Source organism: Hemitrygon akajei, chromosome 2 (assembly GCF_048418815.1).
Source record: "Hemitrygon akajei chromosome 2, sHemAka1.3, whole genome shotgun sequence".
NCBI classification, from domain to species: Eukaryota; Metazoa; Chordata; class Chondrichthyes; order Myliobatiformes; family Dasyatidae; genus Hemitrygon; species Hemitrygon akajei.
This window is the reverse complement of record NC_133125.1, coordinates 41,802,289-41,946,467: the sequence shown is the minus strand read 5'-3', so window position 1 is coordinate 41,946,467 and position 144,179 is coordinate 41,802,289. Positions and strand designations below refer to the sequence as shown.

Below are 144,179 nucleotides of genomic sequence, written 5' to 3'. Positions count from 1 at the left end.
AAAATTCACAAATACATGTGATATTGAATCACAGTATGAGTCAGTCTTCATACTTCGGTAACTCAAAGCTGTTTTACACGTGGAACATTTATGGGAGATGTGTGGTTCAGCAGAGCATACATTTCAAAATGATTTGTTGAGCATACCAATAATGCAGATGGTTTGTTTTAGTCAGGTCAGACTTTTAAATTCATATAAATGCTGTCTTAACTGCTGTCTGCAGATTTATTATGCATACGTGTAATGAAACAAGGTCCAACTACTTCTTTTGCACAAAAGTGAGGTTTGCTGCTCAATAAGTCAAAATGGGCTAAACAAAATCGCAGGGGCTTTGTACATTGTTTATATTTTAGTTTTTGCAACAGATTAGTTTCTGAGTTACTTACATTTACACTCATGTCACTCATGAAAATTTTAATTCTATGGAAGAAACATTGATGTGGTTTAAAGTCAAATTGGTATTTGGGAGTCACAAGTACTAGATACACAAAAATACATTTTTTCTGTTCTAAGCAAACAGATCATTACAAAGGGGCTGAGTGACAAGCCATGGGAAACATTAAGAGAATGAGTATTTCTGACACATATATGGATCTCTGGAACAGAATCAGAGTTACTTGTCTGTGCAAACTGAAAAACTAAAATGAATTAAATTATCTGTCATTCTTGTGGCATCTGTGGTTTTTTTGAATTTGGCAGCTGAGTTCCTGAGTTTGGAAATTAATGATAAATGAAATGAATCTTGTAAATTAATAGGTGTCTTAACATTCAGACAAAAATGTTGTCGTCTGTCATGGCAGATGGGTTTATGTGAGCCCATTCTCCAGGAGCTTGCTGGAAATGAACCAGGCTTGCTGAGAACTGACCTGTATAAAGCATAGACGGCAGATGAACTTCTGTGAAAGTGCTGGAAATTGAAAAAACATTCAAATTTCATAAATACCGTTATTGTTAGGACACTTGTACAGAAATTCCTTTTGATTTAGCAATTTGTCATCACTTAAAGACTGCAACTAAGGAGTTACTGTGGCAGAATTTGGAAAACTGGACCTTTGTGTAACTATCCAATACACTGTTAAAGACATCTTGTTTTTAAAGGAATTATCCTGCTTTTAGGAGGCCCATTGTCTGAGAATGGCTCTGTGTGGAATTGCTTGTTCTTCAAGGACTGCTTCCTTGTCCTTGTCCTTGTCCTTGCTACTAGTAGGTACAGCCCGATTTTACTCACATTCTCCCTTTGGAGATTCACAGTGTGGACCCATAAAATGATGCTCACTGAGGGAGGCCACTATGCCAGAATTGCTGCCAATGTATTTGTGGATGCTTTACTACATGATTTTTCACTTTGAATTCATTATCCCACACAGTCCAGGATGTTACAGGATGGATATCCTTGTGACACACTGTCTCTCCACATCAGTTGGAAAAACAGTAAGTTTCTCATAAAACCAACTGTTTGATTCATGTATTGTATATCAAACAACCTGGATTCCATTTATGAGTTGTTTTAACCAATGAACGAAATAGAAAGTAACAAAGAGTGCCAATGATTTGAACATCATCGAAGATTTTTCTCCCAGGTTGCTAATAGCCAGGAGTTAACCATTAACCCTTTGAGGCTCAGTCAATGTCTTAAACATCATTGAGGATTTTCCTGCCAGGTTACTCCATGTTAGAGACTGATGAATTCAGCATGTGAATCCTTCATGAAAAAGGATAAAGTCTAATTATTAGGCCAAAATTAGCAACAAACGTGTCTTGTTTTGCTGTTATCTTTAAATTCAACATATCTACAATGACTAAACATATATTTCAGGAATTAATCTCAATTCAAAATCTTGTCTTTCTAATTAAAATACAAGTATTGTTTAGTAATATAATAATTTCTGTTGCAAGTTGTACAAACTAACATTTTTTGTTGTATTAACTTGTATATTTTCATTTCAAATTTTAAAGTGCTCATTTCAAATGAAAATAACGTGTTTCACTTCAGCCTAGAAGCTGGTATTTGTAATTATGACAGTGTTCAACAATCTTTTGAGTCACCCTTGACATTACATGTAGTTGGAGCAAAAATTTCAATTACAAGACACACTGTTTGCACAGAAAGGTGTTGTTTGGTTTCTGGATAATACTGCACTAAAAATATCTTTGGTCTCTGTGCAGTGTTCTCTGCTGATGAGCTGGCATGTTCCTGCACCTGTTGCCAGTTAACTCAGCAGGAATGATCTGTGCAGGCAGCTTTTAAAAGGACATATTATAGTGTAAGTACACTCTTCCAACTACTAGGGAGTGTTGATACTGAACAGATGCATGAGAGAGGTGGGAGTGGACTCCAAAGAATTCAGAGGGAGCTAACAATGATGAAGAGCAGTGCCTGCAGGATGCATGATCTTTGTGTCTGGGGTCATGGGCATGCTCTGAGACATAAATACAGTCCCTGATTGCCTGCCCTTTTGGGAAGATTACAACAGCTCTCCATGTTTCTATACACTGAGGAAAATTAGTTGAAGAGAATTGGAATAATCTCTGGAGTGCAGCATAAGCAGCATACACTGAGATGTGGCAGAGATGAGCAGGAATCTGGAATGTCCCTGCGACGAGAAACCTGAAAGTGATGAGAACTTGAGCTTCATGAGGAAATCTGCAGATGCTGGAAATTCAAGCAACACACACAAAATGCTGGTGGAACGCAGCAGGCCAGGCAGCATCTATAGGAAGAAGTACAGTCGACGTTTCGGGCTGAGACCCTTCGTCAGGACTGGTTAGATGAAGGGTCTCAGCCTGAAACATCGACCGTACTTCTTCCTATAGATGCTGCCTGGCCTGCTGCGTTCCACCAGCATTTTGTGTGTGAGAACTTGAGCTTCAACAGGCAAAGCAGACCAGGAATGAACTTGCTGTCATTAAAAAGTCAGAGATCTCAGTGAAGAGAAAGTATGCAGTTTGAAGACTGGATCTTTAAGCAACATGGTTCTTAATGTGATTGGACATGGGATTAGTAAAACCTGGCTGATCCGTAAAAAATCAAGAAATGCAATTTTTCAGTTTAGTGAGCTTTAAGATCTGTGTAGATTATTTATTGAATTTGGCACAATTGTTAATACTGTTAGGTCATTCACTAGTAAGCAAGTACAGTACACCACAATATGGAAGGGTTGCCCCCATAGAAACCTGTCCATTCAGTTATGGAAACCCATAAGACCATAAAACCATAAGGCATAGGAGCGGACTTAGGCCATTCAGCCCATTGAGTCTGCTCCGTCATTCCATCATGACTGATCCCGGATCCCACTAAACCCATACATCTGCCTTCTCACCATATCCTTTGATGTCCTGACCAGTCAGAAAACGATGAACTTCCGCCTTAAATATATGCATGGATTGGCCTCCACCACAGTCTGTGGCAGAGCATTCCACAGATTTACTACTCTCTGGCTAAAAAAATTCCTCCTTACCTCTGTTCTAAAGGGTCACCCCTCAATTCTGAGGTTGTGCCCTTGAGTTCTGGATTCCCCCACCATAGGAAACATTCTCCCCACATCCACCCTATCTAGCCCTTTCAACATTCTGTAGGTTTCAGTGAGATCCCCGCGCATTCTTCTAAATTCCAGTGAGTACAGGCCCAAAGTTGCCAAACACTCCTAATATTTTAACCCCTTTATTCCTGGAATCATCCTTGTGAACCTCCTCTGAAACCTCTCCAATGGCAACACCACCTTTCTGAGATATGGGGCTCCAAACTGTTGACAGTACTCCAAGTGCAGCCTGACTACTGTCCTATAAATGCTCAGAATTATCTCGTTGCTTTTATATTCTATTCCCCTTGAAATAAATACCAACATTGCATTTGCCTTCTTTATCACAGACTCAACCTGTAAATTAACCTCTGGGAGTCTTGCACAGAAACTCCTACGTCCCGCTGCACCTCTGATGTTTGAACCTTCTCCCCAATTAGATAATAGTCTGCACTACTGTTTCTTTTACATAAATGCATTGTCATAGATTTCCTAACACTGCATTCCATCTGCAACATTTTTGCCCAGTCTTCCAATTTGTCTAAGTCCTGCTGCAATTGCATTGCTTCCTCAGCACTACCTACCCCTCCACCTATCTTCATATCATCCGCAAATTTTGCCACAAACCCATCAGTTCCATTATCTGAATCATTGACAAACAATGTGAAAAGTAGCAGTCCCAATACTGACCCCTGAGGAACACCACTAGTCACAGGCAGCCAGCCAGAAAAAGCCCCTTTTATTCCCACTCACTGCCTCCTGCCTGTCAGCCATTCCGCTATTCATGCCAGTATCTTTCTGTAATGCCATAGGATTTTACCTGTTAAGTAACATCTGTGTGGCACCTTATCAAACTCCTTCTGGAAATCCAAGTAAGTAACATCCACTGCCTCACTGTTGTCTGCATTGCTTGTTATGTCCTTGAAGAACTCTAAAAGATTTGTCAGACAATATTTCCTTTTACAAAAACCATGCTGACTTTGACTTATTTTATCATTCGTCTCCAAATATCTCGAAACCTCATCCTTAATGAAAGACTCCAACACTTTCCCAACCACTGAGGTTAGGCTAACTCTCCTATAAATTCCTTTCTTTTGCCTTCCTTCCTTCTTAAAGAGTGGAGTGATCCTTGACAAAAATGTTCACAAAATTTTGTTTCTTTAGTAGTTTGTGCTTAAGTAGTTATTTTTCCTCACATAAATTCAATTAGAGCATATTTTAATTCCATATTTCACATTTATGGTAGTGAATTGTGAATTCTGAATTCCGTTGCTCAGAATGTCACAATGCAGGGTACACTGTACCAGGTAGAAAAAATATCATACCAAAAGATGTGCTTAATTTCCAAATGAAGATTAAGTCAGAAATATGTGCAAATTTTCACTTCTCTGGGCTAACAGGTTAGTAACAGCACAGAATTTATTTGATAGTTTTGTAAGCAAATTTATAGTTCTTTCCATATTGTCACAAAATTATTGATTACTGTAAATAATTAGTTTTCAATAAAATTAATAGCTTTATTTACAAAGTTTTCTCTTCGGACCTATTCATTGTGAGCATTTGCAAGTACATACAGTGAAACCTAATTGAAGAAGTAGGCAGCTTTTGAACTTTGGCCACCGTGTTTCCCTTCATAACTCTGTTAATCATGCAGCTAGAAGCCAAGAACAAAGAATAGGAGTCAGCCCTCTAGCCATTCAAACTGTGCAATATTAAGTTTGATTGCACCATAAAAAAATAATTATCTTCATTGAAGATACTGCTGATAGGGCAATTCTAACAATTTTTGGAGTCAATTGATTTTACGTGATTTCACTGTAGTTACTTTGAAGTTAGATATAGCCCAGATGACTTCATAGAAAAGCTATCACAAAGAAAACCTTTAGAAGAGTTGACAAAATATATTGCCAGAAAGAAAATTGCTGATGAGAATTTTGAAACCATGGAATTACAGAGAAATGGGGTGTGTAATAGAACAATCAGAAAATTCATCCAATGCCAAAGAAACTAAAGAAATTGTGGGGTGAAGTACAGAGAGATTTATAGGCTAGTGTGAAAACTTGAAATTTGTGGTTGTGGATAGGAAAGTAGAAGAGGTTGATATGTTTAGAGTAATGAATCTGTAAAACATCAGGAAATAAAGGTACACAGAGCTCTATACAAATTGGTAAGAATGTATCACTAGTTTTAATAATGAAATTAGTTACATTTGTACGGCTGTCAATCATTAAAATAATGCTGGGTAAAGCTTATTTTACGTTTCTCAGCAATGTGAAATCCTCTAACAAATAAATACATCTTAATGCAAAGGAGATGTTCCTATTTTATGTAAGTTTTCAAAGTTCAATGAAAAGTTATTATTGAGGTACATATATGTCATGGTAAACAACCCAAAAAACACAATCGAATCAATAAAAGACAGCACTCAACAGGATGGTTAAGCAATAAATCTGCAAAGGACAACAAGCTGCAAATACAAAAGAGGAAAAACCAAAAATAATAATAATAACAAATAATTAATAATGATCAATAAATATCAAGAACAGGAGATGAAGAGTCCTTCAAAGTGAGTGCCTAGATAGTGGGAACAGTTTAGTGATGGGATGAGAGAAGTTGAGTGAAGTTATTCCCTCTGGTTCAGGAGCCTGATTTTTGAGGGATAATAATTGTTCCCAAGCCTGGTAGAGTGACTCCTGGAGCTCCTATACCTTCTTCCTAATGGTATGAGTCCTGCTGAAGGGTTTCAGCCCAAAACGTTGACTATACTTTTTTCCATAGAAGCTGCCTGGCCTGCTGAATTCTCCCAGCATTTTGTGTGTGTTGCTCCTAATGGCATGCCCTGGGTGGTGGGGGTCCTGGGATGATGAATGCTGCTTTGCTAAGACCGTGTTTCATGCAGATGTGCTCAATGATGGCGAGGCCTTTACCCAATGTGGACTTTTTATTTGATTTATCATTCAAGGGCATTGGTGCCAAGCAATGATGCAACCAGCCGATAAACTCTCCATCACATATCTATAGAAGTTTGTCAAAGTCATGTCAAATCTTCACAAATTTCTAAGGAAGTAAAGGCCCTGCCATGCTTTTTCCATAATTGCAGTTATTTGCTTGGCCCAGAACAGATCCTCTGAAATGATAACAGGAAGAAATTATGGTTACCACACTCTCCACCTCAGATCCTCTGATGAGGACTGGCTCATGGACCTCTGACTGCCTTCTCCTGCAGGCAATAACCAGCTCCTTGATCTTGCTGACATTCAGTGAGAGGTTGCTGTTTTGGCACCACTCAGCCGGATTTTCGCTCTCCCTCCTGTATACAGATTTGACATGATCTTTCACTCGGCGAACAAGGGTAGTGTCATCAGCAAACTTAAATATGGTATTGGAGCAATGCTTAACCTCACAGTTATCAGTACAAAGTGAGTAGAGCAGGGGGCTAAGCACACAGCCTTGTGGTGCACCTGTGCTGATGGAGATTGTTGCCAATCTGAATTGACTGGGGTCTGCAAATGAGGATATCAAGGATCCAGTTGCACAAGGAGGTATTGAGATCAAGGTCTGAAGCTTATTGATTAGCTTTGAGGGAATGATAGTGTTGAATGATGGCTGAAATCAGTGAAGAGCATCCTGATGTATGCATTTTCGCTATTCAGATGTTCCAGGGTTGAGTGAAGAGCCAACAAAATGGCATCTGCCAAAGACCTGCTGGGCCAAGAGGCAAATTGGAACAGATACAAGTAACTTCTTAGACAGGAGTTGATATATTTCATTACCAACCTCTCAAAGCACTTTATCACTGCGAATGTAAGTGCTCCTGGACAACAGTCACTGAGGCAGGTTACCATGCTCTTCTTAGGCACCAATACAATTGAAGCCTGCTCAGAGCAGGTGGGTACCTCAGACTGCCAAAGTGAGATATCACTGAACACTGCAGCCAGCCGATCTGCACAGGTTTTATAATACTTGGCCAGGGTTCACCCTGCTGAACGATGCTCTCACTTCAGCCTCAAAGACTGAAATCACAGGGTCATCGGGGGCTGTGGAAGCTCGTGAAGTTTCGTCCATGTTTTGACATGGAGTTAGCTTTGTGTTATCTGCAGGGATATTGATTTAGCATTAAATTAACTTCGATACTCTGATTTGTTTCCAGGAGAAGTTGAACAGTCATAATTATTGGGAGTTTTCACCTACAGTGCAGGATGAAAAATATCCAAACACTTTTCACTCACACTTCATGTTGCATGCCTATTCTGTGTTTAAATATATGGATATATAAAATAGACTGAGTATTGAAGGAGTCTACGGCCTGGAAATAAATGAGAAAGGGGACAGAATAATCGTCGCACCTCAAAAACATGAAGCCTGAGTAAAAAGTGTTTGAATATTTTTTCCTGTGCCTGATGGGTGCAAATCCTCTAAAAATCTAGAAACATAATTGAAAAGAATTTAAGTTATTAAAAGAATCAGTAAAACCTTTCTGAGATCTAATGAAGCAATATAATTCATACTGGCAATAAAATACCTACCACTGCAGGTGTGATTGTGCAACTGTGGCCAATTCTAATAATGAAGAAAGCAATGAAGTGTAATGGAAAATCTTGATTGACGATGATCATCGGGGAAGGCGCAATGCAAAGCAAGTTTATTGCATTTTCAAAGACAATATCCCTTTCAAATGTAAATTAGAAATTGGTTTTTCTCTTACCTAGAATTGACATTTTGTAACCCTGAGCAAAATTGCCAACTGCATTACATTTTCTTTGTGCTTTTCATAATCTTCATTGCTTTCTATCTTCCTCTTTCTTCAGCTTTGTAGTACATTGTCACCTTATTTTTCCTGTTCTTGTAATCTTAAATAATTTAATCTTTGATTTTAGGGAGGGCTGAATCAAATTCTTGTCCATCGTGATTTGAAGAAGGGAGACCCACTTTTCCATTTTCCTTCCACTAGTGTTATTACTGTTTCAGTTCAGGAAATGCCATGCCAGTACTGCCCTGGGAACAGAGATGCTTCAGCTTCACTCACATAATCTCTAGTGCAAGTAATTAATCCCCTTAAAGTAATGCCAAAAAACTGGATCAAGTTACCATAGAAATCATTACAAGCAGCTGCCAGTGCAGTTTGCCAGGTTTCTTGCGAAATCTAAATAGTGAATAGAATTCTGGACTTGCAATTACTCAAGCCAGACTGACTAGAAGTGGAACTTCTTTGTATTACATTCACACTAAACTAGTTGGCTAACCTTGTATAGAAAAGGAAAAGGAAGCCTTTAGACTGTGTGGAAAATACAAAGGTTTGGGAACAGAAAATGATAGATCACAGTACATTTTTAAAACTCAGAGTGAAGATCCAGAACCAAGCATTATACCGTTTCAATGAGATTACTACGCACAATCAGCTGAAGGTAAAATCCTCCATGCTATCACACCAAAAACTAGTTTATTTTAGATTCGTAGAGAAACACAGCATGGATATGGTCCTTTGGCCCATGGAGTCCCCACCAAACATCAAACACTAAATTACATTAATTCTACATTAATCCATTTGTTATTCTTCCCGCATTCTCATCAGCCACCCTCTCGCCTCCCCACTCACTCACACACTAGGATCAGTTCATAGTGTCCGATTAGCCTTCCAACCGGCACACCTTTGGGAATTTGGAGCAGCTGAAAGAAACACTTGCTGTCACAGACTCATAGAGTCGTACAGCATGGAAACAGGCCCTTTGGCCCAACTGGTCCATGCCGATCAAGATGTCCCATCCAAGCTCGTCCCATTTGCCAGTCTTTGACCCACAACATTCTAAACCTTTCCAGTCCATGTACCTATCCAACTGTTTTTAAGGACTTTTTATAGTATCTGCCTAAATCACGTCCTCCAGCAGTTCATTCCTCATAAATATTACCACTTGTATAAAAAAAGAGTTGCCCTTAAATTCCTATTAAGTCTTTCCCCGTCACCATAAATCAATACCTTTTAGTTCCTAATTTTCCAACCCTGCAAAAAAGACTTGATACATTCACCTTATCTATGCCCCTCATGATTTGATATACCTCTGTGAGATTACCTCTAAATCCCCTATGCTCTCAGGAGTAAAGACCTTGCCTATCCAATTTCTCCCTTTAACTCAATCCCTCAGGATCTTTGTAAATCCTTTCTGGACTCTTTGCAGTGTTCAGGAAGGTGACCATAAGTGAACCCAATACTCCAAGTGCTGCCCCACCAGCATCCCGCACAGTTGCACTATGACCTCCCAACTTTTATACTCAATGTCTTGACCTATGAAGGCCAGCTTGCCAAAAGTATTTTTCCTCATCCTGTCTACATATGACTCCAAAGTCCCTCACTTCTACAACACCTCACAGGGTTCTGCCCGCTTGCATTTATTTGACTTTCTAAATGCAATTCCTCACACTAAGAGTCATAGAAAAGTACAGCACAGAAACAGGCCCTTTGGCCCATCAAGTCCTTGCCGAACCATTTGAATTGCCCACTCCCATTGATCTGCACCAGGAGCATAGCCCTCTATATCTCTACCATCCACGTACCTATCCAAACTTCTCTTAAACGTTGACATCAAGTTCACTTGCAACTCTTATGCTGGCAGTTTGCTCCACACTCTCACACGCTTCTGATTGATGAAGTTTCCTCTCATGTTCCCCTTAACCCATGACCTCTAGTTGTAGCCCACCTCACTGGAAAGAGCCTGCTTGCATTTACCCAATCTGGACCCCTCATGATTTTATATACCTCTGTCAAATCTCCTCTCAATTTTCTACATTCCAAGGAATAAGGTGCTAACCTATGCAATCTTTCCTTATAACTCAGGTCCTCTGGATCCAAAGGCATTTTTGTAAATATCCTCTGTACTCTTTCAACATGATTTACATCTTTCCTCTAGGTAGGTGACCAAAACTGCACACAATACTCCAAATTAGGCCTGATCAATATTTTATACAACGTCAACATAACATCCCATCTCCTGTACCGAATACTTTGATTTATGAAGGCCAATCTGCCAAAAACGTCTGAATTAAACTCAATTTGCCATTCCTCAGCTCACTTCCCCAGATGATCAAGGTCCCCCTGTAATCTTGATAACCTTCTTCATTGCCCACGATTCCACCTATTTTCAAAGCTCAAAGTTCTAAACAAATTTATTATCCAAGTACCTATATGTCACCATATACTATCCTGAGATTCTTTTTCTTGTGAGCATACACAGTAAATCGAAGAAACTCAATAGAATCAATGAAAGACAGCACCCAATGGGATGAACAACAGCAATGTACAAAAGACAACAAAATGTGCAAATACAAAAGAAAAAATAACAATAATGATAAATAATAAGCAATAAACATCCAGAACATGAGATGAGGAGTTACTGAAAATGAGTCCATTGGTGGTGGGAAAGGTTTGCTGTTGGGGCGAGTGAAGCTGAGTGAAGTTATCCCCTCTGGTTCAAGAGCCTGTTAGTTGAGGGATAATAACAGTTCCTGAAGCTGGTATTGTGGGTCCTGAGGCTTCTGTACCTTCATGGCAGCTGTGAGAAGAGGGCATGGCCTGGGGTGTTGGGTGTTGGTGATGGATGCTGATTTCCTGCGACAGCACTCCATTTAAATGTGCTCAGTTGTGGGGAGGCCTTTACCCATGATGAACTGGGCTGTAGCCACTACACTTTGTAGGATTTTCCATTCAAGGGCATTGGAGTTTCCATGCCAGGCTATGATGCAACCAGTCAATATACTCTCCATCATACTTCTATAGAAGTTTATCAAAGTTTTAGATGTCATTCTGAATCTTCGCAAATTTCTAAGGAAGCAGAGGCATGGTCGTACTTTCTTCGTAATGGCCCTGACGTATGGGCCCAGGACAGATACTGAGGAATTTAAAGTTGCTGACCCTCTCCATCTCTGATCCCCTGAAGAGAACTAGCTGATGGATCTCTCGTTTTCTCCTCCTGAAGTCAATAATCAGCACTTTGGTCTTGCTGACATTGAGTGAGAGGTTGTTGTTGTGGCACCACTCAGCCAGATTTTCAGTCTCCCTCTTAAATGCTGATTCATCACCACCTTTGATTCAGCCTACAGCAGTGGTGTCATCAGCAAACTTAAATATGGCATTGGAGCTGTGCTGAGTCTCACAGTCATAAGTGTAAAGCGAGTAGAGCAGGCGGCTAAGCACACAGCCTTGCGGTGCTAGTGTCGTCTCCAAACTTACCGGCATTGCCCATACATTCTTAATTAAGTTGTCAATAAAGTGGCCAAAAAGGATAGGCCCAGCACCAACCCCTGAGGCACACCGCTAGTCATTCAACTGCTGTCTGAGATAAAAACCTTACACCATCGCCCACTGCTCTCTACTATAATGACAACTGGGTATGCAGTTAGCTGGCTCCCCGACCCCCCTGGATTCCGTGCAATCTAATCTTCCACTACAATCTACCATGTGGAACCTTATCAAAGGCCTTGATGATGTCTAGCGCACTGCCCTCATAACCTTTTTGATCATCTCATGAAGAACTCAATCCAGCTCGTAGGACATGATTGCCCATGTACAAAGCCATGTAGGTCATGTCTTAAGAACATGAGTGAGTTTTCAAGCCCCCATCAGCCCCTGTCTCTCCAGATGTACGTTTATCTTATCCCTCAGAATCCTCTACAGTTAGTTGTCTACAACAGATGCTGGGCTTACTGTTCTATAGTTCCCAGGTCTTCTTTGTTATCCTTCTGAAATAAAAACACAACACTTGTAGCCCTCCTATTCTTTAGCTCCTCATCCACGATGAGTACCTCAGCCACTGCACCTGCAATTTCTTCTCTACCCTCCGATAGTGCTCTGGTATGTACTGTCTACAGTTAGCCCCTGAAGATTTGATGGCTGTCGTACCTTTTAAGTTATTCAGCACTTCCTGTACTATAATGTGAACTTTTCCCAAGACCTCCTCATTTACCTTTCCTTGCTCCAAAGTCTCAGTCACAGAGAAAATGTGAAACTGCACAGGTGGCACCCAAGGTCAGAACTGAACCCGTGTCTCTGGCACCATGAGGCTGCAGTTCTACCAGCTGCACTAAGTTCAAAGTTCAGTGCAATCTTAAGACTTTTGAAACTGTTATACAAATAATTTTTATTTGAAAACTCAGAGTCTATTCTATGAAATATAAAAATAATTTGTGAGATAAGGGTTTGCCTCGTCAGTGTGATTCTCAGGGCAGCACTAAAGAGCAGTAAGGTTTGCCAAAGTCAATGCTATGTAGACTGCCTGATCTATTTACTGCGTCCTAAATCTACGAACATCAGAAAAATGGGCTGAACAATGCAAACTGCTGAATTGTTCATACTCCCTTAGCACTGAAAGTACAACAGCCATCAAAACATGATCACATTTTACAATCAATGCTGTGTGTTTATTTAACTTCACAGCTCCTGCTTTACAATTTAAGTAATATGCTAAAACAGCAATGTAAGCAATTCATGAACATACTGCTCCTGAAATTACCCTGACAATTTTAGCTACTGACTCTTGTGGTTCTGTGATAGCGCTCTTAACTCTGTCAAGGTATGTCTTCAAAGCTTGCTCCACAAAATGAACAATGATGTTTTAGTACAGATCTAAGGGAGTACTGTCAGCTGACACAGTGCATCCGAGATTATCGTAAAATATCTCTCAGAGAGTTGAAGAACTAGGGGGATTTCTCTTTGGTGTCCTTGTCAATACCTATCATTCAAGTACCAGCAATGAAATAAGCCATTTCATTTTTATATCATTGATATTTATGGGACTTTGCTTTGTAAAAATTAGTAGCCATATTTCCTACATTCCAAAAGTGCTTCATGGCAAAAATAGTTCAGTTGTGCATGAGGCCTCAAGGGCGTTACACATGTGCAAGTTTTATTCTGTCAACAAGTACATACCTACCTAATCCAAATGTGGAATTTCATGATAACAACCCATTTCCTGTACATTCTTATTCTCAGTCCCAGTTGTACTCAAGTCATATCCAAGTAAAATATTTAAGCAGAAAATCCTGATTCAAGTATAACATATCCCATCATTAAAATGTGCTTTCAAAAATGCTCACCAGACATTTTCTCCTCTTCTAGCCGCTCAAGTGGGGACTATTTTTGAAAATCATAAGGGGGCTGACATTTCATTTGATAAAGATTACTAGTCAGAGATTGCCTGCCACGTGCTGATTGCAACTTATATGTTAATGATAGCTGCTATGAGCTGGTGTGGACTCATTCAGAAGATTAATGTGACTAGATTCAGATTTGGCTTATCTGTAGGAGATGGAAGATAATGCCAATTATTATTGTCAATTATTAATTTCTATTATTATGGATGGAGGTCGGAGACTCTGCTGGGATCTGCACTTCGACCTCTGTTGTTTGATACATATATAATAACTGGAATGGCAACGTGAATTGGTGTGTTAATAAGTTTGAGGTTTCCAAAGATTGGTAGCATGTGATTAGTGTAGAAGATTGCTAAGTTTCATCGGGGTTTTAATCAGCTGCAGAGTATGGCAGGTGCAGTTTAATCCAGGCATGTGTACAGTATTGCACTTTGGGCAATCAAATGCAATGGGAAGTACACAGTTAAGACAAGAACCTTGACATCGTTGATGTATGGAAGGATCTTGGAGTCCAAGTCTATGGCTCCCTGAAATATAGAATTTGATAGGAAACGAAGAAGGTGTATGACATGCTTGCCTTTATTAGTTGAGGAACTAAGTTCAAACTTCAGGAAGCTACATTACAGCAATATAAAACTCCAGCTTGGATGCATCTGAAAAATTACATTCAGTTTGGGCACCCCGTCATAGGAAGGATGTGGAAGCTTTGGAGAAGATGCAGAAATAAATACGGCATCAGGGAATGAAATTGATGCAGATGGTGATTTACAGCAGGAGAAAAATATCACCCAAAGAAAGGCTGCAACGGGTTGTGTTTAAAGTAATTACCAATGTATATCTGGCTTGGGTAATCTGTAGGTGCTCTCCTTACACAATAAAACTAATTACGTAATAATAGTGAGGTTGGATTCCTGAAGTTAATTCTCTTTACCAAGCGTAATGAAAATATGTGGAAATACTTTGAATTGAGCTGCAGTTGCCCTCTTGCACAGGCCTCCAACGCTGTGAATGATGCCGATTTTTTTTTTGCCTCTACTTTTTTTAACCTAACTTTTGTGCTATATCAGTTGATGCCTCTGCTAAAGCATTCACCGCAGGCAAGCTGCTTCTGTTAAGGAGTTCACTTTGGATTCCATGATGAAAACAAGTTTACATGGGTTACAAATACAATAACGTCAGTGGGGTTATTCTGAACCAACATTTACAAACCATGCATAACATACCTGGAGATATTGGAAGACATTTGCCTCTGCTTTTCAAAGTCCCAACTTTGATAAATACGAGGGAAGGAGCACTCTAACTTTAAATTGGAAACATGGTCCCTGCACTTTCATTCCTACTTGCATTGATGCAATTTTTCCTACAGTTTTCATTGAAGAACATTACAAAGGAGGGAAATTTATTTATATATTTTATACCACACTCACAAATTGCTGAAGGAGGGAAATGTGACATAGAGGGAAATGAACAGTTGATATTTTAGATCAAGACTTTCATCAGGAATGGAAAGAAAGAGGACAGACACTAGAATAAAAGGGTGGGGTGAGGAGGAGGAGCATTAGCTAGGGGGTGATAGGTGAATCCAGGTGAGAGGGGGAAGATGGGTAGGTGGAGGAGGGATGTAGTGTGTACAATGTGAGAAGCCTTAAGTGACATTTAGAAGATGCAAAAGGTCAAAGAAGATGAAATCTAAGGAAGAGACAGTGAGCCATGGAATTAAGGGGGGAGGGCAGAGCCGCAGAGGGGAATGGTTACTGGAATTATGAAAAATCGATGTTGATGGTGCCAGGTTGGAGTCTACCAAAATTGAATGTGAGCTGATGTTCCCCTAATCTGTGCCTGGTAGTAAAGGAGGCCATGGACAGTCATGTCCATGGGAAATGGAATTAAAATAGTTGGCCACCGTGAGATCCTGCTGCTACAGTGGATAGAGCAATGGTGCTTGAGATAGCAATTACCTAATCAGTGTCAGGTCTCATTGATGTAGGGAGGAGTAAACCATGAACACCCTATACAATAAATGGATTCACATATGTGCTGCGGTCCACAGCATCCACTACTGTCAGGTTGAGGCTGGACGCAGATTAGAGGAGCAACATCTCATATTCAGTCCTGGTAGGCTCCAGCCAAATGGCATCAACATCAATTTCTCTTCTGATAACTATTCTCCTCTATTCTCTCCCTCTCTCCTTTGTTTTTCCTTCTTCTCCTAATCCCCATTACCTCTCCCACTCACCAACTTCATAACCTGCCCATCACTTACACCTTCCCCCCTCCGTTATCCTTTATTTCATGTTCTACTTGCCCTCACTTATCAGATTCCATCTTCTTCAAACCATTGCCTCTCCCACCTATCACCTCCCAGCTTCACACATCATTCCCACTTCCTCCCTTTCCCCTCTCACCTGGATTCACCTATCCAGTGGACAGATGCAAGGCTGCGGGACCAGACAGCATCCCAGGGCAAGTGCTCAGGATGTGCACAGCTCAACTGGCAGGTGTGTTTACAGACATTTTTAATCTCTCCCTCTCGCAGTGTGGAGTGCCCTCCTGCTTCAAATTATCCACCATTGTCCCTCTACCAAAAAAGACCAAGGTAACATGCCTGAACGACTGCCGTCCTGTCGCGCTCACCACACTCACTTCAGATGCTTTGAGAGGATGGTCAAGGATTACATCTGCAGCTTTCTACCACCCATACTGGCCCCCTTACAATTTGCTTACCAACACAACCCATTGACAGTTGACACAATAGCCACTGCTCTGCATATCATCCTGATACATCTGGAGAAGAAGGATACTCATGTCAGAATACTGTTCTTGGACTATAGTTCAGCATTCAACATCATAATTCCATCCAGGCTCGACAAGAAGCTCAGAGACCTCAGCCTTGATCCTGCCTTGTGCAGCTGGATCCTGGACTTCCTGTCGGATTGCCAGCGGGTGGTAAGAGTGGGCTCCCTCACCTCTGCCCCTCCGACCCTCAACACAGGTGCCCCTCAGGGCTGTGTACTAAGCCCCCTCCTTTACTCTCTGTATACCATGACTGTGTCACCACCCACAGTTCCAATCTGCTAATTAAATTTGCCTGTGACACTACATTCATTGGCTTAATCTCAAACAATAACAAGGTGACCTACAGGGAAGAAGTCATCTCTCTGACACAGTGGTGTCAAGAAAACAACCTCTCCCTCAATGTCACAAAAAGAAAGGAGCGGGTTGTGGACTACAGGAGGAATGGAGACGGGCTAACCCCTATTGACATCAATGGATCTGGGGTTGAGAGGGTGAACAGCTTCAAGTTCCTCGGCATCCACCTCACCGAGGACCTTAGCTGTGTGGGTGAAAAAGGCACAACAGCGCCTCTTTCATCTCAGATGGTTGAGGAAGTTTGGTATAGACCCCCAGATCCTAAGAACTTTCTACAGAGCACAATTGACAGCATCCTTACTGGCTGCATCACTGCCTGGTATGGGAATTGTACTTCCCTTAATCGCAGGACTCTGCAGAGAGTGGTGCGTACAGCCCAGCGCATCTGTAGTTGTGAGCTTCCCATGATTCAGGACATTTACAAGGACAGGTGTGTGAAAAGGGCCAGTAAGATCACTGGGGACCTGAGTCACTCAACCACAATCTATTCCAGCTGCTACCATCCGGGAAACGGTACCGCAGCGTTAAAGCCAGGACCAATAGGCTCCGGGACAGCTTCTTCCACCAGGCCATCAGACCGATTAACTTGCGCTGATTTGAGTGTACTCTATATTACATTGACTGTTCTATTTGTTATGATTATAAATTACTATGAATGCAGATTGCACATTTAGACGGAGATGTAATGTAAAGATTTTTACTCCTCATGTATGTGAAGGATGTAAGAAATAAAGTCAATTAAATTCATATTCCTTCCGCTCCTTCCTTTTTATTCTAGCTTCTGCTCTCTTTCTTTGCAGTTCTGAGGGAGGACCTCACCCAAAATGTTGACTGTTCATTTATTTCCATAGATGCTACCTGACCTGCTGGGTTTCTCCATCACATTTTGTGTGTTGCTATTGACTTCTAGTATCTGCAAACTTTCTTGCAGCTCTAAAATATTTTATAGTATTGATTGTTTCCAAAACTCCAATGCATTGCTTGTTAATTTATTAAGATTTATGCTATGTACATTTCTTTATGTAACTGAATGAGTTCCTTTGATCACCAATGTCTCCAATATACACAAGAGAACTGTTGGATTCTCGATTGGAACAGGATACATTTCAAACTAGATATGCAGCATGAAGGATAAACAAGCCCCTTAAAGTTAAAAGCCAGTATCATTCATAGAAGAGCCATTAAAGTGTAACTCATGTGAAAAAAAGGAATGCGAAATGAGTGTAAATGCATAATTTAAAAAGTACTTTTCGATATATTTAAACTGCCATAGAGTAAGTGTTTTATTATGTTGCCACCTTGTGGTGTTCTGGTAAATTAATCTCACAAAGGATGCTTTGGGACAATTTTACTTTTACCATGCAATGCATATGTTTAACAATCCGTGATAAATACAAGTTATATTAATTTAAATTCTTAATTTTGCATTAATCACGTTTTAAGGGTGGTTGTTCCATCAATTCTGCTGAACTGTAGTTTTAAGGGTCTATTTGTCCTTTAGTACAGGCCTGCTAATTTTGACAGGTGCCCAATTATATGTGAGAATCCGGGAGTTCACATTTGAGTGCAGTCACCTTGGGACTACAGTTTGTCAAGTCTGTTATCCAGCAGTAACTGTTTTTACAAGGGCTTAGCAATACCTTTTATTTGGTTTTTAATTCTAGTTAAGTCAAACAAAGAATAGAAATGTTTATATAAGGAGGTTTGTTGACTGTGTCAGATTATTAGCCAATTCATGTATGTCACATAACTTTGGGAATGCATGACATTAGAAAGCCTGTTATTTCACATCTGTCACTATTAATTTACCAACTAACTTTTAGGATTTGATGAGTAAACAAAGGCACAAATAATTATGTTATATCAGCAGCAAGTTCAGGACATCTGCTTAGCCAATTTCCTCTGGGAAATTATGGGCAAATGCAAACACCGATCAACATCTCTTTTATCTCACATCAAGTTCTTGCAGACCAGAGAATGAATAATAGGATTACAATTAATAAAGTGCCGCTAAAGCATAAAACCATTACACAGGGTCCCCAGCCTGGGGTCCACGACCCCATTCGTAATAGTATTGGTCTAAGGCATAAAAAAGGTTAGGAACCCCTGCTACAGTGACAAATTCAATGCTTTTCTCTTATGCAGAAATATTTCAATGCAAAGAGTGGGCACTATAATAGTTAAAGACAGACTGCAAATTTGGGACAAGACCACAGACAAAACAGAAGATTTTGAGGCAGAATTTGTAAGCAGAGAGGATTTATAGATGGAGTTTCAAGAAGGTGAGAATACAATGACTGCAAAGGTGAGCTGAAGTGTCGTTAGAATTGTAGTATGTGCATCTTTCTAGCTTGTCTTATAATTATGGTGAAATGTTAACTTCTAAACACAGATCGAGTCACATCCTCTCAGTGTGCCCCATCACCAGACAAGCATTTATCATTAGTTTATCTGAGCTTTTATATCACTCACATGCAAGAGTGGACTTAACTGCATAAACTCCAGCTGCTGCACTTATGTAGTATTTCCTAAGCAAGTCAACAGTGTGTCTTAATTTCCATGAACTTTAACTTTGTTCTTATTAGAAACTTCATCAAATACTTTTTGAAAGCCTACATTGTTGTTATCCATAGATACTCATCTGCGAGGCTTCCAGCATTTTGATTGGTTGGAGAAGTGAAAGGAAGAACTGGCTATTTGGTTGCACCTCAGATTTCTACTAAACAATGAGAGCAAAACCCACTGGTGTATGAGAGTCATTTAAAAATGGAGTTAAAAATCAGGTCAGCCAATCGTTAAATATATCAATTCAGCTCCCCTTGCATTTTCAATCTGCATTTGGCTTGTCCCAGGCATTTTTCAATTTCTGAAATATGCTAAAAGTATGAATCCATCAAACTGTGAATATTGGTCACTGTGAACTTTGGCATGACGGTTGTTAACTTCTCTCAGACTCCAGGTTTGAATTATAACCAGGGAGATGTCTTGTGAAAGATATGTGTGGGGAGGCTTGGCAGTAAAACTCGGACTAAAAGAATTCCATATGTTCACCAGTGACAGATTACAAAAGAGAGACTTCAATTAACCAGTGATGGCTTTATATGCCATATATATAGTCTGGGACACCATAAATAAATTGGCTGTTTACTTTAGTTTCACCCTTGGTGCAGTTAAATAGAATCTACTTTCTTTTCCTCAGGTAGCTGTGTGAATGCAAACACTGTAACCAATTAAATAACATTGCCTCAGTTTAGTTTGTTTCGTTTTTGCAATTAGGCATGTTCTGCCTTTAGGAAGATTTTTAACTATATAAAATGTTGAAGTATAATAAGTTAATTAGTATCACATATTCCAGACTGTTCTGAATCACAAAGGCTCATCAGGCTAACATTATTCAGTACTGTTTTGTGTGCACTGTCACCAAGGAACATTGAATTCTTACAATATAACTGGTTTATCCACACAAAAGGGCGGAATGCAAAGCATTAATTTGAGGATTATGTTTGCTAAGTACTGACCCATGATTATTAGAGTCTATTTTATAACTTATTATTTAATGCAGCAAGTGTAATTTATGTAGGAGTGCTACATACATTTCCCAGCAACAGTCCTTAAAACCTCAAAATATGTATACAATGAAGCCAATTTAAAGTAAAATTTATTCACATTTACAACAGTTTTCTTGTCCTTAGGCTGTTGAAAACAAAACTTATAAAAAATAAATTGCTTTTGAACTGAATTACTTTGTAGGCAATAGAAGCAACCAGATTCAGGTTAGTTTATTTCGTACAGTATACATGAAGATGTATGCATATACATGAAATTCCTTGCTCACATGAAGCTTTCAGAACAGACAGTACACACTAATAACAAATACAATAAACACAGGACAAACATGATCGAACGGTGCAAAGCACATTGAAATGTGTAAGAATTGTCCCAGATAGTGTAGTGTAGAACAGTGCTAAAAAGGCAGTAATTAAATAACCAAGAATTGGAATTAAGAGACCAGGAAGACAGCAGCAACACTGGAAAGGGGGGATGTGAAAGGGATTGGTTCAGAATGCTGACAGCAGCTTTTCTTGAGTCTAGTCATCTGGTGTTTCAGGCACCTGTATCTTCTCCCAGAAGGTAGAAGAGAGAAAAGGGAATTGTTGTGGTGGCAAACATCCTTGATGATACTATTAACCTTCCTGAAGCAACTTCAGCCTTATGAAGATGGAAGGTAGTGGCAAACCAGTGAGGAGGAGGAGCTTAGGAGGGTTAATGGCGCCTAATGGTGACTCCTTTGCTTGCATCTTTGGAAACAGCTCTATTTCTGTCTTTGATATCTCAATTTTTCCCTTTCAGGTTCTTTTGAAGACCCTGACCTGGAGTTACCCGCTGACTACGGTTCTTTGCAGGAATGGGATCCACTCTCAGGGTTTCATGACTGGCCGTTATTCGGCTTGCCAAGGGCTCGGCCTAGGAACTCAGCTCGCCTTCAGAGGGCCGAGGTCTCGTGGCTCTGGAGACGGGCGGATCGAAAGTCGGTGTCCAGGCAGGAGATCGGTGTGTCGTGGAAGATGGAGGATCTAAGGCTGTGTGCCCGGAGACCTGAGATCTTTGGGCACAGAGCTCGGAAAAAGCGACGCAATGGACTTTAACATCGTAAACCAGTGATTTGCCTGTTATGTCTCTCCTCTTGTTGTGAAACGGAGACATCTCTTTCTCCCTTATTAGGGAGAGAGACAGAGAGCCTGTGGTATGTCAAGTACCCGGTGAACAAGTAGTCTTTGGGGTAACTGAAAGTCTGTGTCTTTGCTGTTGCTTTGCTCACACTTGAGTGCTCGGTAGCGGGTGCCGATGCTTCTTTTGTTGGTGGGGGGAGGGGAATCGTTGCTTGCTGCCGCTTACACGCGGGAGGGGGGAGTTTGGGGGGACTTTGGGGTTCTAACATTTAACTGTCATTCATTCTTTGAGGGCGCTCCTCTGTTTTTCGTGGATGGTTGAGAAGAAAAAGTATTTCAGGATGTATATTTTATACATTTCTCTGACATTAAATGTACCTTTGAAACTTCTGAAACCTTTGAAATGTTTGACAGAACTATGTTCATGACCCGCTGGGACTCTGTCAGCCCAGACCAGAGTCATTGAGACACAACCCGTTAGGATACTTTCTATCACACCTCTGGAGAAGTTCAAAATAATCCTGGTGGAAAACTAATGACCACACCATAAAGTCCCACAGGCTTCCCTGAGATAAATGATGGGGTAATGTGCTTTAGTAATAATGATAAAGGGATCTAAATTGGACCTGGTACCAGAAGAGTTCTTTACAGGCCTGGGATCAGTGTGATTGGACAGATGAGACTTCAGTTTCAAGTCTCATTTAAAAGAAGGAACTTCAAATTGGTAACCATAAAGTGACTGAATTGTTATAAAACCTAACTAGCTGACTAATCCCTTCAGATAAGGAAACCTGTCGTGCTTACTTATTAGACTTCCATGATATACAACTCCACACTACTCATGAGGGTGGCGCTGGATTACCTTGATTCAGGACCAATTAGCAGTTGAGAATAACTGTCATTTCATGTTTATGGACCTAGAAATTAAAAAACAACATTTTCTAGGCTTCACAAAGAGTGTTCAATATGGGATTTCATATGGGAAAGAAGTGAGAGACCTCGAATGAGCAGTATGGAAGGAGAAACCAAGTAGTGCAGAGCAGCAGAAAAGATGAACTTCCCTCGTCCATGAACATTTGAAAGCTGTTGAGGTAAATCTGATGCCACGTGATATAGGTACAAAGTCAGATACCTGGTTAGTTCTACATGGCACTTTCCCTACTAAGTGTCAGTGCACTGTGACTAGAGGTGCTCTGTATACCATGCTAAAACATTAAAAGATCTTATAAACAAAACCCATGACCTGAATCTTGCTGGAAAGTGCTGGCAATTCTGAACAGAACTGTTGGCATTTGATCTGTTCAATTAGAAATAGATGCATGTTAAAACACAGGTCCCAAAGTTAATGACAGATTCAGAACTTGAAATCTGTTAGTGTGCTTCACTGTTGGAAACCCACCTGTTCCCAACCAATGGAGCTTGCTTAACTGAAAGTACACAGCGTTTACATAGATAATTGCCTCTATTTTCTTTAGAATCTGTGATCCTGTTGAATTCAATGGGGATTGTGGAATGTCCAAGTAGTAGAATAAAGAAGGTTTGTTCCTTTTTTATTAATTATTTCTACTTATTTTAATATTTGAACTGTTTGTAATTGATTTTAAATAGATTTATTGATATTCTTTTACTTTCTTTCATAATTTCCAACTTTTAAATTGTTGCCTAAACTTTTCAGAGTTTGTTAAGCAGCATATAAAAATCGTTAGAGGAGCACCCCAAAGAATGAATGACAGTTAAAAATGTTAGAACCCCAAAGCCCCCCCAACTCTCCCTCCCCATGCACAAGCAGCAACAAGGCAACAACCCCCTACCCCTACCAGCAAAAAGCATCAGCACCCCCCCCCCCAACCGAGCACTCAAACATGCAGTGAAGTATCAGTAAAGACACAGACTTGCAGTACCCCAAAGACTATTCATTCACCCGGTAATTCAACATACCACAGGCTCTATCTCCCCCAATAAGGGTAAAAGAGGTGTCCCCATTTCACAGCGAAAGGGGAGACATAACAAACAACTCGTGATGTTAAAAGTCTGTTTCATTGCTTTGTCCGAGCTCTACACCCAGAGAGTCGGCCCCAAAAAGGCTCAGGTCTCTGCCCACGACAACTAACCCGTTGCTCCTGATGTTCCGTGTTCTCCCTCAACGCCTCAGTCAGGGGTAACGGCCTTGAATCAGCCCATCTCCAGAGCCACGAAAATCTGGCACCCTGAAGATTCACTAGTCCTCCAGGCCATGTACTTTGGATATCAAAAAGCGGCCGGTCATGAGGCCGAGAGCGGGTCCCATTCCCGCAAAGAACCAAAGTCAGTGTACAACTCCAGGTCAGGGTCTTCAAAAGAACCTGGAAAATGAAAAAAGAGTTATCAAAGATAGAAATAGAACTGTTTCCGAAGATGCAAGAAAAGGAGTCGCTGTTTAGCAATATCATCACTTCACTCCGCCCTGTATTGGACAGTGGGTGAATGTGAAAAACTGTCAGAATTTCCATTCCATTCATCTCACTGTCACTCAGACCAATGGGGAAAGGATGTCCTCTTTATGCTGGCCAAATGAGCCAGGACCATACAATCATGGGGACACAAGAGACTACTGATGCTGTCATCTGGTGCAACACACAAAATGCCGGAGGAACTTAGCAGGTCAGGGAGGATCTATACACAATCGATGTTTTAGTTCCAGACCATTGATCTGGACTGAAAAATAGAGGGATGATAGCCATTATGAAAAGGTGGAAAGAGGGGATGGAGCAAGATCTGGCAGGTGAGAGTGGGACCCAGGTGATGAGGGGTGAGAAGCTGGGAGGAGATGGCTGGACATGTCAAAGGGCTGAAGATAATGGAATTTGATAGAAAAGGAAGGTAGGGCAATGTCAGGTTTGCATCTGGTCCCACTGGGAAGGAGGATACAACAGATCCTGGAGGTGGGGGGGGTTCATATGAAAGACTGCCTTGCGTGGAAAGGCTGTTTAGGGACCTGGATGGTGGTGACAGAGGAAATGCAGGTGCAAATAGTACACCTCTCACAGGGTTCTGTGGTTCTACAGCACAGAACCCTGCCCTTTGCTCCAGCATATCCATGCCAGCATTTTTGCCCATCTACACTAATCCCCTGTTCCTGCCTTAGGACTGTAATTACGGCCACTATAAATCGGTTGGAAAATTAGTTTCGAGTCTTCTCAGCCAACTCCTTTGAGTCACAGACCATGACATAAAGTTGGCACTATATGGATATCACACACAAAGAAACTTTTTGTATTAGACAGTTGGACATTTCAGATGGATGCAAGAAAGGATGCCTTCCAAGTTTTGCTGGGTCTTATTTCTGAAGCTGTGAACAGTGATTAATTGCTGTGTCCAAATCCCTCACCCCCACTTAATGTTATAAATACAGTATATAGGTTTTAAAATTCTGTGGAGAACTTCACACAAAGATGAAAATGCAGCACTTCACCTCCAGATTACAATGTAAAATCAGCAATCGGCACAAATAGCACATTTGGGGCCCTTCATTCCACGAGGACATATGAAAGTAATTTGTGCATGACTCCAGTTTTCAGTTTATCAGCTAATCTCTGAGGAACAAAGGAATGCAAGAATTTTTTCTTTTGTTTCTGATGTTTAACTTTTAATTTTCCCCCCTCACTTTTTCCCTTTGATCTCTCCCAACTGTGCACCATCTGGAGCCACGAGATCTTAGTTTCTGAGTCTCGCATTGTGTCCGTCACTGGGAGGGAATTCTAGGAACAGGTCTTTGCCACTCTCCGGTCGAACCAGCAGGGAAACACTGCTTCTCTCCCCTTCTCCGCTAAGGCGAGAGGTTCAGCAGTGCAGTGGACTTAGGCTTGTTTGTTGGTGGACATCTGCACACCCTGCCTTGCCAGCGGTGCTGTATCTCTACACCATGCGAAAGTACTGAGCAATAACTTGGGCTGCAACGGCAAAACTGGATGTGGTCTATGAATTGGAAGGAACTGGCACTGGTAAATCTGTAAAGAACTGTGAGGATGATTCTTCCCCTTCTCCCCACCTTCTTATTCTGGCTTCTTCCCCTTTCTTTTCAGTCCTGATGAAGCGTCTCAGCCCGAGACATCCTCTGTTTATTCATCTCCACAGAAGCTGCCTGACCTGCTTGGTTCCTCCAGCATTTTGCATGTGTTGCTCTGGATTTCCACCATCTGCAGGATCTCTTGTGCTTATGATTTTTCCTCTTACTCAGGATGCTGCTTCTTGTGGTTACCAGGTCAAAGTATTAACTCAACAGAAATGGTTATTTATGGTGAGTACCTGCCCAGGACAAGGTTGTGCTACTCTCCAGGTAATCAGAGATCCTGCCAGAAACAATCGAACACTTAAGCCCCTCCTGATATTTTCCATCCCTCCTCACTTAGTTGCTGATCTGCCCAGCAGAGGTTGGTTGTACACATATGAGGACAGATATTTTTATTAGTCATTAAAAAGAGAGTCTTTTTAATGATTAATGAAAGCTGAAATGTTGGTTTGGCACTTATTTTTACTGTATTCCCCTTACGGGATTTAAGCTATTAAGGCATCCATGTTTAATGACTGCTGCTGTAGTCGTGCAAAAATGTCATCTGCTGAGATTGTTTCCTTTTAGTCCCATGTTTCCAGTCTTCCCTGCGAAGAACTGCTGCAAAAACTTCAAACTTGGCTGCTCCAGCCCAATTTCCCAAGGCCAGATGGGCAAGTTGGCTTATAGGGAATACAGCTTTGTTCTGGCAGCTTGTCCACAATAATCCTGAGAAACAAAATGGCTTGTTTGATTTCAGAACAAAGTGATCAAAACACTACTGAAAGCTTGCAATCCAGATCTTTGCAGTGGAATCAGAGTTTCTCAAGAAGGTTCAGGGAGTCTGCAATAATGGTTATTGTTGTCTGACAAATAACAGCCCAAGACACAATTTCCATTCCCTAATAAAAAAAATCTTTTGGTATGATGTTTGCCTGGCATCTATCCAACTCTGCTCCATCCTGTATATTACTTATATGTTATAAACATCTGGTAGTTGCTGAAATACTCATGCTGTAGAGTTCCTTAATTGCAAACCTACAAATCTTTCCTTGCGCCAGAGGTTTATTTGGGAAGGTTGCCATGGTTCTCACTGTGACTATTGCAGCTGAGGGAATAGGAGCATGGCAGGGTGTCATTAGGATTTGAAATATGCTATTAAGTGGGCAATGAGAACCACCATTACAATTTCTAATGCTTAAATGTACTTCTTCAAAAAAGTCAAGTTAAAAAGAACTCAAAAGAAGGAAAATTGAATTTTAAGGGAGAAAATATATAAATAATTTGGATGCAAATTATGATTTGTATTTATCCATTATTTAATCTGATTCTGCTTACATCTCTCTGAATAGTCTCCATTAATTATTCTGGTGCAACACTGCGCCCTCCAGCTGATTTTCTGTCTTTGCAAGTCTGAGAAGGTGGAGACTGCAGATGTCCAACTATGGAGCAATGCACAAACTGCTGGAGGTTCTCCACAACTGTGTACATGTCCTGATGCAGGATTTCAAAGCAAAATGTCAACAGTCCCTTTCCCCCCATGGATGCTGCTAGACCTGCTGATCTTCACCAGCAGATTGTTTGTTGCTGAGAAAGTGAAGCTTATCAGCCAAGCAATTTATTATTCCATACACAGGCCAGTACTTGCCTTCATTTGCTGAAAGTTCCTATTACATCTTATTAACCCTGCAACATTTATCTGCACAAGAAGGTTATTCAATGTCTATGTCGTCCAGATAAACATAAGAGTGCAAATAAGATTTGAGGTAACCATTTTGTTAATTGATAAACCCTTCTTTCTATTTCCCTTTCTCCACTTGTAGTTTACAATTACGTCACTTTTACTCTATACAGATGTATATTACTTATTTTGAAAGCCTCAAGACATTCTCAGATTCACTTTTCGCTATTGTGAGAATCGGTAAAAAGTGGAATCTCAAAATGTCAAATGTTGCAAAGAAGTATTTGATGTATTTTTCCAGATTAGTTGTTCAAAGACATTCCAACATATCTGCTATCTCTTTCAAATATGAAAACTCTAAGTTTCTCCCATTTCCCTCACAGCTCAGCCCTCCAACATAGGGGATCAATCCAATGGTTCTCTCTTAACTATACTCAGAGCAGGAAAGTTCCCTCTTCTATCACTATGATGGCGCCGGGCCTGTACTTGCTGCAGTTTAGAAGAATGAAGGAGGATCTCATTAAAACCTACGGAAGGCTTACATAGAGTGGACATACAGAGGAGGTTTCTAACAGTGGGAGGGCCTTGGTCCAGTGGGCACAGCCTCAGAATAGAAGGAGGCTCCCTTAGATCACAGATGAGGAGGAATTTCTTTAGCTAGAGGGTGTTGAATCTGTGGAATTCATTGCCACAACTATGGAGGAGAATCATTGGGGATACTTAAACTGGATGTTGATAGGTTCTTGATTAGTAAGGGTGTCAAAGGTTATGCGGAGAAGGCAGGAGGATGGGGTTGAGAAGGATACTAAAGCAGCCATGACTGAATGGCAGAGCAGACTCAATGGGCTGAATGGCCTAATTCTACTCCTATAAATCATGATCAGTAGCATACGAAAACTGACGAATAGTGTTACTAGGCATTTGAGCTGTTACGAACCCCGTAACTGGGTCACTTACCAGCAAAAATAGAGAGGTCCGTTGAAGTTTGATGGTACTATTTTTAACAGTATTTATTAGTAAAAATACACAAAAATAATATCAATGCAAACATACAGATAATATACGTTGTCAGTACTAAATCTAAAAGTGCGGGTATAATAATAATCAATAAGAAATAGCTCTATCGTTGTCTAGGGGATAATGTATTGTCCGATGGAAATATAAAAGTCACTCAGTTTATTCAGGCTTCAGCCTTTGGGGACCGCTGGGTTTTCAATTGTTGGAGAGAGAGAGAGGTTTTGAGAATAGAAACTTGCCAGCTTTCCTTTATCCGCTCTTGATCCGTATTCGTCCTTTAGCGAGGCCGTTCCGTGGAGGACTTGTCATCCGGGCAAGGATGGGCACACACACAAGCCTCCACCGGTCTCATACGTTTCCCCTGGTGTGTCTCTTCTTTAGCTAAGCCGTTCTTCCGTGGCGATCCCGCCAATTCTCCAGGCAAAGGGAAAAGGACGCACGCGAGCCCCACCGGCTGTTGCTATTAAACGCTGTCACGGGATTTCTAGCGTTTCTCCTGGTGCGTCTGAAGGGGTTGTTCCCCAGACCCTCTTTTATCCTTACTCACCGGGTCTCAGATGTCAATCAGGTTGGGATGATGCAATCCCTCAACCAGCCCACTCTGGTCACCCCCTGAGGGCTTCAATGAATAGCACAGTACTCAATACACAATTCCGTCTCCAAGAGACAATAGCCGTTATCAATGGTTCTGCCTTGCGGAGGCCAGGACACATTCCAAAAACCTGTGTATTCTGGACGTCTCTCTCTCATTTCCTGGGTCCCAGACCTGAATTAATAGCGATCTTGCGATTCTCAGAAAGGAGGGGGCTACTTTGTACCCTTCAGCCCCTCAGAGTTGGGGCACATTCGTAACTGAGCAAAATTCCCTCTAATCTTTTCCATGGTTTTATTATGCATGACAAAATTATGCATTGGTGACCACTCAGTTCTTCCAGAGGACTGATTTTGTCCTTCGTTATCCTTTTACTCTTAAGAAGCCCTTGGCATTCTCCTTCACCATGTCACTAGAAAAACCTCATGCCTTCTTACAGCCTCCAGATTTCTTTAAGTGCATTTCTTATACTCTTCAATTCGTAATTTGTTCTTCTTGCCAATGCCTTGTATGTATGTCCTTCTTTTTCTTAACCAGGGCCTCAATATCAGTCAAAAACAAAGGTTTCCTAAATTTCATTTTTGAAGGCCTTCCACTTACCAGATATAACTTTGCCAGAAAACAACCTGTTTCAATCCACACTTGCCAGATACTTCCCGATATCATCAAAATTGGCCTTTTTCCAATTTATATTCTCAACCCAAGGACCAGACATATCCTTCTCCATAATTATCTTGAAATTAATGGCATCATCACTAGACACAAAATTTCTTATTCCTCATTTGCACCCATATAGCCTCAGCAAACGAACATTCCAGTCTGCCCTGTCTGAGCACCGCCGTAATATTTTTCCTGACTACTAATGCCACCCTTCCCCTTAAATCCTTCCCATTCTATCACGTCATAAGCAATGAAACCCTGGAACAGCGAGCTACCAGTCTTGTCCCTCCTGCAACCAAGTCTCACTAATGGCTACAATGTCATACCTTCACGTGCTGATCCACGCCCTAAGCTCATCCACCTTTCCTACAGTTCTCCTTACATTGAAATATATACAACTTAGAACATGAGTCCCACCCACGCACAATCTTTCGATATCTGACCTTGTACATAGGTTCAACAACATCGTTCTCCACAACCATTTTAATATTTTCTCTGGCACTCTGGTTCCCATACCCTTCAGCTCTAGTTTAAACCTCTGCCATCTCACCTCCGGGCAACACCAACAAAACGTTTTGCAAGGATATCAGTACCCCTCCAGTTCAGGTGTAAACCATCCCTTTTGTGCAGGTCCCACCTTCCCAGGAAGAGAGCCCAATGATCCAAATATTTGAAGCCCAGCCTCCTGCACCACCTCTTAGCCATGTGTTAAACTGTATGGTCTTTGTATTTCTGGCTTCACTAGCATGTGGCATGGGTAGCAATCTTGAGATCACAATTCTGGAGGCCCTGTCTTTTAACGTAGCACCTAACGCCCAGAACTCATTTTGCAGGACCTCGTCACCCATCCTACTCATGTCATCGGTATCGATGTGGACCACAATGTCTGGCTGCTCACCATCCCACTTAAGAATTCTATGGACTTGATCCAAGATGTCTCCGACCCTTGTACCCAGGAGGAAACATGCCATCTGGCAATCTTATTCTCAAGCACAGAACCTCCTGACTGTTCCCCTGACCAATGCATCCCCTATCGCTACAGCTCGCTTCTTCTCCCCCCTTCACCTCTGAGCCGTGTTAAAGCATGCTAACTTTTTTAGGATACTTAGATCTTCCAGTTTCATCCCCAGTTATTTCAAACATTAAACGTTAACAGATACAATAATACAAGAGCAGGGAAGCTATTAGAAAGCTCGGCTTTATTGTCAGCTGGAGCACTCTCTGCAATGTTACACATCAGGAAGACCATAAGACCAGAAGATACAAGAGCAGTATTAGGCCATTCAGCCCATCGAATCTGCTTCGCCATTCCATCATGGCTGATCCCAGATCCCATCCAGCCCCATTCACCTGCCCTCCCACCATATCCCTTGATGCCCTGACCAATCAGGAATCTATCAACTTCTGCTTTAAATACACCCACAGACTTGGCCTCAACTGATGTCTGTGGCAGAACATTCCATAAGTTCACCACGCTTTGGCTAAAAAATTCCTCCTTACTTCTGTTCTAAAAGGTTGCCTTTCAATTCTTAGGCTGTGCCCTCTAGTTCTGGATACCCCCACCAGAGGAACCACCCTCTCCACATCCACTCTATCTAGTCCTTTCAACATTCGGTTGGTTTCAATGAGATCCCACGCATTCTTCTAAATTCCAGTGAGTACAGGCCCTAAGCAGCCAAACACTCCTCATACGTTAAACCCTTCATTCCTGGAATCATGCTCGTGAACCTCCTCTGGACTCTCTCCAATGACAATACATCCTTTCTGAAATATGGGGCCCAAAACAGTTGACAATACTCCAAGTCTGGCCTGACTAGTGTCTTATAAAGGCTCAGCATTATCTCCTTGTTTTTATATTCTATTCCCCTTGAAATAAATGCCAACATTGCATTTGCCTTCTTTGCCACAGACTCAACCTGTGAATTAACCTTCTGAGAGTCTTGTACGAGGACTCCTAAGTCCCCTTGCACCTCTGATGTTTGAATTTTCTCCCCATTTAGATAATAGTCTGCACTTTTGTTCCTTTTACCAAAATATATTATCATACATTTCCCAACACTGTATTCCATCTGCTACTTTTTTGCCCATTCTTCCAATTTGTCTAAGTCCTGCTGCAATCGCATTGCTTCCTCAGCACTACCTACCCCTCCACCTAACTTCGTATCATCTGCAAACTTTGCCACAAAGCCACCAATTCCACTATCTAAATCATTGTCAAGCAATGTGAAAAGTAATAGTCCCAATATTGTCCCCTGATGAACAGCATTAGTCACTAGCTGCCAACCAGAAAAGGCACCTTTATTCTCACTCTCTGACTGCTGCCTGTCAGCCATACCTCTACCCATGCCAGTATATTTCCTGTAACACCATAGGATTTCATCTTGTTAAGCAGCCTCATGTGAGGCATCTTACCAAATGCCTTCTGAAAATCTAAGTAAATGACATCCATTGCCTCTCCTTTGACAACCCTGCTTATTACTTCCTCGAAGAACTCTAACAGATTTTTCAGCAAGAATCCCAACTGACTTTCACTTATTTTATCATTAGACTCCAGGTAGACCAAAACTATGTCCCTGATAACGAACGCCAACACTTTCCCAACCACTAAGGTTAGGCTAACTGGCCTATAATTTCCTCCCTTTTGCCTTCCTCCCTTCTTAAAGAGTGGAGTGACATTTGCAATTTTCCAGTCCTCTCAGACCATGCCAGAATCAAGTGATTCTCAAAAAATCATGACCAATGCATCCGTTATCTCATCAGCAACCTCTCTCAGGACTGGGATGTAGTCCATCAGGTTCAGATGACTTATCCACCTTAAGACCTTTGAGTTTGCCTTGCACTTTTTCTTTTGTAATAGCAATGGCACTCATACCTTCTCTCTGACACTTACAGACCTCTGGCATACAGCTAATGTATTCCACAGTAAAAACTGAAGTAATGTACTAATTCAGTTCATCTGCCATTTCTTTGCCCCTATTACTACCTCACTAACATCATTTTCAACTCATTTTCAACCAGTATCAACTCTCACCTCCCTTTTATTCACTATATAACTGAGAAAAATGTTAGTATCCTACTTCATATTATTGGCTAGATTGCCCTCATATTTCATCTTTTCCCTTCTTATAGCATTTTTAGTTGCCTTTTAGAACCATAGAACCATAGAACATTACAGCACAGAAATAGGCCTTTTGGCTCTTCTTGGCTGTGCTGAACCATTTTTCTGCCTAGTCCCACTGACCTGCACCTGGACCATATCCCTCCATACCCCTCTCATCCATGTACCTGTCCAAGTTTTTTCTTAAATGTTAAAAGTTAAATGTTAAATGTTAAAACTGCATTCACCACTACGTTGGATTTTTAAAAACTTCCCAATCATCCAACTTCCAACTCGCTTATGCCCTTCCCTTGGCCTTTATGGAGTCCTTAACTTTCCTTGTCAGCCATGTTTGCCTAGCCCTGTCATTTGAGAACAATTTTTTCTGTGGGGCAGATATGACCTGTGCCTTGAGAACTATTCCCAGAAACTTCAGCCATCTCTGCTCTGTCGTTATCCCTCCCAGTATCCTCCCCCAATCCATCTGGGCGAGCTCCTCTCTCATGTCTCTCTTTACTCTGTTGCAATACTGATGCACGTGAGTTATGCTTCTCCCTCTCAGATTGCAGTATGAATTCAGTCGTATTATGATCACTGCCTCCTAAGGGTTCCTTTACATTCTACTCCCTATTAAGATCTGGGTTATTACATAACCACCCAATCTAAGATAGCCTTTCCCAGCATAGGCCCGAGCACAAGCTGCTCTAAAAAGCCACCTCATAGGCATTCCACAAGTTCCCTCTCTTTTGATCTAACACCAACCTGATTTTCCCAATCCCTTTGCACATTGAAATCCCCCATTACAATTGTGACATTACCCTTATTACATGCCTTTTTCAGCTCCCTTTTCAATCTCAATCCCACATCCTGGCTACTATTTGTAGGCCTGTATATGATTCCCATAATGGTTTTTTTTTAACTTTGCAGTTTCTTAATTCCACACACAAAGATTTCATATTCTCTTACCCTATGTCACCTCTTTCTAAAGGTGTCCCTTACCCACAGAGCCACACCACCACCTGCCAGTCCTGGCCCTCCTGCCAGTCCTTATGATACAAACTACCGGTATATCCTTTGACATTAAATTCCCAACTATGAACTTCTTTCGGCCACGACTCAACTATACCCACAATTTCATACCGATAAATGTCTAATTGCGCCACAAGTGCTACGTGCATTTAAATGCAACACCTTCAGTCCTGCATTCCTTGCCCTTATGAATTTTGCCTCTGTGATACAGCTTAACTCTTTGCTCTGTCTACAGTTGTACCCAGTCATTGGCTGGTCCTTCCTTACATTCATGTTACACCCACCATCTTCTTATAAACCTGCTGGCTCCTCAGCTCTATCATCCTGGTTCCTATCCCTCTGCTATATACGTTTAAACAACTCCCAACAGCTCTAACAAACCTGCCCGCAATGATACTGTTCCCCTTGGAATCGTGTACAACCTTTCCCTTTTGTACAGGTCACTCCTGTCCCTATTGACCCAGAAATCTGAATCCCTGCCCCCTGCTCCAATTCTTCAGCCACACATCAATCCACTACCTCATTTTACTCCTATCCTCACTGTCACATGGCACAGGAGCAATCCTGAGATTACTACCCTTGAGGTCCTGCCTCTCAGCTTCCTTCCCAACTCCCTATATTCTGTTTTCACAAATTCCTCCTTTTTTTTCCCTATGTCATTGGTACCAATATGTACCATGACTTCTGGCTGCTCACCCTCATTTTCAGGATATTGAGGACACATTCAGAAACATTGCAGACCCTGGCACATTCTATGTTTCCTTTTTGTGTCCACAAAATTGTCTGTTTGTCCTCCTCACTATAGAGCCCCCTATTATGGTTGTCATCCTCTTCAGTTTCCTACCCTTCTAAGCCACAGGGTGAGACTCATTGCCAGAGTCACAGCCATTGTTGCTTCCCCCAGGTTGGTCCCCACCTCTAACAGTACTCAAATGGAGTACTTACTGTTGGGGGGAATTGCCACACTATCTGATGTTCTCCCATCCCTCTCCTGATAGTCAGTCATTTATCTAGAAGTTGTGGAGAAAATGCATTAGACCGCCATTATGAACAAAGGATTTCAGTTATATTGTGGAACTAGGAGGCTGCATCATTCTCTATAAAGCAGGGATAATTACAATGGATTTTGATAAAAGCATGCAAAGTCAAAATGAGACTTGATCAAGTAAGTTAGGAGAAATTATTCCCAAGGCAAGAAGGCTAGTAAGCAAAAAATACAAACTTAAGTTAATGACACCTCCAAGAGGACCACAACTTTGTCATAGGGTTTGGAGGCTTGCGTGCCCCAGTGACCTGGAGAGCTATGTTGGCTGGAGTCAGGACCTTGTGCTTTGACTCTTGGTAGGGTCACCAGTGCCAAACAGATCAAAGGGTAGAGGCCAGACTAAGAGTGATCAACCAGTTTTTCACTTTCGAGGGTTCAGTGCTGAGCCAGCAGCCCTGACTAGTCAAAAAAGCTTATTACGGAAACAGTAATGAAGAATCCTATCCTTTGTCGCTACCCGAAATGGCGGCTGCGCATCAGGCACTAACTAATAATGGCAAAAGAGAAGATGTAAGACGAGCTGCATTTTCCTTCACGTGTCATTTAATTTGTGTTTATATAGTTCCTATTTTATCAGTTGAATCAATACACATTGCCTGCTGATAATTCTGCCTTATTTACCCGCTTCTTTTTAGTAACATAATCTACCCAAAGGGAGCCAGCTTCACAGAGAACACAGTTAATACATGGGATATCTCCATTACGTTTCTTCATTTTCTATGGCATTACTCTGTTGGACTGCGCATTTGAAATGCAGCTGCTAATAAATTGAAAATATTAGGAACAGGAAAGGTGAAATTACAACAGAAAATCCTGGAAACAGTAAGTCAGGCAGCATCTGTGGAAACAGAATTATCATTATAGCTCCAAGATCTTTCATTATAACTCAAAGACTGCCTTGTGCCATCTCTGAAACACAACAGCATTAAAATATAAATCAATGCGGGTGTTGGCCTTTTAGCCACATGGACCTGCTCTACCATTCAATGGTATCTTGGCTGATGTTAGATAGTCAGTGTTGGTGACTTTTTCCCAACTGTAATAGTATGAAATTTTGGAAGATGCATACATTATTTCCATTGCCACTATCTTCCAAATCTCCCATTAATTTATCCTCTGTCATTTTATTAATGTAAACTTCTTTCATCTTCTCACTTACCCTGGACATTTTTCCTGAATAAATGTCCTCCTGGACATTTACCCTTACTATTTCCAGGTGATTTTTAGTTAGTACATTATTACCACAACTATAGTTTGTGGTACTACGGTACCACAAAGGGTGCCCAATAACCTATGTTCTTTTTTGCATAACTGAAACACTTATGGTCTCTTTTTACTGTTCTTCACAAGTTTACACTTGAATTCTATTTTTCCTTTCATTATCAATGCCTTTGACCTCTTTTTATGAAATCTGAAATTTAGCCAGTCTTCATATTTCTTGTTCTGTTTGGCAACATTTTAAAATTATTTTTTGTTCTATACTATCTTTTAATTTTGAATACTATTTTAACCAGTTAGCAATGATTGGGCCATTTCTCCAAGAAGGTTTTAGTGTCTTAAAAGGGCCTGTTGTAGACTAGTATTATTTATTTAATTTTTAACCACTGGTGTTTTTTTTCATCTACCAGTTCATTCCCTAAGTACATTTTTGCTGTGTTTAGATTTATAAATCCTGTTTAAAATAGAACTAAATCACTTTTGATCTTGATATACTATCTTATCATTTAATAACCATTCTACTTTGAAAGTCCCTTAACGATCATGTGGTCAATGAACCCATTATAAACCTTCATCTTTGACTTTAAACCTTCATGGCCTCAGTTCTTATGATCTTTGTAAATAATAATCTGAAATGTTCCATTCATTTAGGTCTGGCTTATTCCCCTCTTTTCATCCACCTAATAGATGCTACTAGGGCATCTCTGTAACTTCCACCACCTTTAAAGCTTTCTATTTTCATGAGGACTCACTTTTCTACCCATCTCTTTGACCAGCTCCTTTAATATCACCTTTGTTTCCGCATCCACGCTTTAATTTTTTTTTTCCTTGCATAGCTTCTTGGGTGTATTAAATTGACAGTGCATTCTATAGTTGTAAAAATGATTTAAAAACAGAAAAAATCAAAGAAAAGAGAACAAGTGTTTATCGACTATAGCTCAGCATTTAATACCATCATTCCCACAATCCTGATTGAGAAGTTGCAGAACCTGGACCTCTGTACCTTCCTCTCTAACTGGATCCTCGACTTACTAACTGGAAGACCACAGTCTGTGCAGATTGGTGATAACATATCCTCTTCGCTGACGATCAACACTGGCTCACCTCAGGGGTGTGTGCTTAGCCCACTGCTCTACTCTCTATATTCACATGACTCTGTGGCTAGGCATAGCTGAAATGAAGAAGAAGAAGAAGAAAGCCCTTAACTCTGAGTGGAGTCATTGGGACGGTGTCATGACGGCGTTCTTTTAGCAGGCTTTCTTGTTTTTACAAGGCTGAGCTGCTAGCTCGACGCTCAACCCAGAACAGATGGAAAGCATGAAAGGGAGCCGGCTGGATTCGAACTCGGGAGCCTTCGCTTCGAAGTCTGGCACTGATGACACTACGCCGGCAATAGCTCAAATACCATCTACAAATTTGCTGATGATAGAACCATTGTTGGTAGACTCTCTCGAGGGCATACAGGAGTGAGATATGCCAACTAGTGGAATGGTGCTGCAGCAACAACCTAGCCCTCAATATCAGTAAGACAAAAGAGCTGATTGTGGACTTCAGGAAGGGTAAGACAAAGGAACACATACCAATCCTCATAGAGGGATCAGAAGTGAAGAGAGTGAGCAGCTTCAAGTTCCTCAGTGTCAAGATCTCTAAGGATCTAACCTGGTCCCAACATATCGATGTAGTCATAAAGGAGGCAAGACAGTGGCTATATTTTATTAGGAGTTTGAAGAGATTTGGCATGTCAACAACTACACTCAGAAACTTCTATAGTTGTACCATGGAGAGCATTCTGACAGGCTGCATCACTGTCTGGTATGGAGGGGCTACTGCACAGGACCGAAAGAAGCTGCAGAAGGTTATAAATCTAGTCTGCTCCATCTTGGGTACTAGCCTACAAAGTACCCAGGACATCTTTAGGGAGCAGTGTCTCAGAAAGGCAGCGTCCATTATTAAAGACCTCCATCACCCAGGGCTTGCCCTTTTCTCACTGTTACCATCAAATAGGAGATACAGATGTCTGAAGGCACACACTCAGCAATTCAGGAACAGCTTCTTCCCCTCTGCCATCCGATTCATAAATCGACATTGAAGCTTTGGACACTACCGCACTTTTTAAAATATAGAGTATTTCTGTTTTTGCACATTTTTGATAATCTATTCAATATATGTAATTGATTTCCTTGTTTATTTATTATGTTTTATTATTTTTTTCTCTCTCTGCTAGATTATGTATTGCATTGAACTGCTGCTGCTAAGTTAACAAATTTTACGGTGATACTAAACCTGATTCTGATTCTGAAGTGTAACGCACTTTATGTGTTTTTATTTACTGCCATCTAGTGGATATCATCAGAATTTGTACCTCTGCCTCGAGAATGAATCTACTTGTGCATGTCTTTTTATATGTAATTTAAACATAAAAATCATAGGTTCATCCAAGCAATTAGTTGCAGGTAAATTAATAACTGTTAGGAAATTTGCCTTGCTACAATTGGAATCACTCACTTTAGTGCATCTGATGCTTGGACAGTATTAGTCCTAGATATAATGTCATCAGGTGTGCAGTGGTCATTTCTGCATTTAACAGAAATTGGCTGTTAGAGTAAATCTGTATCCTTTTGCTAAGTGAAAATCAACTGATGTTTTTCAGTCACAGCAAATAGACACTAGCTAAAGCCTTTGTCTAGCGTATTTTTCTACGCTCTGCTTTAATCAGCAAGCATCAATGGCAAAGATCACAACGTCTCTATATGGTGCAACTCAATGCAAATGCTGCTCTTTCTGGGCCTGAAGAAAGGTCTCAGCCCGAAACGCTGACTGTCTATTCATTTCCATTGATGTTCCCTGACGTGTTGAATTCTTCGAGCATTTTGTCTGTGTTACTTTAGATTTCCAGCATCTGCAGGCTTTCTCAATGTTAATTTCCTGATTTTCAAACACCTCCAGCACTGGGGCTCATAGAATCAGGTCCTTGTGTCAGGGGTGCACTGAGGCACGGATGAGCACCATACATACCACTCTGTCCCCAATTTCCCTGATTTCTGTGGCATGCTGCTTGTTATGTGGCTGCCATTGAATTTTTTTGATGTGCTGACTCACTGCCAGAGGAGGGTGCAGCAATAAATGGCCAATATGAACTCTGAGGCTGCCATTGCAAAACCTGCACACTTTCTTTGCTCAGAAGAAGCAAGTAGTTCAATTGGGTTTTCCACACCATCCCAGTTTTTGGAAGATTACAAGTGGCACCCATTTAAGCTAATCAAAAAGGAATGAACTCCAGTTTCCAGGTATTTGAGTGCTACGGGTATTAAACAAAACCTGAAATTTAGATATATGCATAGAATTTGTGACATCAGTACACTGAGCAGCATGTTAGTATTAGTCATAGCGCAATACGAACTTTCAGGCCATTCAGCCCAACTGGTTCATGCCTAACCATGCTGCTCACCCAGTTAACCCTAATTTCCTGCATTTGGCCCATATTCCACCAGGCTCTGCCTCTCCATGTGCTTATCCAAATGTTTTTTAAATGATAATGTTGCACCTGCCTTAAACACTTCCTCTGACAGCTTAGTCCACGCTGCATGAGAAAGTTGCCCCTCGGGTCTCTTTTAAATCTTTCCCTTCTCACTCTAAACCTATGACCCCATAGTTTTGACTCCCTGCCCTGGATAAAAGACTGTTATGACCCACTTTAGAATGCCTCTCATAACCTTAAACATTTCTATAAGGTTTTCCAGCATTCCAAGCAATAAAGACGCAACCTGGCAAATTTCTCCCTGTAACTCAGGCCCTCTAGTCCTTGTAATTCTTTTTTTGAACTCTTTCCAGTTTAACCATGTATTTCTTGTAACATGGTGACCAAAGCTGTACACAATATTCCAAGTGTGGGGCTCACCAGTTACCTATATAACTGCATATAATGTCCCATCTCCCACATACAGTGTCCTGATTATTGAAGGTCAGCATGCTAATTATCTTTTTCATCACCTTGACACTACTATCAATGAACTATACACTCCTAGGTCTCCCTGTTCCATAATACTCCCTAGTGTCTAACGTTCGTAGCATTGGCCTTATACTTTCCAAAATGCATCGCCTCATACTTACCTGTGCTGAAATTCACACACCACTCCACAGTCCACTTCTCTAACTGATGACGATCCCTTATACTCTATCATAACCTTTCTCACTATCAACCTCCCAATTTTGTGTAATCTGCAAACCTTGTGTATTCATATCAAAATCATTTATGTATATAAATAATAAATAACAAGGGTTCCAACACTGACTGTTGTGGCATGCCATGAGTCACTAGCCTCCATTCCTAGAAACAACCTTCAACCACCATCCTCTGCTTCCTACTTCCTAGCCAATATTCAATCCATCCAACTAGGTCCCCCTGGATTCCATGGGAACTAACCTTGCAGACTACCCTACCTTGAAGGACTTTGTCAAAAGCCTTGCTAAAGTCTGAATAGACAACATACACTACCCTACCCTCTTCCACCTTCTTTCTCTTGGTTACAGAAACAGAATCAGAATCAGAATCAGGTTTAATATCACCGGCATGTGACATGAAATTTGTTAACTTAGCAGCAGCAGTTCAATGCAACACATATCTAGCAGAGAGAGAGAAAAAAAATAATAATTAAAATAAAACATAATAATAAATAAACAAGTAAATCAATTATGTATATTGAATAGATTTTTTAAAATGTGCGAAACAGAAATATAGTATATTAAAAAAAGTGAGGTAGTGTCCAAAGCTTCAATGACCATTTAGGAATCAGATGGCAGAGGGGAAGAAGCTGTTCCTGAATTGCTGAGTGTGTGCCTTCAGGCATCTGTATCTCCTGCCTGATGGTAACAGTGAGAAAAGGACATGCCCTGGTGCTGGAGGTCCTTAATAACTGACACTGCCTTTCTGAGACACCGTTCTCCAAAGATGTCCTGGGTACTTTGTAGGCTAGTGCCCAAGATGGAGCTGACTAGATTTACAACCTTCTGCAGCTTCTTTCGTCCTGTTCAGTAGCCCCTCCATACCAGACAGTGATGTAGCCTGTCAGAATGCTCTCCATGGTACAAATATAGAAGTTTTTGAGTGTATTTGTTGACATGCCAAATCTCTTCAAACTCCTAATAAAGTATAGTCGCTATCTTGCCTTCTTTATAACTACATCGAAATGTTGGGACCAGGTTACATCCTCAGAGATCTTGACACCCAGGAACTTGAAGCTGCTCACTCTCTCCACTTCTGATCCCTCTATGAGGATTGGTATGTGTTCCTTCATCTTACACTTCCTGAAGTCCACAATCAGCTCTTTCATCTTACTGACATTGAGTGCCAGTTTGTTGCTGCGGCACTATACCACAAGTTGGCTTATTTCACTCCTGTACGCCCTCTCGTCACCACCTGAGATTATACCAATAATCGTTGTATCGTCAGCAAATTTATAGATGGTATTTGAGGTATGCCTAGCCATACAGTCATGTGTATACAGAGAGTAGAGCAGTGGGCTAAGCACACACTCCTGAGGTGCACCAGTGTTGATAGTCAATGAGGAGGATATGTTATCATCAATCTGCACAGACTGTGGTCTTCTGGTTAGGAAGTCGAGGATCCGATTACAGAGGGAGGTACAGAGGCCCAGGTTCTGCAACTTCTCAATCAGTACTGTGGGAATGATGATATTAAATGCTGAGCTATAGTTGATGAACAGCATCCTGACGTAGGTGCTTGTGTTGTCTAGGTGGTCTAAAGCCATGTGGAGAGCCATTGAGATTGCGTCTGCTATTGACCTATTGTGGCGATAGGCAAGTTGCAATGGGTCCAGGTCCTTGTTGAGGCAAGAGTTCAGTCTGGTCATAACCAACTTTTCAAAGCTTTTCATCACTGTCTGTGGTGAACTACATATACCTGTCTGGACACGCCCCCTGCTGACTGCTCCTATGGCTCCTCCCACAGACCCCGGTATAAAGGCGATTGAGGCCTGAGCCCGGCCCTCAGTCTCCAGGATGTAGTATGGTGGTCAACTACTGCTTGTTCTTTCTTCCAGTCAATAAAAGCCGATATCTCGCCTTCACGTCTCAGAGAGAGTTATTGATGGTGCATCACTGTCGACATGAGTGCTACTGGATGATAGTCATTAAGGCAGCCCACATTATTCTTCTTAGGCACTGGTATGATTGTTGCCTTTTTGAATCAAGTGGGAACTTCTGCCTGTAGCAGTGAGAGGTTGAAAATTTCCATGAATACTCCTGCTGGTTGGTTGGCACAAGTTTTCAGAGCCTTACCAAGTACTCCATCGGGACCTTACACCTTGCGAGGGTTCACTCTCTTTAAATAAAGTCTAGCATCGGCCTCGGAGACGGATTCATGAAAGATTCATGAATCATGACTTTCCAGGCACAAAGCCATGCTAACTTCTTCTAATCAGACTTGGTCTATCCAAATGCTGGTAAAACCTATACCTCAGAGGTCCCTCCAGTAATTTTCCCACCTTCCCAGAACGTAGAGTGATCATTGCCGAGAGCTAACAGTTGCAAAAGGTGATTGTTCTGAAACCCTGATCATCCTGCATATCACCATAACAGACTGGAGGTGAAAAAATGCATCTCTCCTCCAATCTAGATTTTTTATTAAATGTTGGATATCACCAAATTTGGAAGTGCAACCAATTTAAAACTAATGTGGTTGGCTGTAGTCCCTTATTTCAATACAGAATTGAAAAGGAAAGAGAAAGAAGGTCAATGAAGGGATGCATTCAATATGGAGGGGCGGACCTTTGGATGATGAGCCTAATGGCAACTCCTTTGCTTGCATCTTCGAAAACAGCTCTATTTCTATCTTTAAGATCTCTTTTTTCCCTTCTCAGGGTTCTTTTGGAGATCCTGACCTGTACTTATATAACCATATAACAATTACAGCACGGAAACAGGCCATCTCGGCCCTTCTAGTCCGTGCCGAACACTTACTCTCACATAGTCCCACTGGCCCGCACTTAGCCCATAACCCTCCATTCCTTTCCTGTCCATATACCTATCCAATTTTACTTTAAATGACAATACCAAACCTGCCTCCACCACTTCTACTGGAAGCTCATTCCACACAAGCTACCACTCTCTGAGTAAAGAAATTCCCCCTCGTATTACCCTTAAACTTTTGCCCCCTAACTCTCAACTCATGTCCTCTTGTTTGAATCTCCCCTACTCTCAATAGAAAAAGCCTATCCACATCAACTCTATCTATCCCCCTCATAATTTTAAATACCTCTATCAAGTCCTCCCTCAACCTTCTACACTCCAAAGAATAAAGACCTAACTTGTTCAGTCTTTCCCTGTAACCTAGGTGCTGAAACCCAGGTAACATTCTAGCAAATCTTCTCTGTACTCTCTCTATTTTGTTGATATCTTTCCTATAATTCGGTGATGTTACATGCTGATTTCATTTCTTTGTGAAAAATGAACCCATTCTCAGGGCCTCATGACCAGCCGCATTTCAATATGCCAAGGACACGGCCTGGAAGACTAGTGCACCTTCAGGGTGCCGGATTGTCGTGGCTGTGGGGATGGGCTGATTTGAGGCCGGTGCCGCCGCCCGATGTGTCATGGGAGTCCACAGAAGATCAAAAGCAGTGAGCTGGCTGTTGGCTGTGTGCCCAGAGACCCAAGTTCTTTGGGCACAGAGCTCAGAAAAAGTGATACAACAGGCTAGAGAGAGAGAGCCTGTGGTATGCCGAATACCAGGTGAGTGAGTAGTCTTTGGGGTACTGCAAGTTTGTGTCTTTATTGATGTTTTGCCACACGCTTGAGTGTTCGGTGGAGGGTGCTGATGCTTTTTTGCTGGTGGGGAGGGAGGGTCATTGCTTTGCTACTGCTTATTTGTGGGAGGGGGGAGTTAGGGGGACTTTGGGGTTCTAACATTTAACTGTCATTCGTTCTTTGAGGTATTCCTCTGTTTTTGTGGATGTTTGCAAAGAAAAAGAATTTCAGGATGTATATTTTATGCATTTCTCTGACATTAAATGTACCTGTTGAAACCATGAAGATCAGATTACTTCAGTCATATTTGTCCATCACACAACTCCTCATACTACCCAGGCACAAATATCTAGTAATATAAGTCTTTACACATTCTGTTGGACGAACTCATGGAATTCCATGGAGGCAAAACTAAGGCATCTGTTGAAGGGTGAATTACAAAACTTTATCAACTCAAAGTTATCCTAGTTAACCTTTCTGAAATCTTACCCATTTCAACATCGCTTCAGATCAACAGTTGCTGAAAAAGTTATCAATACCTTTGTTATCTTAAGATTTGACTATGAATATAGTCTTAGCTATCCTTTCTACCCCACCCTCCATAAGCATGCAAAATCTTGTAGAATACAGTTCATCCTTCAAGCATAGTGCTTGACTATACATTAATTAGACAGATTGAGAGAATGGGCAAAGAAGTGACAGATGGAATATAATGTAGGGAAGTATATGGCCATCACTTTGGTAGAAAGAATAAAGGCTTAGATTATTTTCTAATCAGGGAGAAAATACAAAATTCAGAGGTTCAAAAGGACTGGGAATCTTAATGAAGAATTTCCTGAAGGTTAACTTGCAGGTTGAGTGGTGCTAAGGAAGGCAAATGCAATGTTAGTATTCATTTTGAGAGGACTAGAATATAAGAGCAACAAGGTGATACTGAGGCTTTATACGGCATTGATCAAACTGCACTTGAAGTATTGTGAGCAGTTTTGGGTCCCTTATCATAGAAAAGTTGTGCTGACATTGGAGAGTGTGTCCAGAGGAGGTTCACGAGAATGATTCTGAGAATGAAACTTAATGTATAAGGAGCATTTGATTGTTCTGGGCCTGTACTCACTGGAGTTTAGAAGAATGAGGGGGAATCTCATTGAAACCTATCAAATATTGAAGGGCCTAGATAGAGTGGATGTGGAGAAGATATTTCCAGGAATGGGAGAGTCCAGGACCAATGGGCACAGCTCAGAATAGAGGAACATCCAGTTAGAACAGATGAGGGGGGATTTTATTTTTTAGCTAGAGTGTGGTGAATCTGTGTAATTCATTGACACAGATTGCTGCATAGGTCAAGCCATTGAGTACATTTAAAGTGGAGGTTGATAGGTTCTTGGTTAGTCAGGGCGTCAAAGGTTACAGCTGATGGCAGGAGAATGGGGTTCAGAGGGATAATAAATCAGCCATGAATTGTGAATGGTGGACCAGATTCAATGGCCAAGTAGCCTAATTCTGTTCCTATATTTTACAGTCTTATGGTCTTTTATAAATCAGCAGTTTAAAGAATTTAATAATACAATGAGCATTCATATATATCCTTGAAGGAAAGTACTACTGTTCTAATGAGACTGATGGATATCATCAAAATGTTGTACATTGCAGTGTGTAACTTTTTGGCATTAGTCTGAACATCGTCTGGTCAGATTAAACATATGCCAATGGTATGCATGTGGCTAAAATGAATACCTCTAACTAAACTACTGACTGGGCACCACAGGAACATTCAGCCTCTAACTATCAGTTTGTTGTTTAAGATCTAGATACCTCCTGGTACAACATCTAAATGGGAAAAAATCTTTTAATTCTATATAATTATTGCTTGTGCAGCTATCTAAATAAACAATACTCACTTTGTGGTTTTGTGGGCATGGCAAACAATTCCTACATTTCAACAGTGATTATGCTTCAAAAGCATTTCATTGCCCAGGAAACTCTTCAGGACATCCTGAGATCATGATGGATACTCTTAATAAATGCAAGGGATGTTGTTTTCTTCTATGATTGCATGATTGTAAAAACACAAATATATGTAAGCACTGAATAATTGTGGTTGTTCTCAGTTACAATTGAGGATGCTGCAGTATAAATGATACATGCAAAGTGAATGTATTAACTTACAACTAAATATAACCATTGTTGCTTCACAATTCCAACTAAAATTAATTATTCAGCCTCAATAAATTAAATTCAAGTTCAAGTTCAAAGTATATTTATTATCAAGGAATGTATAAATTATACAACCTTAAGATTCATCTGCTTACAGGCAGCCATAAAGCAAGAAACACGAAAGAACCCAACTTTAGAAAAATCTGAAACAAATTGAGTCCTTCGACCCGGAGCTGGAGCAGCCGAAGTAGGCCCATAGCGTCAGTCTCAAGTTCATCATATAGTGGGGCAAGTCACCGCGAAGCTCTCAGGTATGAAGCGTGTAGCAGCTGGAGCAGGCTGAAGGCCTCGGTGCCACAGAGAGAGGAATGAACATCGTGGACGGGCGAGCAGAATCAGCCCAACCCTCACCTCTGGTGCCAAAACCTTGCCTTTCTAGTCAATCGAGGCCAGCATTTAAATCATCCAAACACCAGATTGTGCCTCACATTAGGACCCGGGCCCTGCCACAGCGATACACTCTGGGCCTAGACCGCACTGCCCGGCCTGAGGCCATTCTCAACCTTTTCAAATCAACTTCATGCTGAGAGTGATACAAGCTCGCTCAGGGTCTTAGACTCCTCTATCACAACTCCTCTACAGATTGCTCGCTCCAACTCCATCTCTGACAGCGACACCATCTCTGTCTGCGATCCTGGCTCAAACACATTACACTTCAATTTTGCATCGCACTAGCAAGGTACATCCCTCGAGTCCACTTCACCTTCCTGTAGTCCTGTAGCCATCCACCTCAACAACAGGTATATCGCTTTGGATACTATTAGGGGGATGACCTAACAGAGGAAAGTCTCAGCAGTTGGGTGTGCAGCACTGTGACTCAGGGGAGAGAAGGGGCATGGTGTGATAATAGGTGATTTGTTATTTAGGACAGGAGGTGCTGTGGGCAAGAACGAGATTCCCATATTGGATGTTACATCCCAGATGCCAGGGTCTGGGACATCTCGGATCGGGTCCTCAGCATGCTTAAGTGGGAGAGTGAACAGTCAGAGGTCATGGTTCATGCAGGCACCAATGACATGGGTAGGACAAGTGAGGTTCTGCACAGGGAGTTTAGGGAGTTAGGTGCTAAGTTAAAAGACAGGACCTCTCAGGTTGTGATCTCAGGATTGCTATCCATGCCATGTGCTAGTGAGGCTAGAACTAGGAAGATAATACAGTTTAACATGTGGCTACGAAGTTGGTGTAGGAGAGAGGGTACTAGTTCACTGGGCTCTCTTCCAGGGAAGGTGAAACCTGTACAGATGGGATGCCTTGCACCTGAACTGGAGGGGGACATATCCTAGTGGGAAGGTGTGTTAATGCTGCATGGTCGGGTTTAAACTAGAGTTTCAGGAGGATTGCAACCAGAGTGCCAGAACGTTTAGGTTGTGTTGGCAAATGTTGGTAAGACCGGAGAAAATGTCTGGAATCAAAAGTTAGTGCATGGTGCAACTAGTGTCCTGAGCTGTTTATATTTCAATGCAAGAAGTATCGTAGGAAAGGTGAATGAGCTCAGGGAATGGGTCAACACCTGGAAGTATGACGCTGTAGCCATTAGTGAGACCTGTTTGCTGGAGGGGCAGGACTGGCAGCTCACTATGTTGGGGTTCCGTTATTTTAGGCATGTAAGAGTGGGATGAATTAACAGAGGAGGGTGGCGTTACTAGTCAAGGAAAACATCACAGCAGTGGCCCATCAAGACAGACCGGAGAACTCGACTATTGAGGCATTATCAGTGGAACTGAGAAATAAGAAAGCTATGACTGCCCAACAGTCCGAGGGACTTAGAGGAGCAAATTGGTAACGAGATCACAGACTGTTGAAAGAAACATAAGGTTGTTAAGGTGGGGGTTTTTAACTTTTCACATATTGACTGGAAATTCCATACTGTAAAAGAACAAGATGAGGTAGTTTCTCAAATCTGTTCAGGAGAGTATCAGTATGTAGAAATCCCAACGAGAGAGGTGCAATACTGGATCTACTATTAAGGAATGAGGCAGGGCAGGTGACAATTTTTATGTAGGGGAACTCGGTTCCTGATGAAGGGTCTCGGCCCGAAACATTGACTGTTCACTCACTTCCATAGATGCTGCCTGGCCTGCTGAGATCCTCCAGCATTCTGTGTATGTTGCTTGGATATACAGTGTAAGTGTTTGGATAGACATGGACTGATTAAGGATAGTCAGCATGGCTTCAAGTGTGGTAGATCATGTTAAACCAATTTTACAGAGTTTTTCGAGTAAGTTACCAAGAAAGTGTGATAAAGGTAAGGCAGTGGATGTTGTCTACATGGACTTTACCAAGGCATTTGACAAGGTCCCACATGGGAGGCTGGTCAAGAAGGTTTCTTTGCTCGGCAATCAGGATGAGGTAGTAAATTGAATTAGACATTAGCCAGAAAGTGGTAGGAGATAGTTGCCTCTCTGGTGGTCTGCGAATGAAGGGGTTAACATATAAGGAATGTTGGCAGCTTTGGGCCTGTACTCGCTGAAATTTAGAAAAATGCAGGGGGATCTCATTGAAACCTACCAAATGTTGAAAGGACTAGATAAAGTGGATGTGGAGAGGGTGGTTCCAGAACTAGAGGCACAGCCTGAAAATTGATGGGTGGCCTTGTAGAACAGAAGTAAAGAAGAATTATTTTAGCCAGAGAGTAGTGAATCTGTGGAATGCTCTGCCACAGACTGTGGTGGAGGCCAAGTCTATGTGTATATTTAAGGCGAAAGTTGATTATTCCCTGATTGGTCAAGGCATCAAAGGATATGGTGAGAAGGCAGGTGTATGGGGTTGAGTGGGATCCAGGATCAGCCGTGATGGAATGGTGGAGATGACTCAACGGGCTGAATGGACTAATTCTGCTCCTGTGTCTTATGTCTTATAGGGTCACAAAGAAAGCTTTTTTCACATTAGCTTCCATAAATCGAAGGATTGAGTACAGGAGAGGGGATGTTATGCTGAAGTTGTATTAGACATTGGTGAGGCTTAATTTGGTGTATTGTGTGTAGTTTTTATCATCTGCCTGCAGGAAAGTTGTAAACAAGGTTGAAAGAGTATGGAGAAAATTCACAAGGATGTTGCTGAGTCTGGAGAACCTGAGTTATAAGAAAAGTTTGAATATAATTTAGTCTTATTTCTTTCCATCTGAACTACCAGTAAGCTGTCTTCGAACTTCAATACCACCATCTTAAACTGGAATTGGTGGCACATGTAAGTATTCTAACATTGTAGATACACATACTGGTCCTTCATGAATACTTTGCTCCAGTCTTCACCAGTAAGAGGGACCTCAATGAATGTGGGGACTATGTAAAACAAGCTCATATGCTGGAGCATGTCAATGTTAAGAAAGGGGATGTGCTGGAACCATGGAAAACATGAAAGTAGATAAGTCCCTGTGGCCAGATGGTTTAAACTTAGGTCATCACAGAAGGCGAGGGAAAAGTTGGCTGCACCTTTGGCAATGATCTTTGTGTCTTAGGGATTTACAAGCATTTGAAGAAGCATGGTCTGATTAGGGTTAGTCAGCATGGCTTTGTGAGGAGCTGGTTGTGCTCCAAGAGCCAGATTGAATACCTTGATGAAGCCACACAGCAAATTGATGAAGGTAGTGCACTGGATGTGCTGTATATGGGTTTTAGTTAGGTGTTTGCCAAGGTAGGCTTATTCAGAAAGTCAGGAGACATGGGATCTGGGGAATCTTGGCAGCATGGATCCAGAATTGGCCTGCCTACAGAAGGCAAAGGGTGGGAGTAGATGGAGGGCATTTTACCTGGAGGTTGGTGGCCAGTGGTGTTCCGCAAATATCTGTACAGGGACGCCTGCTCTTTGTGATATTAGTTTGGATGAGGAAATGGGTTAGTAAGTCACAAAGTTTGGTAGAGTTGTGGGTGGTGTAGAAGGTTGTCGAAGATTATAACAGGACATTGATAGAATGTAGAGCTGGGCTGAGAAGTGGCAGATGGAGTTCACCCAGAAAAGTGTGAAGTAATACACTTTGGAAGGTCAAATTTGAAGGCAGGATTTTTAGCAGTGTGGAGTCATAAGAGGATCTTGATGTCCACGTCCATAGATGTGTCAAAGCTGCCATGCAGTTTTATAGGGTAGTTAAGATGGTACATGGTGTAATGGCATTTAGTAGTCAGGGGATTGAGTTCAAGAGCCACAAGGTAATACTGCTGCTCTATAAAACTCTGGTTAGACCACACTTGGCATACTATGTACAGTTCTGGCCTCCTCATTATGAGGAGAATGTGGAAGCTTTAGAGAGGCTGTAAGAGGAAATTTACCAGGATTTACAAGTGAGCTCGGGCTTTTTGCTTCGGAGCGAAAGAAGATGAGAAGTAACTGTAGAGTGGTGTATAAGACGATAAGAGGCATAGATAGAGTGGACAGTCTAAGACTCTTTTTCAGGGCAGAAATGGAGAGTACAAGAGGGCATAACTTTAAGGTGTTTGCACTTTAGGATGGATGTCCGTGAGAGTGGTGGGTGTGTGGAATGTGCTGCCAGGACCGGTAGTAAAGGCAGATACAGTATATTAGGGATATTTAAGAAAATCTTATGGGCACATGGATGAAAGAAGAATGGAATGCTATGTGGTTGGGAAGGGTTAGATTGATCTTTGAGTAGGTTAAAAGACTGTCACAATATTGCGGGCCGATGCTGTGAACACATGAACACATCGTAAAAGATTCAACAAATATGCAAAAACCGAAAAAGATTAGCAAAGATAAATGTAAGTCCCTCACACAGGTGAACTTACAAAGGAGACAAACCAATTGAGCAGCACACACAAAACAGTGGCGGAACTCAGCAGGTCAGGCAGCATCTATGGAGGCTACTGGGCACCGAGGCTCAAAGGGCTGGAAGGGCTTATTTTGCACATTATGGCAATCAATAAATAAACAATAATAAGAAGTGATGATTAAAGCACCAAAGAAGGCCATTTGTCTCAACAATTCTGTACAAGCCTTATTTACGCAGGAGCAATCCAACTAGTCTCACTCTCCCACTTTCTCCCCATGGCCTTGCGATTTTTCCTTCAGACATTTATCCAATTCTCTTATGAAATCCATGGTTGAATCTGCTTCACTGCTGCCCCACCAGTGCCTTCCCAAACCTATCACCCACTGCATAAATCAAACTTTCATCACATTAATTTACCAATTACTGTCATTCAATGTTCTCTGTCTCTTAGATCCATCCCACTTCACCAATGGGGACCGTTTCTTTCGACCTGCTCTGTCCAGGCCTTCATGATCACAAATATCTCTAACGGAAGTCCTCTCAACCGAGTTCATTTTAAAGAGAACAAAATCAGCTCTCCAGAACTACAGGAATCAGTCTCTTAACTTGCTTCTTCATCCTCTCTAAGGCCTTCCCATCTTTCCTAAAGTGTTTTGTCCTGAAGTGGATAAAATATTCCAGTTATGTCCAAACCAGCCCCTTGTACGTGATTGGCGTGACTTGTTGCTTTAGTAATCACTGTCTCTATTTTAAAAAGGCAGAGTGCTCCATGCTTTTCTCAGCTGCTATCTCAACCTGCCGAGCCACTTTTAATAACATAATTGAAAAGCTGGAGGAGTTACAAAATAAAGTGTCAGAATTTCCATGTATTAGTCTTTAAACTACAGAGGACTATTGCACACTTTGACCATCGAAATGTAGATAAAATGTGCCATGAAACCTCTGAATGGAGTGGGATTCTGACTATCTTACATGACAATAGTAACATTCCCCTCTCCCTGACCCCTTCCCACTCTCAGTCCACAGTAGAGACCCATATCAGAATCAGGTTTTAGACAGACAGATAGATAGATAGATAGATAGATAGATAGATAGATAGATAGATAGATAGATAGATAGATAGATACTTTATTCATCCCCATGGGGAAATTCAACTTTTTTTCCAATGTCCCATACACTTGTTGTAGCAAAACTAATTACATACAATACTTAACTCAGTAAAAAATATGATATGCATCTAAATCACTATCTCAAAAAGCATTAATAATAGCTTTTAAAAAGTTCTTAAGTCCTGGCGGTTGAATTGTAAAGCCTAATGGCATTGGGGAGTATTGACCTCTTCATCCTGTCTGAGGAGCATTGCATCGATAGTAACCTGTCGCTGAAACTGCTTCTCTGTCTCTGGATGGTGCTATGTAGAGGATGTTCAGAGTTTTCCATAATTGACCGTAGCCTACTCAGCGCCCTTCGCTCAGCTACCGATGTTAAACTCTCCAGTACTTTGCCCACGACAGAGCCCGCCTTCCTTACCAGCTTATTAAGACGTGAGGCGTCCCTCTTCTTAATGCTTCCTCCCCAACACGCCACCACAAAGAAGAGGGCGCTCTCCACAACTGACCTATAGAACATCTTCAGCATCTCACTACAGACATTGAATGACGCCAACCTTCTAAGGAAGTACAGTCGACTCTGTGCCTTCCTGCACAAGGCATCTGTCATCACTCACATATTTTGCAGCAGTACAGTTCTGTGCAAGAGTCTTAGGCACCTTAGCTATCGATATGTTCCAAAGACTTCCACATAGTACTGTGAGTGTGTATATTTTCTTCCTATGTGAAAGAAGCTGATTATGAAACACACTTTTTTTTTGCAATTTAAGGATAAAGAGACTATTGTATATAGTCCAGACCATTGTCCGTTTGAAATCTTCAGTCAACCACAACTATGTTACGCCACTCCCGGTTGAGTCCACCAGTTCGGATGCCTCTCCCCCGGCAGCTGTAAAGCAGGCAACCCCGTGGCTTGAGGCCCTGAGTCCATTGAGAGCAGCCAAAAAAAAACTGCAGTCATCCACAACAGAACTTGTCTTCTGTCGAGCAAAGCCCTGGGGAGGCAGCACCGACTCCGTTCTGGATGCTGTGCCACACTGACCCCAGTAAAGTGCTTCATCCCCTCACTTCGGGAGGTTGTAAACAGGAAACACTCAGGCCTGAGGCCTAGTCTTTGCTATAACGGAGGCCAGGAAGCTCTCATGCCTTCCACCCCTGATCTCATCCAATAAATCAGTGAATAGAACTTGCGGCGTACCAGATTAATCATGTCCAAAGGGGTCTTACAATCACAAGAAAAGCAACAATGATGGCTTGACTGGAAACCTCCATCAACTCAGGCAGCAGCACATTGTGCAGCTCTTTCATTATCTCTGCCGGCAAACAACTCGCTGATGGAGCTGACCTGCAGTGCTTTAAGTTCTTAATGAATAGGAGGACCTTGCATTCATCAGAAGTGTGTTTAATTAGGACAGTAGCACCTTTTGTTGATCTCATAGAAGCCGCTGTGATCAATCGTGCCGCCATCTTACCAAAAGTACTAGAAAACTGTGTATTAGATCCTAATAGTTATCAACAGAAGAATTTATCCAGTCTACACAATGAACCACATCAGCACAGACACCTAGTGCAGATAATTGTTTACTTTCATACAATGCAATTGACAATTACATCCTCCAGATCTTCATTTTTATTGCAACATTACAGATGATTGTTGATATCTTCAAAACTTGTTGATGAAGTGAAATTGTTTCATTTTCACTCCCAACCGTTTCTGGCATCTCCAAGCCTAAATGCTTGAAACTGCAGTGAGCAAAACAATTCTAAATTGTCTTACTGCTTATTTCTCGCCAACTATCAGTGACAATAATCACTGCTTTTTGAACACAAACACACTCAGATGACGCTATTTAAAACTATTAGTTCTAAATACAGCGTAGTGTCTAGTGGCCACAATAAGTCCACACGACTGATGCTGGTTAGGAACTGTTCAGCAACAGTTTCCTGCCCCATTTAAGCGGCATAGTATCTCAAATAAATGCAGGGAATCCAGCAATTTTCTCGATTAGTTTCTGTTCTTTAAGAGTTGTCCCAAATAAGTGGCTTCCCTGACTAACCATTGGCCCAATTAACCAGAATCCACTGTATGTCCATGTACAATATCTTCACTAACAATGTAAGCAATCTACTGATGCACAGCATCCTCTTGTTCCTGAAAAACTGTAACCTGCTCACAGTTGCAGCTCTGCATTTATTGAGAGCAATGATCTTATCGTGGTACCATAGACTACAGCATGGAAGAAGACCTTTTGGCCCAACATGTCCATGTTAACCATGGTGCCTGCCATACTAATCTCATTTGACTGCAATACGTCCATATTCCTCTAAATGTCCACTGTCCGATTATTAATCCAAATGTCTTTTGAATGTTGTTACTGGATCTGCTTCAATCACATTCTCTGGTAGCTCATTCCAAAGTTCAAAGTTCAAAGTAAATTTCATTGTCAATGTAAATATTGTCAATATTTACTCTCTTGAGGTTCATTTACTTGCAGCAATTCACAACAGAACAAAAATACAGTAAAATAAATGAAAAATTGCACAAAGACTGATAAACAACTAATGTGCAAAGGAAGAGAAATGGTGCAAATAAATAATTAAGTTTAAAAAATAACACTGAGAACATGAGTTGTAAAGTTAGTTCATAAGTTGTGGAATCACATCAAAATTGAGGTGATTAAAGTTATCCACGCTGGTTCTGGAGTTTGGCGGTTGAAGAGTAATAACTGTTCCTGAACCTGGTGGAACCTGGTGAGATCTAAAGATCTAGTATCTCCTGCCTGATGCAGCAGCAAGAAGAGAGCTCGGCCTGGATGGTGAGGGCCCTTGATGATGGATGCTGCTTTCTTGTGACAGTGTTCCCTGTAGATGTGCTCATTGTTGGGGGTGGGGTGGGGTTGCATGTGTTGGACTGGGCTGTATCCATCACTTTTGGTGGGCTTTTCCATTCTTGGCATTGTTGTTTCCATACCAGAACATGATGCAACCAGTCAGGATACTCTCCATTGTGTTTCTATAGAACTTGGTCAAAGTTTTAGATGACGTGTTGAATCTGCGCAAACTTCTAAGAAAGTGGAGACACTTTGTGATGCCGTTTATGTGTTGGACCCGGGACCCGGGACAGATGGGAACACCATGGAATTTAAAGTTACCGACGCTTTCCACCTCCCATCCCCTAATGAGACTGACTGGCTCTTTGACCTCCAATGTCTCCTTCCTGTAGTCAATAATCAGCTTTTTGGTTTTTGCTGACGTTGAGTGAGAGGTTGTTGTTATGGATTTTCAATCTCCCTCCCATATGTTCCATATACAAATCACCCTTTCTGTGAAGTAATTGCCTCTCAAATCCCTTTAAATCTTTCAGCCATCATCTTAAGTCTATGCACTCTAGTTTTTAATTTCCCCTTCAACATTAACCTACTGCATGTTTCTATATATCTACTCCTCAGTCTCCTGTGCTCCAAGGAATAAAGTCCTAGCCTGCCCAACCTCTACTTGTAACTCTGACACTTGAGTCCTTACAACATTCTTCTAATTCCTCTCTGCACTCTCCAGCTTAATGATGTTTTTCCAAGAGCATGGTGACCAAATCTGTACACAATACTCCAAGTGCACTGTCACCAACATGTTGTACAAATGTGATACAACTCCTATACTCGATGCTCTAAGTGTTGAAGTTCCGCGCACTAAATGCCTTCTTCAGCATCCTGTCCACTTGTGAAACTGCTTTCAGCAAACTACATACTTGTCCTCCTAGATCTCTGTTCTAAGTTGCAGGTTCAAAGTTCAAAGTAAATTGAATGTCGATGTACATATATGACCCTGAGATTCTTTTGTTTTGTGTGGTGTGGGCAATCACAGTAATTACGAGAAAGACTATAGAGTCAATGAGAGACTGCACACAGCAGGATGGACAAACAACTGATGTGCAAAATAAAAAATCGTGAATATACAAAAAGAAAGAGAGAAAGAAAGAAATAATATATAAAGAAATAGGCAATACATTTGGAGAACATGAGATGGGGTAAGTGAAGTTAAGAGAAGTTATCCCCTCTGGTTCAAGAGCCTGATGGTTGAGGGGTAATAACTGATCCTGAACTTGATGGAGTGAATCTTAAGGCTCCTGTACTTTCCTCCTGATGGCAGCAGTGAGAAGAGAGCATGGCCTAGGTGGTAGGTCTCCTTGATGATGGATGCTGCTTTTCTGTGACAGTGCTTCATATAGATGTGTTCATTGGTAGGGAGGGCTTTACCCATGAAGGATAGGCCATATCCCTTACTTTTGTAGGCTTTTCCATACAAGGGCACTGGTGCTTCCATGCTAGGCTGTGATGCAATCAATCAATATACTCTCTACCATACATCTATAGAAGTTTGTCGAAGTTTTAAATGACATGCCAAAACTTTGCAAATTTCTAAAAAAAAAGTAGAGGTGCTGCTTCTTCATAATGTCATTCTTCATAATGACACTTATTTGCTGGACCCAGGACAGATCCTCTGAAATGGTAACACTGAGAAATTTTTACGTTACTGACACTCTCTACCTTTGATCCCCCGATGAGGACTGTCTCTGGTTCCCTCCTCCTGAGGACAAAAATCATCTTGGTCTTGCTGACATTGAGTGAGAGGCTGTTGCTGTGGCACTGCTCAACCAAATTTTCAATCTCCCTATTTGCTGATTCGTGACCACCGACAATACACTGCAGGGCCCACCATTCACTGTACAAGCCCTATCCTGGTTGGACTTTCCAACATTCATCACATTACAGATAACTGAATTCAAAACCATTTGCCACTCTTCTGCTCATTTCCCTAGCTGATTAGAATCCTATTCCCGTAATTTCCGATAACCTTCTTCACTCTATACAATACCATTTATTTTAGTATCATCTGCAATCCTTGTTCTATTTTTTGTACTGTCATAAAAGATCAATTAGCCCACAGGTTCCAAAGATTAATTATTTTATTCCCATTCACTCCTTGCTTAGTCGATCGCTGTAGTTTATCTTACTCAAACTTGCTTATGGATTGCATCTTGTTTCTCAATGAACTTTTGCCTATGTTTCTTTGCTTAAACCTCCAAGTGCCTCGTGCCAGAAACCAGAACTGCAGCTGGATCAGAATCAGACTACACTGAAACAAAGAAGATTTTAAGTATCTCTGTGCTTCCATGACAGCTGCCACCTACTCCAGTAGGTTCTGTGTCATGGTACTATTATAGAACCCTTAAAACTAAGTGGACTTGACCTCCAGAGTGGTTTCCAGATAGTGCACAACCTGCCCTGAGAATCTCTTCTGTCATTTCTTGCACTTGGCCGGGCAGCCTACCACTGTGCTCACTAAATCAGTGTGCATCAGCTTGTCATGGAAGTATCCAAACTTGCCACTCCCATGAATCCTCAGGGGTAATATGTTAATGTGGCTTCTCACCTTTGAATACGCCTCTTAAGCCTAGTGCCAAGTTACAGTTCACCAGTCCCCGATCTGCACCTGTGGCATGAATCCTTCTAAATTAATTTGCTCAGCTCAAACTTGAGTCTCAGAAATGGTGCTTTGAAATGACAAGTACAATTATGCACTTTCAGATATAAAGTCACATATTTTTGGTTTTCTAACACATTGAGAAATCTTTAATGTTCTCAGAGTAATGTTTAATGCCTAAGCAGGTAGACTTGGACTATTAAAACTAACAATTGGATCCAGAAATGGCTTGCCCTCAGAAGGCAAAGAGTGGTTGTAGACGGGTCATATTCTGCATGGAGGTTGGTGACTAGTGGTGTGCCTCAGGGATCTGTTCTGGGACCCCTACTCTTTGTGGTTCTCATAAATGACCTGGATGAGGAAGTGCAGGGATGGGTTAGTAAATTTTTCTGATGACAAAAAGGTTGGGGATGTTGTGGATAATGTGGAGGGCTGTCAGAGGTTACAAAGAGACATTGATAGGATGCAAAACTGGGCTGAGAATGGCAGATGGAGTTCAACCTAGATAAGTGTGAAGTGGTTCATTTTGGTAGGTCAAATATGATAGCAGAATATAGCATTAATGGCAAGACTCTTGGCAGTGTGGAGGATCAGAGGGATCTTGGGATCTGAGTCCATAGGACACTCAAAGTTGCGACACAGGTTGACTCTGTTTTTAAGAAGGATACAGTGTATTGGCCTTCATCAATTGTGGGATTGAGTTTAAGAGCCGCAAGATAATGTTGCAGCTATATAGGACCCTGGTCAGACCCCACTTGGAGTACTGTGCTCAATTCTGGTCGCCTCACTGCTGAAAGGACATTGAAACCATAGAAAGGGCACAGAGGAGATTTACAAGGATGTTGCCTGGATTGGGGAGCATGCCTTATGAGAATAGGTTGAGTGAACTCAGCCTTTTCTCTTTGGAGCAACAGAGGATGAGAGGTGACCTGATAGAGGTGTACAAGATAATGAGAGGCATTGATCGTGTGGATAGTCAGAGGCTTTTTCCCCAAGGCTGAAATGGCTAGCATGAGAGGGTACAGTTTTAAAGTGCTTGGAAGTAGGTACAGAGGAGTTGTCAGGGGTAAGCTTTTTACACCGAGAGTGGTGAGTGTGTGGAATAGGCTATTGGCGGAGGTGGTGGAGATGGAAACGATAGGGTCTTTTAAGAGACTCCTGGATGGATACATGGAGCTCAGAAAGTAGAGGGCTATGGGTAAGCCTAGGTAGTTCTAAGGTAGGGACATGTCCAGCACAGCTTTGTGGGCTGAAGGGCCTGTATTGTGCTGTAGGTTTTCTATGTTTCTATGATTCTATGTTTCTAATTTCAAAATTGAGTCCACAGTTCCATTACCTTTTACTGGAGTGGAATGAGGGTTGGTGACTAACTCGTTTAGAGCAGATTATTACAGACATCTTAATGGTACTCTCTCATTACTTCGATGTTTAATTATTTCGTTTCTGGAGCATCTTGAAACATGACATCCAAAGAGTAAGATTACATGGAAGAAATAGATAAATATACATAACTTCCTGGGGTCTACAAAAGCTGGGTTGAAGTTTGCAAGCCTTCTGAGTGACCTCCTGGTGGTCAGGAGTCGCCTTGCTAAGACTTCCCAACCACCGTCACCCCACCACCAAGAACATTCTATCATGATCTCCTCTTAGTACCCATACTCATCCAACAATCCTCTACATTGTACCCAACTTCCACCATTCCAGCCTTAAGATCATATTGAGAGATAGAAGCCTCTCAAGAATTCTCAAATGTGGCCTTTAATATTTGCTTTATTGCCTTTTCTGCAGTGTTTGCTCTCCAATACAAACCAAACCCATTGATCTGGCAATAACCCTGCTGCAGAAAAGAAATAAACATACTCTGAAGTCAGACTCCTCTCTGCAGGAGACAAGGTTCACGGTTCAGAGATTCAAAGTACATTTATCATCAAAGTATACAGCATAGAACCCTGAGTTTCATCCTCCCACATACAGCCAAAAAACAAAGAAACTCCATGGAACCCATTCAAAGAAAATATCAAACACTATCAAACTGCACAAATGGCAAAAAGCAAGCAAATAACACACAGAATATTAAATATCAAACCGCAGATTCCTTGAAGTGGTCTAGGAGTGTTCAGTTTGGCTCAGTTCAATCAAGTTTAGTGCTGTGTCATTTGTTGACTGCAGGCCAAAGTGCTCCAGTCTGCACTGAAGTGCCCCAATTAAATCGTGTAAAATTGGCAAAAAAATGTAACCAGAAGCCATAAACACATGTAACATGAACTACAGAGTTCTCCAAAATGAGTCCACAGCCAGGATCCACACTGATCAAATCTTGTAGCGTGAGGAAGACTCCTGCACTTTCCTCCAGCAGCAACAAGTGAGAAGCAGAGGGAGACCTGTCAAATGCAGGCAAACAGCACTGAACACCTGCTCACTTTCTGCTCTCATCCTCTTCGATTTCATTCTTGCCTGACGCTTTAATCAGTGAGGAGTAAAGAACCCAATCATAGGTTCACGCTCTGCTCTCAACCTCACTTGATTCTCACTCAGGAAAGTTAGTTTTAAGTTTAGAGATGATGAAGTTGGCTATGTTGAGTAGGACAAAGGGAATAACCGTTTTAAGGTGAAACAAGGTTAAATGGGGTAATACATGTAGGCAGTTGAATGCTGATTACACTTTTTTTTGTCTCTGTTATGTGTTGTTAGTAGCAATTCTGTAGGACATGTCTGACAGGTCAGGCTGTAATAATGGGGAAAGGAAAACTTAAGCAATATTGCAGACTCACTGCAGAAATGGCCAATTCTGATTCGGCCAGTGAAAGCCAAAGTTACAGAATTCAATCTTGAGTCTGGAAGGCTGCAGATACCCAGGCAGGAGATGAGCTATTGTTCCTCAAACTCACGTTGGGTGTTGTTATACTGCTGGAGCCTCACAGTCAGTGGGAGTGAGACGGAGAGTCAAAATGGCAGGTAATGTGAAGATCACTCCTGTGAAATGAATGTAAATGCTCCACAAAGCAATCATCCACCCTTTGTTTAGTTTCTTCAATACGGAGTCTATAATTTCAGACAGTAAATATCTTGGAAAGCTAGTAAGGGCATACGGAGAAAGACAGCAAGCTTGGAAAGGGTCATTGAGGTAAGGAAATCAAGTTTGAACCGGAAAATTACAAACTGGTGAGTATAGAGACTGGCAGCAACTGCACTTTTAACATTTAGAGAAAAAGGAAAAGATCTTGGCTTTTGATCACAAAATTTTAAAAAATCACCAACATTTCATAAATACAATGGATTTGTTTAATTGGGACATCAGTTAATCAGGGCAGCCATTTATTTGAGACAACACTTATAGAACAAAAACTAAATCAAAAAAATAACCAGAATTCTCTTTATTAGTTTGGGACACTATGGTGCTTAACTGGGACAAGAGAATGTTGCCAGTTTCTAACTAGCATCAGTTGTGTGCACTTGCACGGCTGTTAGGCACTACACCATGATCTGTTGTTAAATAGCTTCAGTTGTGTGTGTTTGTGTTCAAAAAGTAGTGATTTTTGTCACTGATAGTTGGTGAGAAGTAAGTAGTAAGGCAATTCGGAACAGTTTTGTTCACTGTGGTTTCAAGCATTCAGGGTTGGAGATACCAGAAACGGCCAGGAGTGAAAACGAAGCAATTTCACTACTTCAGCAAGCTAGGAACTATGAAGAATTTGAAGATATCTTGAATGTTGCAATGAAAATTAAGATTTGAAGAAAGCACCTGTCTAGGTGTCTGCACTGATTTCGTTCATTTATGGACAATCGTAAGAATACGGCAGAAAAATTCCTCCTTTGAGAACTATGAGGAACTAAAACACAGCTTTATGGTACTCTAGCGGTATCAGTAGTGTTCTGTATTTCATTTAAATACATAAATTGTTACTCAGTTAAATGGTAGTGTGTCTTTTTTATACCTTTTATCTCTTTTATACCTTTTAACTATTTCCATGAAACTTCAGCTTAGTGGAGCAGATACTTATATGGCCAAAATGTACTGGTCCTAATGTCTCCCAACTAACCAGAATCCACTGTATTTGATCACTGAGTTCTTGTTTTCCTCCTGCAATGTCAACATTAGCCATGTTCATGAATTCCGTCAGCTCTTTTGTGTTGTATTTAGTAAGTAACATAGATAACATGTATCTTGTTAAAGGAAGTCAATGTTCCACTAGCAGCAATGCCTGATGTAACAAAATATCAAAAAAATGTGCCACGTAGTAGTTTCTTAATGGTATAAACACAATCATGTATAATAGCTTCCCTTTAAAAGAATTAACAAACCCTACTAACATTAAACATATTAATGTCTATTAAAATTTATATTCATGCACCCCAACAGGTTGAATATTTACAGATACAGTCAACTATAAATTAAGTCGACGTACAATTTTTCTTAATATCTGTGATGTCCTCAACTGCTCCCTTTCACCCAGAAGTGTCCACTCCATTCAGCCTGTTCCGTAATAAAACCAGTAGATGTTGCAGGTCAGACTGCATCTGTGCAGAGAGGAAGTGAGGCTAATGTTTCTTTAGGTTGGTAACATTTCATCGCACTTGGAAAAAAATTAGAAATTAAATAGATTTCATGTTACAGTGAAAGGGGTTTGAAGTATGATGAAGATAACAGGGGAGGCCCGTGTGAGGATGGAACCAAGGTAAATTGATCGGTGGTGTCGGCTGAAAACCACACAGCGTAGATTTCGCACTAGGTAGAGACTGAACGAACAAATCCGTCTTCTGTGAATGTGGTAACTGCAATCAGCTACCGGCAAGTCGATTGCTTCTTGTCACTTGCAAACTCTTGCATTGCAATGGAGCAATATACTACTGGTAGCTGACGTCATTAATTAGCAGTCATTGTCAATAACATGCACTTTCAACATTCACCTTTTCTGCTCTGACTATGCAAAACGTTATTTTTCAAAAATAAATCATAAATATTTAGAGCTAATGGAACTGAGAACTCATCCAACTATCAAAAAATATTTCATCACGAATTGCACACGTGTTCGAATTCGAGAGTACACAATTCTGAAGGTCCAAAATGAATGATGCCAATGGATGCGAATACCAAATAGAAATGAGCCGAGGTCATGGGGGGGCATCAGTCACGTCAGACGCGAGTCGCTTGCCACGGTCACTGTAGTTCGGTGGGTGGCCTGCAGGGACAGCCTGCCTGGAGGTTGGCGCTGAAGGAAAGCTCTTCCCCAGACGCTGTCCTGCCTGTCAGTAGGGGGTTCTGTGGAGTGTGCGCCGCCGGAGGAGTGGACGTGCCGTCAGGACCCGAGTTGCAGGTTAGCGCCCGGGCTCCTACCCAGCGCTGCGGCGACCCCAACTACGGGAGGGTGCGGGCGGCTGATTTAACCCGCAGGCCGGTTACCGCGGTGCGGGCGCTAGGCCCGGGCCCTCGATACCCGGGCGGTGAACTGCTTACACTTGGCGCGCCAGCCCGTTTTGTGCCTTTCACCTCAGCCGACGCGGATTAAAAACGGTTTTCCCACGTGGCTCAATAAGAGCGCTGAACAGAGCCAAATGAAAACTGTCTCTACTTTTGCACGGAAGAGTGGAAGGTTTATCGTTTATGGGTAGTAAGGGTCAAGGAAGTTACCTTCGGTATTCCATCCCAGTGAATGATATCGGCACAGATGAACGGGAATTGCGATCCTTTAACATCGAGAATATTTCATTGGTAATGGGTTATCTTTTGGTTGTTTCGATATGTTTAATGTCATATTACTTTGTGAGAGGGAAGGCTGTGCTCTGTGTTTAATTATTTGGAAGGGAGGCAGCGATTAAAGATTTGGTGTTGGCTATGGTATTATGCCAGTTTCCGTTGTCTTTTATTTTTGTTTTCATTATTTGAAAAGGGTACAAGTTCTCAAGGCGCCCGGCTGTTGATTGATTGATTGTACCAACTAAACTTCGGGGGAGAAAAAGAAGGCTAGGGCATCGCAACTAAAATCCAATTGTGTCCTCAGTCGCTTTCTACATAAACATTTCCTCTTGTTCACCAGCACATTTTTGCAGTAAGATCGTCCGGATTTAGATTTGCCTTCGTTTTACGTCTGGTGGGGCCACTTGTAATAGTTTGGCAATTTGAGCTGGTCCAGTGGGGTCGAAGCTGATTTTTCGCTGAACACCTACGCTTGGTCTGCCAGAAAAAGCAGGATCTCCCAGTGACCACACATTTTAATACCACGTCCCATTCCCATTCTGATATGTCTATCCATGGCCTCCTCTATTGTCAAAATGAATCCAAACTCAGGTTGGAGGAACAACACCTTATATACCGGCTGGGTAGCCTCCAACCTGATGGCATGAACATGGACTTCTCTAACTTCCGTTAATGTCCCTCCTCCCCTTCTTACCCCATCCCTGACATATTTAGTTGTTTGCCTGTTCTCCATCTCCCTCTGGTGTTCTCCCCCCCCCCCCCCCTTCCTTTCTCCCGAGGCCTCCCGTCCCATGATCCTTTCCCTTCTCCAGCTCTGTATCACTTTCGCCAATCACCTTTCCAGCTCTTAGCTTCATCCCACCCCCTCCGGTCTACTCCTATCATTTTTTATTTCCCTCTCCCCCCTCTACTTTCAAATCTCTTGCTATCTTTCCTTTCAGTTAGTCCTGACGAAGGGTCTCGGCCCGAAACGTCGACAGTGCTTCTCCCTATAGATGCTGCCTGGCCTGCTGTGTTCCACCAGCATTTTATGTGTGTTGTTGTTTGACACATTGTGATCTTTGTGGATAATGGAGGCACACAGGCTGCAGATGCTGGAACTTGGATTAACACACTTGTCTGCTAAAGGAACTCGGTCAAACATCATCTGTAGGATGAAAAGAAGTGTCGACGTTTCCAGTTGAAATTCTGCATCAGAGACCTACTGAGTTCCTCCAACAGTCTGTTTACTCAGTGGATAAATCCACTTTACCGAGTTTATTTGTTTAGATTCAAAGTAAATAATGGGGTCAGAATACTAGTAGCAATATTGAAGTAAGCTAAATGGATGAATGAGTTTTTTGTACCTCTCATTGATCATAAACCTTAACTGATAAATACAGTTTGAGCAAAGTTCTTAAATACAATTACAATTGTTCCATATAAAAATTCAGGGACCACAGTCTTAAAATAATTTGGGGAAGGTTTAAGTGAAGATGAGAAAACTACTTTGAGCAGAGAGTGGTAGAGTTCTGGAACCTATTTCCTGATGGATTGGGAAAGACACAAATCTTATGGCATTTGAAAGGTACAATTATGTGTGTGAGAAGAACTGTAATGTGCATGGCTAGTGACCTAATGCTGGAAGGTGGGATTAGGCCAGGTAGTAAGTGTTTTTGAAAATGGAAAAAAAACTATAAATATTGGAAATCTAAAGTAATACCAGAAAATGTTGAAAACATTCAGCAGGTCAGGCAGCATCTTTGGAGAGAAGCAGTTATCTTTTCAGGTAAAAGATCTTCTGTCAAAACAACATTTTTGCATGTTTTTAACTGGCATAGACTAGGTGGGCTGAATGGCCTCCTCTGTCATAAATTTTCTATGATTTAATTTCCAACTATTTAAACAAAAAATTGATAAGCTGCTGTCATCAATTAGGAGATTCTGTATTGTCTAAACAGTGGCATCGGTCGATAACTTAAAAAGAATGTTCTGGAATAAGGTTACAGTTTGGAAAGAACTACCGTAAGTTATTTAAGGATGACAGATATAGTTTTGTAGGAGACAAAGTTAATATAGATAGATACTCTATTGATCTGAAGGGAAATTAGTGTCACAGTAGCATTACAAGTGCACAGATATAAATATTAGAAGAGAAGTAGAAAGAATTTTTAAAAAGTTACCACAGTCTAACAGGAGGGGGTCATCACTCCCCAGCAATAGCTTGACTTATAGAGCCTAATGGCCAAGAGTAAGAACGAACTTATATAGTGCTCTTCGGACAGTGCAACATTTAATATAATCACGCCTAGTCCATGCCGGCCTCAACTCTTTCTTTGTCATTACTCCATACTGAGCTATCCCTCGATCTATCAATAGGAACTTTCTAAACGTCATTTTTGTCCCCATAAAACAAAGGAATTTTAAAGACATTTGGAAGTATCAAGCACAAATAAAATTGAATCAGCACTCAATAGAAATGATTCATTTTTGTTGAGCTAGTTGGAATTGCTTTGTGCAATTGAAGACATTTTTTAGTAGTACAAGGTTAATGTGCAAGGTTGGAGGATCATTGAACTGGAATGTAGCAGAACTATTGTCAATTTGGTGTTTCATGCTTTTTGACTCAGCCTAATTATCAATGTTATGTGCTAACGTTCTCCTTATTTGGTGGACAATGTTATCTTTGCGATTCCTATCTGTATTGCTGTACTGGCAGGGTTGTCAGACCTTTCAATCTGCCCAACATTTAATATGATCACGGTTACTCCATGCCAGCCTCAACTCTTTCTTTGTCATTACTCCATACCGAACTATCCCTCGATTTATAAACTATTTATCCAGTTGCACTTTAAATCCTTCTAATGATCCAGCTTCCATCATCCTCTGTGGCAGAGAATTCCAGAAATTCACCATCCTCTCACAGAAAAATTTCCTTGTCTCTCATTATTAAATGACTGGATCCTCATCTTGTAGTTGTGCCCCCTTGTTTAACGGTGGAGAAAACATTCCAAATCTACCCTGTTAACCTCTTTAAGATCTTGGTTGCACTGTTCCCTCTGAGCCGTGGGGGTGTACTGCTGCACACAGTAACTGAAATGCTCCCACCTATGTAGGAATTTCCTTCTATATAATGTGCCGCACAGTTTTCAGGCCATGTAAAAATTTCCCGCTCGGAGCAATGGTTGGTCTGTGTGGTTGTTTAAAAAAAAACACGAAAAAGCAATGTTCCCTCTATTTAAGTAAGGTCATCCTCATTCTTAGAAACTTTAATCTTCCTTGGTAGGACAGGCCAGGAATTACTCTGGTATATTTCCTTTGTGCTGCCTCCAGGAGTACTGTTTTTTACTAAGGGGACCTAAACTGTACATAATATTCCAGGTGAGCCCACAATAACAATTGCAACAAAATCTCCCTATTTGTAAATTCCAATCCTTTTGTAATTGAGACCAAAGTGCCTTTTGCCTTCATAACATTATGTTTTCTTTTCTCCTCACACCACTGGCTTCCCATGTCATAACGCTATCGACAGTTTGCACATCCTCAACCTGACAGGGAGCATGGGTAAAGACTGAACCTCCTCCAGAACTATTCGCTGGATCCCCCTACCTGCCTCTTAGGCAGTCACACCATCTTGTCCCTTATCATTTGATAATTTAGAGGTTGTTAATCTCAGTGGTGTGACTGCTTTCTGAAACACCCTGTTAGGTAATTAAGCCCTTCCGGATGAGTTGTAGTGTTTGGAATTTGGACTCCACCTCATTGATCTGAGCCAAAGCTTCTCGAGTGACCAATGATTAATTGAAGCTTGTGTCACTATTAGTTAGTTGATTAATTGTATTAGTTTATATTAACCTTTACCACTTTAGGAGTGGAGACCTTGCCCTGATTTTTAGATTCTTGACAAACGGAAACAACCAGTTATGTTGCTGCAATTAGCTGACTTGCACTGACCAATCAGCCATCTCCTTTTGCTGCTTTTCTTTCTGAAAATCATGCTTTTGGCCTCTGTGAAGATAATGCTCTCTGGTTCCCTCCCTTCATTTGGCGACTGTGGGCCAATGTGCCATCAGCTGCTGTAGAATGCACTAACAAAATAATGGTGGAAGGGGAATTCCAGGGTTGAGACCCAATCACAAAGAAGGAACTGTGATATCCTTCCAAGTCAGATTAATGTGTAAGTAGGAGGGAAATCAACAGGTGGTGTGTCTCTATGCATCTGAAACCCTGGCCTTTTTATAGAGATCACAGGATTGGATATTACTGTAGAAATTAAGGTCTTGGAATTTCTCACTAGTAAAAGCAGTTTTGGTAGAGACTTTGTTTATGAACTTGACAATTATTGAATAAAAGTTATCCATATTCATATGGCCAGTTTCTTTAGATTGAAATTCCTTACATTTTGGTTGTCTGTAAACTATGCTTTTTGATACTGAGCTTTGCCTATTGGTTAGCTTATCAGTGAACTTGACTCTACTTCTGAGTCAGAATGGAGTGGGTACAAGTGCACTCAGATATGCAGTCAAGGCCAATTTTCAAGTATGAGTTTTGAGTTCATATCAACAGATAATTTGCAATGTAGAAATATAATAGCCAACCATAATTCTGCCCTCAAAACATAAAAATTTTGTTAAACACAGAATACTGCTGAAAGCTTCGTAGTCACGAACTGGTTCTGATGGATTCTCTTCCTTAAGCTGAGGACTTCAAGCTAGAGCGCTGTCTCAGGAAAACAGCTTCCTCCATCGCGGACCCCCATCCAGGCCATGCTCTCTTCCCACTGATGCAATCAGGAAGAAGGTACAGGAGCCTCAGGACCTGCACCACTAGGTTCAGGGGCAGTTAGTACCCCTCAGCCATCAGGCTGTTGAACCATAGGGGATAACTTCACTTGCCCCATAACATGAGCAGCAAGTCAAATTCAGTTATCTACTTATTGCTTGCTTATTTATTTATTATTGTTTCTTTTTTCTCTTATTGTTGCCAAAACCAGTTCTCTCATTTATACAGGCTGAGATCAGCTAAGTAGGTACTAATTTATGATTGGACCTAATATTGTTATGAGTAAAACAAGCCTGTTCAATAGATAAACACAATGATGATTCACAGAAGTGTTTCCTTGCATTATTATTTACTTTTGGTATGTAAATAGGCAGTGTCTAGTTCATAAGATTATAGCACACTCCAAAGTATGTGTTGGGCAAATTGTTCTGCAAAGTAGCAGTAATAATATGACAATGACTTTACAGATTTTCATTCATCAATTTTGTGATGTTACACTCAAGATGAAAATAATTATGTGTAAAATTGCAAAGCAATGTTGTAGTTCAAGGTCTCCATTGGCAATGGTAAAACACAGAAAAGCTCTCCTGGTTCATAGCTTGTCTGAAGAATGTGCTGCGACTATTTTCTTGAAATTAATTACCTCTAATTTACCAGGAAAGTGGATGAAGGCAAGGCAGTAGATGTTATCTCTGTGGACTTTAGCAAGGCATTTTACAAGGTCCTGCATGGAAGGTTGGTCAAGAAGGTTCAGGTTCTTGGCATTCAGGATGAGGTTGTAAAATGGATTAGATATTGACTTTGTGGGACTAGCCCAGAGAGTGGTAGTAGAGGGTTGCCTCTTTAACTGGAGGCCTGTGACCAGCGGAGTGCTGCAGGGATTGGTGCTAGCTCCATTGTTGTTTGTTATCTATATCAATGATCGGAATGATAATGTGGTAAACTGGATCTGCAGATTTATGGATAACATCAAGGTTGGGGGTCTAGTGGACATAGAGGAAGGCATCATGGTTTGCAGCAGAATCTGCATCAGCTGGAAAAGTGGACTGAAAAATGGCAGTTGGAATTCAGTGCAGACAAGTGCAAGGTGTTGTACTTTGGTTGGACCAACCAGGGTAGGTCATACACGACGAACATGAGGAGTGCAGTAGAACAAAGGGGTCTGGGAATCCAGGTCCATTATTCATTGAAAGTGGCATTACTGGTAAATGGGTTCATAAAGAAAGCTTTTGGCACATTGGCCTTCATAGATCAAAGTACTGAGTACAGGAGATGGGATGTTATGTTGAAGTTGTATAGGACATTGGTGAGGTCTGGTTTGGAGTATTGTGTGCAGTTTTTGGTCACTTACCTATAGGAAATGTGTAAATAAGGTTGAAGAAGTACTGAGAAAATTTTCAAGGATGTTACCAAGTCTGAAGGACCTGGGTTATATAAAAAAAATTGAATAGATTAGGACTTTATTCCTTGGAAATTCAAAGGTTTTGGGGATATTTGATAGTGGTATACAAAATTATGAGAAGTATAGATAGTGTAAATGCAAAGGTTTTATACTAAGGTTTGGTGGGACTACAACCAGAGGTCATGGGTTAAGGGTAAAAGGTGAAAACTTTAAGGGGAACATGAGGTAAACTTCTTCACTCAGAGTGTGGAACAAACTGCCAGCACAAGTGGTGCACGTGAGCTCGATTTCAACATGTAAGAGAAGTTTGGATTGGTACATGGATAATAAGGGTATGGAGGGCTATGGTCCCAGTACAGGTCAATGGGAGTAGGCTGTTTGAATGGTTCTGCATGGACTAAATGGGCCAAATGGCCTATTTCTGTGCTGTACTTTTCTATGATTCTAATGCTCTTGCTTTCTGATGTAGGTTAAAGAGAAAATGTTGGCTGATGGATGATAGATTTAGTGCTGTCATTACAATGTTGTTGATAAGTTATCAAGTAGAATATACTGCTGACTTAAGGAGAAGTTGCAAATGCAAATCATTAACGGGAACAAGTGTTTGCCGATGCTTTAAAGAAAAGTGATGTAATTGAAGTGTTTGCCTGAAGTGTACATTTTCCCTTTTACTTGGTTTAAGGGATAAAAATTGTAAGTACTAACACACCCAGTTAATTTGGACATGGCTGATCAACTTCAAAAAATGGTATAAAGTGATACATTTCAGTGGAAAGAATGAGGAGAGACAAAGTAATTTAACCAAAATAGAATACTTTAAAAATGTGCTGAAATAGAAATGTGTGGGCTGTATTTAAATTAGTCTGAAGATAGCAGGAAAAGCTGAAAAGATTGAGATAACATTGAAGTAAAAACTAGAGAAATAGAAACAAAGACAATTGGTAGGATAGAGTAAACTATTTATGGATGATGTTTGGAAGTGTATTTTCATTAAGACTACATCCACACTCGACCGGATAATTTTGAAAACGCCGGTTTCACGTAAAAATGAAAGGCGTCTACACTATGCGTTTTTGAAAATATCTCTATCCACACGGAAATGGAGATTTCAGCGATTCTCCTCCTACTGGGCATGTGCAGGACACATCTACTGAAAACAAGCAACATGTTTGGTGTTGAATCTCGCCGTAAAAGTGTGCATTTGTGTAGTTACAGACTAGAAAAACTTAAAACGACAGACAGCTGTTGGCTCTCGCGCAGGAGAACTTAAAACTAAAAAAAACAAATACTGGAACGTACAGCGGCAACTGACAAGGAGTTCACGGACAGATTGACCCGGCTGACGACAAACATTGAAAAACTGACTAACTCTGTTGCATTAATAAAGCACCTTGTTAAATGTATAAAACATGTCTGCATCAGTGTTATCTTGTATTTCCATACAATGTTACATTAGGCTGTTACACATCTATTGTCAGAGAAGTACTTGCATAAATAGGTAAACCACCTTCATAAAAGTAAGGGCAGAAAACGGCAAAGTGAGTACAGTATACTTATTTATTCAGTAAGTTATGGGTCAAAGTATTTGGTGAGTACATTTCTAACTCTTCTGGCTTCAGTCTTGTTGCCGTCGGTTCTAAAATTGTTAGGTTGCATTCAAGAAAACAATGAAATAGCGCGCTGCTGTCCGATAACGTTTTCAAAAGTCTCCAGTTACCCCGTCCACACTGATCTGCCCGAGCAGTGTTTTTAAAAATATCCACCTTGGAAAGCGTTTTTGAAAAGCTTCGGTTTCAGGAGACGAAAACACCGTTTTAGTGTGGACAAAGGGTAAAAATGAAGAGAAAAAGCTTCGGTTACGGATTTATCCGGCGTAGTGTGGATGTAGCCTTAGTGTGTGGTGAATACCCAGAACATTTTCCTAAAGTTCTAAGAGAATGGAAAAATGGAGAAATTTGTAAACTAGATAGATATTTATAGAGCTTATATATTGTGAAACTAAGGCAGATAACTGAAGTTAAAATGCAGATCTGCTATAATTTAAGTGAACGGTGTGAAAAGTTGAAGGAGATGAATAACTTGGATTTCCCATGTTCCTAGTATATTACAATAAAGGTCAGTCATCGTTAAAATTTATTATGTTCATTAAATTTGAGTTGTAGAGCAGAATTAGGCCATTCAAGCCATTGAGTCATTCTCAACCCCATTCTCCTATCTTCTCCCCATAGCCTTTGATACCCTTACTAATCAAGAAACTATCATCCTGTACTTTAAATATGCCCAAATACTTGGCATCCAAGCCATCTGTGGCAATGATTTCAACAACTTCACTACCCTCGGGCTAAAGAAATTACTCCTCATCGCTGTTTTAGACGGACACCCCTGTATTCTGAAACTGTCCTCTGGACCTAGACTCTCCCACTATTCTGCACCAGTCTAAGCCTTTCAGTATTTGGTACTTTTCAGTAAGATCTCACCCAATTCTTCCAGACTCCTGTGAATACAGGCCCAGAGCCAGCAAGTGTTACTAACCCTTTCATTCCTGGTATCATTCTTATGAACGTCTTCTCCTCTGGACCATCTCCAATGCCAGCACATCCTTTCTTAGATGTAGGGCCCAATACTGCTCACAATATTCCAAGTGTGATCTGACCAATGCCTTATAAAGCCTCAGTAATACATCCTTACTTTTGTATTCTAGTCCTCAAGATGAAAGTTGGCAGTACATTTGTCTTTCTTAACTTTTAGGGAATCCTGCGCTAAGTCACTTGGCACCTCTGTTTTTGAATTTGCTCTGTTTAGAAAATAGTCTACACCTGTATTCCTTCTACTAAATTGCATGACCATGCCCTTTCCTACATGAATCCCATCTGTATCTTTTGCCCATTCTCCTAATTTGTCCGAGTCCTTTGACAGACCTGCTTCCTCAACACTACCTGGCCTTCCACAAAGCTGTCAGTTCTGTGATTTTGGTTTAAGGGAATGAATAATGTTCCAAGTATAAAGTTCCATCATTATATATAATATGTAAGACCAGCAAAATTAGGCCATTTGGCCTATTGAGTCTTTTCTGCCGTTTGATTATGGATGATTTATTTTCCCCCTCGACCCCATTCTCCTGCCTTCTTCCTGTAACCTTTGCTCTTATTAATCAAGAACCTATCAAATTTTTGATACCTTTTACAAATTACGATTGAATTTATGTGATTTGTAAAAGGTTTGTTTCACAATTGATATCAGCAGGCTAACTAGAGAGAGGAAAAATTCAGGCAGTCTTTAATTGTGATTTGTCTTTGTTGAGGACTTCTAAAGGCTTCAAGTTTTCAACGGCTCTGCTGTGAGAATTGCTCACTATCAATTACTCTAGAAGCTACTGTACAAGTTAATGTTACAGAAAACTGCTTTTATTTCCTTTCTTCATTTATAGGCTCCTGCACTTAATGAAGTGAAATGGAAGAAAAGCCCAGTTTTCCCAAAAGGAACAAGGAGCTGGTCATTGGCAAAGAAGAAACTAATTGGAGGAATACTGTGCACCAAGAAAATCATTTTGCACCTGGAAGCCACTCAAAGCATTTTAACAAAAAGACAGAAAGTCAAAAGCAAAGGGAGAGCAATGGTCCTAGTACAAAGAAATATGCTCGAGTCTTCACAAATAATTCAAGTGCATTCACAGGAGCTGGTTACAGCCCGGGGACTAGGTCCAAAGATAGGCGCAAGGAAAAAAGTAAGAAGTGGGTATGTGGTGTGGAACAGGGTTCGGTAGTTCAGAAGGAGAGGAAGGAGAAGGTGAATGCTTCTGAGTTGAAAAATAAGCCTCTGCCTAAAGGCACGGAGTACAGTAAAACAGAATGGACCAGGTCTCAAAGTAATGGCAGTAAAGTCCGGCACACTCGAAGACAGCTACAGAAGGAATATATAAATAATGAACTATTTGAAAAACAAACAGAAGGTATGTAAATTTATGGATAATTTTTGTTAAGTCATAGAGACCTAATTGTCCAGTTTAAACTGCTCCATTTCTTTTTAAGAGTCACCATTTGGATCGATTTCCTCTTTCATACTATCCCTCAATTGTTAATTTAAGTTAATAATTTCCCATTGAAGAATACTATTGAATAGATTAGATGTTTTAAAAATATTTTCTATCTCCCTCGGTTTCTTTTCCCATAACTTTAAATCTACACTTTCTAGTTATTGATCTTACTACATTTTCCTTAACAGGGATCCAGATTTTAAGCAGCTATTAAGAGTAGATGATTAGGAGTTTGGCGAGAAAAGCAGGTCTTAAAGGAGAAAAGAAACTTGACAGAGTTATGACCACTAATGATGGAACAGTAAACATCATGTATGATGAAGAGGACAAAATAGGATAGAGAGATTGGCCTAGAGGGGTAATGCATTGAAAACATTTGAAAAAGGTGACACTTTTATAGGGACAGTGTTATGTTTGTCTGTTGTATGTGCCTCTTTCAGTGTTGTCTTTGAAAAATATTTGTTTTTACTAACCGTTCAAACGTGTAACTGCTCATCTGCACTGACTCTCAGTTAAAGAGCACATGTATGTATAATTCTCACTTACCTTTATCCCTATAACTCTCTATCCCTAAAGATATAACACCCTCTGTGATATTTGGACTCCTCCCATTTCTGAGTGTGAGTGTTCCAGTATTCAATCAGCTCTCTCACTGTTGTCCATGTCTTTGAAAATCCATCCACATTTGTACTTCATGTGCTTTAAATCATTGCCGAAAACCTACTCAGTTCATGAAGCTTTAGTAGTATTTGATTTTTCATTTAAGTGCTTTGGCAGTAAGTCTTATTTTGACATGGCTTGAGTGGTCACTGCCAAATTTGAAGCTCACATTAATAGCAATAGGATTTGTTATTGTATGGCTCTTAAGATTACTGCGCTACAAATCTTGCACCGTATTTTTTTTTAATGTTTCCCTTGCCCAAAAAGCTGTTGCCCATTCCATTTGACTAGATTATCTGACTGGAATTCTGCCCACAGCTTCCTGGTAGTTTAGAGTTGCAACATGTTCTGCTTGCTGTCTGGTGATAGGCCTATTGAACGCCTGACAGAAATATACTGATGATGTAGCTTTCTTTGTTTCAAAAGCAGTTGACTTGGAAAGGTTTCATGGATAATTTTTTTTTGAGTCCAGCCCCCACTCTAAAAAGGAGAGAGATGAGAAATTTACATTTCAGTCATCTGGAAGGAAATGACAATTTGAAAAATGCTTTAAAAAAATTCCATTATTTTCTTTTTGAGTGAACAACTTTTTTGGCTTCGCTAACCAAATTCATTTGCTTGACACTTCTCACCCAGGAGAACAGGAGTGAGTCAGAGACTTGGCAGAGGCAGAGCTCTCACTTGGGTAGAGGCTGCTTGCCACTTAGTGGTCCAGTTGTGCTGAGAAATATTTACCCTGCAGGATCTTGGAATGTTGGGAACTTTGTCCAATGGAAAAGCTTGTAGATTCCAGCTCCATGTGTTGCATAGAAGCTATTAAAATGTGGTCAACTTGTCAATCAGGCAAGCACTTCCCCATGTCTGGCGGCCGTCTGCATCTTGCTGTACCGTAGCTCCCAGCAGCAGGTACAGACCTTGATCACTGAGTCACAATTAATAGCATATTTTCAAACTGAACTTGTTAACTACAACATTAGTGACAGATTTGGAACCCACTGTCACCTGTGCAACATGCTGATCAACCCTGTGTAGTGCTTTGAAAGATCTGAAGGTAGATAAGTCACCTGGGCAAGATAGATTGCACCCTAGGGTTCAGAATGAGGTAGTTGGAGAGATTGTGGAGGCATTAGTAGTGACCTTTCAAGAATCATTAGATCTGGATTGGTTCCAGTGAACTGGAAAATCGCAAATGTCACTGAGGGAGGCAGGGAGAGAGGCAAAAGAAAGGAAATTATAGGCCAGTTAGCCTGACTTCAGTGGTTGTTAAGAGTCCATTAAGGATGCCGTTTCAGGGTACCTGGAAGCACATGTTAAAATGGACCAAAATCAACATGGCTTCTTGAAGGGTGAAATCTTGACAGAAATCTGTTGGATTTCTTTGAGGAAATACCAGGCAGGATAGACAAAGGAGAGCCAGTGGGTGTTGTTTACTTGGATTTTGAGAAGGCTTTTGACCAAGTGCCACACATGAGGCTGTTGAACAGGATAAAATCCCATGGTGTTGCAGGAAAAATAATGGCATAGACAGAAGAATTATTGACTGGCAGAAACTAAAGCATGGGAATAAACCAGTCTTTTTCTGGTTGGCTGTCGGTGAGTAGTGGTGTTCTGCACGGGTCAGTTTTGGGTCATCTACTTTTCATGTTATATGTCAGTGATCTAGATGATGGAATTGACTTTCTGGCCAAGTTTGCATATGATACAAAGGTAGGTGGAGAGGCAGGTAGCATTGAGGAAGCAGGAAGTATGGAGAAGGGCTTGGATAGATTAGGAGACTAGGAAAAGAAGTAGCCAATAGAATACAGCATAGGGAAGTCTGGTCTTACACTTTGTTAGAAGGAATAAAGACAAAGATATTTTCTAAGCGGGGAGAAAAATTCAGAAATTGGAGATGCAAAGGTACTATTTCAAAGTCCTGGTGAAGTATTCTCTAAAGGTTAACTTGCAGTTTGAGTCAATAGTAAGGAAGGCAAATGCATTGTTATCATTTGTTTTGAGAGGACTAGAATATAAAGGCAATGATGTAATGCTGAGGCTTTATAAGACATTATCGACCACATATGGAGTATTGTGAGCAGTTTTAGACCCCATATCTAAAGAAGGATATGCTGACATTGGAGAAGGTCCATAGGGGATTTACTAGATTGATGCCAGGAATGAAAGGCTTATTATATGAGGATTGTCTATTGGCTCGGAGCCTATAGTTTCTGGTTTCTAGAAGAATGAGGGGGAATCTTATTAGAACTCACCAAATATTGAAAGGTCTGGTTAGAGTGGACAAGTAGAGAATGTTCCCAATAGTGGGAGAGTTCTGGAACAGAAGGCACTGCCTAAGAGTAGAAGTATTTCCCTTTAGGACAGAGATGAGGAATTTCTTTAGTCAGAGGGTGGTGAATCTCTGGAAATCATCATTGCCGCAGAAAGTTTTGGAGACAAGTCATTGGGTATATTTAAAGCAGTGGTTGGTAGGTTTTGATTAACAAAGGTGTCTAAGGTTATAGGGAGAAGGTAGAATGGGGTTAAGAGGGAAAATAGTTGCGGGGCAGACTCGTTGGGCTGAATGGCCTAATTTACTTCTACATCTTGTGATCTGTGTTCTAGTTATTTATAACCATGTAAGCTACCTCAGTACAATGAGAATGATTAAAGTCTATATTTATTTGAAGGCCAAAAGAAATTAAAGAGAATGAAAAGAAATGAACAAATGCAAAACTCTAAAACGTCAGTTATCGATGAATCCAAATTAACAAAAGAAGCTCAACTACATCTGGCCGAAGAAAGGCTCAAAGAAGATTTGATCTTCAGGTTTGAAAAGGTACAATGATGGCTATTTTTGTAGATTGCATGATGGAATTAATATACTTAAAATATTGGAATTTTGGTTAAACAAAGATGCTGCTTTAAGTAGTGATATATAAGAAATATATAGTCTCAAGCCAGGTGGAACAGTGCAATTCTGTATGCCTTCTCATCTACACCCCAACCCAAAAAAGATTTATTTATTCCTATGATCTGTTTTCTGTTCATTAGCTGTTTCTCAAATCACATCAGGATGTTGCTCCCAATTCCGTATGCTCAAATTCTGTTCAATAAATTCTTGTATGCTTCTTCATTGATGGCATACTTTGTCTAAATACATCACATCAACTATTAATGTGATAATTATAGCCTCAAATAACACTCATTTCAGATTTGTCAAATATGATGTTTCTTAAATCTATTGATTCTCCCTAATTCTATTAGTGTTTTCCAATTACTTTGTTATCACTAACATAATTGATTCTAGCATTTTCCCTACCACTCTTTTCTTACTGATATATAGCACCCTATACTTTTTCTCTGCCTTTTAAATGGTGGCATTCAATATGCTGCATTCCACTTTGGGAACTGTTGTAGAAGCTATGGAACTTTGGAAGATGACTGCCAGAGTCTCAGCTCTCTCTGTAGCCACCTCTTTGAAAATTTTCCAGCACAGCTCATTGGTCCCAGGGACTTGTGAATATCTGTACATTAAGTATATTAAGCTAGCCCATCCAGAATTGGTCAGTTGAAATTCTTTGCAGTCCCAGTTTGATACAGACTGCTGTATCTTTTCTTATTTTTAAGTCTTTTTGTTTTCCAGCGGGTCCGAAGTTGTCCAACTACAAAGTACGAATGCAAACTTTGTAGTGTGTTGATTGAATCTGTGTCATCTGGCTATAAACACATTAAGGAGAAAAAACACAAGAAGTGCCTGAAGGTGAGTCCATGCTGATTTATATTTTGTTGCCTACTCGGATATTTACTGCATACAAATGGAAGTGGGAGTGAGTTAGAAAACTGTTTTATGAATCATAGGGTTATTACTAAAATATTTTCAAGGAAAACACATTAGCAGCATTGTACTGTGATAAAATTAACCATAATAAACATAATAGACCATCAGCCATGGAGCAGAATTAGATCGTTCGGCCCATCGAGTTAATCTGCCATTTCATCATGGCTGGTTAATCTTCCTTGCAACCCCATTCTCCTGCCTTTTCCCCGTAACCTTTCATGCCGTCCCTAATCAAGAACATGTCAACCTCTGCTTTAAATGCGCCCAGTAACCTGGCCTCCACAGCTGCCTGTGGCAATGAATTCCACAGATGTCTAAAGAATTTCCTGCTCATGTCCGTTTATACGGACACCCCTCTATTTTGTGGTTGGTCCTAGACTTCCCTACTAAAGGAAACATCCTCTTCACATCCACTCTTCCTATGATAATACCTAATGATTGCTATAGAGTAAAGAAAAATAACTTCTTGTTACTGGTGGATTATGTGTGGAGGCAATAAGAATGATGGGAGGTACAAGATGACATTTTTAAATTGGATTATAGCAGCATAAGTAAGGCTGTTCTATAATTTCAGTTTCAATATACCCATTGAATACTGCTATTACATAATTGAAATCTTTAAAGTGGGTCTTTTAAAAATAAAGTAGATCATTAACCACCAATATGCCTGTAAATTCCCTTGCAGTAAAAACTAGCAAGAGAGGGAGAAAAAGGATCACAAGTAAAGGGAATTTGGTATCAACGTGTGTATGCTTATGCTTTAGTTGAAGGTATGAGATACAAAAGCAAGCAGGTCATGCTGGATATCTTCCACAAGTGATTTGCCTCCTGATAGCGTCAACAAAGCATGATTATAATGGAATATTCACCATTTGCCTGCAAGAATGTGGCTCTGAGAAGATTTCAGATGCTTGATTGGCATGAAGTTCACCATCTTACATGTTATTGTGCTGCTGCTGATACACCGTTGCTGTGGCATACCACATACAAAATACATTTCAGTTGCTTACCTTGGCTACACTGACAGCATCTCCCACGTTTCAACCTTTACCACTAAAAAGGACAAGGGCAACATGCACATGGGAATACTAAAGCCTGCAGGTTCTCCAATTTGCACACTTTGTTGACATGGGACTGCATTGTTCCTTCATTGTGTTTCCTGGTACTTGTTACCTACTTGGCATTATTATAGGAGCACCTTAACCAGGAGAATTGCAGCTGTTCAAGAAGGTGGCTCACTGCAATCTTCCCAAAGATAACTAGGGGTAGACAATAAATGCAGTCTTTACCAGGAAGCCTATTAGCCTGAAAAAAAATTATAAATAAAAAGAAAACTAGCTCAGTATAATAAAATTATTGGAAGTTAAAAGTTTATTTAAAATATGAATCATTTTAAGAAGTCATTCTGAAAGGTTCTTGAATAATGAGAAGGTAATATGGCATTTGGAACAATTAAAATTTTGTAAGTTAATTTGGAGTTTTTGCTGTTAGGATTTTGAAGAAAAAAATACGCTCGCTTCTATTCCACGTCCAAGTCCCTCACAAATCAAAGCAATTGAAACTGCCATTGATGAGGTTGTTCAGGCAAATGGTCTAACTGAAGATGATGTGAAAAAGAGACATGAAATTACAAGAAAAATGGAAAGTGTTCTGCAGCATTTATTGCCAGGTACAGTATTTTTCTAGAAAAAGATGTTTTGATACTTGGGGCTTTTCTTAAATAGGAAAGAGAAATTGTTGATCAGCTGATCTGACATTAGCAGAAGGGAAATTGCTGGAATATTTGTTAAGGAATTGGTATCAGGGCACTTGGAAAAGAAAACTCATGTCTGAAAAGTCTTAGTTTTTTTGAGGTTGTAGCCAACAAAGTATATAATGCTGACATGATGTCGAGTATCTGAACTTTCAAAATGCCTTTAAGGTGCCACTTAGCAAAATTTTAAAGCATGTTACTTGGGGCCATATAGCGAAGTTGAAGATTGGTGATTGGTCAGCAGGCATTGAGTCAATGATTGAGAAGTTGTGACCAGCGAGATCACAGTGATTGGTACTAGGACGTCTATGTATCAATGAATGTGGATGGCAGGGCCAGGTTTAATTTATCCAAGTTCATTGATTTACCAACATAATGATATGAAGTGTATTTTGTAAGGAGGATGCAGAAAGGTTTCATGCGATAAGCTCAGTAATTGGGTGACAACATGGAATATAATGTAGAAAGATAGTCATCCATTTTGGTAGAAAGATAAGAAAGGTGGTGTAAGGTTTGCACACGAATTACTGAATATATAGATGGCCATTTGGAAGCTCAATCGCTGAATATATTCAATAAAGAGTTCAGTAGATTTTTACATATTAGTGGATTCAAGGGATATGAGGTTACAGCACAAAAATAGCCCATGTTCTCAGTGAATGTGAAAAGGGCACAGGTTACCTAATTTCAGTTCTACATTTTTTTTCAGGCTTATTATAAAATCCTTTTCTATACGAATATACTATAATACTGATTTTATTTCACATTGTAATAGTACTTTTAAATAAACATTTGTATGATATTTATATATTGGTGTTCCTTTTTTTTTTAATCATCCAGACTGCTCACTGAGACTCTATGGCTCTTCTTGCACAGGATTTGGCTTTAGAGATTCTGACCTTAACATTGATATTCAATTTCCAGCTCATGTAAGTTGTTATAGATTTGGGGGGAAAAAAACTTATACATACATGCACACACACTTATACACATACACACACACACACACACACACACACACACACACACACACACACACACACACACACACACACACACACACACACACACACACACACACACACACACACACACACACACACACACACACACACACACACACACACACACACACACACACACACGTTTTAAATACCTGTAAACTGTTATAGTTTGGACAATATAACAGATTAGAAGCATTCCTTAGTATTTAATCGTTTGAATCTTAAATTCTTCATTTGCAAAATATGCACACGGTTTCAGATCTGCACCTCATCTGATATATTTTGTGAATTTCTGATTCTGTAAGGCAGGCTTGCCTTGTCACCAAAACATGGGCTTCTGATCTCAGTTACAGATTCTAACAGCATATACAATGGTGCTAGAAAGTTTGTGAACCCTGTAGAATTTTCTCTATTTCTGCATAAATATGACCAAAATGTGATCAGATCTTCATGTAAGTCCTAATTAAACCAGATAAAGACAAAAATAAATAAATAACACAAAAGCATTATACTTGTTCATTTATTCATTGAGGAAAAAATGATCCAATATTACATATATTTGTTGGAAAATGTGAATTTCTGGAATAATGCCTTCTACAAAAGCTATTTGGAGTCAAGTGTTTCAATCAATGAGATGAGATTGGAGGTGTGTGTTGTAGAGGTGCCTGCCCTATCAAAAAGGCACTCAAAGTTAGGTTACTCAAAACACCTGCTCTTCTCAAGTAAGATCTGTTTATGTGCACCATGCCCAGATCAAAACAACTTTCAGAAGTCCTTGGAAGAAAAATTGTAGAGATACATGAAGCTGGAAAAGGCTACCAAAGTATTTCTAAAGATCTAAGTGTTCATCAGTCCACAGTAAGAGAAATTGTCTACAAATGGGGAAAGCTCAGTTGCTACTCTCCCTAGGAGTGGGCATCTGCAAAGATGACACCAAGAACACAATGTGCAATGCTGAAGGAGGTGAAAAAGAACCCAAGGGTAACAGCAAAAGACCTGAAGAAATCTCTAGAACTTGCTCAAGTCTCTGTTCATGTGTCCACTATAAGGAAAATCACTGAAGAAGAATGGTGTTCATGGAAGGATACCACAGAGGAAACCACTGCTCTCCAAAAAAAACACATTTCCTGCATGTCTGAAGTTAGCAAAAGACCACCTGGATGTTGTACATCATTTCTGGGACAATGTTATGTGGACAGATGAGATAAAAGTTGAACTTTTTAGCAGAAATGCACATTGCTATGTTTGGAGGAAAAAGGGCACTGCACACCAACACCAAAACCTCATCTCAAGTGTGAAGCATGGTGGAAGGAGCATCATGGTTTGGGACTGCTTTGCTGCCTTAGGGCCTGGACAGCTTGCAATTGTTGAGGGAACAATGAATTCAAAATTGTATCAAGTCCTTTTATAGGAGAATGTCTGGATAGTTGTCCATCACCTGAAGCTTAATGGAAGTTGAATAATGTAACAAGACAATGATCCGAAAGACAAGAATAAATCAAAAGCACAGAATGGTTTATAAACAAGTTGTGTTTTGGAATGGCCGAGTCAAAGTCCTGATGTTAGTCCTATAGAAATGTTGTGGAAGGACCTGAAGCAAGCAGTTCGTGGAAGGAAACCCACCAACATCTCAGAGTTGAAGCAGTTTTGAAAGGAGGAATGGCCTAAAATTTCTCCAAGCCAATGTGTGGGACTGATCAACAGTTACTGGAAATGTTTGGTTGAAGTTATTGCTGTACAAGGTGTCACAGCTTCTCACGAGCCTGTGACAACTTTGGACTTACAATCAGCACCAAAAAGACCAAAGTTATATACCAGCCCATACCTGGAAAGCCCTACCAGGAACCACACATCACAGTAAAGGGGCAGAAGCTACTGGCAGTCGACAGCTTTACTTATCTGGGCAGTACTCTATCACGAGTGGTGAACATAGATGCAGAGATCAGCAACAGAATCGCCAAAGCCAGTGCCACCTTTGGGAGACTCCATGAGAATGTATGGGAGCGGAGAGGACTCAGCCTTACCACCAAGCTGAAGGTCTACTGAGCAGTGGTTCTCACCACCCTCCTCTATGCCAGCGAGACCTGGACTGTCTACAGCAGACACGCTAAACAGCTCAACCACTTCCACTTGAGCTGCCTCCGCAGACTTCTCCACGTACGATGGCAGGACAAAGTCCCAGACGCGGAGGTCCTGGAGCGGGCTAGCACCCACAGCGTCTACACCCTCCCACAGAAAGCCCAAGCCAGATGGGCTGGCCATATCGTCAGGATGTCTGACAATCGACTACCAAAACAGCTGCTGTATGGAGAGCTGAGCCAGGGCAAGCGCTCAGTTGGAGGACAGAAGAAACGTTTCAAAGACTGCCTCAAAGTGTCCCTCAAAGACCTCAACATCAATCCCAGTAGCTGGGAATCGCTTGCTCTGGACCGCCCAACCTGGTGGAGCAGGACCACTACAGGAGCGTATGCAGCAGAAATCAGACGCACCGCAGAGGCTCAGAGGAAATGCGCTGCGCGCAAGGCTCAAGCTACCTCCACTTCCACTGCAGCACCTACCCTCGTGTCTCACATGTGGGCGAGCTTTCAGGGCCTGGACTGGCCTCACCAGTCACCTCCGGACCCACAGCCACAAACCCTCCACCTGACAGAAGTCGTGGTCGTCATCGACTCTGAAGGACGAACAACAACACAAGGGGTCACATGAGTACTGAAAGCAAAGACTCGTACATTTTCCAATAAATACATGTAATATTGGAACATTTTTCTTAATAAATGAACAAGTATAATCTTAAGTCGTATTTAAGCAGAAATAGAGAAAATTCTACAGGGTTCACAAACTTTCTAGCACCACTATATGTTTAATAGATAGCAGGGATTGTTTGTTTTTCCAAAGTTGAGTTTATTGGCATATGCACAAATGCAACAAAAGACTTAGTTGTTGCAGCTGTATTAGCCTTGTGTCAAACATTTTATATTCACTCACTTGCTCCACACACCTATTTATAATCTATATTTAATCTCCCTTAAAAACAGTTCTGCCAGGATTCAAACTGCACACACATATATATAAATAAATAAAAACAAAAATTGTGATAATCTACAATTTTGGAATAACTTTTTAAAAAATGAATAGTTTAGTTTTGATTAATTCCTGTTAAGTTCACAAAAAATGAAGACATTTAATATGTAGCTACAACTGCCTTAGGACTGGTATATTGCAAACTCATATATAAAAGTTATAGTTGCAAACAGCCAGATGTTTTTAAAAATTGGAGTAATAGCACAATTTTTAAATAATGTAAACAAACAAGAAAGTAGCTTTTGTTTGAAAACATTATAAATGAATTTGTTTCATAAGTTAGATTTTTTTGTTCCTCAGATGAATCAACCAGATGTGCTGGTGCAAGTTCAGGAAAGCCTCAGGAATAGCAGTAAGTTTTTCAAATTATGTGGGATTCAGTTTTTCATGCATAATTAGCCTGTACTGTCTTTAAGGCCCTCTTTATTCTAGACGTTGCCTCATGTAATACAAGAATGTAACTACAATTATGCAGTCAGTTTGCATCTCAATTTTTGAAATGATTTTACTCACATTTTGCCTCAAAGCAGATAGATATTAAAATATAAAAAATATTAAAATATTGATACATTTTAATTTAAATTTAATTTAAAATATTAATAAAGCAGACAGATATTAAAATTGGCGGCACCACTCTTGCTGCTTGGGGTGCACGCGGCCTCTGTAACGGTTCGCTGCAAAACAAACGCTGAACGCTATTTTTGCTTTTCGCCCTTTTTCGTAAAACCAAAAATCTTCTTCGGATTTCTTTCTGTTCCAATCAGGTGCTAATGTAGGTCTTTCGTGAAGGTGAAGTGGCGTAAAGCGAACTTTCAAAAAGCGGGGGATACCTGTACCCGTACAGCCCTGAGCTGTTCAGATTAGTTTAGTTGTGGCTTGATTCAAAAGTATTAACCTTCTGAGCCAATCCTTCTAACCCCATCGCTTCCAATGATGAGCAGAAAGAACAGTAATAATAGACAGAAGAATTGTTAAATAGATTTTTTTGCTCTTCCCAAATTTATTCAGTTTCTTTCATTGATGTTGAGGCGGAGTTCCATGCCAGAGTGCCTGTCATACTATGTAGAGACAAGCAAAGGTACGTTGGTACTTTTTCTTCAGCTGAATGTACAGTAATTACCATATGTAACATGCATTGAGATTTTTATAAAAGATGAAACAACCATTGTTTGCTAGTTAATCTAACAATGTACATATTTTTCAACATATCAAATATTAAGCTAACTTCATTTCCTTTTAACATTTTGGTGTATTTAATCTTTTTTTACCCCCTTCCTCTCCCCCTCCCCTCTGAAAAGAGGGTTTAACATAGAAACTTATAAATTTTGAGCTGATACGTAGGAAAACTCACGCTCAGTGACAGTACATAATTTCTTCTCTTGTTCATGATTAAATGTCACAGCACATGATAAGCAATTAACTGATAGGAGAGGGGATAAAAACACATGGCTACATTATTTCCCTTAACCAGTACCAGTCTTAATACAGTATATTTATGCTTGCAATTTAAACAGATATAAAAATCCACACTCTTTTATCTCCTATTTTCTTAATGCATTCGTTGCAATATTTCATGGGATTAAAAGAAATATTCCAATTGATTTTGATTCATTTTTGTTTATGAACATAACCTTTTTAAATTCAATGTAATTTCCTTCACTTGTACAAATTTATGATTTATTAGTGTTAATGATTTTCCTGCATTGTTATAAACTTATTTAGCTTAACAGTAGCTGTTTAATAAGTTGATGTGCACTTTCTCAGTTTCCTTTACAGTGGAGAATCAAAATCTGTGACATATGTGTTGATCTTTTGAGATATTAAACCTGTGAATCTTTAAGTTCTTTTGAAGTGTCATACAAGAAAGTAGAAACATAAAAAATTGTCATGCTTTTAGCAATAAATGTCAATTTGCATATTTTTCAGTAAAAGGCTGTTTTAAATTTTAAACAACAACACACACAAAATGCTGGTAGAACACAGCAAGCTAGGCAGCATCTATAGGGAGAAGCACTGTCGACGTTTCGGGTCGAGACCCTTCGTCAGGACTGACTGAATGCTCTGAGGATTTCAGACAGTAAATTATCAGCCATGCTGATAAGCAAACTCCTTTCCATTGAGCTAGAGTATATCTTTGTGTGTTCTTGGGAAGTGTGAATGCTGAAGAAATTGTGGAGGCATTAGCAGCAATCTTTCAAAATTCATTAGAACCTAGAAGGGTTTCAGAGCACTGGAAAATTGCAAATATCACTCCACCCTATAAGAAGGAAGAAAGGCAAAAGACAGGAAATTAGAGACAAGTTAGCCTAGTAGTTGGCTAGATGTTAGAGTCCTTTATTAAGGATGAGGTTTCGGGAAAATTGGTGACACATGATAAAATGGGCTGAAGTGAGCATGGTTTCCTTAAGGGGAAATCTTTCCTGACAAATCTGTTGGAATTCTTTGAAAAAATAACAGGTAGGATAGACAAAAGTGAGTCAGTGGATGTTGCTTGCTTTTATTTTTAAAAGGCCTTTTTCAAGGTGCTGCACATGAGGCTGCTAAACAAGATAGGAGCCCATGGTATTACAGGAAAGACTTTTATGGATAAAAGCAAAGCAAATGCTAGAGGAACTGAACAGGCCAGGCAGCATCATGGATTTCTAGCAAATGCAGATTTTCTCTCGTATAGATAAAAGACTGGCTGACTGGCAGGAGGCAAAGAGTAGATAAGCTCCTTTTCATCTTAATGTTAATCATATGAATGATAGAATTGATTACTTTGAGGCCAGATTTGTAGATGATAAAAGATTGGTGGAGAGGCAGTTAGTGTTGAGGAAGCAGGGGGTCTGCAGAAGATCTTGGACAGATTAGGCGATGGAATAATAGTAGAAAATGTATGTCACGCACTTTGATAGAAGGAATAAAGGTGTTGACTATTTTTCAAAACGGGTATTGAATTTAGTAATCGGCAATGCAATTATTTTTGGGATTCTGGGTGCAAGATCCCCTGAAGGTCAACTTGTAGGTTGAATCGGTAGTAAGGAAGGCAAATACAGTGTTAGCATTCATTTCGTGAGAAGGTAAGAGCAAGAATCTAATGCTGGAGGCTTTATAAGGCATTAGTTAAGTGGTGGTGTGGAGATGTGTCTCTACCAAAGAAGGTGTAAGGTGCTTCTTCCCTCTGCTAACCTGCAGGTCTCCCGTGGGCAAGATGATTTACCTACTTAGCCCCCTAATCAGGGTCACATGAAGTCATGGGAGCAGCTAGTAGCAGTCATATGAGTAGCTGGTGCAGATCACAAGTCCTGGTTATATTGACGCCAGACAGACTATCTCTGAGTATTGATAATGGCTGGGGTCACCCGTCTTGTAAAGACACGGCCCAGAAGAAGGCACTGGCAAACCACTTCTGTAGAAAAATTTGTCAAGAGCAATCATGGTCATGGATAGGCCATGATTGGCCACGTAATACGACACGGCACATAATGGTGATGAAGTTAGACTACATTTGGAATATTGTGAGCAGATTTTGGCCCCATATGCTTAGAAAGGATGTTCTGGCATTGGAGAGGGTTCAGGGGAGGTTCACAAGAATGAAAAGTTTAATATATGAGGGGCGTTTAATGGCTCTGGCCCTGTACTCACTATAGTACAGAATCAATACTATAGTGAGTACAACCTGGAGTCCATGGACCCCTTACTTAGTGGCTGGGAACCACTATACTATAGACATATGGTGGGAGAGGAGAGATGGATCTCATTGAAACCTATTGAATATTGAAAGGCCTAGATAGACTGGATATGCAGAGGTTGTCCAATTGCAGGTGAATCTAGGACCTGAGGGCACAGCCTGGGAATTGAAGGACATCGTGTTACAAAAGAGATGAGGAAGAATTTCTTTATCCGCAGTGTGGTGAATCTGTGGAATCCATTTCCATAGACAACTGAGGAGGCTGAGTCATTGGGTATATTTAAAGTGGAGGTTGATAGGTTCTTGATTAGTCAGGGGCTCAAAGGTTGCAGGTAGAAGGTAGGTGAATGGGGTTGAGAGGGAAAATGAATCAGCCCTGATCGAATGACGGAGTAGAATCGATGGCCGAATGCCTGTGGACTACGATAGAGTATATGTGACCTTAACATTATCAAACAAAGATATAAGCAGACTAGTTATCTATTGAATTACAACATTAACTGCATCAAGAAATACTACTCTGTATAGATGTTATGCTTATGTAGTTGTATCCCTTTCTGTTGTAAAACAGCATGGATACCTTTCTTGTATTAAATAAAATCATCCTTTGTGGAGGTCATTGACTTTTTTGCTGGGGATTCTGCATGTTAATAATTCTAATTGCTTCAAATTGACTTGCAAGCAAGCATCAAAGTCTTAAATCCTAATTGCAGAGAGCTGTCACTTAAAAGATATTACCAATTGGATGTGCCCCTGTGCCAAGTCTTTACAAGGGCACATATGTCAGTCAGGATCACTATCCCAGTAAGACTCTCAGATTCAGTAGAATTGCAAATTGTATTGATACTCTTTATTCATGGATAGATCACAATTTCTTTGAATGGCCTGTTACAAAATTCCCTTATCAGCCTGCAACTGCAACAGGCAAACTGTGCAAGGCAAAGTGGTTCTGAAATATTGACGTCTTTATGATGTCAATATTCTAATGTCTGATATATGCAGAATATAGCAAACAGAATCAGGAGTATTCCAATCGCAAACAAGAGAAAATCTGCAGATGCTGCCAATCCAAGCAACACACACAAAATGGTGGAGGAACTCAGCAGGCCAAGCAGCATCTATGGAAAAGAGTACTGTCGACATTTCAGGCCAAAACCCTTCAGTAGGACTGGAGAAAAAAAGATTAATAGATTTAAAAGATAGGAATTTAAAATCTACTCTTTTTTTTCTTCAGTCCTGCTGAAGGGTCTGGCCTGAAATGTCGACTGTACTCTTTTCCATAGATGCTGCTTGGCCTGCTGAGCATCAGGAGTATATTAGCCTTGCTCAGGGAAAAAAAGAGGCCATGTACTAATCGGTGTATAAACTTCTTTCTGAGAGCATTGTACAGTTGTGAATTAACCTATATAATTTTAAAATCTTCATCCTATACTCTTTTTCAGTGGCCTTTTATGTAAAGTAAGTGCAGGCAATGAAAATGCATGGCTCACAACTTGTCACTTAGCTGCCTTGGCAAAGTTTGAACCTTCTCTTACTCCACTGGTTATTGCCTTTAGGTCTTGGGCAAAGGTAAGAAATTCAGTTTTTATTCTGAAATTAAATAGTTATTAAGTACAAGTTTATATGTTTCATTATCAGTACTTGTTAGCAATTTTATTCTTTATTTTGACAACTGCTTCTCCTTGAAACTTTGTATTTTGTTTGCTTTTGACTTCATTTTGAATAATATACCTCAAAGTAAGAATTTTCAGGTAACTGGCATATTTTTTATGTCAGTAGTTATGAAGTGGTCAAACCACTGAAATTAAATTTGAAATTAAAACTCAATAATAATCTCCATCATTAAAAACAATGCATGACATCGTCAGACTATGAATACCCAAATGATGGACATTTGATTACATCCATTCCTACAACCAACAGAACCACTTTTCCCTTACTCTCCAATTTTGGTGGTGGTAGTTATTATCTCATGCACTTTCAATTCCATTCAGTCTAATTCTAATACTGTTACCATGTTGAATCTTTTCTAGATTTTTGATTTTTCAACTTGTAAGAATGGAACCTGTTTGTTACCTGGGGGAATCCTGTGATTTTTTTATGTATGTTATCATTCACATAATAGAACATTCCCAATGTTTTACTGGGAGATGAACAAAAGCAGGGTGAAAAGGAGAAGGGTAAGAAGTGAAGAGGGCAAATTCAACTTTGAAGAGAATGAGGTCAGATGGCAAACTTGGAAATGACAGAATCAAGCTAATGGTGTTTTATATTGGGGAGTTTTGCTCAAACTAGAGAAAAGTGAATCTGATTTTTAGGAAATTGTAGACTGAGAATAAAACAGATGTTGCTAAATTGAATGGGAGTTTTAATTTTTTTTTTATATTTTCATGATACAAGGATATACATGATATTTCATGATATAAAGATATACATGTTGGCATTCATTTTATGGTTAACCTTGCATGTCAAGTATGTAGTTAAATTACAATTATAGAAAGGAGAAATGAAAATGGTATGTATGTGGACTGTGAATCTTTTGAAATTTTCCAGTCCAGCTGACTGGTTACTCAGTCATTAACTCGAGGTGAATAATGATGTTTGATCTTGAAGGGAATCCAAAGGTATGGGGATCAGACAAGGAAGTGTTCTTGACATGGAGGATTAAACATGATCTCATTGAGTGACAACAGGCTTCAAAGAACTACTAGTCAATTGTGTAGTTGATTTTTTACTGTAGGTTTTACTATAAAGAGGAGGATCAATACCTACATATTTAGAAACTGTTGCTCAACCAAATGGAAAACTGAATGAAAGATGAACTCAGGGCCGAAGAACAATTTACATAAAATATTTTTCTATCATTACAGCAATCAGCTGGTTTTAAACTATCAGATTTTGCATTCATTGCATGGCTGGGATCTTTCAAGTTTTTGATGTAATTTTTTTAAATGTGTTGCATATATCACACCAAAACAACTTCCAATTACCATTATAGTGAAAACTGAATTGTGCAGTCCTGATACTATAGTTAATAACCATGTATCCAGCAAGACAACAAATTTATCCAGTATTCTTTTATTCCTTTCTAGGAATTTATTCCTAGAGATGGGTGAATAAAAATGTTGAAGATCTATTGAGAAAATGCTTACCATCTGGTCTTGCCCTGTATGCCATTTTCCCACATCAAAGAGCATTATTTTATAGGAGATTTATGATTAAAATTGTACAATTAGTCTATAAACAGGAATGAAGGGGCAGGTGTAGAGATTATTTTCAGGCTGGGAGATAATTTACAATGGCTTTTCATAAATGTCAGGTTTTTCTGATTCTGTTTCAAGTCAAAAGTGAAGCAAGCTTATAACTTATTTGAAACTTGAACTTAAAGATTTGGTAAGATGTTTAAATGAGAAATGCAATGAGTGGTGTTCAATTTATAAAAGTAGGAAATGACTGAAGAAATGCTTTTGGGATGCTTAACATGGAAATACTGCATTTCCTGAATTATGATTCCTGTGTTTTAGTGAGCAGGGAAATCTTGGTAACTCCTTAAAGGTGGATAGTAGGTTGGTAAATTGATGTACAGAGATATGTTAATTGTTCTTGCATATAAAGGCTTTCATTAAAAAAAAATGTAAATAGAACATCATGAAACAGCTTAAGAAAGCTGCACTCTTCAGCAAAGATAGCACCAAGATGGCAGCAATAAGTAGCTACTCTTTGTATGAAGCTCCGATGGGATTCATCAGATATTCCTGTTTAGGACTACAATAGCTGAAATCCACAGTCACAACCATGGGTACTCCAGTAAGCAACATCATTTTTTTTTAAAAAAAGCAAACAAACTTACCCCTGACATCTCTGTACCTACTTTCAAGTGCCTACTTCCAACTCGCTGCAATTTGCCTGTCGCCACAATAGGTCTACAGCGGGTGCAACCTCACTCGCTCTCCACTCAGCCTTGGGTCACTTGGACAATAGCAATACCTACTGCTTGCTGTTTATTGATTGCAGTTCACCATTCAATGCAACCATGTTCTCAGTACCATTTAACACGCTCCAGAAGTCCTCTGCAACTGAATCTTTCACTTCTTTGTCGGGAGACTACAGTTAGTGAGAGCTGGAAATAACATCTGCTCCTCTCTGACAATCAACACTGGTGCACCTCAAAGATGTGTACTTAGCCCACTGCTCTACTCTCTCTACACCCATCTGTGTGGCTAGGCACAGCTCAAGCACCATCTATAAATTTGCTGATGACACAACTATTGTTGGCAGAATTTCATTTGGTGATGAGGAGGTGTATAGGAGTGAGATGGATCAGCTAGTTGAGTGGTGTCACAATGACAACCAAGGAATTGATAGTGGCCTTCAGGAAGGGGAAATTGAGGGAACATACATCAGCCCTCATTGAGGGATCTGCATTGAAAAGGCTAAGCATTTTCATGTTCCTGGGTGCCAACATATCTGAGGATCTATCCTGGGTCCAACATATTGATAAATTTACAAAGAAGGTATGACAGCGGCTATATTAGGAGATTTGGTGATGTCACCAAAGACTTATGCAAAGAGCATTACAACTGGTTGTATCACTGTCTGGTATGGAGGGGCCACTACACAGGATCGGAAAAGGCTGCAGAAAGTCGTAAATTCAGTCAGCGCCATCATGGACAGTAGCCTTCCGAACATTGTGGTCACCTTCAAAAGGCGATGTCCCAAAAGATGATATTTATCAGTAAGGAACCCCATCACCTAGGGCATGCCCTCTTCTCTTTGCTAGAGGAGGATGCACAGGAGCCTGAAGATAGATATTCAAGGTTTCAGGAACAGATTCCTATCCACCATCAGATTTCTGAATGAACAATGAAATTATGTACACTAACTTGCTTTTTTTTTGCTCTTTTTTGCATTTATTTAGTTTGTATGTATTTCTTACTGTAATTTATTCTAATTGTAATGTACAGCTACTGGAAAAAATGTCACAACATGTGCCAGTGATGTTAAGCCTGATTCTGATTCAGTATTCTTAACTTTGACAAACAGATGGTTGAGAAGTGACCTGAGAACTTTTCAGGATGAAGTGAGGTTTTGATGCAGCAGTCTGTATTATACTTCTTGGTAACTGGATTAATAACAGGCTTCATAAGTTTAAAATCACCTGCCAAATATCTAGATGGGAGATTACAAATTCCTCTGTTTCGACTAAGGTTGCAGGGGTTTATGAACCTCTACCTATAATGATGAAAGTTGAAGAAATAATTGAAGAATAGCTGTTTTATAAGGTCACATGTAAAAGGAACATGGAACTTTCAAAGAACAGCTCAGACATGGTGGGCTAAATAGGTTCCCTCTCTGCACTGTTTAACTGATTTTATAATAACCTAGGACTTAATAAAAAATCAAACCAACTTCTTATTGTTTTCAGCTTTGTCATCTTGATTGCCCAGAAGAAGGAGGGATGCCACCCTATGCTTTTGCTTTAATGGTAATATTCTTTCTTCAACAAAGGTCAGAATGTGTGCTACCTGTGTATCTTGGATTATGGGTAAGATATCTGCTTGAGTTTTATTATTTCCTATTTGCTGCTCTGTTACTTGCTTAATTACTGCCTGTTACACTGCTGCTGTTTAGGGCAGCAATGAAGGTCCTGACTGTCATTTGCCACTCCATCGTAGAATGATTCTCCATTGCTGTTTCCGTTACAGTTTTGTTTGACCAGTCAGGGTTGTTGTCCCTGAGCTGAACCCCCAAACCTGGAGGACTGGTGGAACACCCTTAGTCTAGCCTCTACCCTTTAACCTGTTTTGCATAGATGTCCATACCAGGAGCCAAAGCATAAAACCCTGAATCCAACAACATAGCCCTCCAGACCATTGAGGCACACAAACATCCAAACCACGACAAAGTTGTGGTCCTCTTGGAGGATTGCTTCTCTGGCGAATCAACATAATTACAAGAAACATTTGATATATGGAAATAAGTGCTGTATTAATGTCTAATTTGCTTCATTTTATCTTCTATTTAAAGAGTGCTGTATAAATATATTTTCAGGGCAATCCAGCCTGTGCTTTTTAAAGGGAAAAAAAACTGGTCCTGTGTGGTGCACTAAAATTTGGACATTCATTATAATTGTTGGTAAGGTTTTTGGAATGTAGAAGCACCATAATAATTATTTAATAGAAATTGTTTATCTTTTTTTAAAGATTGAAGGATTTATGATGGATAACTTGACCGACTTCTATCTTAAAAGAGTAGAAAACAATGAGGTTATCTGGGCATTTAAATCGAGTGAGGGTGATGTTTCAAATGAAGGGAAGGTATGTTTCTCTAGCGTAAATGGATTTCATTAATTTTATTCTGGCAAACAATCAATTGTTGACTATTTTATCGAACATATTCCCTTTTGTAGGTTCCACTTGTCTTTGATCAACAAAGTTCTCTACCTGTAGGACAGCTGTGGCTTGAACTACTTCGATTTTATGCAATTGAATTTACATTGACTTATTTCGTTATTAATATACGCATCGGAGAACCACTTTCTCGAGAAGCTAAAGACTGGCCCAACAGGAGAATTGCCGTGGAAGGTCTGCATAGAAATACAAATTTTGAAGTTCTTTATGAGCCTAATCATAGTTTTTCCTTCACATTATTACCCGTTCCCAGCTCTCCCATACAAATGGAATTGGTAGGAAATGTAAATTTCTTGTACTGTTATATGGCTTTCAGACATGTCTGTGAAAGAAAAGAAATTATTAATAATATTACATACATTTCTGTAAATTGTTGCTCTGTACAAAAGAATAGTTAGGATGGTACTTTTAATGTATGTTAGTGTGAGTGCCATCTACCTCAAGTCTCTTTGGAAAAAAAAGTGGTGAGTTGTGCTTTTTTTAAAAAAAAATGGTAGACTGGTCCTAACTGAGTACTCCAGGTGTGGTTAGAAATGCACCATTTGGAGTTCCTAACTCTTCTGTGATGGCTAATTTCATATTTACCTTTTCCCCTTACTTATCAGAAACCTGCTAAATGTGCATTTAAAATTAAAATATAACCTACTGTTCACTTAAATAAAAATACCCAGTATATGGGACCTCTGTGGAGGCAGAGACCAGGTAAGGACTCTTACTCCCATAATCTGTCTGATCAGGAGCTAGTTGACATTCGGTCCTGAACCAGTTGTGCTTGTCTATTCAAGGCGTCAGTGGTTGCCACCTCTTGTTACATGTAGTAATTACTTTGAACATAGTGGGAATTGGGGGGCATGATTAGTATTTATTTCTAGACCTGTATATTATGTTGGTTTTGCTAAAGACTGGCATGAGCAGCTTTGAATGGAGGAATTTTGTTCAAAGGTTCATTTATTGTCAAAGTATACAACTCTGAAGTTCTTCTCCAGATAGCTGCAAAACCAAGAAAGAAAGCAACAGCAGCATGATTATCAACCCCCAAATCCCCCTCCTCCCCACACACAAAGTTCAAAGTAAATTTATTATCAAAGTACATACATATATATCACCATATACATTCCTGAGATTCTTGTGTGCATTCACAGTAACTACAAAAGAAACACAGTAGAATCAGTTAAAAACTGCACACAAAGAAAGACGGACAACCAGTGTGCAAAAGACAACATATTGTGCAAATACAAAAAGGAGGAGAAAATAAAATAAGTACCAAATATTGAGAACATGAGTTGTGGACTCCTGGACAGTGGTTGTTGAATCAGTTCAGTGTTGAGGTGAGTGAAGTTATCCATTCTAATTCAGGAGTCTGATGGTTGAGGTGTATGACCAACGGCTCCTGTACCTCTGTTCTGATGGCAGAAGTGAGAAGAGAGTGTGGCCTGATGGTGGGAGTCCTTGATGATGGATGCTGCTGTTCTGATGCAGTGCTCCTTGAGGTTGCACTCGGTGGTGGGGAGAGCTTTACCCGTGATGGACTGGGTTGTAAATTGTAGGTTTTCCTTTCAAGGGCATTGGTGTTTCCATATCAGGCCGTGATGTAACCGGTCAGTATACTCTCCACCATGCATCTATCAAAGTTTGTCAGAGTTTTAGATTACATGCCAAATCTTTGCAAACTTCTAAAGTCGTGGCACTCCCATGCCATCATTGTAATGCTGCACCCACATTAGATACTCTGAAATGATCCTCTCCAGCTTTGATCCCTTCAGGATTGGCTTATGGACCTTCAGTTTCTCTCTCCTATAATCAACATGCATCTCTTTGCTAGTGTTGAGTAAGAGGTGTGGTTGTGGCACCACTCGACAAGATGTTCAGTCTCTCTCCTACATGCTGATTCATCACCACCTTTGATTCAGCCCACACCAATGATGTTGTCAGCAAACTTAAATATGGCATTGGAGTTGTACTTCGTTAGGCTCATCGTCATAAGTATAATGCGATTAGAGTAGAGGGCTAAGAACATAGTTTTAATTGTGGAAGAGATGTTGTTGCCAAGTCACATTGATGGGTGTCTTAAGTGTAGAAATCAGGGATCCAGTTGCAGGAGGAGCATTAAGACTTAGGTTTTGGAGCTTATTGATAAGTGGTTTTTTCAGTGTTGAACATAGAGCTGTAGTGCAAACAGGGTCTTTGGCAAGATACCCATCTAAGCTTTTCAAATTTACCTGTGTTTGGCTCATATCCCTCTAACGGGAAATATTCATTAATACCTTGCCCATCTCCTGTGGCACAGCACATAGATGTCCAATTTGGACTTTAAGAAGGCTTTCTTTTCCCCCTACCTAAATGTAATAATCTCAGTCTACAAAAAACGTATTTAATGTTGTATAACGGATACAGTGTTATTTTATGAAAAATTGTAATTGTGTACTTTTCTCCAGATCCATACGCTGTAAAGAGGAATGTTGCACGTACCTTAAGTAGTCAAATGGTATTTGACTATTTCGTTCATTGTTTGCGAGCAACATACAAGTACTTTGCAATACCTCGATACAAGTCAGCAAGATTCAACAAAAGAAACAATGAGAAAATTGTTTCTAAAGCAGAGTCTGCTTTTATGGCACACCAGCAGGATTTGCTTGACTATTGTACTTCAGCGGTGAAGCTACCAGAAATGACAACTGCCAGTTCAGCAGAACTTCCTAATGGAGAATGGCAACAGATCCATGATGGTGCTGCATGTAATGATAGTGAAAAGCTACCTTTGAAAAATTCCTACAGAAATTCCGAAACATTACAAGAGTGTGAGGGTGAAAGCATCACAGAGGAGGAGATGATACCTGAAATGCAAAAGTTCAGAATCACTGGAGATGACTTATCGGAAGGTGATGAAAATCAGTCAGAAAGTGAAGGTAAAGATGGTAATGAACTCTTGGAAAGTGCAAATCATAAAGAACTGTTTAATATATCTGGACAACAGAAAGACAATTCAACACTTGCTGGCAGGATATTAAATGAAGATAGATTTGCACAATCATTAGAAGCAGATAATGAGATCTCCAGTGATGATGAAATTGAGTCTTGTGTGAAACACAAGATTTGTTACAGAGATCATTTTAATTCAGAAAGTCTTTCAGACTCTGAGAGTTTTCTGAATTCTCAGAATATAGGTGCTGATGTTGACATTGAAGATTCTAATCAACTAGAAATGAAAGTTGATGAAGTCACATTAAATGAAGTTAGAGAAAGCTCTGACAGTACCGAGGAACTGCATAGTTTCCCTAAAAAGGCAATGCAGCACGAGAAAAGGACTTCAAACAGGAATGAAGAGGATGAAGAGGAAGATGACATCGATATTGATGAGTTGGATCTGAATATCACACCTCGAGCTCATCTTGACAGTCTTACAGCTGAAGAGGAATTTGTGACTATATCAACAGAGTCTAGTGAGGAAGATAATCAGTCTGAAGAAGATGAAATAATTGAATTGCGAAACTGGGAAGAACATGTACTTAAAAGTCATAGTGATGTGACTTCTCAAGCAAACAAACATGCTCCAAGCAAGATTGAAAAGCAGGAAGCTCAAAATGAAAAACACAAGGAAGTTACTGTTGGAAAGACTGACCCTACCTTGCATGGATGTGAATCACAGATTGAGGACAACATGCTTTATGTATTCAGTAAATTGTCCTTTACAAAGGGAAAGGTAATGACATCTATAGATTTTTATTGTTCTCAGAACTGCTGTATTCTAATCACACTTGAAATTAATCACATCAGAGGAGTTAGAACATGGAAAATAATTTGGATAAACCACCATTTGGTTGAGCTTAGTATAATCTATGCTGAAGTAGCAGTGTAAAATATTTGTCTAAAAGACTGTCAACTTTCTCCTAAATAGGCATCTATAATTGTGTGCAGCTTATGCAAGCGAGAAGGCCACTTAAAGCATGATTGTCCAGAAGACTTCAAAAAAGTTGATCTTGATCCGTTGCCGCAAATGACACCAAAATTTCTGGAAGAACTTAACAGAGTTTGTATCCAGTGTTTCTGTAAGTATATAATATTTTGTTTATTCCCCACATTTTGAAATATTTTCAAAATTTTAAAAATCAAGATTGTCGTTTAAAAAATGTTCCATTTTAAAGTTGTGCACCATTGTTTTTGTTGTACTACCATCATCCTGTAACAGGTCTACTTGTTTATTGTGGATAAATAATTCATGGAAGTAATCTTCATATTTTAAGTTGTCACAATTTTGTGTGTGAAAAGCATTATCTCTTGTTTTATTTCTCGTACAGTAGGAAGTCATCAAGTCCATACCACTCTCAGAATAATCCCAGTCCCCTGTTTACTTCTCTCTTTCTTTCAGCTTTCCCCTTAACCTCTTCTCTACCCCTGTGACCGCAACTCCTGCCCACCCCACATCTCCTATTGTCCATCTTCACTGGGGCATTTTAACGAACAGCCATTTCATCTAGAGAAATGGCAGGAAACTGGAGCAGCCAGCACACAGCCATGTGGTCTAAGGGTGAATATGCAAACACCATAGGTTGCAATTGAACCTGGGTTGCCAGAGCTGGAGGCAAGTTTACCATGCTATCAAAATGTTGTCACCCTCCTTCAAAATAAACCAGCATTAACTCTGAACTGAATGACCACCTCCTATTGAATAACAATTGTATAATTCTAAGGCCAGAGTACAGTCCTCACAAATTGCCTATTGTATGTAAGATCTTTAATTTCGTAGTGCCATTTAGCCTTCTGGATTGGCGTTGTATATCTGTTCTAATTGAGCATACTAATTTTATTTAAGAGAAAAAAAACTTGTACTGAAAAGTTCAGACTTTTGAACAGAATATAATATCCTAGGTAAAATACAAAGTCTGTCTAATAATTGAGGTTAACTGAAAAGCTATATTGAAAAGCAATAAACATTAAGTTTAAGAATTAAATTTTATATCAGTTATGGTGATGATACTTAAAGCGCTTGTCATGATGTGTGTTGGGCATCATCTCTGGCATTATGATTTGCATATTTAACCTTGAAATTCCAGGAGCAGCTGCCGGGAGTAACTTGCATTTTCTGAGGTAAGCTATAACTGTCTATAACCAAACGACTGCACTAAAATCAATGCAATGTGTCAACAGGTGTCTAGATTTGACAGAGAATCATAATGAGTTTAGTGCTTTCGGAAGGAAGCGAGTTTTTAATGGCATTATAATTGATACTTAAAATAATTCCTCTTTGGCCTTATTAAAAAAACAAAATGTTATTAGAATTGTGTATAGTTGTCAAGATTTTTTTTTGAAGAGGTTTATTTTTATTTTGTCTCTGTTTTTCATAAAACAGTCTTGCTTACTGTTCTTATTTAAATTACTTTATGCACTGTGGTTTGGACAGATTATTTCAACAGTTAAGTACTTCATAGTGTTAAATGCAACAAAAGCATCCATATAGTTTGACAAAATCTAATGTGATGATTCTTTAGTTAAGTGGTCTTGCTGTCGCTTCCCTGCCCACTGATACCATGTAGGAGGCCCTGCACTGGATCTAAAATTCCATTAAAGCAAGCCGTAGAGATAAGGGAACACACAAATAGGTAGACCTACTCTGCAAGTAGATTAAGTGTTTTACATGTTAGTAGTTAAATTGGAGAGGATTTTGCATGTATGGATGCTGAAAAAAGTTGAGTCCAAAAGTGGAAGTGGTATGATGAGTGACACAAGGAACATGTGATGTTAGCTGCTATAGAAAGTGGCAGGATAAAGATTATTGCTATGAATGTAGATGGCCAGCTTTGCACAGATGGAGATGTTTTAGGAAGATAGGAGAGCATCGAGTTTACTGCAAACAAGGCATGGGATGTTGACTTAAATCAGGAGTGCAAGGAGTCATTCGATATAATGCTAGAGATGGATATATCTGTGGCAAAATCTGAATGCAGTGGGCAAGCAGTAGGTCAGAATGTTTAACAGTGTAATGCGGTTTTAAAGGCCACTGGAGTGGAGAAGTGATTAGGGTGCATTATCAACGTGATTATTTTGATTGGAGTAAGCAAGTGAAAGTACACACTGACACTGCTTCCCTAAATAAGGGGAAAATGGTCTCTCTCCCACCCATTCCCTTTAATAAAATTTTCATAGTTTAAAAAAAAAGCGAAGTTGTAGATTGCAAGGGAATGTGTTCGATGTAAATATAGCAAGGTATGTTTATCAACAGTTGATGGAAACATTTGTACATCCTGTGATTAGGAAGTTTCACAAGTGAGAGAAATTGGTTTGTTGTTAAGGAGATAACAAGAAGTATCTCTGCTGGACAATACCTAGAGCCAAATGTCCTACTCAAAAAGTTACGTGATGCTAGGAATAATAAAGAAGTTAATGAACCTGATGCTGATAATCCTTGGAACCACCTGATTTACCTAAGATATTTGAAAGAGGTAGCTATAAAGATAGAGGATTCTTTGGTTATCACACTCCAGAATTCAGTAGATTCTGGGACACTTGAAAGTAGCAAGTGCAATCATTTCATTTTTTATAAAATAAGTGAAAAAATGGGGAACCATTGGCTTGATAATGGTGGTTGGAAAATATTAGTTTTGATAATACTGTATATGCTATCAGGCAGAGAATAATAGTGTATACGCAGAGCCAGTGCGCTCTTTCTGCTCCCATTAGCTATTTCACTGCAGAGTCTTGATCTGAACCTTTGGTTTCAGAATAGCTTTACTCTGTAGTAAACTGTCAGAAAAACAACACTCTTGTATAATCTAGTATTGCAGGTTCACCAGGTTGACCCTTTGATTGTAATGCTGCTACGGGTATAAGCTGCACTCAAAATATTGAACAGTGGACTATGGCAAAAGCCCTTCAGGCCAATATGTCAGCACTGATCATGATGCCAATTTAAACTAATTCTGTATGTGATCTGTATCCCTCTGTTTCCTGCTTGTTGATGTGCCTATCTAAATGGTTCTTAAATGTTATGGTCATAAATGCTTCGATAACTACCTGTGGCAGTGTGTTTGAGACACCAATCACTGTATATTTAAAAAAAACACAAACCAAAAAAATACAGTATTTGTATTTTCTCCCTCTTACCTTAAAAAGGTGCTGTCTAGTATTTGACGTTTCCATCCTGGGAAAAAAGATTCTATCTTATCTTGTCTTTGCCTCTCATGATTTTATATACTTTGATCAGGTCACCCTTCAGCCTCTGATGCTCCAGACAAAACAATCCAAGTTTAAGGGACTTCTCCTTACCGTTAATATTCCATAATCCAAGAAACATCCTGGTGAAATTCTGTGTATTCTCTGAAGCCTCTGCATCCTTCCTGTAATGAGACAATCAGAGCTGCACACACAATTCCAAATGTGGCCTAACTAAAGTTTTGTATTGCTTTTCTCATCATTGAAAATGAGTTGATCCCTAGCTTGACTGTGTGTTTAGAAAGAGGCATTAATCAACCTCACCTGTTTTAGTTGTAATTTTTCTTTATGAATGGGATGAATTTTATCAGCACCCTAAAATGTAAAGCAATAAGAACTTTATCCAAACAACATCTGTGCATTATAAGATCATAGTGACGATCATGATTTGTGAAAAATAATAGAAGATCTTTGTGTTTATAAGTTGTATCATTTGCCAAGCAGGACTATCATTGGCTAAACATAATTTTCTCCCCAAAATAAGAAGAGTAAATGTTGATAGAACAATTGGATGTTTAAAAGGTATCAGGCGTGTAATGCACCTTTAATTGATAACCTGGACGTTGAACGATATTGCTCAAGGCATTAAATAACTAACTGAAACTAAATTTCTTCCTTTTTCATTGCAGCTGACTTTTCTCCAGATCGTCTGGAAATTCAAGCACGTGAGCATATTCTCGTGGATCTACAGTCGTTTATCAAGAGGGAACTTAATGGTATCATTTGTTTTATTCATTTATTCACAAAGTGCTATATATGAGGCAAATAGTGTAATACAGGCCAAATTTCATCAGCAAATGTTTCAGTTAGTGGACTGGAATTGGGAAGCCTGATTCAGATAAGTTTCAATTACCCTTCAGAAAATATTAGGCAAAGCTGGAAAATATTATGAAATACAACTTTTAATGATATACCAGGAATCATAATATTTGCTACAGTATAAACGTGTGATCTATGAAAACTGTCAACCTTTTTAAAGACAACTGCTTTTAATTTTCTTGTCCCTTCTTTCTGGCTACTGACTCAAAGAGGAACGTTCAAAGTTTATTTCCATAAAGCACGTTGTTTTGAATGCTACAGGGCAATCCCAACACACATTTGTCTTCAATCTCTGACATTGAGACTGATTGAAATGCAAAATTCTGGTGGTTTGTAGTCTGAATGTAATCCAGGACTCTCAGCAAAGAAGAAGATGAGGACACAATCATCCTACAAGAACCTGGTCATTGAGTGTGTATAGCATCTGCAAAAGCTTTTGTGCTTATAAAGATGGCTACATCTGACTTGTTCCTTTTGAAAACTGTGCCTTTCCAGTTTTCCAAATTCCCTTGATGAATGAGCTTACAAATTTGGCCCGTGCATATATTCTGAAGATGAGAATCCCTTCTTAGAATAAGACTTAGAAATTGGCTTTCAATCAAATAAAGTTCAGTTGAATTGTATTATTGAAATGTGTTTATACTATTTAAAAGTAATGCTTGATGAATTTTGCTGAAAGCAGAAACTGTCCTCATTGTTTTGCATTATGCTTGACATCGTACAAGTAGAGTTTACTCTCAGTTTTCCAAGTATTATGAAAATTTAGTGCAATTTATTATTTTACAGCTAAGGCAAAACTCTGCTTGTTTGGGTCTTCCAAGAATGGGTTTGGTTTTAGGCAAAGTGATCTTGACATTTGTATGACGTTTGAAGACCGGGAAACAGCAGAGGTATGTTTATTACTGGTTTTCTTAAATTAAAAGTGCACTTATAATAGTTGCCTTGCTGAAAAGTTCTAATTTCCCCCTTAATGTTAAACTTTATCCTTTTTAAAGTTGAATTTTATTTATCTCTTCTAAAATTTTAAACTCTAGTATATCATCTTGAATGTTTGGATTTTCCAAAGAGAACAAGTCAAGCTTCACTAAACTTTGCTCAGAATTGATTTCTCACCATAAGGATAATGAAATTCATTGTGATGCCTCCCAAAGATGGATTGTATTGACTCTGGAGTTAATTGACCAGAAATTTAGACAGTTTTGATGGGTTGCGACCAGAGCATTGTCCAATAACGTTATATTTGGCTTTGTATTTTATTCTGCTAGTGTAACTTGAAATTTTTGTTTTATATATTGTACTGCAGTGAAGCATTATCCAAAATATTCATAAGCTCTTTCTTTATTTGCATGTTGGGTAGGTGTCTATTTTAGATTTTGATTTCATGCTCTCTACTAATTATATTTACATCACAAAGCCAATTACCTGAATTGCTTTGCATTTTCTTATTATTTGTTTTGGCTCATTAGCTGGTTGTTAATTGAACCTTTTACTACTTGCATGACTCCACATAGCTCTTAATCCCTAATTTTGAATATCCGAGTACCGTGTTATTAACAGTTATGAAATAAAACATAAGAACATTAGCAAACTGAAAACTGATTTTGTTTAATAATGATATATGTAGATTTCCAGCATCTGCACATTTTCTTGTGTTTATTGTTTAATATCTTGCAGGGATTAAATTGTATCAAGATCATTGAGAATTTGGCAAGAGTGCTCAGAAAGAATCCAGGTATTAAACCTCCTGTCAATATCATTTAAAATGCTGTTTTCAATAAGCAAAGTTTATTCATCCATGTGAAAGAGCTCTATATTAGAAAGTGAAATGTCTTTCATTTCATTGTAGCTAAATTTCTGTAGTTCAAGTGTAGTCTTGTCGGGTAATTAGAACAAATCTACTCTCACTTTGTTCCCCCAAATTGTATTGGAATGGGGCCAGAATCTCTATCTTAAATATATTAATGCAGAAATTGTTCATCAAATGTTCTGTTCAAAACAAAAACAAAGGAATGAAACAAAGAAATGCCTTCATAGAATGTTCTTATTGCTGTTAATGCTTGACATTGTCCTTTAAATTTGAACTCGTCAATATGTTCATTACTTTTAAACTCTGGCACTTTATTCCAAAGGTTTCTCTCTTCCAAACTGAATAGCTCAGCTTCTTTAAGCTCTCTACATCTGGTCCCCTCACTTTGAAGTCTCAATACTATTAACTTGTTTGTATGTTGCCTCTGAGCAATTTGTAGTTTAGCTTTCTAAAAGCGTGCATCTTGCTAAAGTATGTCATTTGATAGGTAGAATGATCCTAGCCAATTAGGGATTCTACTTGCATGTTCATCTACAACCAGGAAATTTCATCTCAATCAATTGTTCTTACCCATCACAGATACACTTGTGAACTAGACTGGTTGGTTACTGTAGGTGCTACTTGTTTTCTGCACTGTATTCTGTATAGTTCTAATATCTCTGCTTTTGATCAGTTTTCAATCACTGTTAGCTTTTTGGTACCTTATCATTTATGATCATAATCACTTTGCTTGCCTTTTTGATACTGTAATCTCTAATTCCATTTTGTAACCCTAGATTTAAAGAACATTTTGCCCATTACAACTGCCAAAGTTCCAATTGTTAAGTTTCTCCATGTAAGAAGTGGCCTTGAAGGAGACATCAGTTTGTATAACATTCTGGTAAGAAATGTGACACTTCAATTACATGCATCATTAATAAAGATTATTATATAGTCCTTTAATTATATAGTCCCCCACTAATTTAATTATATTTTATTAAATAGTCCTTTAATTATATAGTCCCCCCACTACTTTCAAATCTCTTACTATCTTTCCTTTCGGTTAGTCCTGACGAAGGGTCTCAGCCCGAAATGTCGACAGCGCTTCTCCCTATAGATGCTGCCTAGCCTGCTGTGTTCTACCAGCATTTTGTGTGTGTTGTTGTTTTGAATTTCCAGCATCTGCAGATTTCCTCGTGTTTGCAAATTAAAATAGATTTGAGATTTTAATCATTTTCACCATTGCCATTATTTTAGGACAGAAACCAAGTTTGTGCATCTTTGTAGAATGTACATTCATATTTGCTATGTTTGAGGCAATCTTAATTGATTGCAGTCTCATTAACTTAATTGAACAAAACAAATGTATGTTCTTTCTGCAGGCCTTACACAACACTGGACTGTTAGATTGTTATGCAGCAATTGATCCAAGGGTGAAATATATAGGCTATACTATGAAGGTTTTCGCCAAGGTAACTTTTTTTTGCATATCAGAACTGATTAAAATGTTATGAGGTTTTATAGATGGAGTTTTTAGACTTTATATCATTTAACATATCTGTGCTTTAAAATAGTTATTTAGTATAATATTCTGTGTAAATATTTTAAGTCCAATGCAAAAAAATTTCTAAAAACAAAAATAAGTGTCGGTGATGAGGCCGAAGCATTTGTGTCGCTAATTAGCAGAAGGCTATGGTCTGACAACTGCAAGAGAAGTTCAAAGGCTGAGTAGTTGACTTGCAGTTGATTAAATATCGTCAGCTTATCATCCAGGGAAAATAGTTAATTGGCTTTGAAAATATTAACTCCCTCATGCACAGAGCATTTTGCAGTGTTCACAATCTGCAAAATGCTCTGTAGTTATTCACTACTGCTGCTTGCCAGAATCATGACCTGTACTATTAGTACAAATAATCTACTGGCATCATTTATTCAATTCAAATAAATGTGTCAGCTCTATCATGGACAGTCCCAGGCCTGGCTGCGAATGGAGGAGGGTTGGGTATGAGGAGAAACCCCATCCTGTAAAAATTCAGTGGTACAGAAGTGCCAACAGAAGCTCAAAAGATCTCATCCCTGGGAGAGGAAGGATATGTTAAGGAGATGGGCTTACTCCTATGTTAAGGAGATGGGAAAACTTGGAAAGAGTGGCCCAGGACAGAAGACTCTGGTGATCTGCTGTTGGTGGCCTATGCCCCAATAAGGGAGTTGGGCTTAAGAAGAACTATGTTTCACTGAGAAGGTCAAAGGATTTATGTGACTAATTATCAAGATGTTGTAGTTTAAGGACTACAACAGGTTCCTGATGCAAGCTTTCAACCCAAAACTCCTTTCCTCCTACAAATGCTGTTCAACCCATCAAGTTCCTTCACATTTATTTTGCTCCAGGTTCCAGCAACTGCAGTCTCTTTGGTCTCCATTAATAAATTCTGACCATGCTAGTAATGCCCATATTCCATAAATATATGTGGAATCTGTGGACAATTGAATTGCATATTGCCTGCAGATCACCATTATATTTCTCTTGGAGCAACTGCTTTTGGTGTCAGAAGATGCATGTAGTGTACAAGAAATCTTTTCTCATTTTATATAGGTCTGCGATATTGGTGATGCATCGAGAGGCAGCTTGTCATCATATGCATATACTTTAATGGCACTTTATTACCTACAGCAACGGAAGCCACCAGTAATTCCTGTCCTCCAAGAGGTACATATAAATGAACTTATTTCTGAAAGGAGCAATTTTGTGTTTGCGTTTTAGACATTTTTTGCTACAAGCTGTTGTATGGGGAATGCACTTTGTTTATTGCAGGTGTCACTAGTTTTACTGTGTGAACATCTGTTGAATTTTTATATATTAGAGCAAAGCTGAATTGTGTATGCAGTAGGAATTCGTTAATATGTACAGGTTATTCTGGAAATGCAGAACAGGTTAGTCAGTTGAGAAAGAAGTTGACATTTAAGGGGATAATATTTGAATGTAAGACACAAGTTGAATCTTAAATAGGTATGAAGTCCAGATAAAGTGAAGAAAGAACTGTGATGCAGTAGTTTGCAAGAGAGATTACCTAACAAAAGAAATGATAAAGCAAGTTTTTAAAAAAATGGTAAGGTGAAACAGAGAAATGTTGGAAGCAGATGGCAAGCTTGGCAGCCTTCAGAGAGAAGAAGAGTGACTATTTCAGGCCAGTGACTGTTTTCCATAGATGCTGCCTGGCCTGTTGAGTTCCTCCAGCACTTTGTGTGTATGGCTTTGATTTCCAGTATCTACAAATTTTCTCTTGTTTGTACTTCTGTTAGGAAGCTGTTTTCCCAAGGTTATATTCAGATTTGGAAAAATTTAGTAGACTTAGGGCTAGAGGTTGTCAGGATGAGAAGGACATACTTTACTAAAGTTCTAGGTGAATGGGCTCTAATGATAATTTTGTAAACTAGTCCATTTATGTTTGGTCTTCCTAATTTGTAGGAAAGGCATTTAAGCAGCAAATAAAAGAAGTACAGTAAATTGCGGTTTCAGCTGGCACTGGGATATTTGGGTCTTGCAGCTTCCGTGCTTGCATGGAAAGGGAAGGGATATTTAGGGGTGATTGGAGAGGGCATCTGAGTATTGTGGAATAAATTATTGTGGTTATGGGAAGAAGGGAAAGGAATAAAATTAGAAATGCTTTGAGATGTAACCATTACTGTCCATGGTGAAGGGGAATATTTTGTTTGAATAAGGTTAAGACATGAAAGACACTGGTCTGGAAGGCAGCTTGGGCAGATCTGATATGAAAACTGAGAGAATGAAATTGAGTCCATGGGGAAAGCTGGGTGGATAGAAGATAGATAGGAGACTCCATGGATTTAAGACCATAGGACATAGGAGCAGAATTAGGCCATTTGGCCCATCAAGTCTGCTCTGCCACTCAATCATGGCTGATCCTTTTTTCCTATCTCATCCTCAGCCCCAGTTCCTGGCCTCCCCCTGACCTTTGATACCATGTCCAATCAAGAACCTTTCAATCTTTGCCTTAAATGCACCCAACAACCTGGCCACAGCTACGTGACCACAAATTCACCACCCTTGCCCAGAGAAATTTCTCCGCATCTCTGTTTGGAAAGGGATCCCCTCGATCCTGATGCTATAACCTCTTGTCTGAGACTCTCCCACCATGGGCAACCTCCTTTCTACATCCACTCTGTCTAGGCCTTTCAACATTCGAAAGGTTTCAATGAGACCCCCCCCCCCCCCCCATCCCTCCGAATTCCAGCGAGTACAGAGCCAGCGCCATCATACGTTCCTTGTATGATAACCTTTTCATTCCTGGAATAATCTGTGAACCTACTCTAGACCATCTCTAAAGCCAACACATCCTCTCCAAGATGAGGGTCCAAAACTGTTCACAATACTCAAGGTGAGGCTTCACCAGTGCCTTATGAAGCCTCAGCATCACATCCCTGCTCTTGTATTTTAGACCTCTTGACACTCCCAAGTCCCTTTGCATCTCAGATTCCCGGATTTTCTCCCCATTTAGAAAACAGTCCGCACATTTATTTCTACTACCAAAGTACGTGACTATGCATTTTCCAACATAGTATTTCATCTGCCACTTTCTTGCCCATTCTCCTAATCTGTCTTTAAGTCCTCTGCATCCTACTTGCTTCCTCAACACTAATGGCAGATTTGATGAATGGCTAATCCCAGAATAAGAACGAGTCCATCTCTGATTATTCCCTCCTTCACTTAGCTATTTGAAAAGTGAAAATTAGAAGCAAAGTTGGTAAAATTTTCTATTTGGGACTAAAACAGAAAACACTGTCAATACAGATGTAAAATGAAGGGCACAATCTGAATAGGAGTGAAACAAAGAATGAAAGATGGGTATCACTTGGACCCATATAGATTCCAAAACAGCCCTTTTGCAAAAAGTGAAATAAGGAGCGAGTAGTGGGAGTGATGGGATTACCTGGTGATAGCTGACGTGTGTCCAGTGGAACAAATAGTCTTGTCATGAGTACAAAAGAATATAGTTTGGATATTTGAAATTGTTTTAAGTAACTATCAGACTTGCTGCTCATAAAATGTTAAGTCTAATGTAATGATGAATTCCTATTGGGAAACTCATTTTGTTCTATAGAATGATAACAATTAAATATTTCATTAATTTTCAGATATATCCCGGGATAAAAAAGCCAGAGCACTTTGTTGATGGTTGGAATGTTTATTATTTTGATAAATTGGATGAACTGGTGAGTAACCCTTAAAGCAGGCTTATTTTTACAGAATTCTTCTTTTCACTCAGTGTTTCTGTATAGTGATATCTAACTTTTTTTTTGGTTGGGCTTATTGTTAAGCTCATGTTCTAAGAAGCCATTGGATGGCTGAAAATTTATGGTGTCCTATTACTTAAAATTTGTAGAAAAATGTGTGGCCAGAGTATGGAAAGAATAAGGAGTCCCCTGGAGAGCTATGGCTGGGACTTCTCAGGTTCTACACAGAGGAGTTTGACTTTAAAGAACATGTCATTAGTATCAGGCGGAAGTCTCTACTCACAACCTTTAAAAAGCAATGGACATCTAAGTACATTGTTATAGAAGGTAAGTCTTACAAGTATAAATTTATTGTCATTTTGTGAGGTTCCATAAGGGGTTTTAATTAGACTAGTTGGTCAGAACTTTGATTAAAGACAGTTCATTGAGGAGCAAATGGACTGGAAAAAGTTATGGATGATAATCTTATTCAAACAGCACTGAGAAAGTAAATTAAACATAAAGTTATAATTTAATAGCTATTAACATATCCAGTTAATACAAATGGAAATACTATTTCTAAAGCACCATAGCAAATAAACACAATTTTGAAAAATAAATTATCTGCATGCTGCCTTCTTGTTGGATTTATACCAAGCAATTCAATGTCGATCCCAGAACCAACAGTTGAGTTGGATGGAGCAGACTGCCTATGTTTACAAATACTGATCCACTGTGGAATTGAACCCAAGTGCTAAGGGAATTGCAGTAATGCTATTAGTTAGGAAATATACTAGTGCTGGAATCCATGATTTTTAGACTTGAGCACAACTAATTTGCCATTTTATGCAGGTTGGCAAAATAGTTCACTTACTGCAAAGTTGCTGCACCACACCCCTCCCTGTCTCACCAGTGAGATGCTGAAATGGATGTGGCACAGCGAGGTCACAGCAGTCAGATAGGCATAAAAGGGAAGGCTACAACATTACAAGCTTGTTCTGGGTAATGACTTCAAGCTGGTGTTTCTTGGTTCTTGTAGATATTTGAATTATCATGCTGCTATTCAACTTTGGATGGGACCCACCAGATGTGTTTCCTGCTCTTAAATGGGCATGTTGGTTGGCCAAAGCACCCGTTTCCTTGCTGTCTCTGTCTCTCTATCTCTTGAGAGGTCTTTGTTGTTTTTGAGATGGGCTGTATATCCTTTAATCTCTCCTCTTCCTTTTGTTCTATTTTTCCATGAGTGCTAAGTTGTTTTGACCTTTTTGCAATTTATTTGAACAGTTCTTCAGCATATAGATCTTTTAAAATCTAGAGGTAATTTTAATTATAAAGTCCAAGTAGTTTTCTTGAAGTGTAATTGATAGATTTTGTTTGAAATAGATCCGTTTGACCTCAACCATAATCTTGGAGCTGGATTATCCCGAAAGAGTAAGTTTCATTTTGCATTTCATCAAATTTATTTACACTACCAGTGATGTCTCTTTGTAAAAATAATTGTTTTGTTTTTCAGTGACAAATTTTATCATGAAAGCTTTCATCAATGGGAGGAAAGTTTTTGGAACACCAGTTAAATCCATCCCAGTGCAGTATCCTATGATTATGGTATATATTTGTGTTTGACAATAATTATATTTACTTTTTTGAATATCACCTGCTTTTGTTATGGAGTAAATTTGTTCCATATTAATGAGATTTATCCAAGTATAAGATAAAAGATTTCTATTTTAAAATGAATAATTAAGTTATTTTTAATTTGGAAAAGATAAGCATTGATTAATTCAAAAAGTCATTTTATTCCAAAAAGCAATTCTTTATACTCTCACTGCCTATTCTTTGAGATCAATTTTAAAATGAAACAAACGAATCCAGGTCCAAAATTCCAGCTGTGTATTTATCATTAGCATCAGAAGAAATACAAAGATCTGTAAGCTATTGAAAACCATCATGTGTATCTTTTTTGATTGATCAGCTTGGTTTACAAAATTGATCGTATCCCTTTTCCATAAGCACTATGCAGTATGTGATTTAGTGGCCTTCCTTGGTAACCAAGTGCACAAATCTGCTAGACATTCCATTTCCCTTCTTATTTCTAATATCCTAATTTTTAATTAGTGCCATCTGGTATGCCACCAGCCTTTCGCCATTGAGCAGCGAGAGACCAAGGAAGTGCAAAAGGCTAAGAGTATGGAGTTTAACCTCAGCAAGAGTTCAGCCTTAGAAGGGAAATCAGCCTTGAGGTACAGTTGGCCTAAAATGATACAGGGATTTGAGTAATATTTAATTCTGTGAAATGTTTAAAAGGAAACAGTGTAGTCTAATGTTGGACAACAGCCGACAGTTTTTTTTACATGAGAGCTCATGGGCGTTTGTGTATTTAAATGTCTGCATGCTGGAAATGTCCCTTGCTTATATTCAAGCTTAAGTCATCTTACTTTTTGAAGTAATTGCCATCACTTCATTGCTGTCATGAAGGTAAATAAATCCTGATGCTGGTCAGAATCTAAGCAGTGACTGAACGTTTGCAAGATAGACAGGAACTTGGTCGTAATACTCAAATCCACCTGAATGTATTGAATTGCAATACATTTGAATGGTATTACATATTGGTAATCATGGCAACAGCTCCAAGAATATCAAGCATGAGCATACTATAAAGCTTAACACAGAGCCTATCTGATCTGCAGGAAAATGTTTGAAATTTTCAGTTTATTGTGTTAATTTATAAATAGTTTCATTTTGGCCTTTACCAATATCACTGTTATCAAACATACTTCCAGTTTTGCAGATGCTATGACTATTCGTATGAGTAACTGACTGAATTTTTTATATATATTCAAGGAGTATTTCTTTGATCCAGAAATTCTGACTGAGGGGAAGGGAGCTCCAAATGACAGATGCTGTAGAATTTGTGGAAAAATTGGACATTTTATGAAAGATTGTCCAATGCGGAGAGGGTAAGAGAAATAAATTGTTTTACTTTACAATGGAGTTGATTATACTACACATTTGTTATTAATGAATTCTTCAAAATTCTACCTTAATTCATTTGTTTTCAATTGTTATGTTTCAGTGAGTAATGGCTGATCTTACAAATCAGAAAGAATTTTGCAGCCAGAAAAAAATTACTGTTTGATCCATCATAGTTAATCCTGGTCACTGAATTCTCTCAGTACTTTCATTTTAAAAAGGGAAATATTTGATATTTGTCAACACTTTGAGCTTCCATTTGAAACTTTCATTTAATGAGTACATATTTTTGTGCTTCAATATACAGTATATCTAACCATTCTCTGTTTTTTTAATGTTTATGACTTGAACATCTTGTGCTACCAACAAAAGAGAAATTCCTTGAAACATTTCTAAAATAAATATTCCTCAAATGTGGACAAGTACACAATTCATACTTCTGTTTGTTCTAAGTAGGCATGTATGGCTATTGAACATATTGTGTTGTAATGAATGGAATGTTTAGTTAGATTGTTGTTTAGGACAATTAAGAGTTAACAATGCTAGTAATGAATTGGAATTGAATACTGAATGTAGGAAGAATGGCATGTTTCCTTCACTCATGGGCATTGTAAATTCATTAAGATTCTTCCAGAATCCACTAGTTCCTTGTTTATTTTTACTGATTCCTTTTTTAAAATTTTCAGTTTTATTTAAACTGAATTCACGTCTTTAAAGCACCTTGCTATAATTTGAATTTGTTTTCAGTTTATTTAAACTGAATTCACATCTTCAAAGCATCATGCTGCAATTTGAATTTGTGTACACTGGATTATTATCCAGTTCTGAAATAGCAGTGAGCATAAAGCTGTACACCTATTTTCTACATTAATCCTGTCTGTTTTGTTCACAGTCCCTATTTCTCTAGTCTCTTTTCATGACAGAAAGTCCCTTTCTTAGTATCATAGAGAATGCCGTGAGTTAACAGAAAAGAAATAGACCCTTCAGCCACTAACTCTGGGATGATAATCGAGCACTCAGCTTCATTAATCCTACACAAATTTCCAATTTATTCACCCTCCCTCCAGATTCTACTATTCATCGATGTATCAGAGGCAATTTGCAGTGGCCCAATAACCCACACATCTTTAGGATGTTGGAGAAACCAGACACCTAGAGGAAACTCATGCAGTAACAGGTAGAAAGTGCAAGCTCTACACAGACAGCAGCAGAGGTCAGAATTTATTGAACCTAGAATGTTGGAGTTGTGATGCTGCAGCTCTATCAGCAGTGTCACCTTGATATTGCCATTTCTGTGACATCCTTTTAAAATTAATCAAATTTGTATTCTAAGTTATTCCAGTTGTGCCCAATTAGTGAAGCCTTACTAGAAGTAGTTAGAAAATAAGCATTTAAAATGAAGTGTAAGAGCACAGGAAACTGGGAGTGTAAATGAGTGAACTTCTAAAATCTCATAAAAACACAAAATGCTGGCAGAACTCAGCAGGCCAGACAGCATCTATGGGAGGAGGTAGTGATGATGTTTTGGGCCGAAACCCTTCTAAAATCTGTTGCATTAGTAAATGATGCTAAATCAAAAGCAATAGATTTTAATTTTAGTGGGGTAGAAGTGGATCTAATATTTTGAATTTTGGTTAGACTACATTTGAATGCTCTGTACAGAATAAGGAAGCCATGCTGCAGTTGTTCAGTACTTCGGTGAGACTGATTGCCTTACCTAAGGAGAAATGTTCTTGCCATAAGGGGTGTACTTGTACACATACAATAAATTTGATTTTGATTCTGAGGAAGGTGGATTTGCAGAGTGAGAAAATAAGTTTAGAATGGTTACAAGAAATCTAATTGAAACTTCTTATAGTACCTGGTAAGAAGTGGAATTTAGAACCCGTGATCACAGTCACAATAGGAGATAGACTATTTGGTACTGAGGTAGGGGAAAATGACTTCATTCAGAGGGTGTGGATTTTTGAAATTCTTTGTCTAGAGGATTACGCAGGCCTATTTCAGGTGATCATTCAAAACGCAGGTCTGTAGTTTTTTACAGATTGAAATAATACAAATTAATTTAAGAAAATGAGGGATATGAGTATAGTGCAGAAAAATGTTGCTAAGAGAGAAAATCAGTCATGGTCTTTATGAAAGGCTGAGTAGACTCATTGGGTCAGGTTGCCTATTCCTCTCATTTCTTATGTTATCTTAATAATTGCTTCAAATTGAAGCTCAAAGTAAAAATTGACAGTCGCTGCACTCAACATAGATATTTATATCTGCCTCTAAAAGTTTTCTTATTCATTTGACTTTTAAAATACTATCTTATAATGGAAAAAGATGGTATTGGTCAAAGTGCCAGCAGAGATTTAAAAGAAAAGGATATTTCAGCAAACTACAAGAAAGTGTGTGATTCAGTCTATTATAAACAGGTGTTTTAAGGGAGGAGAAATAATCAAGACAAAATTACCAAAATTGATGAGAGTGAATAGAATAACTCCAGTGTCTGTTACAACTAAATTATTATTCTCTGCCTTGGAGGAAGCTTATGGAAATGCATTTACAATTGCTGTTTAAAATGTTCTTCATTCATATTCTTGCATATGGGATTAGCTTAAGTGTTGCTGTAGTAAGTTTTTTCTTTACCCACTCAGTAATAAGTTGAGGAGTTTTGCCCATGCGATCTTGTCCCTGATAGCAGTTCCCAATCTTTGTGTTGCTCAGACAAAAGTCTACATTATCATTGATCTTGCAAAAGTAACTTTCATTCAATTTCCAAAAATAATTGCTTTGTAATTTTTTTTAAATTTAGCAGTAAAGCAAGACAACAGCAAAATGTCGATCACAATACTCATTATATAAATGCTGGCAAATCGGAAAAACTCTTGGAAAAGGCAAGAAGAATGATTGAGAAAGATTCTCCAAAAAAGGAAGTGCCAAAGCTGTATCGGCAAGGTTTAAAAGATTCTCCAGGAAAAGTAGAGACATCAGAGATTCGTACACTTAGGAAGTCAAAGGAAGAAAGAGCAGCAAATGAGATACTCAGGGACAGAGCTCCCAGGCAGTATCCCGAACAAAGGAGAAAACAGGAGGAGAGAATTTGTTTTATCTGTGGTAAAGAAGGTCACATCAAAAAAGAATGTCCTTGGCACAAAGGTATGCACATAATATTATTGTTTAAACCTTGATGGGATTGTTTTTCGGCCTTGCGATAAGGCCAGTATTTTTGCCATTTTAAGGTACAAAGTGTACTTTCTCCAGTGCTTTTTGTCATTGAGCTACAGGGTTTTAACCCACTGACAATATTTATCCAAGTCAGAATGATGTGTCTTGGAAGGGAATTCACTTGTGGTTGTGACATTTATCTTTGAGTTTGCCATTTAGCACAATAGCATGTTAGGAAATTGTCCTCAGTGAATATGGGACTTACTCTTCAAAAAAAAATTGTATATCACCCTTGTTTGGTCTGTCTTGCTATGGAACAGAATGCTGCTGCAGGCGTTTAGAAAATTAAACTGGTATTGAGTACAGTGCATCAGTTGCTTCAGTAGGCTTTGGAACATTTTTGGAATGATACCAGTGATCAGGATCAGTTTGACTTGGTATGTCTCTATCAAGTTTACTGTCCAGTTTGATGCCAGGTTTTATGCTTAATAGTAATCACTTCACAAAACTGGCTTGTAAGAATGTTTTATTTTTCTGTGTGTATACATAAATACTTGATCAAATATGGTAGATTTCCTTTCTCCATAGGTCATTAATGAAATAAACTGGGTTTGTACAACAATCTGTCACTTTGACTAATGCTGTGTTTTTTTTCAAAGTTATTTAATTAACCCACATGAAATTAGAATGCCTGTCCCTTTATTAGTGATTCCATTGATGGCCAGATAACCAATGAGATTCAGTTCCAGTGATTAAATATATTTCCATATTCATTTCTATAGTCACATAATACAACATTGTTTTACTTACCAAACAATGGTAGATCTACATGACTTTTGGAAAGTGTAGCCACTGTGTTGACCAAATGTTAGAAAAGATTGTAGCAGCTTGCTGTATTTACACTGTCATTGAAAGAGGTTACTTGAAGCACTGCGGTAATTCACTTTTAACGAGAGTCACTGTTTCTGGAGAAAATAACACTGCCTCATTAGTATTGCAGCGTTGCTATCTGCCTTTCTTGAAATAATTTTCCACCCTATTTAAATGATTATAAATGAGTATAATCTTGTATTTGAGACTTTTTATCATAATGTCGTATTGCAGGACTGACATCCTTGTATTCAATATTTGTCTGCTTTGCTACAGGAGAAAAAAGTACAGAATTTGCTGTAAATGCATCCTCCTCAATATCTAACTTTGGAAATGAGAACACCAAAGGAAATGTGGTAAGCAACAGAGTTAGTAGACTAATGCAAAAGTTATATCGACATTTGATACCAGATGTATGTGAGTTCGAAATTCTTAAGAAGGGAGAAGATTTGGTGAAGCTTGGAAAGAAAAGCTTAACTGTCAATAACTTTTTTTGTTACTTTCTTTGCAGAAGAAAAAACAGAAAGGAAATTCCCAATCAGGTTAGGACATTTCATTTTTAATACTAAGTGTATATACTTGTATCAACATGTGTAATACGATTATGTGCACCTTAAGTTACAGATCACCGGTTGCTGAATTTCATTATCAAGCATTTTCATTAATTTATTCCCCCTTCCTTAGTGTCAAAATGCTACAGCTAGAGAATAATGTGAGAAAAAAATTGATAATTTCTATTTTGGCAAGAAAAATATGTACCTTAAATAAGTGCATTAGAAGTACATTATTTAAAAAGAATAGACTTGTAGAACTCAGATGTAGAGGGATTTGGATAGGTTATTTCATGGCTTAAGAAAGCAGAGTATGTAGATGCAGTAAGTATGATGGAAGGTGAACAGAATGCTATTGTTAATTACTGGGGAATTGAATACAAGAGTGGGATGTTATGCTTTATCTATAGTGTTGGTAAAATTATACCTGGAATACTGTGTACAGTATTGGTTTTTTATTTACAATAAGGTGTTAATGCATATGAGAGAGAAGTGACTTGATTAAAACATGTAACATCCTGAGAAACCTTGGCAGAGTAGATGTGGACATTATTGTGCAAGAAGTGTGTGTCAAATTAAAATAAGAGGGCATGAGTAATTATTAGCTTATTCATAATCAATAATTAATCTCATTCATACAGGCTGTGGTTCTCTAGTCCACTAAGGGTTCTCACCCAAAGCATTAACTTATCTTTCTCTTTCAGACTTTCAACTGGATAACTAACTTATATTCTTGACTACTTTTCAAAATTTAAATTATTTTGTTTTTCTCTTGTGCATGTCTGTAAAGTTCAACACCCGAAATTTAGTCCAGATCATTATTTTTGTGGTTTTAATTTGCTACACAATGTAAATAATTTCACCATATACAACTATGGTAATAATGATAAAATTAATGTTAAAAAATCTTCATTAAAGTCATGGAATTCTGTATTTGAACATAGCTATTCTATATTGACAGTTAGCTTTGGTTTTGTAACAATACATACTAAGGATACATAATACATAAGGATGATGACTTAAATCTTAGTAAAACATTGTAAATGAAAATCAAAAGTCTGCAGATGCTGGAAACCTGAAATAAAAACCAACTGTTGGTAATGCAGGCCAAACAGCATTTGTTCTGTTGCTCAGAAGTTGCCTAATTTGCATAGCATTTGCATTTCTTTTCAATCCTCTTTCATATTCTGTTTGTGAGACATCCTTGTGCACAAAGTGGCTGCTACACACAACATGGAACAGGACAGGAGCAGGCTTTTCAGCCCACTGAATGCACCGAACATGATATCCATTTAAACTAGTATCATCTGCCTTCATGTACTGTATATCCTTCCATTCCATGCCTGGTTAAATGCCTCCAATGTTGCTGCTCCTGTTTCATTACAATAGACAATAGGTGCAGAAGTAGACCATTCGGCCCTTCGAGCCTGCACCGCCCTTGCTTATTAGTGAGTTCCGGGCACCTAATTGATAATTGGTTTAATATTGTCACATGTACTGAGAAACAGTGGAAAACTGTTTATGTGCAATCCAGACAAATAGTTCCAAGCATAATATATCAAGGTAGTCAAAGGGGAAAACCAGTAACAATACAGAATATTGTGTTACAGTTAAAGAAAAGAGCAGTAAGACACCAAGTGCAAGAGCTATGATGAAGTAGGTTGAGAGATCAAAAGTTCATCTTTATCGTACAAGAATTCCATTCAACAGTCTTGCAACTGGCAGAAGAAGGTCATATCAGTCAGGTCTTTGGCACGGAGCCTGGCTCTGTAGCTCAGAAGGAACGGGGTAGAAGAGGTGAACTGTGGTGATAGGGGAACAGAAAGGAGGTTCTGTGGACGAGAATAAGATTCCTGGATGGTGTGTTGTCTCTCGAATGCCAAGGTCTGGGATGTCTCAGATCTTGGATGAGAGGGTGATCAGCCAGAGCTACCAAAGACATGGGTAGGAAGAGGGACAAGGCTCTGCAAATTGAGTTCAGGGAGTTGGGCGCTAAGTTAAAAGGACAGGACCCCCAGGGTTGTGATCTCAGGGTTGCCACCCGTATCAGGTGCTAGTGAGGCCAGAACTAGTAAGATCCTACGGTTTAACATGTGGATAAGGAGTGGTGTGGGAGGTGGTCAATTTTTTGGATCATTTGGCCTTCTTCTAGGGATGGTGGGAACAGTACAAAAAAGATGGTTTGCACCTGAACTGAAGGGGTTTAATATCCCAGCGGGAAGGTTTGCTAATGCTGCATGGGGTGGGGGGAGGGCTTAAACTAGAGTTGCAGTGGGATGGGAACTAGAGTGCCGGGACAGATAGCGGAGAGGTTGTGGAGACAGGTTGTTAAGATCAGGAATCAAAAGGTTGAGCATGGTGTCACTAATGTAGGTTGCATAAATTTCAATGCAAAAGGAAAATGAGCTCAGGGCATAGATCAACACATGGAAGAGGGTTCAGAAAAGATTCACAAAAATTACTTCAGGAATGAAAGAGTTACTATGTGAGGAATGTCTGGCAGCTCTTGGGCTGTATTTCCTGGAGTTCAGGAGAATGAGCGGGGATCTCATAGAAACATTCTGAATGTCAAAAGGCCTGAACAGATTAGATATGGCAAAGTTATTTCCCATGGTAGGGAATTCTAGGACAAGAGGGCATGACTTCAGGATTGAAGGATGTCCTTTTAGAACTGAGATGAGGAGAAATTACTTTAGTCTTTGATTGGTAAAATCAAAGTAGATTGGTAAATCTGGAATTTGTTGCCATGAGTGGCTGTGGAGCCCAAGTGATTGGGTGTATTTAAGGCAGAGATAGATAGGTTCTTGATTAGCCAGGGCATCAAAGGGTATGGGGTGAAAGCAGGGGAGTGGGGATGACTGGAAATATTCGATCAGCCCATGATTGAACGATGGAGCAGACTCAATGGGCCAAATGGCCCACTTCTGCTCCTATATCTTATGGTCTTATGGAATTATGATATTGTAGCCTTTAGTGAGACTTGGTTGCAGGAGGGCAGGGCTGGTACCTCAATATTGCACGTTTTCATTTTTTTGACGTGATAGAGCCGAAAGGATTGAAGGAGGAGAGGTGGCATTACCAGTCTGGGAAAATGTCACGGCAGTGCTCAGTCAGGACAGACTGGAGAACTCATATAGTGAGGCTTTGTGGGTGGAACTGAGGAATAAGAAAGGTATGATCACATTAATAGAATACCCAGGATTTAGAGGAACAAATTTGTAGAGAGATCACAGCCTGTTGCAAGAAACAGAATTTTGTGATAGATTATTTTAACTTTCTACATATTGATGGGACTCTCATACTGTAAAAGGACTAGGTGGAATAGAGTTTGTGCAGTACTTGATCTCCTATCAAGGGAGTGAGATGGCCGGTGACAGAAGTTTGCGGAGGGAAACACTTTGCATTTGGTGATCATAATGACATTAGTTTCAAATTAATTGTGGAAAAGGATGCATCTAGTCCTCTGGGTGAGATTCTAAATTGGAGAGGGGCCAATTTTGATGGCATTAGAAAAGGATCTGGGAAGTGTGGATTGGGACAGGTTGTTTTTTGTCAAAGTGTACTTGGTAAGTGGGTAAGTGGGAGACCTTCTAAAGTGAAATTTTGAGAGTGCAAAGCTTGTATGTGTGTCAGAATAAAAGGCGAGGTAACAGGCTTGGGGAACCTTAGTTTTCTAGGGATATTGAGGCTCTGGTTAAGGGAAAAAAAGTAAGTGCATAGCAGGTATAGTCAGGTTGGAAGAAAAAAGAGGTACTTGAGTATAAGAAATGCAAGAAAACACTTGTGAAAGAAATCAGAGCTAAAAGAAGGTATGAGGTTGTTCTAGCTGACAAGGTGAAGGAAAATCCTAAGGGATTCCACAAATATGCTATGAACAAAAGGATTGCAAAGGATAAATTTGGTCCACTGGAAAAGCAGAATATGAATTTATGCATGGAGCCAGAAGAAATGGAGGAAGATCTTAAATGAATTTCTTGCATCTGTGTTTATTCTGAGTCTGTAGAAGTGAGGTCAAGCAGTAGCGAGGTCACGGACTCTATAGAGATTACAGAGGAGAAGGTATTTGATGTCTTGAGGCAAAAAAGGTGGACAAATCCCCAGGGCCATACATGATGTCTCCCACAGGGTGTGAGGGGACAAGTACAGAAATTGGAGGGGCTGTAGCAGAGATATTTAAATAACCTTAATGACCGGTGAGGTACTGGAGGATAGCTAATGTTGTTCCACTGTTTAAGAAAGGTTCTAAGAATGAACAAGGAAATTATAGGCCGGTGAGCCTGACATAGAGAGTAGGAAAGTATTCTAATGGACCAGATATGAATATTTGGATAGAAAGGTACTGATTAGGGATAGTCAGCATGGCTTTGTGTATGGTAGATCATGTCTGACTAATCTTAAATGAGTTTTTCAAAGAAGTTACCAGGAAAGTCGAAGGCAAGGCAGTGAATGTTGCCTGCATGGACTTCAGCAAGGCATTTGACAAGGTCATGCATGGGAGATTGATCAAGAAGGTTCGATAGCTCAGTATTCAAGATGAGGTAGTAAGTTGAATTAGACATCAGCTTTGCAGGAGAAGCTAGCGACTGGAGGTCTGTGAGTGCCACAGGGATCGGTGCTGGGTCAGTTGTATGTCATCTAGGTCAACGATCTGGATTACAATGTGGTTAACTGGATTTGTAAATTTACAGATGACACCAAGATTAGGGATATTGTGAATAGCAAGGAGGACTATCAAAACTGGAAAAATGGCAGGTGGAATTTAAGGCAGATGAGTGTGAGGTGTTGCACTTTGGGAGGACTAACCAGAGTGGGCCTTACACAGTGGACAGCAGGGCAGTAGGAGTGCGATAGAACAAAGATCTGGGAATTCGGGTCCATAATTTGTTGTAAGAGGCCTCACAGGTAGATAAGGTCGTGAAGAAAGCTTTTGGCACATTGACATTCATTGATCAGAGTATTGAGTGCACGAGTTGGGATGTTATGTTGAAGTTGTGTAAGACATTGGTTAGGCCTAATTTGGAGTATGCATGCAGTTTTGATCATTTATCTACAGGAAATGTGTAAATGGTATTGAAAGAGCAGAGAGAAAATTTACAAGGACGTTGCTGGGACTGGAGGACCTGAGTTATAGGAAAAGATTGAATAGGTTACAATTTTATTCCCTAGATTGTAGAAGATTGAGGAAAAATTTGATAGAGGTAAACAAAATTGAGGGGTATAGATAGGATAAATGCAAATGGGCTTTTTCCACTGAGGTTGAGACTACAACTAGAGATCATGGGTTAGAGGTGAGACGGAGTTTTCTAAAAGGAACGTGGAAAGAATCTACTTCTCTCAGATGGTGGTGAGAGTGTGGAATGAGTTGCCACGCAAGTGGTGGATGTCATCGTTTAAGAGAAGTTTGAATAGGTACATGGGAACAGTATGGAGGGCAATGATCTTGGTGCAGGCTGATAGGACCAGGCAATTTAAATAGTTTAGCACTGACTAGATGGGCCAGAGGGCCTGTTTCTGTGCTGTAGTTTTCTATGACTCTAACAGAAGCTTTATTTTAGCCTGATGGAATATATTTTCAAACTTTATATCATCTCCCTGATGGAAGGTGGGGGTAAAGGGAGAACGGTTAGACTGGGAGGGGTCTTTAATTGTGTTGATTGCCTTCCTGGGCAGCAGGAAGTGTGGACATCTTCATTGGAGGAGAGGCTGGTTTCTATGGGTTGTGTTCACAACTCTTTCAATTTCTATGTTCTTGGCCAGAGCAATTGCCATAAGCTGTGGTGCATTTGGATAGAATTATCTCTATGGTGCATATTAAAATTGGTGAGGGTTATTCGGGACATGCAGAATTTCCCTTGTCTTTTGGGGAGTAGAGGTGGTGTACTTGGTCATAAAGGCTATGGTTGGAACAGTGCAAGCTGTTGTGTTTACACTTAAGAATTTGAATCTCTCAAACATCTCCACCTCAGCACTTCTCATATACACAGGGATATATATGTACCTATTCCCCTGTGTTCACATTAAAAAAAACTTACCTCATAAATTTCCCATGAACATTCTTTATTCATAAAACTGTGATCTATAATATTTGACATTTTCACCCTGGGGGGTAGAAAAAAACTCTCTACCTTTTCTGTGTTTCGCATAACCTCTATTAAGTCACCCCTCAGCTTCTGACACTCTAAAAACAAAGTTTGTCCAATCTGCTACAGCTAATGCTCTCTAACCCAGCCAATAGGATGCAGACAGAGCATTTGTACTGAGGAGTTACGTAAAAATACTCATTCCTAGGTGGTGTGTTTTGAGAAAGTGTACCTCTAGCTCTGCTTTGCCACATAGAATGGACCAGAAGCAGTGTTTTAAATAATGACTTTCTTGTACTTAGCTGAAATGTCCACTTTTTAAGATATTGTAAGTTGGTATTTGTAACCTCTATCCCTCCCTTGTCTTTTGATGAGATGTGTTCTGATCAGCAAATTCCACATTCTTTACTCAAAATAACTGGATTTTGTTTTGGGTAACAGCTTGATGCAATAATTATTTGTTTAAATTTATCATATTTTTATAAGTAAATTTATTTACAGGTCTCTCTAGCGAAGTGTCTACATATTCAACTCAGGGAAGATCTCCACAGAAAAAGATGCAATCAGAAAGAATATTAAAGGATGCTGAAAATTGATTTAAATTGTATTTTAGTTTGATAATAAACTGTCAACTTTGTGCAAATCCTCCTCAATTCTCCCATAGTTAAGAAAACCTAATGAAGGTTTTACACTTGTTCTTGAAAGAATAAAGTGATTTTATGTTTAATGAAATGTTGTCACATGTCCCTAATCTTATTAAGTTTAAATGTTTTTAATTAGACCATATTTTGTTCAAAATATTTTGTTGTGATACTTAGTGTAATTTTTGAGCATTATTTTAATTGTTTGACCTAATGCCTTCTCTGTAAATCACTAACTTTACTAATCATTGTTTAAGTAAAACAGATAATTTGGCACTTTAACTTTTAAATTATTTCAGAACAATTGATGTAATAACATAGTCCAGAAAATATGCATTTTGTTCCATGAAAACATCAAATTTTCAGGATTTTATTGTCTTTGTTTTGTAGTGCCATATTTATAAATACTTGTAATGGAGAAGGAGGGGCAGTTTATACAGAAGGTCCTTTTGGTACAATTATAAAAACACAAATATCACAACAGTTAGTCAATAGTCCTTTAATTTGCATCGAGTTACAAAGAATAAATGCATCATTGTTTATTAAGAAATTAAACTTAAATTCTGCTGCTTTGGCAAGACCAAATTTATAGATTTCTGTTTATTAGCTTGACCCACAAATTAGAGCCAAAAAATATCTAATTTGAATTATTTTATCAATGATATTTTTGTGCTGTTGGCTTTTTTTTGGAGAGGTGTAGTATTATCCAAGAACATTATGCAGTGACACGTTTTGTGTAATCCACTGATGTGGCATAACAAAAGAAAGGAATCATGAATCTGCTTGAAACTGTTTGATTGTGATATTTGTGATTTGTTGCTTTGGAATAGATATGTTTTTGAGGATTTGCTGCTTTAGTTACTCAGATGTTGAAACAATGCTTGTATAAAGGAAATGTGGACAGGTACCTTGTGTTTGTACATATGTGGTAAATGTACATTCAATCAACTGCTGTGTGTAAAGTCTTGTGAAGAAAAATAAAATTCTTAGAAAAATGTAAACACGATTGTTTTGTGAGAAAAGGGAAATATAATTTGAATTGTATTCACATTTTTGTTATAAACAAAATTTAAAAATAATGAACAATTAATGCATAAACACATTTTATTTCTAGAATGGATGTTCCACTATTCTAGATGGGTAAAGGCTGTAAATCAGCCCTACAGACATTCTTTGGGTTGGAGAGACAAATCTCCCATAAACTTCAACTGGTCTGCCACAAAACCATGTTAAGTAGGTCCAGCAGTTATTAATTGCACCACAGAAATTCTGTCTTTGGAGTATTTCTGTTTGGAACCTTTAAGTTTTCTAGTTACTCTTATGCAAATTAATGTCATGTTAACTTTGTGTTTCCAAGTCCATTGAAATAATGGCAAAGCTGTTATAGACTGTTCAAGTGAAAGGCATGGTATGTGTGTTAAAAGGAGACCACGGCTCTCCAAACTAGTATTTAATACATTAGCATTTTAATCCTATGGCCCTTCCATCTGTCTCTTGGCCTGCCTCCAAACCTACTGACCCATACTCATTAAGGAAAAGTATTTATTTGCTTATTCACAGTCAACGATCTATCTTATTTGTACAGCCTGTAGATCTCTGGTCTGTCAAAGGTTCTCACCCAAAACATCAACTTATCTTTTTCCTTCAGACTTGCAGCTGGAAAACACTTAAGATTGTATTGTATATATTTCTGAGCTGTAACCCCAGCGTTCTCATCCTAAAGTTTAAAGATTTAAGGTGTGAAAACAATTTTAAAATTTTGTTAATGATCTGCCATTATCGTTTAGGGCCAAGAGACTCTTTTTAATTTCTTTTAAATAATGACTGATTATCTTGTACATAAATCTAGTGAGGACACTCGGGTAAAATGCAATAGATATTGCACAGTTTGAAAGAAGAGTGAAGTTTATTCCTTGTATCCTGATCAGTATTTATATCAGCGTAAAGATAAATTACCTGGTTATTATAACTGTGGGAGGAAATGAGCCTCGGTGGGAATCGAATACGAGCTGCTGTACTGTAACACCTTATGCTAAACACTACTCTATCCTTGTACAATACTACCCCGAGATTCATTTTCTTGCGGGCATGCGCATGAGACACTAACACAATAGAATCAATAAAAAGCACAACCAACCGATGGGAGAAACCAATTGTCGCTATTGTGTTTTTCACACTAGCAAAATAGTACAAATCTGAAATAAAAATTTTTTAAAACGGGAATTTGAAATGCAGTGCAAAAATATTGGAAACACTTGGTTCGTGCAGCCCTATAGAGAGGTAGCATTTGTTTTAACACGTGCACGTAAAGGGTAGTGTTATCAATATGTGCAGTTTATTTAACATTTTTAATATCGTGGATGATTTTTCAGCTGACTTATTTGATGTAATTAAGTTAATTTAAATTTATTAACCTTTCGGGGTGATAATATATTGTTGATTTTTGACAGCCTAAATAATGATTGAAGTGCGTGTCAAACATGACGTTCCTGCCGCAGGTTCGGTGCCGCCTCCAGCTTGCGCTTTCGCCGGACTCGATGCTGAAAATCGTTAGCTCTGTAATCTGGAGACGTCTTCCTATCAAGTTTCCTCATAGGTTGAGCCCGAGGCTGATTGTCGGCACTACCAATCAGTTTGTCGGATGCTCTCGGGGCCGAGGTCTTGCGCCTCACACCCAGGCCTCCCCTCATCCCCTCCTCCCCCCTTTTCTCTCTCCAGACCCTCTGCTGCTCTCAGCAGTATGTCCGGCTCCATATTGAGAGCATCTATTAAAGCCGTGAGTGCCAGGAGACGCCTGGTTCCGACCAGAGCAGCACTAACGCTGGTGAGTTCGGAGACGCCTCCCTGGATTTAAATCTCCCTGTTTTCAGATTTGGGAAGCCCAGGACTAAACAGGCGGTGTGGGGTTGTATTCAGTGCTGAATAAATAGACGAGTGGGGGCGGGGGTGTTTGGTTTTCCATAGATTGGGAAAGAGAGCTGGGACTGAAAGGGAGCAATGTTGGACTGCAGGAGGGGTGTCAGCCTGGATTTATTTGCTGGCTGTTCGTCACATGAGTGGGTTTGTTTACGTGAGAGCAACTCCTTTGTACCAATTGCTAGGATGGGTGTCAACGAGGATGTTAGTGCTAGTTCGTCACAGGAGCTGGGTTTGTTTGCGTTGAGAGCGACTCCTTTTGTCACGAACTGCTATGCTTTCAAAACCTTTTGTACATCGATCTGGTGTAGCTTTCTGGGTGGAACTCAGAAATGAGATGTGGATGAGCATGAGTTAGAGGAGCAAATGTGTAGGGAGATAATAAATTGATGTTGGAGTAATAGGGTGATAATAGTGACATCTTCCCTTACGTTGGTTGGGACTAAATGAGGCCGAATGTGTTGCGGGTGTCTAGTAAAGTTTTCACAAGCACCAAGGTGTCAACACATGGCCATTTGTTGGGAAATGAGACAGAACAGGTGACTTTACTTTATTGTCACCAAACAATTGATACTGGAGCGTATGATCATCACAGCGATATTTGATTCTGCGCTTCGCACTCCTTGAAGTACAAATCGAATTAAATATAATAAAAATTTTAAATTATAAATCATAATTAGAAAATAGAAAACGGAAAGTAAGGTAGTGCAAGCCAGGTCCGGATATTTGGAAGGTACGGCCCAGATCCGGGTCAGGATCTGTTCAGCAGTCTTATCACGGTTGGAAAGAAGCTGTTCCCAAATCTGGCCCTACGAATCTTCATGCTCCTGAACCTTCTCCCGGAGGGAAGAAGGACAAAAAGTGTAAACACAAAATACACTGCAGATGCTGTGGTGAAATCAAGACGTACAAAAATGCTGGATGAACTCAACAGGTCGGGCAGCATCCGTTGAAAGAAGCATTCAGCGTTTCGGGTCGAGACCCTTCGTCAGAAGTCCTGACTTCCTTCAGAAGTCAGAAGTCCGCTACTCCTTCTGAAGTCAACAACCAATTCCTTCATCTTGCTGACGTTGAGGGATAGGTTATTGTCTTCTCACCATGCCACCAGGTTCTTAATTTCCTCTCTGTACTCAGACTCATCATTACCCAAGATAAGGCCTACAATTGTGGTGTCATCAGCAAACTTATATATTGAGTTTGATGGAAACTTGCCTACACAATCATGGGTGTACAGTGAGTACAGCAGGGGGCTGAGTACACAGCCTTGTGGGGCACCAGTGCTCAGAGTGATTGTAGAGGAGAGCCTGTCCCCTATTTTTACAGCCTGGGTCATGTCTGTGAGGAAGTTGAAGATCCAGCTGCAGATCTGAGTGCTAAGACCCAGGTTCCGGAGCTTAGGAATCAGTTTATTTGGAATGATGGTATTAAAGGCAGAGCTGTAGTCAATGAAAAGGAGCCTTACATATGCGTCTTTATTCTCCAGGTGTTCTAAGGAGGAATGTAGTGCCAGAGAGATGGCATCTGCCATTGACCTGTTGCTCCGGTAGGTAAATTGCAAAGTGTCGAGGTTGACCGGTAGGTTATGGTTGATGTGTGCCATAACCAATCGCTCAAAGCACTTCATAGCAATTGATGTTAGGGCCACAGATCGGTAGTCATTCAGGCATGCCACCTTGCTTTTCTGCGGCACCGGGATTATCATTGCCTTCTTAAAACACGAGGGGATCTTAGACTGAAGCAGGGAACAGCTGAAGATATCAGCAAACACTCCAGCTAGCTCGCTTGCACGGGCCCGGAGAACCCGTCCCGGGACGCCATCTGGGCCCGTCGCCTTCCTTGGATTTATCTTCAGGAAGGCTCTTCTAACGTCTTCCTCGGTGACGATGAATCTCGATGCCACCAGGTCCGGTTCATCCAGAGGGTGTGGGACACTCCTCTTCTGTTCGAATCTTGCGTAGAATACATTAAGTTCGTCAGGAAGAGAAGCGCTACAGTTATTGATATTCCCAGCCTTTTCTTTGCACCCAGTGATCTCATTTAGACCTTGCCATAGTCTACTGGCATCCCTCTGGTTAGCCTGGGCTTCCAGCTTGGCTCGATATTGCCTCTTGGTGCCCTTAATGGCTTTCCGGAGTTCACACCTGGGTTCCCTGTAGCGACTGGTATCCCCGGACCTAAAAGCTGCAGCTCTAGCCTTCAAAGGGGAAGTGAAGTGTCAGTTGCTTTTTCAGTGCCAGTAATTCTATTAGTTTTAAGGTGGTTATACAGGTTCAATACCCCTTATCCAAATACCCCCAAAATACAACTTTTTGGAGCACTGACATAATGTTCACAGGCAATGTGCAGGTCCCTACACATCACAGACAGTCTGAGAAGTGACCTCACATATGTAATGAAGAGAAGTTAATGAAAAATAGAAAATCACCATATAAAGTGAAAAATGAATATCTTGATTGTGTATTGAAAGAGTGGATTCATCAGAGTGAATATAACGATATTAACGATATCCTGAGCATGAAACAAGCCAAGAACTATCATGACAAACTGAAAATTGAAGATAATTGTGAATATTCAGCAGGCTAATTGCAGGAGTTTAAGAAAAGCCACAGCATTGAATTTTTAAAGATTTATGGTAATAACACATCTGATCACAAAGCAGCAGAGAAATTATTGATGAGTTTGCTAAGATCATCACTGATGAAAATCTTAACAGGCTGAACGGCTGTATCAGTACATATGCATTACAAACAAGTGTAAGACAAAGATGGCTAACCAGTACACATAACTCAGAGTCAGAAATGATGGCGATCTTAAGCTTAACTCGTTATATATTTCAAAATCCGAAACACTTCTGGCCCCATCCATTTCAGATGAGGGGTACTCAAAATTGCACAACTATTTGTGACCAGTGCTTGTAACTCTATTACTTTTAAAATAGTTAGAACTGGTGCACAAGTTAAAGTCCTAAATTGGGGAATGGCATCACAAGGGAACTTGCAAATGTTGTTTGGGAAAAGCTGTTTTGCAGGTGAAGGGACATTTGGTGAGTGGGAATCTTTTAATTGTAAGTTCAGGCGGGTTTAGTGCCAACATGTTTCTATTAGATAGAAGAACAAGACTGGAGAGATTAGGGAAATCAGGCTGACAAAGGATATTAATGCTGTGTTTGGAAATAAAAGATTACTGGGATCAGGAGGATCACCCATGGAGCTTTAAGAGTCATAGGAGTACTTTTAAGGGGGAAATCAGCAGGACAAAAAGAGGACATGAGACAGCTTTAACAGATAATCTGATCTTTAAATATTCTATAAGTGTATTAAGAACAAAAGGGTAGGAAGAAAATGAGTCTGCTTAAGGATCAATGTGGTCCTATGTGTGTGGAGGCCATAAGTAAATATATCTCGTATGTATTTACTGTGGAGAAGGTCACAGAAGCTGGGGAGTTCAAGAAGAGAATAGTGACGCCTTGATACACGAGGAGGTGTTGGCGGTTTTAAAGTGAATAATTTCCAGGGGCCCTACCAAGTGGCCTCCAAGAGGACCACAGCCTTCTTGGCAGGGTTTGGAGGCTTGCATGCCTCAATGAGCTGGAGAATTATGTTGATGTAGTCAGGGCCTTGTGTTTTGGCTCTTGGTAGGCTCACCCATGTCAGACAGATCAAAGGGTAGAGACCAGACGAAGAGTGTTCCACGAGTCCTTTAGTTGGGTTTTGTGCTTTCAGCTCAGGGCTAACAACCCGGACTGGTCATAAAAAAACTTAGCTGTGTAACAAGCAGTAACTAACTCACTAACTTACCAAGTGGGAAGCCAGGGAAGAAGTTGCTGGTCCTTGGCAGAGATAGTTGTATTATTTCAAGCCATGGGGGAAGTGGAAGACTGGATGGTAGCTAATATTAAACTATTATTTAAGAGGGGCTACGAGGACAAGTCAGGGAACCACAGATCAGAGATGGGAAAGTTGCTTGAGGGGATTCTAAGGGACAGGATCTAATTACACTTGGAAAAGCAAGGACTGATGAGGATAGTCAGTAGGGCCTTTGTGCACAGACCATCATCTCACAAATTTGAGGTTTTTTTTGAAAAGAAGATTGATGAGGGCATTGTAGTAGAGATTTTATATGTGGATTTTAGAAAGGCTTTTGATAAGGTCCCACGTGGTAGATTAGATCTCATGGGATCCAGGGTTAACGAGCCAATTGGATACAAATTAGGCTTGGTGGTAGGAGGCAGGGAGTGATAATAGAGGGTTGTTTTCAGAGTGGAGGCCTATTACTACAGGGATCAGTGCTGGGTTCATTGTCTACCTGTATTAATGATTTGGGTGAGAATGTAACCATAGCATGATTAGTAACTTTGCAAATAACATCAAAATTGGTAGCTTAATGAACAGAGAAGGTTACCTAAGATTACAACAGTATCCAGACCAACTGGGAAAGTGAGGTAAAGACTTTTCAGCTGGAATTTAACTTGGACAAGTGCAAAGTGTTGCATTTTGAAAAGGGAAACCAGGGCAGGACTTGAACAGTAAATGCAAAGGGCCTTGGAAAGTAGTGTAGAACAGAGTAACACAAGTGAGTAGTTCCCTGAAATTGGCGACACAAATAGGGTGATGAAGGAGGTGTTTGACATATATACTTTCATTAGTCAGGGCAATGAATATAAGAGTTAGGATATTACAACTGTACAAGAGGTCAGTAAGACTACTTTGTGTGTTGTGTGTAGTTCTGGTTGCACAGCAATTGGAGGAATATCCTTAAATGGGAAAGAATGCTGAAATGATTCACAAGGATGTTAACCTGGATTAGGCAGCTGAACTACAAGTATAGGTTGGGGCTTTTTTCCCTGGAGCAAGGAGGTGGAAGGGTGGCCAGTTAGAGGTTTATAAAATAATGAGGGCCATAGATAAAAGGTTGCAGTTTTTTTTTGCCCTACGATAGAGGACCTGAGATACAACTTTTCCACAGAGCTCATATGAAATGAGCTTCAAGGGGGAAAGGGGTAAAGGTGGGTAAAATTACAATATCTAAAAGACATTTAGACAGATAGGTGGATAGGAAAGATTTAGAGGTATATAAGCCAAATGCATGCAAATGGGACTTGCTCAGTAGGCACCTTGGTCTGCATGGATGAATTGGGTATAGGGTCTCTTTCTGTGCTGTATAACTCTAACTTCACCCTGGACAGCAGATTTCCAGGTGACAGCTCTATTTCACAGTATGGGGGTGTAAACTTGTAGGGAGATGATTTTGGATATTTGTTCTTGTGGGGGAGAGAAAGAAAGAGGGATATTATGGTGGGTGGAGCTGTTGGAGATGGGTATTTGGGAGTGGTGGTGATAGGGGTCTGCTGGGGGCATAACAGGAATGGTGTTCTGGTGGAGGGGCCAGCCTAGTTGGGGTTAGGGCTTGGGGACCCGAGGGAGGAATATAAAATCTATGTGCTCCTCTATTAAAGATTTGAAACTGTTGTATTCTAAAGCTGCTTAACTCTGCAGAACTTATATTGCTGTCAGTGCTGTGTCAAATTATGGGATTCTTTGAGATGATCTGAAGTAACGTGATTGTGCTGCAGTGTTATTTTTCTTTGTTTAGTTCAGTTTTGACCTGCATACAGTCAGTTTTCTGAGCATCAAATCCACTTAACCACATTCTGAAATTTTTAGCACGGATCAGCAGTGCACATGCAAAACTGTTGATTTAGCTAGCTAAAGACTGCACATCATTAATTGTAGTCTTGACTAAACTTCTTGCTCTGGACACAACTATGTCAACTCCGTTCAGAAACTTATCAGTTAGTCCAATATAAGAGAAGTAGTTTGTGAGGAGACTAAGTCTGCAATAATATTGTAGGTGAGTCGGTAGATTGAGGGTGAGTAGCATATACTGTTCCAATGGGGGAATGTGAGGATATTCACTTTTGCAGAGAGGTTACTTAAATTTGTGAAACTAATGAAAGCTGTTGGATGACCTTGTACTGTAAACACAAATAGCATGTTGCTACAGTAGTAAGGACAGATAGCATGTTGACCTTAATGTTAAGTAAGGTTGCAGTATGAAAGTAGGAGGGTCTTGCGAAGCTGTATAGGGTTTTTGTTAGACCACACCTGGAGCACTGTACTATTCTTATAAGGAAGATAATACTTGCCTTGAAAGCAATGTGGAGAAGGCCCACAAGGCAAATTCTTGCATGATATGGCTGTTTAAGGGTCAGAGATTGAGTTAGTATGGGTTTATTGGAATGGTCTTAGTGAACAGTGTAAGATTCTGAAAGTCATTAACAGTGTGGATACTGCAAGGCTATTTTCCTTGGTGTGAACTGCCAGGCATAGTCTCTGGATTAAGGATTTCTCGCTAAAGGCAAAAATTAGGAATTTCTTCTTCTGAATATCATGAATTTTTAGAAGACCTTGGGATGCTGAATTGTGGAATATATCCAAGGTCAAACTTAATTTTTGGTCTTTCAGTGATTAAGGGGTTTTGGAGGTTAACTGGAAGTAGAAATGATTCCAGCAGCTAGGTTACCTATCAATACTGAATGGCAGATCCATCTCAAAGAGTTACTCGGCCTAATCCTCAAAGCAACAAATGTAACTTTAATATTTGGGTTAACCGCCGAATCAGAATCAGGTTTATTATCACCGGCATGTGACATGAAATTTGTTAACTTAGCAGCAGCAGTTCAATGCAATACATAATCTAGCAGAGAGAAAAAATAATAAATAAAATAAAACATTATAATAAATAAATAAACAAGTAAATCAATTATGTATATTGAATAGATTTTTTAAAATGTGCAAAAAACAGAAATACTGTATTTTTAAAAAGTGAGGTAGTATCTCACTATGCTTCAATGTCCATTTAAGAATCGGATGGCAGAGGGGAAGAAGCTGTCCCTGAATCACCAAGTGTGTGCCTTCAGGCTTCTGTATCTCCTACCTGATGGTAACAGTGAGAAAAGGGCATGCCCTGGTTGCTGAAGGTCCTTGATAATGGATGCTGCCTTTCTGAATCACCGCTCCCTAAAGATGTCCTGGGTACTTTGTAGGCTAGTGCCCAAGATGGAGCTGACTAGATTTACAGCCTTCTGCAGCTTCTTTCAGTCCTGTGCAATAGCCCCTCCATACCAGACAGTGATGCAGCCTGTCAGAATGCTGTCCATAGTACAACTATAGAAGTTTTTGAGCGTATTTGTTGATATGCCAAATCTCTTCAAACTCCTAATGAAGTATAGCCGCTGTCTTGCCTTCTTTATGGCTAGATTGATATGTTGGGACCAGGTTAGATCCTCAGAGATCTTGACACCGAGGAACTTGAAGCTGCTCATTCTCTCCACTTCTGATCCCTCTATGAGGATTGGTATGTGCTCCTTTGTCTTACCCTTCCTGAAGTCCACAATCAGCTCTTTCGTCTTACTGACATTGAGTGCCAGGTTGTGCTGTGGCACCATTTCACTAGTTGGCATATCTTATGCCTGTACGCCCTCTCGCCACCACCTGAGATTCTACTAACAATGGTTGTATCATCAGTAAATTTATAGATGATATTTGAGCTATGCCTAGCCACACAGTCATGGGTATAGAGAGAGTAGAGCAGAGGGCTAAGCACACACCCCTGAGGTGCCCCAGTGTTGATCGTCAGCGAGAAGGATATGTTGTCACTAATCCATACAGATTGTGGTCTTTAGGTTAGGAAGTCAAGGATCCAATTGCAGAGGGAGTTACAGAGGCCCAGTTTCTGCAACTTCTCAATCAGGATTGTGGGAATGATGGTATTAAATGCTGAGCTATAGTCAATGAACAGCATCCTGACGTAGGTGTGTGGAGAGCCATTGAGATTGCGTCTGCCGTTGACCTATTGTGGCGGTAGGCAAATTGCAATGGGTCCAGGTCCTTGTTGAGGCAGAAGTTCAGTCCAGTCGTAACCAACCTCTCAAAAGGTGATAATCATTAAGGCAGCCCACGTTATTCTTCTTGGGCACTGGTATAATTGTTGCCTTTTTGAAGTAAGTGGGAACTTCTGCCTGTAGCAGTGAGAGGTTGAAAATTCTCTTGGAATACTCCCGCCAGTTGGTTGGCATAGGTTTTCAGAGCCTTACCAGGTACTCCATCAGGACCTTCTGCCTTGCGAGGGTTCACTCTCTTTAAATACAGTCTAACATCAACCTTTGAAACAGAGATCACAGGTGATTTGGTATCTACACCTATTGAGTGATGCAGGGATGATTCCTCATCCTAGTTTGAATCTGCAGCTGTGCACCTTTGCTTCATTGAGGATTGAGAAAAATTGGGATTTTAGCATCACATTATAGTTGGTGAATGTGCATGTATCTAACTGTTAGGTGAGGCCCAAGCATAGGTGATTTCAGGTCCAAAATAAGCACTATCTGTGAAAAAAAAACATTTATTGTGACATAAACTAACAATATAATATTTTAGTAACGTATCTTGCTGTTGAAATTGCAAGATTTTGAATTAAAAAATTTTTAAAAACACTTAAGCTGGCATGACTTTGACTTTGAAAGTATTATCTAAAGTTTAGGTTTGGAGTGTTCGGCCCGTATCCAGAGCTTAGAACCTTGTTAAATCAATGGGCTTGAGAAGAAAATAGATTTTGCAAATGCAACGTGGGGGTACTGCTCTCCATTCTGTAATCAGCTGAGGTGACTCTGCATTCATGCATAGAATGACTGGCCATGCTATTCACAGTTCTGTTTTGTGCTAAGTTGTGTACCTTCTGGCCTAGAAATTGCTCAAATACAGTCATATTAATCAACTCATGAGCAGCTAACAAGCGAATACAAATTCTGATACAGTTTCAAATTGTGATTCAAGTTCAGCCTCATCATCAGCATAGCTACGTTTTTAAACTGGCTCCCAAAGATAATCTCTTATATGGATGCAAAATCATTAGTCTTTGATATTACCTGATAACTTGATTCAGAGGGACCTGCCTTACTCCAAGATGTAGTTCATAGATTTGCCAGATAAATTAAATTGAACTGAGAGCCATAAGTGGTAAAATGGTCACTGGAGACCAGAACTGTTCCTTTGTGAGCCTTAATAAGTTCAAAGTAAATTTATTATCAAAGTACAAGTACATCATCATATGCAACCCTGTGATTAATTTTCTTGTGAGTATTCACAGTAAACACAATAGAATCAATGAAAAACCACACCAGCAGGATAGACAAGTGTGCAAAAGACAGCAAACTGCAAATACAAAAAAGAAAAAAAAGAAATAATAAATCAACTAATAAACAAACAATATTGAGAAAATGAGATGAAAAGTTCTTGAAAGTAAGTCCTTAGATTGTGGAAACAGTTCATTAATGGGAGTGAGTGAAGTTATCCCCTCTGGTTTGAGGTATAATAACTGTTCCTAAATCTGGTGGTATGGGTTCCGAGGCTCTTGTGCCTCCATCCTAATGACAGCAATGAGAAGAGAGCATGGCCTGGATGGTGGAGGACCTTGATGGATGTTGCTTTCCTGCAACAGTGCTCAATGTAGATGCGCTCAATGGTGGGGAGGTCTTCCCACGATGGACAATCCACAACTTTCTGTAGGCTTTTCTGTTCGAGGGCATTGGTGTTTCCATATTAGGCCATGATGAACCCAGTCTCTCCATCGCTCTTAAAGCAACAAACCAGTAGTCTTGTGAAGAACTAGTTAAGCTTTGGGAAACGGACTAGAACCTTCAACTGGACTTGGAGTTACATTTATATTAATTACATTCTTATTAGTTTCTAAGTCATTGGTTCAATCAATCTGTAGCTAATACTTGTGGACTCAAATGCATTTGATGTTATGTCTCTGCTGCATTACACACACATTATTAACAAATATAAGTTCTAAATCTGTAATTACTTTTTTGTAGTTACTTTATAAATACTTGAATAGCATAAAGAAATTTCATATATCTATTCTGAAAGTTTGTTTCTATCCTATTAGTCATCAGTGTTTTTACAATGAGACAGTAATTACAGCTACAGCACATACTTTGAGAAAATAATTGGGAGCTAGCTTAAAAAAAGTTAGTCATCATTTGAACAAGCAAATTTCCACAATGCATAGCCTAAAAGAAGAGGGATATTATAGTTATCAGCTTAAATGGAAACATAGAAACATAGGAAACTTAAATGGAAGCTTTTCAATTGTATAGGAAATACAGTAAAATTAAAACCTACATTGAATTATTGTTTTCTCTCCTTACTCAGACCCCTCTGGCTGTTAATAAAATTAAGCAACTGCTTCAGGAAAAGCCTGAATATGTAAGTATCATCGGGCATAATGTATTGTCAGAAATAGTTAAAGCTGTTGTTTCAGAAATTAGATTTTATCATAAATTCTACATTGATCATTGGAATAAACATTCATTTTAAGTATTCCTATTTTAAGTATATCCATTTTTTTAAAATTGAAAAAGGAGTTAAGAAATTTTTTTAGAAATATTTAATTGTGTAGAAAATTGCTGTTACTAAAGCTGAATTTGTAATAACCCATTTACAAGAGTGTGTTAAAATATGCTATTGAAATATATCTTAAACATGTTTAAATATTTTCTATAGAACTGAAAATGTTGAAAATTTTGAACAAAAAAAATTTATCTTCTGTGATAGATTGGGTTGAAGATTGGAGTGCGAACCAGGGGTTGTAATGGTCTGTCCTATACTTTGGAATACACAAAGGAGAAAAGAGATTCAGATGAAGAAGTAATCCAGGATGGTAAGTAATCATATTATGTACATTTCTTAAAATATTTTCCATCAGTTTTGTTACATTGGTTGTGTATTGTGATACTTTGTAAATATTTAGCATACACTTCAGATCTTGATCTGGATCACATTTCCTCACATTTTCAAAATCTGACAAATGCTGCTAAGGAATTACTAGATATTGTCAAAGAAACTGTCGTTTGCTTCTTCTTGTAGCTTTGCTGGAGTTTTTAGAATCTATTAAAATGACCTAAAAACTGAGCATTTAGAAATAAAACTCAAATGTAAGCAGTTACCCTGAAATCATGGCAACACTCCTTCCCAGTCCAGGTTTCCTCCCGCTATCTGAAGGTAGAGTATTCCTATGAAACCATTTGGAAGCCGAAATGTTGTAAAGTGAAGAAGCAATTACCATTAATTTATATGGGGGAAAATTTTGAGCATTCCCAGACCCAAAAAAAAACTACCAAATCATACCAAATAACACATAAAATCTAAAATAACACGAACATATAGTAAAAGCAGGAATGATATGATAAATACATAGCCTATATAAATTAGAAATATTGTATGTACAGTGTGGTTTCACTTACCAGAATCAGCAAGACGAGCCAAAACCGAATTGTAGGAAAAAATCGGCACGTACACGCATACGAATGTAAACGTATGCGCGCACACCTGCCCGCGCAAGGCTTCACCGGTCATGGTAGTCTTTCTTGGGGTAAATACACATTTAAGGCGGGTGTCTTTTTTCATAACAGCAAAAATCCCCTTTCGGTCAGCAAAGACAGGTATTAATGTAGGTCTTTCAAAACAGCGAGGTGTCATAAAGCAAACGTTTGAAAAACGGGAGCCACCTGTATTGAGGTTTGCCATGGACAGCTTTATAAGCTGGGACTTGGTTTGATACTCAGATGATGCCTCCAGGGGGCAGCATATGGATAACTATTCGGACTTGACAAAACTTGATCCTGGGGTGTGTGGGGATTCTAGTGGTAATTCTGTTGTACTGTATACAAAAAACTAAATGTACATTTGAACTTCTCCCATGGCAGTCATATAATGCTTTAATTTTCTCTTTTGAGGTGTACGAATATTCATTGAAAAGAAAGCGCAGTTGACACTCCTAGGAACAGAAATGGACTACACAGAAAATAAACTTGCAAGTGAATTTGTCTTTCACAATCCCAACATAAAAGGAACCTGTGGTTGTGGAGAAAGTTTTCATGTTTAATGGGAACCAACAATTTTTCTTGAACATTATTGTGGGCATTGTGTGTGGTGAGGCACTGATACTCCATTTTAGGCCATTGAGTGTAGCTGAATCTTTATTGTAACTTCAAGGGAGAAGAAACTGAAATTGCATCCCTGATGGTATGTAGCCACTAACAGAGGATCTTTCTCTTGAGGGGAAACTTTGCACAAGGAGTTATTGTGTTAAATAAGATACTTTTTTTTGTTCAATTGTCAAACCATGGTAGTGTTAACTTTATTAACTGTGCAATGAGTGAACTGCCTAGATCAGATAAATACAACTGCTTTTCATCTGAAAAAAGAAAATCTTTTATTTGGTATTATCAAATGTACACTATGTCATAGTCAGATATTTGGAAAAATAGAATTGGTTTATCATTCAGCTTTATTAATGTAGATTCTGAATTCTCATAGGCTACGATTAGCTCCATGTTGCTGTTTCTTTTTCAAGTTCCACAAGTCATTTTTTCTTTTTATAGAAGGTGGTGTATTTGGTAACAAAGCCTAAAGTTCACTTTTTTTTAAGATCCTGGTACAAAAGTTTCCAGACCGTTAATGCCATTTGGAAATTTTGCTCTCCACTACCAACTACTAAGAATGTGCAAGAATATAAATTTGACGTTGGAACCCAAGTTTAGTATCTATGTTGTACTTTGCCTGCACAACATCGCCACCAAATCAAAATTCAAGATTGTTCCTAGAAGATATCGGAGTTGTTCAGAACTGGATCATTTCAGTTTTTTTTTTACATCAGGTAAAAACGCATTTGAAATGAAGATATTACAGTAAGACTATCTGCTTTGTTATTTAAATCTCATGACCAAGAAGGTCAAATATTATGTTCTTCCTAGTAGAGGACTGTAAATCAATGAGGATTTGTATAAAGTGTATTTTTAAATAATTGAAAATTTAATTATTTTGTACCTTAATGCGCACATTATAATTTTTGTCATGAGTTTTTGTAATGTGTTGATTCGTATTTTGTTTATTATTTTTAAGTTTGTATTTTCTAAAGTGGAAGCCGTGTGTTGGTAGCATTGTGTAGCATCTGAAGTTTAATGTGGATCTGACTGACTGATGGAGCAGGAAAAAATTGTCAATGTTGGTAAACTAAGACAAATTATCCATTAATTTAGGTTAAACGCATTTAAGTGTTAAATTTCTATTGACTCATAGCATATCATATTTCATGATTTTATTGTTGAAATTTGGCCCACTTACATTGTGAAACCAGTTCTGTAACATCATAAATCAGTGTCTGCGTATGCATTTTTAAAGGGTTTTCATGTGAATTTTATTTATGATTCAAGCATTTTACTCAAAGTAGGTGTAAAATGCTTTATCTTTCCACAAGCCTGCAGGTCATCCTTCGGCAAGCTGTAGCACTTGCTTAGCCCCCCAATCAGGGTCACGTGAAGCCATGGGAGCAGCTGGTGCATATCACAAGTGCTAGTTATGCAACCACTGATGCCAGGCAAACAATCACTAAAGAGTTCTGATAATGGCTGGGATCACCCATCCTGTAAAGATACTGCCCAGAAGAACTCAATGGCAAACCACCTTGGTAGAAAAATTTGCCAAGAACAATCATGGTCAAGACCATGATCACCCACGTCATACGATATGGCACGTAATGAAGGTGACTCATTGGAAAGATCCGTAGATGTAATGTTATTTTTGTGGACTAAGTGTGCAGTTGGCTTTCAGACAGAAAGATAGGCAATGCTAATCATTTATGTTGCTGGACATGCACTTTTTGTGGCATAATCTTCCCTGCTTTGCAGAAGGAAACACTGCTGTAACAGCCAAACTGTAACCTGGAACTTAGAAATTTGAAGGTTGCTTACAAATCATATTGAAATTGCCATCACTCATATTCTTAGATGTTACCTTGGAATTGATGTCTAGCTTCCCCTCCTTTTCTTTAGATTCTGGAGTAGATGATAATGCCTTTGTGGATCTGCAGACTCTTTCACATTTGGGATAGTAGGTGCTTGAGGGGAATGAAGAGGTTGGTAGTTCAAGTTGCCCGGATTCCACCACTTTTGCTAACCACCTGTGAGAACTAGTAGCGTGGGCTCAAGGATCTATTAGGAATGCTCCCTCTGATCTTTGTGTGTCTGTGGACCAGGGATTCTTAGGAGTCAGTAAGGTTGTTGAATATTTTTCCCAAGGAGGTTTTAAGCATATACTTTAATCTGTTCTTTTATTTTCATGGTAATCTGTTCCTGCACAAGAAACACACACAAAATGCTGGTGGAACACAGCAGGCCAAGCAGCATCTATAAGGAGAAGCACTGTCGATGTTTCGGGCCGAGATCATTCGTCAGGACTAACTGAAAGGAGTTATTAAACATATTAAAAATATTTTCTATTTTTATTTTCAGGACTCAACTTCCTGCTCCTACCCCAATGAGTTTAACTGAAAGGAGATTCTCTTAGTCCTGATGAAGGGTCTCGGCCCGAAATGTCGACAGTGCTTCTCCTTGTAGATGCTGCCCGGCCTGCTGTGTTCCACCAGCATTTTGTGTGTGTTGTTTGAATTTCCAGCATCTGCAGATTTCCTCGTGCCTGCACAAGAAATCTCTCTTTGGAGTCTGGTGTAAGACACATGAGTGATTTTAACTTGCCTGGTGATGACTAGGTATAATCAGAGCCTCGATTATGGTGATGTTTCTCTGGGAGAGGCACTAGCATTGCTTCACTAATCCTGCCAGTGGATTTGGAGAACACTGTGGAGGCGGCCCTGGCAGTATCTCTCCAGTGCTTGAGATGACTGCTTATGTCAGACCAAGTCTCAGGAACATATAGGAAGGCAAGAATCACTGCTGCGGGTAGACTGTGAATTGTGCTGGGCTTGAGGTTCTGACCTTCAGCCTCTCTCCTTCACTGTCACTAATTGTGACAATGAATTGAAGAATTGAGTTTTTCCAGAAATATCTTGAATGAGATACTGGATCAGCTGGAAATCCTAGGACTAAACAAAAATTCATGTTTATAAAGTATATTTGTAGAAATAGCCATTACCACAAAACTTAATGAATTGGCAAAAGTCAAATTTGATGTTGAAAATAATGCTGCTTTCAATCCCAAAACATGCTGATGTAACCAAAATTGAAGGCAGATTGTGTGCAGGTTAGTAAAATGGCAGGTAATACTAGAAGCAGACCAATATGTTAGTTTAATAAAGTGAACTGCATATAAATAAGTAAGATAGAGGAGTTACAAATCCCCCAAACTTGTAAAAATTACAGAATTAAACCACTCTTTACAGTTGTAAAGAAGTCTGCAAGAGTGACCCTATTGCCTGCCACTTTAATTAACAATTCTAAACTGACCTTTCTGTCTGAGGACTCCTGCACCGTTAAACAAGGTCTTTTGCACTCTCCAGGAACAACACACCTCATTTTTTTTTTACGTACTTGGAAACACTGAAGAACAATATAATGAATTCTCCTATTATATATATATTCACTCTGTCTGTACCAGAACTGACAATTTATGGTGTTGTCTTGTCCCAGTCTTTTTCTTTCTATTCCTATAGCTTGGCCTGTTGGACATGTTCTATAGATGTGCCGTTAGCAACACAATATGGACAAAGAAGCAAAATCTGCCTGTTTCATTTCCACAATAACTTACTTGGTTTTGCTGTATCAAAGAGTTTCTCTTTTTCTTTCTTCTCCTCCACCCCCTCCACACTTTCACTGTATCACTGCAGGTGAAAACTTTTTTTTCTCTCCCAGGTCTGACCTGTTTCTCATTCTATACATTTATGACCTGTTGAATATTTCCAATATTTTCTATTTTTATTTTCAGGACTCCACTTCCTGCTCCTACCCCAATGAGCTTGTATCTGCATACCTTGTCTTTGTTCTATCCCTGTTGGTTCAATCCCTTCCCACCTACATTCGACACTTCACATGGCTATAATCTCTTCAACAATTTTCAGTTCCCTTGCCCTGACCACCTCATTTTCATCATGGATGCCTAGTCCCTATATATTTCTATCCCCCCAAGATGAAGGCCTTAAAGCTCTCAGCTTCTTTCTCAACAAAAGACCAAACTAGTTCCCCTCCTCCACCAGCACCACCCTCTGGCAGCACTGATCCTCATCCTCAACAAATTCTCCCTAAGCTCCTCCCACCTTCTCCAAGCTCAAGGGATGACCAGGGACATCCACGTGGGCCCTAGCTACATAGAACAGTTCATGTTCAAGCCTTCCCTGTAATGCTCCCCAACCTTTCTTGCATTACATTGACAAGTGCATTGGTACTACTTCATGCATCCTCACTGAGCTTATCAATATCATCCTTACCTCCAACTTCCACCCTGCCTTTAAATTCACTTCATTCATTTCTGACACCTCTCTTCCCCTTTCACGATCTCTATGTCTCCATATATGGAGACAAACAGTTTATTGACATCTTTTATAAACCTACCAACTCCCATGGCTATCTTGACTACACCTCTTCCCACTCTGTTGCCTGTAAGAATGCTATTCCCTTTTCTCAGTTCCTTCATCTCTGCCATATTCCCAGGATGAGGTTTTCCTTTCCAGGATATCAGAGACGTCCTTCTCCTTCAAAGAATGGGGTTACCCTTCCTCCTCCATTGATGCCACCCTTACTCACATCTCCTCCATTCCTTAACATCCATGCTCATCCCATCTTCCCACCACCTTAACAGGGATAGAATTTCTCTTGTTTTCACCTACCATTCCATGAGCCCCTGCATCTAACATATCATTCTCCACAATGTTTGCCGCCTTCAACGGGAAACCTACCAAACACATTTTTACCTCCAGCCCCCACTCTCCACTTCCTACACTGTCATTCCCTTGTCCATTCATCCTTCCTCATTCCTCTCCCTCCTGGTGCATATCCCTGCAAGCAACAGAACTACTACACTTGCCCATTCATTACTGTCCTACCTCCATTCAGGACCACCAACAATCCTTCTGGGTGAGGTAACACTTCACCTGCAAATCTGTAGGGGTCATCTATTGTATTCTGTACTCCTGATACGGTCTCCTCTATATTGGTGAGACCCAACTTAAATTGGGGGACAGCTTTTTCGAGCACCTCTGAGGCATCCACCAAAAGCAGAATTGCCCAGTGGCCAACCATTTAAATTCCTATCCTCATCCCCATTCCCATATGTTGATCCATGGCTGTCTCATTTGCCACGATGAGGCCACTCTCAGGGTGAAGGAGCAACATCTCATTCTGTCTAGGTAACCTCCAACCTGATGGCATGAATATTGATTTCTCCTTACTGTATTTTTCCTGCCTCCTTCCCTCTTTTCTTATTCCCCACTCCGATTACTTAACTCTCTTCCTCACTTGACTATCACCTCCCCCAGTACCCCTCCTCAATCCTTTTTTCCTATGGCCCACTTTCCTCTCTTTTCAAATTCCTTCTTAAACCTTTACCTTTCCCACCTACCTGGCTTCACCTATCACCAAGCTAGTTCTCCCTTCCCCTCCCCCTACCTTTTTATTTTGGTGTCTTCCCACTTCTTTTCCAGTCCTGAAGAAGAGTTTCAGCCTGAAATATTAACTGTTTATTCATTTCTATAGATGTTGCCTGACCTGCTGAGTTCCTCCGGCATTTTATGTGCATTGTTCCAATATCTATAGTTCTTGGTTTCCAGTACACTTCAGTACTGTACAAAATGTGAGATTTTCCTTTGCAAGATTATTTTACTTTGTTTTCTAGTTACATTGGAGGATTGTAGTTTGGAAAAATTTAAAACAAAGTTATAAATAATGGGATATATTTTATGAAAGGAACTGAAACTCTTACCAATTAAAAGATTGGTACATTATGAAATGTTAATGATGAAATGTGTTTAATACATTTACAATAAAGTATTTTCTAAATTTCATCCGTTTAAAGGAAAATGTGTTTTCATTTTCTTGGCAGTAGGCCAACTGGATCAACTATTATCTACCTCATTGTCTCCTCATAAACCCCTTAATATTAGCCTCCACTTTTCTCCTCCTTTGCTCCATTTTCTTTATCACTTTTTAAAAATTCTGTTCAGGTAAATTTGGAATGCAGACAAGGTATGGTCATTTAAATCTAGCTGATAATGCTTTAAAGTTAATGGGATAAGCCCATAAGACATGGGAGTAGAAATTGGCCATTTGGCCTCACAAGTTTTCTCCAATATTCCATCATGGCTTATTTGTATCACTCTCAACCCCATTCTCCTGCCTTCTCCCTGTAACCTTTGATGTCCTGACCAGTCAATCTACAAACTCCACATTAAATAAGCTAATGACTTGGCCTCCAGAGCTGTCCGTGGCAATGAATTCTACAGATACACTCATATTCTGAGGCTGTGCCACATAGTCCAGACTCACCCAGTATAGGAAACATCCTCTGAACATCCACTCTATCTTAGCTTTTTAATATTTGATAGAATTCAATGTGATCCTCCATCATTCTTCTAAGTTCCAGCAAGTACAGGTCCAGAGCCCCCAAAAAAGCGCCTCATACGTTAACCCTTTCACTCCTGGAGTCATTCTCGTGACATTCCTCTGGACCCTCTCCAATGCCA

General features: G+C 39.6%; 2 protein-coding genes across 7 annotated transcripts; both read left to right on the top strand.

Moving 5' to 3' along the window:
* The first annotated feature begins 62,157 nt into the window (after positions 1-62,157).
* Positions 62,158-123,733, top strand: LOC140741174 (terminal uridylyltransferase 7-like). Of its 6 annotated transcripts, XM_073071056.1 has the most exons (30): positions 62,165-62,845; positions 67,450-67,609; positions 72,421-72,942; positions 76,353-76,501; positions 77,309-77,425; positions 78,995-79,172; positions 80,097-80,185; positions 83,642-83,693; positions 84,350-84,419; positions 88,457-88,583; positions 92,440-92,559; positions 93,218-93,331; positions 93,424-93,598; positions 95,860-97,124; positions 97,320-97,470; positions 101,260-101,346; positions 102,236-102,339; positions 103,124-103,181; positions 104,033-104,136; positions 104,618-104,707; positions 105,829-105,942; positions 108,390-108,467; positions 108,638-108,815; positions 109,851-109,898; positions 109,981-110,072; positions 111,309-111,424; positions 114,238-114,581; positions 115,737-115,816; positions 115,972-116,002; positions 122,593-123,733. In XM_073071056.1, the coding sequence occupies exons 3-30, from the start codon at positions 72,444-72,446 to the stop codon at positions 122,685-122,687; spliced, it is 4,725 nt and encodes a 1,574-aa protein (XP_072927157.1). In that variant the 5' UTR covers positions 62,165-62,845; positions 67,450-67,609; positions 72,421-72,443; the 3' UTR covers positions 122,688-123,733. The 6 variants fall into 6 exon arrangements, 5 of the variants coding, with proteins under 5 accessions (XP_072927165.1, XP_072927173.1, XP_072927157.1 ...); XM_073071064.1 differs by lacking the exon at positions 67,450-67,609 and having other exon boundaries at positions 62,163-62,450; positions 114,241-114,581; XM_073071072.1 differs by lacking the exon at positions 67,450-67,609 and having other exon boundaries at positions 62,163-62,450; positions 116,716-123,733.
* A 1,523-nt stretch (positions 123,734-125,256) lies between these two features.
* Positions 125,257-143,501, top strand: LOC140741168 (iron-sulfur cluster assembly 1 homolog, mitochondrial-like). Its single transcript, XM_073071025.1, has 4 exons — positions 125,257-125,556; positions 135,863-135,916; positions 136,265-136,370; positions 137,446-143,501. The coding sequence occupies exons 1-4, from the start codon at positions 125,374-125,376 to the stop codon at positions 137,592-137,594; spliced, it is 492 nt and encodes a 163-aa protein (XP_072927126.1). The 5' UTR covers positions 125,257-125,373; the 3' UTR covers positions 137,595-143,501.
* The last annotated feature ends 678 nt before the right edge of the window (positions 143,502-144,179 follow it).

Coding starts and splice junctions, on each gene's coding strand:
- LOC140741174 (XM_073071038.1), top strand. CDS start 72,444: ATGGAAGAAAAGCCCAGTTTTCCCAAAAGGAACAAGGAGCTGGTCATT. Junction 97,471..101,259: donor AGTTTGTATCCAGTGTTTCT/GTAAGTATATAA, acceptor TTTTCATTGCAG/CTGACTTTTCTCCAGATCGT. Junction 103,182..104,032: donor AGTGCTCAGAAAGAATCCAG/GTATTAAACCTC, acceptor TTGTAACCCTAG/ATTTAAAGAACATTTTGCCC.
- LOC140741168 (XM_073071025.1), top strand. CDS start 125,374: ATGCTCTCGGGGCCGAGGTCTTGCGCCTCACACCCAGGCCTCCCCTCA. Junction 125,557..135,862: donor CCAGAGCAGCACTAACGCTG/GTGAGTTCGGAG, acceptor CTCCTTACTCAG/ACCCCTCTGGCTGTTAATAA. Junction 135,917..136,264: donor TTCAGGAAAAGCCTGAATAT/GTAAGTATCATC, acceptor CTTCTGTGATAG/ATTGGGTTGAAGATTGGAGT.